Below are 144,179 nucleotides of genomic sequence, written 5' to 3' on the forward strand. Positions count from 1 at the left end.
ATTTTTCTTAGAATATGTTATTTGTCTCACATTGAAAATTAATGTAGGTGTGGTGTATACTACGTATAAATAGTAGAATCGACCAACATCGGATTACCATAAGGTGGGGCGATCTTATGATTATAAATATAAGTAAAAGTTTGTATTATTGTCCCTACAATAATGATTACCAACCTAAATTTATTATCCTGTTGCAACGCACGGGCGTTTAACCTAGTATATTATATTTGAAACTAATTTAAACTCGTAATGCTTCAGTCCTGCAAAATACAAATAGATCTGAGTTGGTCAATTGTAGATGATCCAAAATTCCAAACTCTACACTTGTTGGCTTTAACATTACTTTAGATTCACATCTTATTTGAAATAAAAGCATTTATAATTATTTTGCATTAATACGCGATATAAAACAATTCTTTAAAGATGATCTACACTTACCAATTGACTCTACCACCTGCTAATCAAATTGTCGCTCTACCACCTACCCTCAAAACCACTTTACCATACAACCATTCTACTACCAATCTCAATTCCACCGTCCATAATATCATCCACTTTAGACCGAAGTAGTCGCTAAACCTAGTCTCGTAAGCCAAATGTGTGTCCACGCCCCAAATCCCAACCTTATTACACGAAAAAATAGATTTTCTTTCAGTTTTATTAGTGATGGTGGACGAGAACAAGGTCTGACATATATCATGACGCCAAACAGAATTTTCGCACACTACCTAGTCCACAAGACCGCATGTCTCTTGAATACCATCTCAATAATCCTAACACAAGCCCGAGTCCTACGAAGACACCACCCCAATAAACTCTTCCTTCACCTTCGGAAAAACTAAATGTCATTTAGTTTAAGGCTCTCTTTGGTAAATGGCATATTGGCCAAATTTCAGCATATTGGGGAGGTTTAGCATGTTTGACTTACGAATATGCTATTTAGAGCGTTTGGTTAATGGAATACTAGTTTTTGAACCCGTGCACTGCACGGGTGAAAATAGAAAGTATTATTAAAAGTAACAACTTATATATTTTTTGGATTTAGTAAATTATTGAATTTTAGAAAATTTCACTTTGTCTATTACTCATACACTTGTGATACTATGATTTTTTTTATTCGAAAGACTATGATTTTTTTTTTCTCAACTTTTGATAAGTTATTGGCAAGTAGTCGAAGTAGGCGGTTGAGGTAACTTAGACTTGTCAAAATTGAGCTGATTCGAATAACCCTCTACCCGACACCCAAATTCAGGACCAAAGCTTGATCTGAACCTGAATTGTGTAAAACAATGGATAAGTAACTCCTTATATGTAACTCCCTTTGTACGGCCCACTCATTTGTTTGCTTATTCCATTTTGGGTTATCACAATTAATTGTGTGCCTTTATATTTTAGGAACGTCTTTGATAATTTAATACTCCACACTCAATTTGATTAACTTGTTATTTAATAATTGACCCCCTCTTTTCTTGGCATTTGTGTCCAAACCAATGGCAAACGAATGATCGGAACTAAAGGACTCAAGGGAGTATGAAATTTCATATTTTATTTACCCAATTGTTATTACAAAAACTGGAGTTATTGCAATGCGACACATGTTATTTTCCTACCCCGTTAACGTATCAATGTTTACGTTCTCATATGCATTTAAGTAAAGATGTATAAAATGATTTTCCTACCCCGTTGGCATATCAATGTTTACGCTCTCAATTCTAATACTCCGTCTTAAACTTAAAACAGATCAAATAAAATACATAGGAAAAAAGCATAATATCTAGGGATTAATAATAAGGTTGTCCGATCCATCCAAGTACGGTGTTATTTAACTCCATCTTAAGAAATACCAACTATGTCTTTATAATGTGAAATATCAAAATGGTGTTAAATACAACCATAACCGTTGTGAATGTCTACGTCATTGGTTAGTGTTGTATTGTCACTTTTGTAAAATTATATGGTAGATATATAGTTTTTAATAAACCTTAATTAGAGTAACTGCAAGTTAAAAGAAGTATTGTAAAGATTAGATTAGAGCACACAAAAAGATGAATCAAAGGATGATTTATTTAACATATCAATTTATATGAATCCGTTGACCAAAATTTTTTTTATATGAATCCAATATTAACCTCTGTCTATCTCATCTCCAATAAATTGTTCAATCAATTTGTGTTAGTTATATTGCTTGAAAGATACTCTCTTCGTCCAATTCATTTATTTATGTACCTTTGATTAAAAGACCTCTCACAAAGAATATCAAAGATAAACAAATGATTTTGACGGAGAGAGTAATATGGAGTACTCGAGTCCAATAGTCCAATCTACTCATTGAAATATTAATTGAGGCAAATTTAACGTAAATCACACTACTGTTAATTGAGGTAAATTTACAATTCTTAACCATTAAACAGTTTGGCAAATATAATATATGATTATGATAATATATGGTAATAATATTTTAATATATAGGGTTATGACACGTGACATTCAATACGAAAGACTATGATTTTTGTGTACTAATTTCGACTGTGTTAATTACTATACAATTAATTATTCATCTGAGAACAATTTACATCCTTCTATAATAAAAAAAAATCTTATAAAATTTCATGAAGAACTCTAACATTATGAAAAATGATCTAAAAATTGTCAAAATTATTAAAACACTTGTTTATTTTTATTTATTACTCCCTCCTATTCACTATATTCTTCCCTATTTCCTTATTCGGATTATTCGGGTTTTCTTCCCTATTTCCTTTATTGGATTGATTTGTGTGGTCCAAATTCAATTGCATGTGGGGTAGTGTGTTTTGTATGGTCCAAAATCCAAATTCACTTGCTTATTTCTTGTGCATAAAGGAAAGGGGAAGAATATAGTGAATAAGAGGGAGTATAAAAGACATAAAATTGAAAAATTTTAATTTTTGTATTTGATTTGATTTTAAAATGATTAATTGATGAAATATTTTGATTTATCCCGAATTTCGAATTTTGATTCTGTGGTGACTATTACTCTTATTGGATTTTGCTAGCTTCAGCTCTTTAGACTTTAACGTGTTTCTTATACCATACTCGTGTAATCGTGATGTCTAAGATTACATACGGAGTACTCACTCCTATACAAATCAAAGGTTACATTCATTTTTTGGCAATCAAAGTTCAAAAATCCGACCATAAATATTGCTAAAAATATGAACTTTGAAAGACAAAACATATAAGAGTATGTCTCCTGAAAGATGGTCTCTTAATAAGCTTTATTGAGAAACCATTGTACAATTTTAAGAAAAAGTGGTACTAAAGGTAATAAAATAGGTACAAATCATCATTAATGATAAAATGGGTACATTTATTATGTAAATAGGTACGAAATTACTATGTCACAATCAATAATAAAAAGGTACATACGAAATATAAATTAAAGGGTATGAAATATTAGTCTCTCAATAACTTAGTGAGAGACCGTCTCTCCCAAGTTTTAGTGAACGTTATAAATATATAGTTTTCTTATGAAAAGAGATTTTATAAAATTTAAATATTTGTAAGAAAAAAGAGTCATGTATATCACGAAAATGACAATTAGCCTCCAATACTTTGGCCAAATGGTGAGATTAACCCTTATGTTTCAAATGGGTTGAATTTCACTTTTTTTTTTCCAAAGTTATAGGACCTAATTACTACATTTGAAACTTAGAGGAGTTAATCTCACAATTGATCAAAATAAAGGAGGCTACCACTTCAATTGTTTTAAGTTGAGACATACGAAGTACAATAATTGTCTTGTAAGACCAGCTTATCATCAAGACTTAAGAGTGTCTTCCGAGTTTTAAAGTTTAATCAACCTTGCAACCTATAAGCTATTCCATCCATTTCACCTTTATAATCTTTTTTTTTTTTTTTCAAAAAATTATCTCAAATCTTTTAACTAATTATTACCTCTAATCTTTTATCACTACCAACGTTTCATCTAAATGACATTATCCTCTTTCATTTTATTTGAAGGAATATTATTGATGTCACTATTTTTGATTTTTTGTCAAAATGAAAAGTGGGATAATAAAAGGGAAATTGAGGGAGTAGTAAACAAATTTTCAAATGGCAAACCCCATAGTTACTAAGTGGACAGTTGTATTTTGCGACGTCCTTATTAGTCAAAGTAAAAAAAAAAAATTGCTTTAAAATTAAAAACGAAAAGAAATAAAAAAAAAGGAAAAAATGTAAAGGGTTGGTTACTTCCGCTTCATCATTATATGCATCAACTTCTGCTCCATCATTAAGCTAACCGAAAATATTGCACACAAATATCGGCGAATCATAGAGACTCATTCAGTAGAGCTCTAAGAGGTTGTTCAAAAGATAAACTTAAGGATGAAATCTTTGTTATTATTAAAAAAGATCAAGATCACTACACTACTACACATACAAATACATTGGTTTTAAAAATAAAACATAGAATAACATCCTTACTACAACAATAAAATTAAATCTCATTGAAAGAGCAACTACTACTATAATGGCACTATGAGAGATTAGCTATTAGACTATCCTTTGATTTTGTACTGCAGTTTGTAAACTGTTTTAATTTATTAGCTAGACAATCCTATACAAAGTATATTGGCATGTGTTTTAATTGTTTTAATATACTAATATTCTTCGTATATAAGCATGTGAATATACAAAGTATATTGGCTCTATTCTTGTATATAGATAATAAATACATAAAATGGAAAAATATATAGTGGAGTATTATCTTTTGAAAAAGTGGGAAACTTTCTGGTGTTATTTAAATTTCGAATATTTTCAAAATAAGTAAATTCATTATTATATGTGTGATTTGAGGAAAGTTATTTAAAAGAAATGTTATTGATTTCTAAGTTTTTTCTTTAATTTAGTAAATATCTTGTTTTAGGAAAAAATTTAATGATGGTTTATGGCTATGTGCAATTGTGGGAAAGAAAATATTTCCATTTGATATGCAGTATTGTAAGACTGATTTGTTGCAAAGTAGTAGCAATAAGCTTCCTAATTGTTTACGTAATTTCAGCCATATAATACTTCAAAAGATACAGTTTCCTCATTTTTCTAATTGTTTGTTATGGCTTAGTTAATACGGAGTACATTTTAGTTATTGGCTCTTAAAATCTATCTTTTCCATAATTAACATACCAGAATAATTAACATACTAAAATCTTACTTAATTTTTTTAATTACGTGTTAAAAATCTAGCAAATGACACGTGTCATATTATTAAGCTGATGGTTACCGCTTTAATATAATATATGATTGGCCCTGTTTGGCAAACGGCATCAACAGATTCATAATAGTAGAAAATGTTAACAGAATACGGTTAGTAGATTTTAGTAGCATGTTTGACTATCAAATTAAATTAGCAGATTAAGAAAGAGTGTTTGGTAATTAACAGATTATAGGATAATTAGAATGATTTCATGAATAAATTAAATATGCTAAATTGTTCATACAGTGGTCCTGTTTGGTAAATAATAGATTAATTTCAGCATAAACATATTGTAAAAGCAGATAGCATAATTAATTTGAGTGTTTACTAATTGACAGTTTACGATTAGTAGATTGTTAATTTTCTTTGTAAAATGTAATAAAGTTTACTATTTTACAATATACATGCTGGGGTAAGCAGCATATTGTAAAATAACATATTGACCATAAATATACTATTTCAATACGTTGTTCACCAAACACTAAAATTAGCATATTGATTGGTCAAACATGCTACAACCCTTGAATATGCTAAAAATCGGCCAATATGCCGTTTACCAAACACCCCCAATATGCTGCTAATAGCAGCATATTCAAAAATAGTAGATTCCAGTCAATATGCTATTAGAATACGCCGTTTACCAAACACATGAAAATGGTAGATTGGTGAGTCAACCTACTAATTAGGCCGGAATCTACTAATTTTACTCAATATGCTGTTTACCAAACATGGCCATTGAAATAGTATATTGCAGTCCAATATGCTATTTTGCAATATGCTGCTCCTACCAGCATATTGGATTAGCGGATTAGATAGGAAATAAATTGTCTTCTTTACCCCTTAAAGAATCACAAATTCTCATTTGTGACGGTCTAATATCCGTCACAAGCTTGTGACGAGTCAAATAAAACACACATGGGAGGATAAAAACAAGTCATTTGTGATTCTCTATGCATTCTACTTTTTGCCGTATCTACCCATGTGGGTGATACTTGACCCGTCACAGATATATCCATCACAAGTGAGACCTATTGTTAAAGAATACTAACCTTCCTTTTATATATTTAATAAATAAATTGTTCATGTCCTTGTTTGTCATTTTACAAAGGACCTAAACAATCTGCTAATCTAAAATTGTCAATTACCAAACACCTCTAAAACAATTCTACTAAATAAATCTGCTAGTCAAACCTGCTGAATCATTATGTTAGTCAAATATGCTTTATAAATCCGCTTCTGCCAATATTAATCCGCTATTTACCAAACAGTGCCTTAACCAAATTACCTTAAAGGCTTGCTTGGTTGCCAGTTGCCACCATAAAAAAACGAGAGAATTGGAAAATCCCATGATTTGGAAAAATGAGCGATGTTTGGTTATCTCAAATCACGGAATTTCTTTTTTTTTTCCATCAATTGTCAACTCCTCGATAATGGAGGATACGTTGCCCCTAGATAATTGGAAACTCCCGTGTCAATTCAACTCCCGAATGCTAACCAAATGAGTTTTGCGCAATTCGTATGAATTGTCCAATTCATATATTTTGTAAAGTTATGGAAAATTAATTTCCGTATGACAACTATGTGGGAAATAATCTGTATACTTCCCTTAAAATGAAGGATTATAACGAATTTAATGATGACGATCACTAGTCATAAAATTAAAATACATAAACAAAATACAGGATTCAGAAATAACCTTCGGTCCTAGCAAATACGGCCTAAAAACAATATCAAAGTAGATATTCGCCTATCAGTTGCACCCAAGACGATATGAGATATGCCCTATTGATAATGCTAGAATCGATCTAAAATTTTCTGTAAAATTTAGTTGTTTTGTGTTTTTCTTCTGATGAGAGAGGAGGCTAGGTCAAAAAAGGAATTAGGGTAGAATAATGATCTCCCTTTTTCTTCTTCTGGTGACCGAAATATGGGAGTGAATTAGGGAAATATAATCTTCCCTAATTCGGCCTATATAACCGAAATAAGGAGTGTAATCTCCTTATTTTTGGTCTTTCCAAAAATGTATAAAATGTGTTAAATTGTTATCTAGTGAGGATCGAACCCATGACCTCTTGGTTTGTGTACCCTCACTATTACCACTATGACACATTTATCTTGTTGATATTAAATATAACTGATTACATTTAATTAGGAATTAACAGATTAATTCGTCCAAGCTAACATTACATACATTTAATTAAATATAACTTATTATATTCAATTTACGAATTGACAGTTAATTCGTCTCAACTAATATTATTTAATCTTCATTAAATAATTGTCTCATCAACACATTGACTAACTGTTTAGTCATATTAGGCATCAATGTGATTATATTTCTATAACCACATTTTTCAAACACATCTTATAGATGTGACCTTTAGGGACCAGTTGATCACCGACATCTGTATGATAATAACGTCAAACTTTCTAGCAAGCCAACCGTTATTAGGTAAACGTTAATCTACTGATTAAATATACGAAGTATACCCTTGTGAACCTGTAAGAGATTTACAAATATTATCACACTAATTTGTGGAGGACACAAGCTCCAACAAACTCCCACTTGTCCTCACAAGTGTATGTGCGATAACCGATTCTCATATCCTAAAATTTCTCCCACTCAATGTAAAACAATTTGCAAATCCGTATTCACAAAGGTCGTATTTTACAAGCGATCAATATCAAGAGTGGTTTCCCCGACTAGAGAGTAACTTAACTGATAAACGAATCAACATTCGACCATGGCCATGCATTTCAGTTACAACTTCTCGAGTGGCCCTGAGAAATAACTATACCTGATAAGGGTTGGATATTTTCCTCAACTCGAATCCTGCAGATGTAAGCACAATGAAATGACCCGAAAAAATCTACTTAGCCTCCGATTTACGGCATCCGTGAGAAAGAAATCAAAGTCACCCAAAAACTGCCTTAATCTCAAGAGACAGTCGATAGTCAAAAGAATCGACTCTAGGAACACAATGGATGTCCTATCCACGACCTGGCACCGAATGTTATTAAACATTTAGGACTCCATTACGTTGTCACAAAAAAGTTGTCCTACGAGGTATCGTTATAATCTCGCATCTGTGATCGATCAGTCAACCGTTTGACTTATGGCTCGTTGAACCCACCATCAATCGACTGCACAATATAATAGCCGGAGTTATCAGCTCACATTGGCGATTACGGACCAAAACAAATATAATGTAATTCAGTTCACTTTGTGGCGTTCAATGTTGTCAATACAATCCACATGAAAAACAAAATATTATATATAAAACGATGAAGTTATAAATAGTATATGAAAAAGATAATTTATCAAATCCATAATCAAGTACTACAACTCAGGAACACGTTTAATTCCCATGGAATTAACATGCCCTACATGCTTATCATAATTCAACAGTTTAGTGAGAGGATCCGCGATGTTATCATCCGTCACAATCTTGTCTATCACTATCTCCTCTTGCTCCACGTAATCACGGATCAGGTGAGCTTTCTGATGTACATGTCTAGATTTGTTGCTAGACTTTGGCTCCTTAGCCTGGAAGATGGCACCTCTATTGTCACAATAGATGGTGATCGGGTCATTCGAACTAGGAACTACTGTAAGTCCTTGTAAGAATTGACGCATCCATATCGCTTTCTTTGCTGCCTCCGAAGCAAAGATAGTACTCGGTTCAGAGTAGAATCTGCTACAACACTCTGTTTGGAACTCTTCCAACTGACCGCAGCACCATTAAGAGTGAAGACGAACCCGGACTGAGATTTTGAGTCATCTCGATCCGTTTGGAAGTTAGCATCTGCGTAACCGATTGCGCATAGCTTAGTATCGCCTCCATAAGTCAATACCCAATCCGTAGTCTTCCGTAGGTACTTGAGGATGTTTTTGACAGCTATCCAGTGTGTTTCACCTGGAGTCTTTTGGTACCGACTCGTCATACTCAATGCATATGCCACGTCTGAACGTGTGCATATCATGGCATACATGATCGATCCTATTGCGGATGCATAAGGAACACGACTCATTCGCTCAATCCATTCAGGCGTCGTGGGTGACTGAGACTTGCTCAACTGCATCCCAATCGTCATTGGAAGGTTCCCCTTCTTGGAGTTGGTCATGCTGAACTTCTCAAGAATCTTATCCAAATAAGACTCCTGACTAAGTGATAACGTCCGTCGTGATCTATCTCGGTAGATACGGATTCCCAAAATGCGTTGTGCCTCACCCAGATCTTTCATCTGGAAATGGTTCTTCAACCATTCTTTAACCGAAGATAGGAGAGGAATGTCATTCCCAATCAGGAGTATGTCATCGACATACAATATCAAGAATACAATCTTGCTCCCACTCGACTTGATATATAAGCATGGTTCCTCGACCGATCGAGTGAAACCATACTCTTTTATCACTTGGTCGAAACGATGATTCCAACTCCGAGAAGCTTGCTTAAGTCCATAGATGGAACGCTTAAGCTTGCATACTTTCTTAGGATGTTCAGGATCTATGAAACCTTCGGGTTGCACCGTTTAAGAAGGCGGTTTTCACATCCATTTGCCAAATCTCATAATCATGAAATGCGGCAATCGCTAAGATTATCCGAATGTAACGTAGCATGATTACAGGTGCAAAAATATCATCATAGTGCAATCCGTGCACTTGAGTGAAACCTTTTGCCACAAGTCGTGCCTTATAGGTATCTGGTTGCACGTCTACAGAACGCTTTATTTTGTAAAGCCATTTGCATTGTAGAGGTTTTACCTTATTAGGTAAATCAACTAGATCCCATACGTTATTCTCATACATGGAGTCCATCTCGGATTGCATGGCTTCGAGCCATAGCTTTGAGTCGGAACAGGCCATAGCACCTTTATAGGTTGTGGGTTCATTACTTTCTAGAAGTAAAACGTCATTCTCCTCGACCATACCAATGTATCTGTCCGGAGGATGAGAGACTCTTCCCGACCTCCTAGGTTCCTCAGGAATATTAACCGTATCACCAGTTGGAGGAACAGCTTCCTCCATCCGTTCCTCGGTTGTTGGTTCTGGAATCTCCGACAGCTCGAAGGTTCTATTACTCGTCTTGTTCTCGAGAAATTATTTCTCTAAGAACGTCGCACTAGCCGCAACAAAAACTCGATGTTCGGTAGGCGAATAGAAGTAATGACCAAATGTTCCTTTTGGATAACCTATAAAGTATGTCTTGACCGATCGCGGGCCGAGCTTATCCTCGTGTCTCCACTTGACATAAGCCTCGCAGTCCCAAACCCGAATAAAGGACAAGTTAGGGACTGTTCCCTTCCACATTTCATATGGAGTCTTGTCGACAGCTTTAGACGGACTTCGGTTAAGTATAAGAGCAGCTGACAAAAGAGCAAAACCCCATAATGAATCAGGCACTACCGTGTGACTCATCATGGATCGAATCATATCAAGTAAGGTTCGATTTCTTCGTTCGGACACACCATTTAATTGAGGTGTTCCAGGTGGAGTTAACTGCAGAACGATTCCACAGTCTTTCAGGTGTTGATCAAACTCATTTGAAAGATATTCGCCACCCCGATCTGAACGGAGTGCTTTAACCTTTCTACCCAGTTGGTTTTGTACCCTGTTATGATATTCCTTGAATTTCTCAAAGGACTCACTTTTATGCTTCATTAAGTAGACATATCCGTATCTACTCAAATCGTCCGTGAAAGTGATAAAATATCTATAGCCATCTCTAGCGGTAATTGACATAGGTCCACATACGTCCGTATGTATGAGTCCTAATAGGTCACTAGCGCGCATTCCAACACCTTTGAAGGAAATTCGAGTCATCTTGCCAATGAGACATGATTCACACGTGCCATATGTAGAAAAATCGAATGCGGGATTAGTCCCATTATCGACGAGTTTCTTCACGCGTTTCTCATTTATGTGTCCCATTCGACAATGCCATAGATAGGTTTGATCTTTGTCACCAACCTTTATTTTCTTATTATTCACGTGTAATACTTCTATAGTTTGGTCTAAGATATAAATTCCATTCATGAAAACTGCTTTGCCATAAATCATTTCATTGAAAGAGAAAATACAGCTATTATCCTTTATTGAAAATGCAAAACCGTCTTTAGCAAGTACTAAAAAACAAAATAATGTTCTTAGACAAACTGGGTACACAAAGAAACAATTATTTAAAAATAACTCAAAACCACTAGGAGTTGGATTACATATGTTCCTTCGAGACAAAGAAAGAACTCGTGCTCCATTCCCGACTCGCAGGTCTACATCACCTTTTTCGAGAGGTATGATGTTCTTTAGGCCCCGCAAATGATTACACTGAGATGAGAACCACAACCAAGATCAAGTACCCAAGTTTTCAAACTTGCATGGTTAATCTCAATCATATGAATATAAGATGACATACCAACAGGAACGACGCGGCCTGCTTTGATGTCCTCACGATAGGCGGGACAGTTCCTCCTCCAATGTCCAGTCTTGTGACAATGGTGGCACTCTATGTCACCGCCCTTGCTCTTTGCCTTGCCCTGTGAGCCACTAGTCTCACCAGGCGCACTCTTACCGTTTCCTGACTTCTTAAACTTTGGCTTACCTACAGCTAGGTCGCCATGAGCCTTGCCCTTACCTTTACCTTTGTTGTAAATCGTGAGAACATCCTGCTTTCGCTCCCACTCAATTTCATATCCTTCTCGGTCTGTACGAGAAGGGAGTGTAGCTCATGAGGACTCTTTTTCAAGTCATTCATATAGTAGTTCGCCCTGAAGAGGGCAAAACCATCGTGAAGAGAATGAAGCATTCGGTCAATGACAATGCTCTCACTGATTTTACAATTCAGTGCCTCCACCTTCTCGACATTCTCAATCATGTGAAGAATGTGTGGGCTAACCGGTTGGCCCTTCTGGAGTTTCGCATCAAAGAAGCGACAGATATGCTCATATGTAACGATTCTCGGTGCTTTTGAGAATTCGTTAGTGAGCGTAGTAAAAATATTGTTTGCACTTTGGGCAATGAAGCGTCTCTGCAAATTGGTTTCCATTGCAAAGATGAGTACGTTCTTTATCGCACCCGCTTCCATAACGAAATCACTATAAGCGAGTGTCTCATTGACTCCTGCATTGGGGCCTGGGTTGACCGGTATTGGCTCAGTTAAGTACTTGAGCTTACCGTCAGCAATGGCAGCATTCCGTAGTGCCCCTCCCAGTCCGCAAAGTTGGACCCATCATTTTTCAGACGTGTGAACTGATTCATCTGGTCCATGAATACTTTCAGCCAGGACGCGCGATCAAGTGTGGCACTAGGCATTGGGATTGCGTTATTTCCAGCCATTTCGTTGTAACAAAGATTATGAAAAATAATCGTGTTCTACATCATGAGAAGAAGAATAAAAATAATGAGCATGTGCATCGTTTATATTTTTAAGTCTAATGAACTACTGTCATAACGCGAAGACTCAAAACATTTATACAATTGACCTCCCTTAAGAATTATATAAATGATCCCAAGACTCAATTCTCTGTAAATTGATAAGCTAACCTTTTAGCTAATTCTACCGTTAGAATTCTTGGTCGATAAATTTCTGTAAATTCTATCTTTAGTCCATCATAATCACGAGAAACTCTTTGGACTATGATGTTGAGGTAAACTAAGTCAACACAACTACTTACCCAACGTAGAAGGGGTCATATTATGCCTACCGACGAAGAAGGGATTCATAGTTGTTTGCCCTTATAAAGACTAATCTCAATTTCCATTTTAGAGGAAGATCCCATCAACTTTATTTTAATTCATTTTAAGTGAACTAATATCTAGCATGCGAGAATGAATAAACTAAGGTGGTGACTTGAAGACAGTGACATCTGTATGTCCATGAAAACTAACATACAACCTATATGAGTCAATTTTCATGCATTTTATTTGTAGGTGGTTTGGTTTTAGGCGGAATATGATGCATAAACTAACATGTGAATGAAAAACAATAAGAAAGAAAACGTAAAAACAGTAAAAGTCCTAGTGTGACCTATCCTATCAAAATGAACAATAAATACAAGTTTGGAATCCTCCTTGGACCCGAGAAGCTTGTCTTGATGTTCCATCTTGATCCATGTAGCGGGAGTGAGCTCCAATCTCCATCTTTAGTCTTCTTTTGAAAATTACAATAAATAAAATTTACATAATAAACCTATTTATTACATTCTAATTTCAAAACCCAAAAACTAAAGAAAAATAAAGGAGATTCGAGATCTCATAATTACATTAAAAATTATGTTTCCTTCATTACGAAAACATAATTTGACTAAGGCCACACTAAGTATTACAACTGATTGAAAAAATACGTAAATTAAATTCATTCAATCGATTCATTCAACAAAAATAAAATATAATGCATCAACTAAAATAAATTAAACATACATGACACAATTCCTTAATTATGTTGATTAATTTATCCAAACCACCTATTTAAATCAAATTAAGTGACAATTCCTCAATTAATCACATTAATTTCAATCTTAATCCATATTAAACTTGTAATATGAATTCAATCCGTCAAAATTTTAAACTACTTTAAAATAATTCGGTATCTTTTAATTGTGAACCGTTTCACAATAACTAATTGGCCAAAATCAAAACAAAAACAAAATCCTTTTTTTATTTGGTCTCGGCATAAACAAAGAAAAACAAAACAAGCATGTTTCTTATTTTATACACGGTTTTATCTGTAAAAACCGAAACAATTTTTTTAAAAAAATTCCGTCCCTTGAACAACATGCACGTGAACAAGAATAACAATTTTTTTTTTTTTTCGGATGCTTTTCCAAAACGGCATAAACAAAACAACCGCGAAAAAAAAACTATTATCGGTTTTCTTAGAAAAACCGAGAGCAAAAAAAGCAAGAAATTTTTTTTTAATACTGTTCATCCGTGAACAAGATGTGAAAACAAAAAAACAAATTTCACGGTTTTTAAATTAGGACCCTAATGCCTTTTTAATTTCAACTTAATCTGCATTAAATCAAACATGACGATTCCATTTATGTTTTAACTTAATCTGCATCAAATCAAACATCTACCAATTCTTCATATGATAATTTTAACTGATTAAAACAACATTATGAAAAATAAAAATGGAAATCTCGCATCAAAAAGAACAAACACCGGCTGCAAACAATTTTTTTTTTTTTTTTTCAATCGGCATTAACAAAAAAAACAGTAGTGCCTAAATTTTTCGAAACCTAAAAGTTTACATACAATTTTTATGAAAATCATCAAAATTAAATTCGTGGCCTTTGCTCTGATACCACTTGTGGGAAATAATCTGTATACTTCCCTTAAAATGAAGGATTATAACGAATTTAATGATGACGATCACTAGTCATAAAATTAAAATACATAAACAAAATATAGGATTCAGAAATAACCTTCAGTCCTAGCAAATATGGCCTAAGAACAATATCAAAGTAGATATTCGCCTATCGATTGCACCCAAGACGATATGAGATATGCCCTATTGATAATGCTAGAATCGATCTAAAATTTTCTATAAAATTTAGTTGTTTTGTGTTTTTCTTCTGATGAGAGAGGAGGCTAGGTCAAAAAAGGAATTAGGGTAGAATAATGATCTCCCTTTTTCTTCTTATGGTGACCGAAATATGGGAGTGAATTAGGGAAATATAATCTTCCCTAATTCGGCCCATATAACCGAAATAAGGAGTGTAATCTCCTTATTTTTGGTCTTTCCAAAAATGTATAAAATGTGTTAAATTGTTATCTAGTGAGAATCGAACCCATGACCTCTTGGTTTGTGTACCCTCACTATTACCACTATGACACATTCATCTTGTTGATATTAAATATAACTGATTACATTTAATTACGAATTAACAGATTAATTCGTCCAAGCTAACATTACATACATTTAATTAAATATAACTTATTATATTCAATTTACGAATTGACAGTTAATTCGTCTCAACTAATATTATTTAATCTTCATTAAATAATTGTCTCATCAACACATTGACTAACTGTTTAGTCATATTAGGCTTTAATGTGATTATATTTCTATAACCACATTTCTCAAACACATCCTATAGGTGTTACCTTTAGGGACCAGTTGATCACCGCCATCTGTATGATAATAACGTCAAACTTTCTAGCAAGCCAACCGTTATTAGGTAAACGTTAATCAACTGATTAAATATACGAAGTATACCCTTGTGAACCTGTAAGAGATTTACAAATGTTATCACACTAATTTGTGGAGGACACAAGCTCCAACAAACTAAACGAGACCTAAGAAGAACACACCAAAAAAAAGTAACGATATTTCCCTAATCATTGTCGAAAAATCAACCCTCTCAGCCTAGATTAACCACGAGTCCACGACATAGAAATATACACAAAAAAATATTTATTTAAATAAAATGACTTCTAAAAGAACATAAATAATTTATTTTAATTTAATTGACTCAGTCTTGTATAAAATGATTTTACACTTATACTTATAAAACGGATCAAAACACAATCAAAACACAACTTTATTAGAGAGGATAAACAAAAGTAAATACCGGGCCTTATTCTTTTGGACTGAAACTATTTGAATTGAACTCAATTGAAATTAATGGAGTTGAACTTAATTGAGCTGAAATAAGAGTTAATTTGTGAAGAGAAGAGCTGAACTAAACTGGATGAAGTTGAATTAAACTGGACTGAATAGAGCTGAATTGAGCTAAAATAAGTTGAAATTAAGTCCAAAATAACAGGACCTAAAACCATTCTTTTTTTACGATAAATTTGCATAAAATTGCCTTATACACATTTGTCATATGAATTTCTGAACAATATAAATCCTTAATTTTTTGTTTGGATGGGAGGAAGTGGGTGTTTGGTTGACATCATTGGAATGAAATGTTTGGTTGGAGTATTTGAGAATGGAGTTAGATACCCAATGGATTCTAACTCCTTTCAACCCCTTAGAATCTCATACTCATCTCCTCTTTATGGATTCAAACTCTATACCTTTATGTTTATTTTTCCAATGAACCAAACAAGTTTTAAAAGATATGGAGTTAGAACCCATACTTCCCTAGTTTCTCATTCCAATCCATTCCATTCCTAAGCAGCAAATCAAACACCCCATATAAGTGGTAATGGGAGACATACGCTTTTTTGGGACCATGCTTGGGTGGATGGTACTCGCCTTTCTGATGTCAATATAGCACCGATACCGGAATCTATGCTTGGAGATACGGTAAGTGATATGTGGTGTGAACAAAACGGTTGGAAATAGGACCGTTTCGCAGATTTGCTACCGCAGGTTCAACTTCAAAGAATAGCTTCTATATCTCTTATTAATGACCCGTATTTAGAAGACACTCTCTATTGGAAATATACGATCTCTGGTAAATTTTCTATTAAATCAGCCTTAGGTTTTCTTAAAGAATTGGATACTACAGACGAACCGGAATCTATCATTTGGAGAACTATATGGCGTCTTCTAGTCCAACAACGTATTTGTATGTTCCTTTAGTTAGCTGCTCATGGTCGTTTAATGGTTAATGTGAACCGTGTCAAACGGAATATGGGTGATAATCCCATGTGCCCTCGGTGTGTTGATAATGAAGAAACGACGGAACATCTCTTACGCTCTTGCCCTATATCTCGTCAGATATGGGACTTGGTTGGTATACCTCCCTATAATAATTTTTTCTACACTTCTCCTTTCTCTGAGTGGCTCTCTAAATGTGCTACTAATGATGTAAAAACTACCGTTGAGGATTGGCCGATTTATTTCGCTGTCACATGTTGGTGGATTTGGATGTGGAAAAATAATATTATTTTTGGCCGGGATAACGAGAATCCATTGGACCCGCGCAACTTCCTCTATCGGCAATTCGAAGTAACCAAGCAAGCCTTCGATCGTTTTAACATATTTATACCCCAGCCAATTAACCCAAGAGTTGAAATATTCGTACGTTGGCTTCCACCAGCTTATGGTTGGGTTAAATTAAACACCGATGATGCCTTTAAGGGCAATTCGGGTCCAGCAGGGGGCGGAGGTATTTTTAGAGATGAGACGGGTAATTTTGTTACTGTTTATTATTTCTCTTATGGGGAGTGTACGTCTATGAAGGCCGAATTTCTTGCTCTATTAGCTGGGTTGAAAAAGGCAAAATCACTTCGTTTAAATAAACTTATTATCCATATGGATAATTCTCCTTGTGTCGACATTATTAATGAAGAGCAGCTGGTGAGCAACAGTTTGAAGTTCATAGTTAAAAGATGTCGGGATCTAATTAGAGACAACCAATGGATGGTCAAGCTCGAACATACCTATAGAGAAGCAAACAGAGCCGCAGATTTATTAGCTAATAGAGGAATTTCCTCTAGTACTTTACCTATGCATTTATAAGTTCCTTTTACTGCTTTACTACTATCCTTCGTGAGGATATTTTTGGGGTTGCTATTCCCCGTATAATAGCTAACAATTAATTTACGGACTTGACGTTCTTTTGCACCAAAAAAAAAAAAAATACTCACTCTTAGTCTGATTGTTGGTTCATCTTCCCTTTTCGATGCCAGTCGGGTGTTGGTTCCCCTTTTCTTTTTTGGTAAGTGTTGTGTGATCCAAATTCAATTCCATGTGGGGTAAGGTGTTATGTGTAGTCCAAATTCATTTTCTTAATTTTGGCGCCCAAAAGAAAGGTAATCAACAATTAGACTAGGAGGAAGTATAATGTTTCCCAACCAAATAAAACCTTAGCTAGTCTTGCTTTTAACGGGCTAATTTCGTTACAAACTTGTGACCTTTCACAAAAAGGGAGAGGGGACGGTAGGACACCCCATGTGCTTCCCACCCACCTCTCAATGGACATTTTGTGAGAGTGGTTCAATGAGATTTTGTGATAAAACCTATTCCGTACTAGCTTAACACAAGGACCTCGAATACTGTGTTGGAAATGGCGACCGAAGAAGAAACCAAGCTTCAACTTTTCCTCCAATGGCTTCAGGTAATTTCTATCTTCACATCCTCTCTGATTTCGTTCTGCTTGCATTTATTACTCTTATATTTAGTTAATTATCATCATTATTCATTTCTTCACAATCGACATAATCAGGTAAATGGAGTGGAACTTCGTGGTTGCAACATCAAATACTGTGATTCCAGTAAAGGGTTTGGCATTTTCTCTGATACCCATGTTTCTGATGGTATGTTTTCCATATTTATGACTGCATTTTCTTCAGATTATTCATGTAGAAATGAATTGTTGAAATAGTTGTTCGTTAACAAAATTCGGGTTTGAATTTCAATCGATGCCGACTTTTTTTATTACTTTGCTACTCGGCATGACACTTGAACGCTTCATTATAAGCAAGGAATGGGAGATTTTTGTAAGTTATCGTGTTCTCTATAATATAATGAATATGCATGATTAAAGGCGGAACCTTTAAATTAGATCGAATTGCATACCTCCGGCCATTGCTTTGAATTTCGTTGAAAATGATTAATCTTTTCAAAATCCTCACTTATCAGTTCTAGTTAGTGTGATTAATTGAATGGAGATTAGGATTAGTGGCCTTATTTAGAGCTTAATTACGTTTTTTCTTAAGTAGCAGTCTTGCCATTAAAGTACTCGTAAACATGGAGGTTGTCAGTGATTAAAATGTAGGTGGGAGAGGCTACTTTTCTTAAGTGGGATGTAGTAATCTTGATCATGGGAAACAACTTTACTCCCATTGACATTACATTTTTTTTCATACAACCTCTATCCAATCTCAGAACCCTAATCATTTCGTTAGGCTTCAAATTATTGCGAGTCTTTTTCTCAAGTGTAAGGGTAGTAAATTTCATTTTTTTGCCCTTTCCTCATCTGAACCAACAGGGCAATAAGCTATTAAGTGATCATTTGTCATTGTGTGTGTTATAAGAGATCTTAGAAGGGGAATATTGTCGAGCTCACCGAAAGCTTCACATAGGGTCAATATGAAATTCTTGTTGAGCCCCAATATCCTTTGCGCGCGCAATTGCACATGATATAATCACGCACTCCCTTAATCTTAGTGGTAGGCCCCATAGATAAAAACTGCATAATTATAGTAGTAGGAAGAGCTTTGTTAGAAATTGCAAACTGCTAATCGATGACCTTAGGATCATTAACTTTAGTATGTTGATAGACGAAATCATGTATACGAGCACAAATTTTTGTCTTTATGAGCATTAAGGAGATGCACATTTTCATACAGATCAACTATTTCTAGAGTATTAATCTCGGTTATGGTAGGCGGTTCGTCTTTCCGAATAGTATAGTCGACATCCATTAATCTCAAACGCAGTAACACCTTTTTCCTTGCACACCTTTACAAAATATATGTTGTTATTTTTTCAGTTATTTTACCTTTTATTAAATAGCTTTAATGTCAAGGACTCAAGGTGACATTTTTGAATTAAGGCATGATAACTAGAATGTGTGGAAAGAAAAAACATTAGTGTATTAATATGGATAGATTTCGACTATGCAACTCGGAAATTCGAACCACCTATCATAACGAATACTAGTATTCTAATTTTTTTTTTGATATTTATAAAAGTGCAAGCGATCTAATCGTATCTCCGTTCTGTTCAAGAAGACCAAAATTTGTGCTAGTTTTCGAGCTTCCGTCGATCAACATACTAAGGTTGAAGATCTCTTAAGGTCATTGATTAACAGTTCACAGCCTCTGAGAAAGCTCTTACTAACACTTTAGTTATTTAATTTTCATCTGAGTTCACTAGAGGGAAATAAATTAAGAATGTTCGTGATTATATCATGCACTTGAGGAATATCGTGGCTTTGCTTAAGAGTTTAGGATATACCACGTGTGAAGCTTTCATGGTGCGTTTTATTTTGCGTACTCTTCCTTGGCACTATGGCCCTTTTAAGATCTCTTATAACACACATAGCAATGGATGGTCGACTAATGAGTTTATGACCATGCGTGTTCAAAAGTAGGGAAGATTATTGAGTAAGTAGTGCGAAAAAGTGAACCTTACTACTCTTACAAAAAGGAGCAAAAGGCTCGTATTAAGTTAAAGGCCAAAGAAATGACTTTGGATAAATACGTTGTAGAGAAAGACTTAACGTGCTTCTTTTGTAAAAAGAAGGAGCACATGAAAAGAGTATATTAAGTTCAGGACTTGGCTTGAAAAGAAAGATAATTCTTTAGAATTTGTTTGTTATGAATCTAATATAGTTAATTTAATTCTAATCATAATACATGGTGGGTAGATTTTGGTACTACAATCCATCTTTCGAATACCTTGTAGGGATGGCAAACCTAAGGAAATCAATGGGAAGGAATCATTACATCTATTCACGATGTTAGATACGTTCACATATGAAAAACTGTTGGGACCTATAATTTAACATTAATTTTTGGTGGAATTTTGCATTTTGAAAAGGCATTTTATGCTCTCAATGTCTCTAGATATTTGATTGGAGTTTCAAGACATGTATCTTTAGAATTTTTCTTTAAATTTTCGAATTCTTGCTCAAGAGAAAATGAATTCTTAAGTTATTGATTATGGTATTTTTTCAATGGTTCATCTTGTATTGAGTTGCAAAATGGTATCCCCCATACTACACATGGTAATACTAGTTTAAAATGATGTATTATGAGTAAAAGGTTTTCAATTTTGCGACACATGGAGATTGGAACATATTTTTATTGGATATAGGTGTAATACAGTAGATACATTAAGAACTGAGAACGACAAGCATATCCTTCATTTGGATAGAGGCGTAGTACGGTAGACATACTGTTCCTTTGGGTAGAGGTGTAGTACGGTAGATATATTGAGAACCACAAGCCTATCGTTCATTTGCGAAATTTGTTCAAGAGCACGAGATTCTGTAAACTATTCTTCAACAATATGGCCTAAGATCTCTTATAAGACACACAAGATAATGGTCAATTAATGAGCTTATGACCGTGTGTTGAAGAGGAAGGAAGATTATTGATGGAGGAGAGCGTAAAGGTCAACCTTACTATCCCTACAAAGGAGAATAAGCTTACTATCCCTACAAAGGAGAATAAAGCTTACATTAAGGAAAAGGCTAAGGGAAAATTCCGGGTAAGCAAGTAATTAAGAAAGAGTCTACGTGCTTCTGTAAAATAAAGAGGGACATGAAGAAAGAGCCCACTAAGTTAGATCAAATTATATACCTCCAGCCGTTGATTAAATATTTTTTGTAATTGATTAAGCTTTTCCAAACGGTCATTCTCAGTTTTAGATAGTGTACTTCAGTGAATGGTGGAGCAAAGCTCAATCAAGTTTTTCTTAAGTAGGGGTCTTGCCTTCAAAGAACCCTAAAACATGGAGGTTGTGGGTGATTAAGTAAAGGTGGGAGAGGGCAGTTTTTTTAAGTGGGCTGTAGTTACCTTGGTCATGGTCATGAGTAACCTCTCGGAAAAGGGACCACATTAAGATTAATTTCTGGAAAACGTTTATATTAATTCTTAATTAAGTATACCCGGGTAATGGAACAATTTTTACATAAAATAGCAGAGTCTGGCATCTAGACACACTGGTTCAGATGCTTCTAAATGTTCTAATCAAGTATGAGTAACAAAGGTCCGAAACTATGCCTAATTATCCGTGATACATTTTTCAGAAATTTCAGTAGCATTTTTGCATTGTTTTAGCTGGTATTTGATGGATTCTTGATGGTTTTTCCATTTTCCCTAACTAGTGTAAGCTTTGACAATTAGATAGAATATCTGTCTTTTTATAACATTATTGACTCTCTTGTCTCTTATATGTAACGTGCGTATGTTGGGTTTAAAATTTTGAATACACCGTGAGCTTCTTACATTGTTGTTGCATTTAAAAGTGCCTAGTAATTTGTGTAATTATAGCAAGATCTTCACATTGTTTTAGCTCTTTGTGGATTCATGATTGTGTGATTGGTTTCTTAACTAGTACTCTTATAAGTTTAATACAACGTTATAGAACCTGAAAATTTATACTATGAAATACTACTGCTTAAAATGTAATGTGTGGTTGTGGATTTATTCTTTAGGGGTGTTTCTGGTTGTGCCACTTAATTTGGCCATAACTCCTATGAGGGTATTGCAAGACCCTTTGCTGGGACCATCATGTAGAGCAATGTTAGAAGAAGGTGAAGTAGATGATAGGTTGTTGATGGTGTTGCTTTTGACAGTGGAACGTCTTCGCAAGAATTCTTCATGGAAACCGTATGTTTGTTCCTACTGAGTTATTGCTACTTGGTTGAACATTATTCACTTTTAACTAGATTGAGTACATGATTGTTTTAGGTACATTGATATGATTCCTTCATCCTTTGGAAGTCCACTTTGGTTTACCGACGATGAGTTTGAAGAATTGAAAGGGACAACAGTGTATCGAGCTAGTCTTTTGCAGGTAATAAGTGATATTTTGCTTGATTATATATCTTCTAGACCTTCTCGGAAAGTCAGATATTAAAATTCATGTTCAGGACCTTCAAGCAGTTGAAAACTTTGTAGCGTTGTGGGCTACAATTTTGTTGACCTTTCCATGTGTGGTTATTCGTGTTAATGCTGCTTGTAGTTTTATTATTAATTCATGGTATTAAGTCGGACGGTATCGATCATGAATTGCGGTAACGTACACTATGATGCAGTGACGCGGTATATCGCAGCTTATCTTTGTTTGAGTCATATCAGCTGCATTGATTTTGTTTTAGTTCTTTTCGTTAGGTATCGGCATAGAATCTGCATTGCCGATTAAACAATTGCCCTAACAGTCAAGCAGCAGGCATAATTGTCAAATATCGGCTATTTATGCTGGAATCCTCACATACTGAAAATATTGGTGTGGTTGGTTTGCCTTTACATAACGCCATATTGCCTAAAACTTAACACCATGAGTTAAATGACTATAGACTTGTTGAGACTTCTTGTTATATTCTGTATCTGTTAGTCTGTCAAGTTGTCTTAAATGTTTTTTTTTTGGGACTTTTGCTTTGTTAATGACTTAAATGACACGTTAGACTTATGTGTATGAAATAATCTACTGTGAAAGAAGTTTTAAAACATCTCCTTGTGTTCATAAATTGTTAAATAGTACGTTGGTACGGACATTGTTTATGAGCTAGTAGTTTGACTCTCAAACCATCTGCAACACTATGCAGTCAACTCTTTTGTTGGGTCATAGACCTTAATGCTCATCTTTGTTCATAAAACCTTTTTTGTGCTTCATTATAACCGTGTTTTTCTAGTTCAATGTGCTTACTGTTTTGGATGTATGTTCCTTTCCACCAATAGTGTAGGACTTTAGTCGTGTCTCTTTTGAACACTGCAGAAGAAGAGTTTGCGAGCTATGTATGAGGATAAAGTGAAGGACCTGGTGAAAAAACTTCTGATTCTGGATGGAGACCGGGAAAGGTTGGTGTTTATACTTGTCAAATCTTAAAATGATAAGATTTTACTCAAAAGAGCCAGGTCACTCTGCTGGAGCTCCCTTTATCGACAGAAAATGAGCACCTGTGATAGAGCATATTTTGGTGCACTAGCTTATATTTTTATTGTTTTTTGAGGGGTGGGGGTGTAAATCTCTTAAACTTTTACGAGAAGATCTACAGGCTCCAAAGCAAGTATTATCAGTATATGAAAACACGGAGTGTTATACTACAAGTTTCTTATTTTTCCTTTGCGCTATCTTATTTCTAGACCTTCATTTTGTTGCCAAACGGCAGTCATGAGTCAATCAGAGTTTTCAGTCTTAGTCATTTGTGTAAAGCCTAAAACAATAGCGATGATAAGACCCATGAGTTTTCTTGTATGGTGTCTAGTAAGTTAGCGTGTTCTCGCTTTATCCAACCTGAAAAGGTTGAGCACAACAATAATTTTTTTTTATGCTTTGTAATCTTTGCCTTTTCATTATGTAATTTATCTTGAAACGTGTAAAGGTTTGCTGACAAGTTTACTTTTTGCATTACAGTGAGGTGAGCTTTGAAGATTTTCTATGGTATGCAATTTTTTTTATCTTTCAGGGTCTACTAACTAGCTAATTTTTAATTCAACACAGCATGTTTGTTGATTATGTTGATTATTTTTATTTTATTTTTTTGTTAGGTAATTCATATGACAAAAAGGTCGTGCTTGCAGGGCTAATTCTGTCTTTTGGACGCGTGCTTTGAACATCCCTCTTCCACGATCTTTTGTATTCCCTGGAAGTGAAGAAGAAACGAATTTGTCAAAGCCTAGCCAGGATTCAGGTTCCCTTTACTTTTTAGATTCTGTGTCACTTGATCGCAAAATTATTGTCATGAATTTACACGATTACTTTTTTCAGGATCTGAGAATCATGAAGCTAATGGTATTGCTGGTAAAGTTGATATCAACTCTGGGCAAGGAGAGACTCTGTGGGTAGAGGGTCTTGTTCCAGGAATCGACTTTTGTAACCATGGTAATACTGCCTATATTTTATAGACCCCGTGCAACTCTTGCACGGTATATATATATTCTTATTTTTTTCCCCTAGTATATTACTTATAGATTTTCGATTGACAACTTATTATAATTTTCATATTTCTCATCCTTATATTTTGATTTGAGAAGAAAAAAAATTGAAATAAAGAACTAATCAAGAGAGTTAACTGATGTTATGAGATGTGTATTTTTGTATAACGAAACGAATAATATTTTTTTTTTCTCAAATTATTGTAATGGATTTTTTTTTTCACGAAACTAATTATAGTAGTGCATGGTGTTCATAATTATAATGATTTGCAATTAATTTGTATGAATTGATATATTATGTATGTATTATCAATAGTATAGTTTCCTTATTAAATTTAGCTCTTTGGAGGGAAAATTTTCAAGGAGAGTTAATCTCTTAGTATATAGGGGATTATACTTTATTGTATCACGTTTCTCCTCAACATTTGTTCTGCTAACTACCTCCGTTTTGTATTATAAGACGTTTTATAAAAAATAAAAAATTTCTTTTTGTATGTCGTTTTATATTTTTCCATGTATTACATCGTCACTACATTTTTCAAAACACCATTATTTTGAAAAAAAAAAAAAGGAACTTTTAGCTATTGTATTGGTGGAAATATTCAGGTCTTTTTATCTTCAAAAATCATTTATCACATATAACTACTACAACAATTTCCAACACTTTGGTTTACACCAAAAAAAAAAAAAAACAATTTCCAACGCTTTCTTAATTTGTGTGCAATCTCCTAAAACGACTTATGAAAACGGAGGGACTACCATGTTGGAGGCAAAGACTCACTATTCTCTGGCTATAAAAATATGATGTACTCTCTCTGCACTTCTGTTTTCTATCTGTATTCCTTTTTAGGAAGGTTTTACTGTTACCATTTTGGGTATGCACAACTTAATGTCCCACTTACTCTGTCAAACTTTCAGTCTCTCCACTATATCCATTTCACCTCCTTGCAAACAACCACCCCATGTCCTCCACCCAACATCTACCATAGATCTGTTCGTGATACCAGAGAACCGCCCTCACATCATCTTGGGTCCAGCCATAGTGCTCCACCACGATATTGTCCTTTAGACTTTTACGGCTGTCTATTCGAAAATCACCACCCTGTCCTCTACTCTGGCAGTGTTTTGTTCTCCACTACCTGACCTCCAGAGTTCTCCTTCCTCAGCATGGGTCATGGGTCATGGGTCAGCTGGTCAGGGTTGTTAGTTGTGCATCAGGGTCGTGGCTTTGGCGTCGAGTTTGTCTGTTGTGGTGGTTGATGGGGTTGGTTGGGAGGATGTTAGTCTGCAGGGCTGGGTATGGAGGTGGTTGGTAGGATGGGAAGGGAGTAGGGTGGTGAAATTAGAGGAGTTGGTTAAATTCAACTGTCCAGCTGTGTAGGCAGCATGTTATATTTGGTTGTTCTATGTGTACACTAGTGATCATTAAGTTTTTGAGTTTAGACTAAGTGATAAACTCGAGTATGGAGACTTGATTAATGCCATGCTACGTAAAATAAGTGCTGATTTTCTTTCGACCGAACATTTCATTTTTGAATGGAGTGATGGAATCTGATTATATTCCACTGAAACTGTTTGTATGTCTAAGCTATATGGTTTAAATCTAGTTGGACTTATAAAGGTTCAAAGTAATTCAGATGTATACATGGCTATTTCGGATTTGTATGATTTCGATTGCAATTTCTGAGTCACTTGCGATTTGCAATTCAGATTTGAAAGCTGCAGCAACATGGGAAGTGGATGGCACTGGAGCTGCTACTGGTGTGCCTAACTCTATGTATCTTCTATCTGGTAAGTTCTGTTTCTTCTCAGATCTTTATCTCGATACAGATCAGGAGTACTAAAACTTTTAAATAGTGATTTTTTTCTATATTCCAACCTGTATGACTGTTAATATTGTTTGATTGCCATTTTGTAACTGTCTTGTGCTCTTGGCTGGTGGCTGATCAGTATATATATCTTCTTCATGTGCATAGTAAACCAAGGTCATTCGGAAATCAGCAAAGAGATAACCATTAGCTATGGTAATAAAGGGAATGAGGTACATCTTGCACTCTTAACACTTGCTTATTCCCTTTGTACCAAATATTAGAGAGTTCGGATAATTCATGCGGTACCTTTAAGGTTTGCCACTTTGCACGAAATACCCAAATTTTTGATCCGGAAATCTTAAAGAGGTCATAACTCGTGTTTACGAGTTCCAAAAGTGACGAATTTTTTTCCAAATCGCTCATCTTTCGGAGAACTACAATTTGAAAAAAAAAATTGTCGCATTTGGATTCCGCTACTAGGAGTTGTTGTGCGTCAAAGTTTTTTCGACCAAACAAACTTTGAGTGAGCATATCTCCTGGTCATGAGCTAGGTAGCACGGACACTCCTCCTAACTAGCCGTCCCGTGTCCGACACCGTGTCCGACACCCGGACACCCGACACTTGTCGGGCACACGCCTAATCATGTTATAGTTTACACGAGGAATAAATTCTCAAAAGAGATTGACTAGAAGATTGGTTTGGGTCCGAAATTAAAATTAGTTATAGTTAAGGTCGAATTTACCTTCAGTTATCTAAATTTAGTATCAAATACATTAAATTTAGAATCAAATACATTACAAAAATAAAATCATACGTTATTTATAACCATAAAATATGTTTTTTAATTAAATTTAAATAGCGTGTCCCGTGTCCTAAATTTCATGGGATGCCGTATCACGTGTCCGTGTCGTGCCCGTGTCCGTGTCTGTGTCCGTTTTGGTGCTACCTAGGTCACGAGTTCCAAACTCGTCAAACTTTTTTTCCAAATCGTAGTACTCGGAAAGATGATCGATTTGAAAAAAAAAAATCTTCACTTTCTGAGTTCGTAAACCCGAGTTATGGCCTCTTTAAGTTTTTCGGATCAAAAATTTGGGTATTTTGTGCAAAGTGGCCAACTTCAGGCGTACCGCGTGAATTATCCGTTGATTTTGCTCGACAAGTGATAACAATAGATGTTACAGGCTTTCACCTTGGTAATTGGAATTGGAAAATTCCCTTTCAGGGTGAGGGTTCTTCTTGGCCTCTAACACCATAAGTGCTCTCTTGTTTGTTACACATTCAAACTGCAAATGTGTTTGGAGTATTTGTTAAAGTATATGAGTAACATTATAACAACAAAGTTGTCATCACTATGTTGCCTCCATTCCCACTAAAACTACACATTAAATATTCTTACCCCTGCTCAGCATTTCAAACGTTTGCCGTCCTAGCTCCAACTTCTTTTAATTCCCATCTTTCGTCTCATTAATCAACATAATATCATTCGCAAGGATTTCAAGGTTTTAATATTTATGTGGAAGATTTTGGTCCATTATGAGATTAAGCCCTATAAGTTACAAATGTATTAATTAGGCCCCGTAAGTTTGACCAAAAGTGAAATTGAGCTCAATTTTCATTTTCAACCTAAATTGTATAATTAAATAATTATATATCTAAGCTCATCATCAACTAAAAAATTATTACAATTTTAAAAATCTGTAACTAATTTATTGACATAACTTTTAGAATATATTTATTCGTTTGTTCCAATTTTAATACAATTTATATACATGTGAGAATACTTTATTAAAAAAAAACCCAATTTCTTGTAATTCATGCAAGTAATTTTTATTAAATGTAAAATAAAGCGCATACAAAGTTTGCAAGTTTATTATAAGCGTTATTATATGTTTTAATAAGTTGTATAAATATATATAAAATGATTTTTTTTTCTTTTTTGTGAATCTTGTGATTTTGGTTTAAAAGTAAGAAATTGGGTTGAAGTTTTTGTTCAAAGTATGGGGCAATTACTACGTTTGAAACTTAAGGGGTTTAATCTCTCAATGGTAAAAATAAAGGGGCTAGTCACCACTTTCGCAGTTTACAAACTTCTAGTCCTGATCTTACACGTAAATATTATAACTTTGAATAGAGTTTAATGCCTAACTCTTCTATTTTAAAAGCTTGCAAATCAATCTTGGTCTTACACAAGTTTTTTGTGTAAATGAATACTGTGTCTATGACGTTAACCTATTGCCATATTCTGATAGCGAAATTTAACATGCATTTGACTCAGGAGCTGCTTTACCTCTATGGATTTGTTATTGAAGACAATCCAGATGATTATCTAATGGCAAGTCTTTGTCTGAAGCAATCTGACTAGCTGATGCAACTTCTGGGGTGACAAAAATGTCATTATTTATATTTTTTTGGCATTGATTTTTCATGACAATGCTGATTGATCTCATTACTAACAGCCCTTGTGTTATTTGCTTGTCTGCACATCTTTCTTTTCTTTTCTACTTTTTCCTCCCTTTTGCGTGATTATACCAGTATGCACTTTGTAGGTTCATTATCCAGCCGAGGCTCTACACAATGCTCCCTTTTCTGACTCCAAAACACAGCTTCTCCAAGCACAGGTAAGTTGAAGAGACATTGGCTTCTTGTGTTCACTAGTCACTTCTCATAATATACCCAGCTCGTGTGAAATTGAAGCATTGCAATAATGATATTGTTTTACAGAGAGCTGAATTAAGATGTCTGCTGCCCAGAAGCTTACTGGATCATGGTTTCTTCTTGGACTGCACCTCAGAAAACAAGACTACTCCCGAGAGCAGTGTTAACAAAACTTGTAACTATAGTTGGAGTGGTCAACGGAAGACACCGTCATATGTGAATAAGCTAGTTTTCCCAGATGATCTGTTGACTTCATTGCGGACTATAGCCATGCAGGAGGACGAACTTTTCAAGGTCCAATCACTTCTTGAAGAGGTGAAGTTTCATTCAATCTATTTATGTTTTACCGATGGTATTATCTAATTTAGTTTCTTTGCATAACCGAATTCTGGTCAACCCTCTAGCAGAACATTGTTTTTATTACTTATATTCTAGTTGCGCCATGACTGACTGACTCATTCTTCATATTTAAGATTAAGGCCATATACTTTATAGATGTCTGCTCACTCTCCCTGCTAGCTCTGTTCAAACTATTATTTCAAGATGGTTTTAGTGAATGGAAATCTCTTGGAAGATGTGAGAAGGTTCTGGTCTCTTTGGCAATTGGCATACAGTTGTGCTTGCAATTGTGACCAGTTAGCATGATCTTCAGATGATTTTACGTCCCTGTTTCTTCTTAAAGGATCTGGGATATCTGGGCTAATGCTGCCTAGAATTTCCGTTACTTTTTTCAGTCTATTTCTCGTTCTAATCTGGTCAGGCTAAAGTTCTTTCTTCCATGTCATGTTATATACGAGTAGCTTGTAGGAAGTGAAGGGGAGAGGGAGCCATCTGATACTGAAGTTCGAGCAGCGGCGTGGGAGGCTTGTGGGGATTGTGGAGCTCTGCAGCTTCTTGTTGATTTACTGAATACCAAGTATGTCCTCAGTTCCTTCTATGAAATTGCGTTGTGAAATGCATCGACACTACTCTGCTACTTTCGCAGTACAAAGAAACATAGTGTTCAATGAGTCGCAGAATAATGTCTTTGGCCTGATTGGAAATAGAAACCTAACTCTGGAGTGTATAAGTTGGGAAATTGAACACGGGTTCAAGTACCGACTTGGCATTGGAACTGGAAAGTAGACTCTTACCAAGTGAGCTTCTGCAACCAGTTAATAAATTGTTTTTTCTTTGTGCGAAGGAAGCAACAAGGGAGGGTTTTGATGTTTAATTAGATTCGAACCCAGGTCACGAGAACCACCTCTCATGACGTTAATAAATGAAACTGGTGAAAGTAAATGCAACGATCCTTCTTTTTATCCTGTAAAGAGTAGAACACACACATCCAGTTCATTCCGGCGTCTTTTTTCCCCCTTTTATGTGAGTCATCCTAGCATCTAGATTAATGCCTTTTTTACGCTTTTCCGAAAATCTTACCTATCAGGTTGATGAATCTCATAGAAGGCTCTGGCACTGAGGAATCCGATACAAGATTGCTACAAGCAGATTCAGTGATGAGTAAAAACAGGAGGGCAAGTATAGTCTATCGGCGAGGACAAAAACAACTCACTCGTCTTTTCCTCAGGGAGGCAGAACATGTTTTGCAGCTATGTTTGGATCAAGAAAAGCCAGGATCATCTTAACCAACTTCAAGATCTGCACTTACTCATATCATGCAGTGAGTATTCTATCTCCAAATCTTTCTTGTATGTAATTTGCGTGGTAGTAGATTATTGGTTCGTAGAAGTCCGACGTTTCTTTGACTCGGCTCTAAGAATCCTTAACTGGGATATGCTACGTGTCCGATGCAAGTTTTCTAAAAGTTTGTCACGTTTTGGCCTTAAAATAAGTGCCGAGTATCTGATATGGTAGTTAAGAAAAAAAATGGGAGGTCAATCAACACGGAAAGAACACCATCTAACTTAAATGAAATGGAAGTTAAGCTCATACAAAATGGAAGATCGTTTCACATAACTTTTACTAGAAATGGCTATATACGGCATGCTTGTTGCGACAGCTTAAAAACATACTTCTAAGTTCTAAACATTACTCCGGTATTTGTGTTGCTAAACACAGACCAGCGTCGGGAATTGCCAACTGACTCCTCATCAAAAGAAGAGCAACCAATTCCGTGTGTCATTTTGTATGAGCTTCAGAGTAGCGAGTCTTTGGCTCTTTGCCTCGAAGGAAATGGAAGCAAGCTTAAGAAACATAGATTGAAAACTTTAAGCACCCATCACTTTGTGGCTACCAATCTTATCAAATTGTATATTTCAAGTCAAGACTTGTTCGCATCATAAGATGCCTTTTACATTTTTCAGGGCTCTTCAAGGCCGGCCACATTTCTAAGAGCCCATCCAATGCCGTACGCAGTGCCAGCTGCTATTGCACCATTTGACAGCGTCACCAAAGCCGAGATACCATAGTTTTCACCAGAGATCTTCGCCTTTGCCAGTCCAAGAAGCGCAAGGGCCAATCCAGAGAGGACACATGCTCCAATGAACTTGACATTGTCGTCATTTGTAAACGGTATTAGGATGATGAATGAAAGAAGAGGAGCGCTTCCAAAGATTAGGAAGGAAGTGAAAGTGACTAGGCCACTCTTCCATGGTTTCTCGTCTTGGTCTCCTGGTATTATTCCCTTTTCGCCCATCATTTCTTCTTCCACCATTATGTTTTTGTATTTGGATATAATACTCACTACCTGTTCGCAAGAAGCAAAGGTTGAAACTTCAAAATCATCGACATCTTGTGTGCTACATTCTGCATTGTTTGTTCATCTCTTATGAGACATCAATTCTCGGATCTCCTGTTTTTTTTTTTATCGTCATGTTAAAATTGACCCGACTTGGCCGTTTTTCTTAATGATGGCAAAGGTCATGACAATGTGGATCGAAATTTCAAAAAAGAATGGGGATGGAGGGACTATTTGAGAATTACCATGGCGGCATCATTTGGATCCATGCCAAGTGATTCATACCGCCGAAGCAAATTCCTAATCTCGGACTTGCCATTATTACCAACCTCCCATTCAGTCACATCCTTTTCCATGGCAGCCATGTTCTTCTCCGTACTACTACTCACATAATCCCCAAACCCCATCGAAATACCGTCAGCCACGAGATTAGCAAACCCCAAGACGAGGACATCGACTGACGACATACTCCCACCACTAGATATGGAAGATATAAGAGAGAAGCATGTAACAATAGCATCCAACCCACCATAAACAATGCTCTTAGCATGCTCTCCCTTCCATGTTGGGCCTTTTGGTTTGGGCCTATCACATTTCTCTACCCTAATCATTGGGCTTTCTTCATCAATTTCTTGCTTCAAGAGTTTGCTCTTATCAATTTGATTTTTAGGCATTTGCATGGTTACTTTATATTTGGTGATAATTTTTTTTCTTTTTTAAAAAAATTGTCTTATTTTGCTACTGAATAAAAAAATTTAAGCTCGAATTTTAAAAGTGTTTAATATAAAGTTTGCTTCTATTTAAAGTAAAAGAAAGGAAGGTGGTGTATGTATGCATGGTAAATGTAACAAGTTATTGAGACGTGTCAATAGTTTGCATAATATTAGGCAGATTATTCGAAATTGTTTGATTCACAATTATTGTTGGTTCTATCATCCACTTTATTTTCTTGATTTTCAGTGCATGTTATTTATCACTGGTAGGAATAAAACTAGGTGTCGTAATACTAGAATTAACCTACCAAATTAACAATTTATAACCTAGACTTTGACTCTACTAACTTTAAACTTAAAACAATAGCAAAGTGGAAGTAAAGGGTCGTACCCAAGAGAAGGGGATAAGACTAGAGCTTGAATTGTAAATTAATGGCTACTAAGCGGGTCTCTACTACTAATTAAGATGCTAATGACACTTTAAACTTAATCAAAAGGGCACTAATCACAAACAATGGGTATTAACAAAGGTCAACAAGTAGAAAACATAGATGGAAAAAGATTGGTTTTGAGAGACAAACATGGAAATATGAGTAGAACTTGAATATCTTCCTATTGAGACAATTCTACAAACAACTAGTATGCAAGATTCAATGTAAGGGGGAGTACTTGATGTAATTCTCTCTTAGTAACCCAACAATGGTAAAGCTTGACTCTTTTTACTCTCTCACAATTATCTACCCACTACTATCACCTCAAGATGTTGATACATGTAAATTAAACCATCTACACATACCCTTCAAGCTTAAGCAACAAATCATTAAACCATGAAAAGAGACTAAGCATGAGCATTAAGAATTTACCAAAAGATGAAGCTAGGATCAATTCCTCATGAGATTAAACCATACAAATGAGCAAAAGACAAGAACTTTCCTATTTGTTGTAAGAATCCTTTAAACCAAATCAACTAACAACAAATTTGCTTCAACAATCCCAACTAAATTAAACCATTTCATTAGGATTTGCACTAGTCAAGTAAATAACATGCAAGGATGGCCAACCCAAACATTCAATTACTCAACAATAGAAATTAAGCACAAGGAAAGAACTTTAGATAAATAAAGAGAGGTTTAAGAGTCTTACAATTACCAAAGTTGGATACTTTGATCAAATTACATCAAGATGGGAAGGATTTAGCCTTCCATAGTCTTCAAAACCCAAAGAAATGAAGAAAGATTACAACTTTGCATCCAAATAGTCCTCTAAATTATTACAAGATTAAACCCTAAGAATGAGATTAAAAGAGATGATATGATGGTAGGTGATAATCCCAGGTCTTCAAACTCTCGGGTATTTATAGGCCTTCACGAAAACCTAGAAAGATTTCCACTTAAGAAGCCCACGAAGAAGATTAGAGAAACCCGTAAAACAGGGATGCGCAGTCGCGCAAGAAGCTGTTTTCATGCTGCGCATTTTTGCGCACTGCGACTTGTTTGCGCAGTGCGCGCATGATCTCGCAAATCAACTTCTATTTTCCTCGAGCTAGACCTCATCAATTGCCTTCATTTCTTCTAGCCTTCATTCCTACTTCTCCCAACTGATTTCCAGGTTACAAGTGATCCTCTTGTGCCTTGCCTTGACCTTTGAAAGGTGCTCTAATGCCACTCGGGTTCCATGCATAAGGATTGAGTGCCCAACCGAGTAAAAATGCACAAGTTACCACCATATAACCGATTACCAATTGTTAGGAAAAGTGTACCAAAAGACCCATATTAAAAGACACGAGGGTGATAAAATCGCCCTCTTAGACCGACACAATACATGACTATCAAACTCCCCCACACTTAGACTTTTGCTAGTCCCGAGCAAAACCCGAAACAAGCAACCATGAAGTCTACAAGAGAGCGTAGGAGAGTATGACCACTCTTCCCTTTCCTCTTCCTTCTTATATCTCCCTCAAAACAACCACCGATTAAAAAGAAAAAGACATGACTCAAAGTTTTTGCACACACTCTTCACTCACTCACCCTCCTTATTTCTCCCTCAAACAAGACACGACACACCACCAACGCCGACTCATCACGCAACTCCACCCTTCTTATATCGCCAACAAGAGATGGCCACTTTCACCTTATCCCAAGGTGGAAGCAAAGTGGCCTAAGCAACTCCTAAAACATCCTAATTCACCACTTATATCACCCCCTTATCACTCCAAGCAAGGTATGATCATGCTACTTGGTTGGCCACACTCCGAAGTAACTCAACAACCAAAGTAGCCAAAGCAAAAATCCACCGATTTGGGACAAGTTTTGTGACTCAAAAAGAAATTAAATCCTAATCTAGCCTCCTTCCAAGACCCTCCTTATCACTCCCTTCTTATCCCTCCATCTTTTTGGTGTTACAATTTTCAATTTTTTTAATTTTTTTGGTGAAAATCCCTCATTTTGCCTAAGGTGCCCTTCCGGGTTTTCACCTTAGCTTTTCCTTTCCTCTCATGGTGGCTCGCAACTCATTTCTTCATTTTGCCCGGAATGCCCTTTCGGGTTTTCATCCCGTCCTCGGCCACCTTTCCCAATCTTGCCTAGGCGCCCACCCTTGTGGGTTTTCACCTAGCCGGGATTTTCATTTTTTTTTTATTTTTTTTATTTATTTTTTTTTTTTTCACTTTTTTTTTTTTTTTTTTTCTTGCATTTGACTTGAAAAACAATTTACATATTTTACAATTCTCACTCCTCCACACTTAAATGTCACATTGTCCTCAATGTGAGGGAGTGCCAACTTCTTCAAAAATTAGTTGGAGGGGCCCGAGCCTTCGCCTTGCTCATATGCCCCCCGGTTATTTCTTCTTCTTTCTCTTCTTTCTCTTTCTTGTTGGGCCCTTATGTAGGCCGCATTAACTTGAGTCTCATCGATGGTGGGTTGATAGGTTGGGTCATTGGAGTGAAGAGTCATGCCGAAAAGGCCTTGAATAAGGCCAAAGGAGTCTTCATGGGCTTTGGCGTCATAGTAGGAGTCGTCAAGGTATTGGTGGTGCCTTTCGTTTTGCACCCCAAATTGTTGACTCACTTCTTCCCGCCACTTGTTTTGATCTTGCCACATAGCTTGATTTTCCGCCCAAGCTTTGGCACATTGGTGTTGCCATGCTAGAGACTCCTCTTGCCTCTTGGCAATGTCGTCAAGAATTTTCTTTTGGGCCTTTTCGGCCTCATCTCCCAACCGTCTATGCTCCTCAAAAGATCTTCGGAATTGATCAAAACTCTCCAATCTTGGCGTTTGTTGTTGTTGCCAAGAATGGGAGCTCTCAACCCTCCCACTAATCGCTTCCAACGTCCCCCGGGTATCCTCAAAGTACTTAAACAATTTGTGTTGCCATGGTGGTAAAGGTGTACTTGAAGAACCCTCGGCCTCAAATATAGGAGTGTCTTGAGGCGGTTGGTAGGTCGACGGAATGTGTGGGGTCTCATGGAAGCCCCCCTCAATAATCTCGACTTCTCTTTCTTCTTCTTGTTGGGGACCTCGGGAAGGCTCAACGGCTCTTCTCTTCCTCATTCGTTGCGGTGGTGGGTTAGGGAGGTTGCCCTCGGGAGGACAAAAGAAATCGCGGACTCGTGGTCCACTCGGGAGGGGGCCATTCAAGGAAGCTTCATGTAAGGTACACCCCTCCCCAACCAATGACAACTCCATGGAACCGTGTCCAAAGAATGAATCATGTGACACTCCACCAACCCCGCTTCATTGTATAGGTGATTCCCCCACACATGAGGTTGCTCGTCCGGAATTTCCCCAACCAAACTAGCCACAAAAAGAGTGACCAAAGCTCCACAATTTATACTTCCTTTCTTTTCACGTTGCTTAGTTGCACCCACCACAAAAAGCCTTGCCCAATCCGCACTCCTCCCCCCTCGGGCAACATCGCCCACAAACACTCACGGACCCCATCATTGAGCTTGGTAGGCTCCCCCATCGTAAAGAAAAAGCATGAAATCATTCGGGTGAGAATCCGGATGGGAGGGTTTGTGATTGAGGCTATTTTGTCATTGTTTGTCCGGGGTGTTTTCCTTGTGAGCCCAAACCAAGAATCATCCAAGGCCGTACCCGGTAGGTTTATTGGGGAGGGTGGTTTGGTGATCCTCAAAATTTCCCTTACCCGCTCAAAGGTTATGGTGTGCCAAGTTTTGTTCAACCTAAAGTTCACCCTTTCATTCCCTCTTTCCCCCGTGATTTCGATGGTCGAGAGGAATTCTAAGGTGTAAGCGGAGTAGGTGCGAGGTTGAAGGTTAAGGTACCTCTCTAACCCCACCTTAGTGAGGAAGGCAAGGGTGTGGTCAAGGATTCCCATATCCCTCAAGGTTTCCGGGTGAAGGAATTTGGAAATTGGGAGGGGCTTACTCTCAAGGAACCTAAAGTAAGTCTTAATGTTGTTTGGTAACCCTTCATCCCCCTTAAAAGGTTTGGGTGGTGCACTTGGTGGAGGTTGGTTTGAGGCTTCCCCCTTCTTCTTAGACTTCCCTTTTCCAAGACAAAAAACCATCTTGTGCTTGTAAAAAAATTTCAAAAACAACCACTTAATACAACCAAAAATCTGAAAAATTTTCTAAGGGGCAATTCAACAAACACCTTATGTGCACGAGCACCAAATTGTGTATCTAAGGTAATTTTGTTGAATATTTGCCTTCCCTAACAGAAAATGATTGCCAACAATCCCCAAACAAGCTATTACAAGCAAGAAATCAACTCAACTACTCAAAGAAAATCGAATTGAAAAAAATAAGACAAGGATAGTGAAGAAAGTTGTTATACCTTCCCGAAAAAAAAAAATCCTCAACCTTGCTTGAATATGGAAGAATGTTGCATAAAAACCCCTTTAAAACCCAGAAATCCACTTGAACAAGCTTCAATTCAACCCGGAAAAATTCTAGGGTTTGGGAGATTTGGGGATTTTTGTCAGAAAATTGGAGATTTGATGGTGTTTTTGATGTCAAGGATGAATTTGGTGAAGAAATTGGTGATGAGAAGGAGGTTTGTTGTTGATGTGGAGTGATTTGGTTGAAAATTTGTTGAATGAGAGGAGGGGGTTTTGGGTGTTGTCGAAAAAATGTTGTAAAGATGAAAGGATGAAACACGGGATAAGAGAGGATAAGAGAACGAGGTTGCAGACCTGCGCAGGCTGCGCATTTACTATTCACGCCTGCGCAAAATTGCGCACCTGCGCAAGCCTTATGCGCAGGCTGCGCAAGGTTTCGCAGTTTTGGCTCTTTTTCTTGTAATTCCAATTTCACTCCTTAGCCAAAATTTTTCCCATTTCTTCTTGTTCTCTTTTCCTTGGTCTCTTCCATAACTTTGTTCATCAAACCCGACTCTCATCTCTCTTGGGCACGCCTTCCAAGAGGGTTCTTGCAAATCACTATATCAATAAACAAACCTCAAGTGCCTTTTTACATGTCAAATGCAAATGAAATTAATTCAACGAAAATTAACATGCGAGTAAATAAATTGCGGAATTAAATTGCGAAAATAAACTACTCTAAGAAAGCAATGAAATTGGGATAGAATATTTACAAATTTGCCGTTATTTAACGTCGATGGCTCGACTTAGTCAAAGTTGGAGAATCAATCTTTATAAATTGGATCTTCTAAAAGAAGATCCTCTTCACCTTGTAGTTCGATTCCTTTGTAGTACTTCTTCAACCTATGCCCATTTACCTTTATCACTTTCCCCGAGGTCGGGTCTTCCACCTCCACCGCTCCGTGGGGAAAAACCTTCTTGACTTTGTAAGGTCCAAACCACTTTGACCTTAGCTTGCCGGGAAAATTCTTGAGGCGACTTTGAAAAACCAACACATCTTCTCCCTCTTTGAAAACTCTTCTTGTGACCATCTTGTCATGCCAAGACCGAGCCTTTTCCTTGTAGATGCTAGCATTGTCATAGGCATTGTGCCTAAGCTCTTCCAATTCTTGTATTTGAAGCTTTCGGTGCAATCCCGCCTCATCGACATTTTGATTAAAAGCTTTGATTGCCCAATAGGCTTTGTGCTCCACTTCTACGGGAAGGTGGCATCCCTTCCCATAAATTAGCCTATATGGGGACATGTCGATTGGGGTCTTATAGGCCGTTCTATAAGCCCAAAGAGCATCTTCAAGCCTCTTGCTCCAATCCTTTCGGTCGGGATTGACCGTTCTTTCCAAGATGTGTTTAACCTCCCGGTTAGAGACTTCCGCTTGGCCATTTGTTTGGGGGTGATATGCCGTAGAAACTTTGTGAAGCACACCATATTTTTGAAGCAAGGTTGAGATTACCTTGTTACAAAAATGAGTCCCCCAATCACTCACAATGGCTTTTGGGAAGCCGAATCTTGAAAATATATTACTTTTGACAAATGCTTGCACCGTCTTTGCATCATCACATTTTGTGGGGATGGCTTCTACCCACTTAGACACGTAGTCGACCGCCAAGAGGATGTAGATGTATCCATAGGAGTTAGGGAATGGCCCCATGAAGTCTATTCCCCAAACATCAAAAATTTCCAAGTAGAGCATCGGTTGTTGGGGCATTTCGTTCCTACGTGATATGTTGCCAAAACGTTGGCACCTATCACAAGTAGTAACGAAAATATGAGCATCTTTAAATAACTTGGGCCAATAGAAACCGCACTCAAGGATTTTACGTGCCGTTCCATGCGGCCCAAAGTGACCCCCACAAGCGTACTCATGGCAATGCTTTAGGATGGACGGGATTTCTACATCCGGCACACAACGGCGGATGACTTGATCTTGGCACATTTTCCACAAATATGGCTCATCCCATATATAGAACCTAGAATCGGACTTGATCTTGTTCCTTTGACTAGATGAAAGAGAGGTGGGAAACTTCTTGGTGACCATGTAGTTTACCAAGTTGGCATACCATGGCTCCGTCATCCTCAAACTATAAAGAGATTCATGAGGCAAACTCCCATCGAATACCCCCATTCGTTGCATTTGTTGATCATTAAGTTGTAGTCGACTTAGGTGGTCGGCCACCACATTTGCCAATCCCTTTTTCTCTCTTATCTCTATGTCAAACTCACTAAGTAGGAGAACCCACCTCATTAATCTTGGTTTGGAGTCCTTCTTGCTCACAAGTTGAGTGATGGATTTGTGATCGGTATAGACAATCACCTTGACTCCTAGTAAGTATGAGCGGAACTTCTCTAGAGCATAAACCACCGCCAAGAATTCCTTCTCGGTGACGGTGTAGTTTCGTTGGGCATCATTCAAAAGAGATGAAGCATATTGAATCACATAAGAAGCTTTGTCATCCTTTTGTCCCAATACGGCTTCAATGGCAAAATCACTTGCATCGGTCATGATCTCAAAAGGTCGATCCCACTTGGGTGCTTGAATGATTGGGGCCGATACAAGTCTTTCCTTCAACAAGTCAAATGCTTCCCTACAATGATCATCAAACACGAACTCCACATCCTTGTGCAAAAGTTTGCACAAGGGGTTAGCGATTTTGGAGAAATCTTTAATAAACCTTCGATAAAAACCCGCGTGGCCCAAGAACGACCTCACGTCTCGAGTATTAGATGGATACGGTAAGGTTTTAATCACATCCACCTTTGCCGTATCCACCTCAATCCCTCTTTTCGACACTATGTGTCCTAACACGATTCCACTACTCACCATTAAGTGACACTTTTCAGAATTTAAAATGAGGTGAGAGTCTATGCACCGTGATAGGACCATAGCGAGGTGGTCTAGACACGAGTCAAATGAGTCCCCATGGATGGTGAAGTCATCCATGAAGACTTCCAAAATACGCTCCACATAGTCCGAGAAAATGCTCATCATGCATCGTTGGAAAGTGCCGGGGGCATTGCACAATCCAAAGGGCATGCGGCGGTAAGCATAAGTACCAAATGGGCAAGTAAAAGTTGTTTTGGATTGATCCTCCGGGTGAATGGGGATTTGAAAATACCCGGAATATCCATCCAAAAAACAATAGTACTCTTTCCCACCTAACCTCTCTAGCATTTGATCTAGAAAGGGTAGGGGAAATGGTCCTTCCAAGTGACTTGGTTGAGGCGGCGATAATCAATACACACCCTCCATCCCGTTTGCAAACGGGTGGGGATCAATGCCCCTTGAGTGTTTTTGACTACCGTCACCCCTCCCTTCTTTGGCACAACTTGAGTAGGACTTACCTATTGGGAGTCACTAATTGGAAAGATAATACCCATTTGAAGGAGTTTGATGATCTCTTCCTTGACAACTTCCATCATAGGTGGATTAAGCCTCCGTTGTGGTTGTCGGACGGGTTTTGCATCCTTTTCCAATCGAATTTTGTGCATGCAAGTGCTTGGGCTTATCCCCTTGATATCCGCGATGCTCCATCCAAATGCTTCTTTATACTTTTGCAAAACATCCACCAACCTCCTCTCTTGTTCACCCTCAAGTTGGTTTGAAATTATGAGGGGTAGAGTGTCATTTGCCCCAAGAAAGATGTATTTCAAATTGTCGGGGAGTGGTTTGAGGTTGGGGGTGGGTGGCTTAATGATGGATGGAAGGGGCCTTTCAAGGGAGGCCTCTAAGGATAGAAAATGGGACGGGTTGTCATAAGAGTAGGAAGAAAAACATGACTCGGATGGGGTCGGGAATTGCGCAGTCGCGCATAGGGTCTCGCGCAGTCGCGCAGATTGCGCAGTCGCGCATTGTGGGTGCGCAGGCTGCGCATGGTCTCGGCATTCCTCCTTCAATTTCTTTCACTTCTTGTTCATCTTTTGATTCTTCTAGTGGTTCTTCCTTTTCCAATTCTTCTACACTTTCCTGCACATCATTAGACAACAAAAAACGCAACCCTTCCTTCTCGACATTGTTAGTGAGGGCCACCTCAAGTGGGTCCCTATGACACAACATATAAACTTGAGAGGTAATTGGTTCAATGATGTCTAAGAAATAACATGAATGTGAATCGCTAGGTTGTTTCATAGCATCATAGATGTTGTACGTGAGTTTCTTTCCATCAAATTCCATAGTGAGGTTCCCATTAGACACATCAATCTTGGTTTTAGAGGTCTTCATAAAAGGCCTCCCCAAGAGGATTTGAGTGGCCCTCGAGTCGGCTTCCATGTCAAGAACATAGAAGTCGGCCGGGAAGGTTAAGTGATCTACCTCTACCAACACATCCTCCACCATCCCCTTTGGGTATATGTTTGAGCGATCCGCAAGTTGGATCACTACATCGGTTTTGTTCAATGGTGGAAGTCCCAAAGTCTCATAGAGGGCATATGGCATAACATTGATTGATGCACCAAGGTCTAACATAGCATGAGTGAAACTTTTGTCCCCAATAGAGCATGGTATGGTGAACATTCCCGGGTCTCCACACTTTTTGGGAAGTGATTTTTTAAAAATTGCGGAAACATGTTCACTTACCCTTACTCTTTGGGTTCCCTTCCTTGGGCTTCTCCTAGGTGTGCAAAGTTCCTTGAGAAACTTTGCATACCTAGGCACACCTTTCAAAAGATTTAGCAAAGGGATATTTACTTCACACTTCCTAAAAGTTTCATAGAGATCCTCATCTCTTGCGACACTTTTAGAATGTGTGAGAGCACTAGGAAAAAGTACCTCCACAACATATTCTCTTTCGATCTCCTCAACATGATCCTTGGTTTTGTTGCTTTCACTCTTTTCTTTGTCATTCCTCAAGGGAGTCTTCTCCTCTCCCCCATTAGCTCTGAGAGGTGTCTCTTTCTCTTTTTCAACCACTAGCTCTTCTTCAATTTGTTCTTCAATGTCAATGACCCTCTCATGTGACTTGGCCTTCCTCTTCTTCTTCTTCTTCGGGGGAGATTCTAGGGTTCTCCCCTTTCTCAAAGTCATGGAGCTTGCATTTTCCTTTGGTGGAAATGTTGTAGATGGAATTGAGTTAGAGTTCCTTTGATTGTTCTTGGCCATTTCTTGTGCAAGTTGGCCAAGTTGGATCTCAAGGTTCTTCACTCTAGCATCACTTGAAATTTTGTCCGCATCCATTTTGTCAAATCTCTTGGTATTTTCGGCTTGCCCTTTCATGATCATTTTAAACATCTCATTTGTAGACAAATCTTCATTTCCTTGGGAGGAAGAGCCCCCTCCTTGTTGGAAGTTCTTGTGGTTACCTTGGAAATTCCCTTGGTTTCCTTGGTTTCCAAATTGGAAGGATCCTCCCTTGGATTGTTGATGATTGTTGTTTCTTTGGTAATTGGAGTTTTGTCCTTGAGAGTTGGAGTTCTTCAAGTGGTTGAATTGACCATTTTGGAAGCTCTTGGAGGTATCTCCTCCCCAACTAAGGTTTGGATTGTCCCTTGACCCAATGTTGTAAGTATTGCCACTCGGATCATACTTATAATACCCTCCCCCATTGGGGTTCCTAGAGTTGTATTGACCGTGCATCATGGCACTCACATTCTCCTTGCTTAGTCCTTGCTCTTCCATGATGGGACAAGTTTCCATTGGGTGTGGCCCTTGACAAAAATTACACTCCACATTAGATCCTTGTGCTCCTCCTTGATTGTTCCCCACTAGTTGAGCAACCATTTTTGTGAGATCATCCACGGTTTTCTCAAGCTTGTGGGAGGAAGGAGAGGATGTCTCAATGGAGTTAATATTCTTTGACCCTCGGCTTCTTCCATAGTTCCTTGTGCTAGCGGCCAACCTTTCTATGATTTCATTTGCCTCCGCCACGGAATAGTTGTCAACTCCACCACCCGTAGCGGAATTAACCATGATTTGGTATTGTTGTGTAAGACCATCACAAAAGTTGACCAAAAGGTCATCACCACTAAGGCCATGGTAAGGACATTGAGCAACTAGCTTCTTGAATCTCTCCCAATACTCATATAAGCTCTCACTTGCATCTTGCTCCGAGAGAGTGATGGCTTTCTTTGCATGGTTATGTCTTGAGTCGGGGTAGTATTTCTCAAGAAAAGCCGCCTTCATGTCCTTCCAAGTACGGATTGTACCCGGTTGAAGGTAAAACAACCAATCTTTTGCCGCATCTTGAAGTGAAAATGGGAAAGCTCTCAACTTAAATTGATCTTCCGTGACACCATTTGGAATTGCACCCTCACACATCATATGGAATTCGGAAAGATGGCGATTTGGGTCATCCCCCGCATGTCCATGAAACTTTGGGAGGTTGTGAATGAAATAGCCCTTCAATTCAAAGTTGGCATTAGCCCCCATGGGTGGGTAGGCAATGCAAAGAGGTTGAGTGTCATAATTTCTTGTCCGGAGCTCCCTAATAGTTCTAGTATCATTCGCCATTGAAGGGTATTCCACTTCAATTGGCTCCACGTCAATAGGGTCTTCTTCAATAGGGGCTTCTAAGGGTGGTTCTTCCACTATATGGTCTCTTTGGGCCCTTCGGTACCAAGGGTTAGTGAATAGCCAAGAATAGGCCCCAAAAGCGTCTTCTTCCACGGGAGTTGATTCACCGTGTTGTGGGGAACCAAACATATACCTTCGCACTAAGCAAACAAATTAGAACTTCCTATTACTTCTAACAACAAGAGGAGTAATAAAACAACTAAACATAAATTCACAAACTCAAGTTCTAGCTATGTTGCCCTTCCCCGGCAACGGCGCCAAAATTTGGTAGGAATAAAACTAGGTGTCGTAATACTAGAATTAACCTACCAAATTAACAATTTATAACCTAGACTTTGACTCTACTAACTTTAAACTTAAAACAATAGCAAAGTGGAAGTAAAGGGTCGTACCCAAGAGAAGGGGATAAGACTAGAGCTTGAATTGTAAATTAATGGCTACTAAGCGGGTCTCTACTACTAATTAAGATGCTAATGACACTTTAAACTTAATCAAAAGGGCACTAATCACAAACAATGGGTATTAACAAAGGTCAACAAGTAGAAAACATAGATGGAAAAAGATTGGTTTTGAGAGACAAACATGGAAATATGAGTAGAACTTGAATATCTTCCTATTGAGACAATTCTACAAACAACTAGTATGCAAGATTCAATGTAAGGGGGAGTACTTGATGTAATTCTCTCTTAGTAACCCAACAATGGTAAAGCTTGACTCTTTTTACTCTCTCACAATTATCTACCCACTACTATCACCTCAAGATGTTGATACATGTAAATTAAACCATCTACACATACCCTTCAAGCTTAAGCAACAAATCATTAAACCATGAAAAGAGACTAAGCATGAGCATTAAGAATTTACCAAAAGATGAAGCTAGGATCAATTCCTCATGAGATTAAACCATACAAATGAGCAAAAGACAAGAACTTTCCTATTTGTTGTAAGAATCCTTTAAACCAAATCAACTAACAACAAATTTGCTTCAACAATCCCAACTAAATTAAACCATTTCATTAGGATTTGCACTAGTCAAGTAAATAACATGCAAGGATGACCAACCCAAACATTCAATTACTCAACAATAGAAATTAAGCACAAGGAAAGAACTTTAGATAAATAAAGAGAGGTTTAAGAGTCTTACAATTACCAAAGTTGGATACTTTGATCAAATTACATCAAGATGGGAAGGATTTAGCCTTCCATAGTCTTCAAAACCCAAAGAAATGAAGAAAGATTACAACTTTGCATCCAAATAGTCCTCTAAATTATTACAAGATTAAACCCTAAGAATGAGATTAAAAGAGATGATATGATGGTAGGTGATAATCCCAGGTCTTCAAACTCTCGGGTATTTATAGGCCTTCACGAAAACCTAGAAAGATTTCCACTTAAGAAGCCCACGAAGAAGATTAGAGAAACCCGTAAAATGGGGATGCGCAGGCTGCGCAAGAACTGTTCATGCCTCACGCATTTTTGCGCACTGCAAGACTCTGTTTGCGCAGTGCGCACGCGATCTCGCAAATCTGAACTTCTATTTTCCTCGAGCTAGACCTCATCAATTGCCTTCATTTCTTCTAGCCTTCATTCCTACTTCTCCCAACTGATTTCCAGGTTACAAGTGATCCTCTTGTGCCTTGCCTTGACCTTTGAAAGGTGCTCTAATGCCACTCGGGTTCCATGCATAAGGATTGAGTGCCCAACCGAGTAAAAATGCACAAGTTACCACCATATAACCGATTACCAATTGTTAGGAAAAGTGTACCAAAAGACCCATATTAAAAGACACGAGGGTGATAAAATCGCCCTCTTAGACCGACACAATACATGACTATCAATCACAAACGAAATTAATGAGTCGGTCTTGCGTATGAGCTAACATATACGTATATATACTTCATATATAAGACGATCTTACATCTAAGATTAACAACCAAACTATTTAATGTATATGTATAGCTAAATGTAAAAGTGATAATTATAAGCCCTACTCGAAAATTACGATCTTACATCTCTCATTTTAGTTTGTAACAATAGGGATATTTGTAAGTCATACTCGAAAATTACTTCCTGCATGTTGAACCACAAGTCGAAGTCGTGCTATTGAGCTTGGAAAATGGATTGCTTAGTAAATATAGGTAATAATAATAAGAGGAATATCATTAGTGATCATTTGACAATCACAAATTCTTGTTTCAGACGGACACTTTTGGTCATTAGTACAAGTTATGTTACTTTCAGACAATCGTGCAAGTTATTGGGACTAGGGATGCTAACGAGCCGAGTCGAGCCCGAGCTTGCCCTTGCTCGGCTTGTGCTCAAGAACCAAAACCCGAGCTCGAGCCGATCTCGAGCTTACCCGAGCTTGAAAAAAATGTGCTCGTTATAAAGCTTGCGAGCTTTAACGCGATCTCGAGCCAAACTCGAGCCTATATAAAAATGTTTATTTTTTATTTATTTTTCTTTCGATATTTTCAATAACAAAGTTTGAAATTTATATGTAATAATATTTGGCAAATCGGCGAGGCATTTGATACGTGTGATACAAAAATATAATCATGATAAAATATTTTTATAATATATGAACAATATCTTATGTAATCACACAATTTCGAGCCGCTCGCGAGCTTTTCGAGTCGAGCCAACCTTTGCTCGGCTTGACTCGTTAAGCTCTCGAGCCGAGCCCGAGCCCGAGCTGAGCTTTGACCGAGCTTTGACCGAGCCGATCTCGAGTAGCTCACGAGTTGTCTCGTCTCATTAACACCCCTAATTGGGACATCATTTGAAAAGTAACCACACAAATAAGTTACACCATTTTTTGCGTAAGAGCGTCTTAACTTATGACGAGTACTCTCACATCCGATTAAAACAGAGGTAATAATAATAATAATAAGGGTTATTTAATGACAATAATCCAACCTAAGGCTCCCCTTCCCCATTTAATCCATCCTATTGATTATCCCATATTAATCTTATCTTTGCTATCATTTATCTTATTTTACACCAACTTTTATGTTACCGGCTGTGACAGGTTATGCTTACTTATTAGCAGGTATTTTTTTTTTTTTTTAAAGACTTCATCTTCCTGTTCTTCCTTCATCTTCAACCTTCCTTTTATCTTCTCCATTTTATTCACCACCATGGCTGCCAAATCACCCAACACCAATTTGACCACCATTTCCCCAAATCACCCAACCATTACCATTACCTAAAGCCTTTCGACCTCCATGATAATAATCACTCTCCTCTAATGGCCATATACCACATGACCCACTCACCCTCGCCTTACGAATCCTCACCGTCCGACACCGCCACTAGCAGCAGCCACCCCAACACGAATACACTACGCAAAGCATCACCCCAATTTCAACCATTGAATTCGCACACCATCACACCATATAAACCATCTTATACACCACCAGTACCAAATCCCCTCACAACCCTTACGCACCACACCTTCAAGCCATCATCGTTCACCATTAACAAGAGCACCATCTTCAACTAGCGAGCACTTTTCATCAATTAAACACCATCATTCACGCCACCAATAGTAGTGCGAATTTTCGAAACCCTAGATCCCTAATTCAATTTGGGGGTAAATTTTAATTTAGGTTTTGGGTGATTGTGTGGTGATGGTGTTAATTGGAGAATGAAAATGAAGACAGAAGGAGAAATGGAGAAATGATACTAGTAATGAAGAAAGAAGAAGAAATTGAAGATGGTAAAGAAAATTAAGATGATAATGATAATGATGGAGAACAAGATCTGGGCAAATGAAGAAAAAATTGGAGAATGGAAATGAAGAAAGGAAAGAGACGAAAGATAAAGAAGGTGTTAAATAAAGGGGTGACCTGTTTAAGAGGTTGCCCTTCCAAAAGATCAAAATAAGATAAATGATAGTAAAGATAAGATTAATATGGGATAATCAATAGGATGGATTAAATGGGGAAGGGGAGCCTTAGGTTGGATTATTGTCATTAAATAACCCTAATAATAATAATAATAATAATAATAATAATAATAATAATAATAATAAGAGGAAGTTGCGAGAGGTCTTAAATCAAGACAGTTTTAAGCAAGACCAACTCGGTTATTATAAGTTTATAACACCTTCTCGCTGTAAACTTCGGAATAATTTGACAGGACATAACACCGAATGGACCAATGACATACACACCAGAATAAAAAAGGAATTTAATTAACCTCTATAAACTTGTTTTTCTCATAGCTTAAAAAAGGTTCCTAATTTTGTCCCTCAATTGCAGGGGAAACCTATTCTTCAAGAAAAGAACTCCACTAAACAGGTAATAACAATGTGATATATACTTAACATCATTACTATTCTCACACCTCCGACCGCATTTCTTGACCCTCATCTTTAATCAACCGGCTAAATTCTTCTTCTTTGGACAATTGTTTCTCGGACTTGAACACCGCTATAGGGAGAGATACTCTTCTTTGAGGAGGCTTGTTATTATCAGGTAAGAGTTTGAGTGCAATCCCCATGCCTATCAATATCAGTCCTGTTCCGTGCTGTTCGGTCAATGGTTTTGTGAAGATCAAGTATGATAGAAGCAATGTCACTGCCTTCCTAGCTGTAGTCACCTGAGATCCAACTCAATTAAATTAATACCCTCAAATAGAATATTATACAATATATATACCGCTCTTGCATGTCGATACGCTACCTTTGACCCTTAATCTGTCCAAGATATGCTTTCATAAGCATTTTTGTATATGAATTGAATGTTGTCGGCAACATAATTTTTGTTCCGAAAATTGAAACCCAATGGTTCCTCCTTTTTTCCGCTGTAAGGAAGCCACGAGGACAGTTTTGTGCTAATGAGATTCGACCACAACCTATGAGTACCACCTTTCATACTTTTAACAAAAAATTCCGAATAATGAAAAGCATAAAAAAACGGGGTTTTGTAAAATTTATGAAGTCATATGGTATCGGTTTTTGTCATCAGTTTTTCCAAAAATAAAATTCAAGTTTTTAAAAGTTCCTTTGGAAGAAAATGACAAGGGTAAAAAAACAGTTAAAAAGCTGGTTGAAAGAGCATATTTAGGTATTTACCATGGCAGTGGTTGCAGCACCAAACAAAGCAATGAGAGATAAGACAGAGACTTGACCAATAAAGGTAGCCATGGCTTCAAAAACCAACACACCATACACATAGGGATGCTGCACAAGGGTTAAAACAAATGTGTCAATTAAAACAGAAAGACAAAGTGAGGAGTTAGGGAAAAGACAACTATATGGTTACTGAAAGCTGAAAAGAGGAATTCTACCTGAGAACATGATGTCCATGCCCTGAATAATTCTCCTGTTAGGACCATAGGCGGGATCAACATCGGCAAACCCACGACGGTTGAGCAGAACAACATCTCCATCTATGCAGAAAACCCGAATAAAAGTCGTTATAATTCACTTGTTTCATATGACTGTTTTTGAGTTTTAGAGCACAACAGTGTGACATAAGATGCTAAGATCACACCTGAGTTGTTTCGGGATTCATGGTAAATATCGCCTCTTGCACGTTTCCGAGGAATGAATCCATGACTAGAGCGCCAGTAATCATGATAACGCCAACTATGCTGAAGTTTGGGGAAGTTTGGGCATCTGCCAGGGTGAAAAGGATCAAACCGACCACTAATAGTATTGCAGATATATACTCATGTGGGGGGTATTTTCGCCTTAGACCCGGGATAAAAGCGCCCATTATCATCACAGGCAAAACCTGGTGGAATCACAAGGTACATGATTAGTAACTTGGTGAAAGCAATATCAGCTATCGTGCATCGATAAACTGCATCCTAATTTGTAAACACTACTTATTTAGGAGGCATCCGAGAAAAGGATAGGGAAGGCGTAGAGCCACAGCCGATAGCATAACAAGTCAAACCAAAAACATCTCTTTCAACCTCCACTTGCCGTAATTAAATGACAAGAGTATCTTAGTTCCTTCAGAAAGTTAACTCTAAACAAAGTCACCATCACACATACAATAGTACAGTATATTACTACCTAATACTTCTCAATTAACACAATTTCTAATGACTATGCCTAAACTAGAATTCACCATCACACATGCATTATTTGACTTTCTTATCGTTACTTGTATCGACCCTACTGTTGTTTTCATAATTTATCTCGTCATCAGCAGTTTCAACTTTCAAATCACGATTATGTCGGCCGACCCCAATACATTATGGAACTAAGACTGTTTTGTTGTTTCAAACAACTTGTAGACCTATCATACAAGGCCATCACTAAAATATTAAATCAAGCAGAAATCATGCACACGATTCAGGAAAATCGAGTACCTTGGTGGATTTGAACATAATTTGCGCCGGGTAATTAAGCCAAGCCAAGGATCCTTTAGTTAATCCATGAGATCCCATGAGCACAGCAGACAATTTGACATAAGTCTTCCATGGGTTCACCATTTGTTTGGTGGTAAACCCATTCAAGTAGATTAAAGCTAGGTACACAAACCCCTGAATAAATGTGAAGTACCAACCATAGCTGCAATCACACACCCATATAACCACATTAAAAAATTGAACACTTTTTTTTTAGTTTGCATCATCTACAAATAAAAAAGTGAATGTCACCGGTTAATAATATAATCGGTTTTAGAAATAACTTCCACTTTACAAGAATTATGAAGTGGGATTAGGAATTAGGATCATTGAGACTTTGTGTTTCTTTACCACATTTTCGGACAAATATACTACTCCCTCCGTCTCAATATTTTGTTTACTTTTTATTTTTATTTTTTATTTCAATCAAATGCAAACAAATGATTTCGACCCAGGAAGCATGTTTTTTTTGGTTGAAATGCAAAAAAAAAAAAAAAATAACTAGTGTTATTTTAATACAATTATGGAAAATATTTCTGAAACGGGCCAAGAGCTACATTCAACTTTTGATAACATAATTAGAGCCTGAGATTATTTAGCAGCTACACAGAAGGCCTAAAAATGACAAAAGAACAGTGTACCAAAATTCTGAAACTCACCTAAATTTGAGCCTGTTGTATACATATTCCTGCAACAAGAAAAATACCCATTTACCAAAATCAGCTAAATTTCCCCAAATAACACAATTTGCAAATTGCAATTGTTTTAATCATAAATTAGCAATCACATATAGACATACACCATGATCAATTAGGCCCATAATTTCCATTAAAAAAGTGATTCACACATTTATCTGCCATAAACCATAACTACATACATACTACATTACAAAATCCTATTTTTTGATCACATGCATGGATAGTTTAGATACCAAAATTACCAGACACGGTAACTTTTACCATGACTCACGGTAAAAAATGACTTATCTCAGTGTAACAAAAAAAAAACAGAGAAGTCAGGTCAGATAGATAACTATTGACCGGAACTTAGTATAACGAAAAAAGGTTGAAAAGTCGAAACTTAATTAATTTGATCATTGAATTATCAATCCCTGAAAAACCCAATTGTTTTAAATTTTAATAGACTAAAAAATTGGAATAATTAAAAAGAAGAACAAACCTCACAAATGCCATTAACAAGATAACCAAAGAAAAACCCAGAAGAACAAATAAGAAATTGATGCCAAACTGGTCTGCTTGTTAAGTTAATTCCAAACAAAGACCTTGTTTGTTCTTCATTATTATTATGATTATTGTTCTTCATTTTCCTGATTATAATTACTACCAATTAAATAAAAAGTGAATGAAATTAATGATTTTGGTTAGAAATTATATACTCATATATATAGACATAAATAATTGGGATTTGATTATGGTATTCTCTGGTTTTTTTTTTGAAAGAAAAAAGAGGTGTGGTGTGTTGTATACAAGTTTGTGAATTGTTGAATTTTAGGAGAAAGAGGTCATCTTTGGGAGTTTTAGCAGTGGAAGGAGACTGATTGAGGTTTAGTACTTGCATACCTTTTATAATTATTATATTCTCTTGAGGGGTGCCGGGTGGGTCCGATTTGTAGTAGTATGATATTTCTACCGGTTTTTGAGTTAAAATTTGGACCTTTTATATAAAAAAATATAAAATATATATAAAAAAATACTATAAAATGTTTAAGAAAAAATATATGTAGCTATTGACGAAACCAGGATTTTAACTCTTAGAGAGGAGACATTTTTTTAACATGGAAATTCGGAAAAAGTTGGAATATTTTAACTTCATTTATGAAATTTCTATCCGACAACGAGGGTAATCATTCTCATTACCCCATCTAGCTCCACCAGTGAATGTCTACATGAGGCAATCATATATGTATAAAAATAATGTGATTTTTAAATGTTTATAGATGTTTTTAGTAACATACGGAGTAATAGTTAACGATCGATTTAGTATACACTTTTCATTTCATTTTTATTCATTCTCTGTTTAATTTGGTAGAGGTTTGAAACTAACATTTTAATAACATATTTTTATATTTTTGTTGTAAAAATATACTCCTCCGTCTGGTCAATTGTTGTCATTAGTTTTGGCACAAAAAGATCGAGAAAGGAAGGAAGGACCAATTACTAAAATGGCAAGTGGATTATATTGTGTGTGAATGATCAAATTGCTTCAATGCTTCATTCTTAAAAGAGAAATGACAACAATTGATCGAGACACCCAAAAATAAAATAGGACAACAAATAACCTAATGCAATTAGTATATTTTTGGAATCGTTTTTTAATACGGTCAAAGTTCTAATATGTGTTGACCTCAATAAGATAATGGAAATAAATTATGATCTTTTCACTTAGTGATCTTTGTTTAGGTGTTATTCAAGAGTATTTATATGGTATAGGTATGTTTTTATATCATTTTAATTAAATATTTTTATATCACTTCAGTTACTGATGAGTCTAGTAAATCACACTAATGAGACCAGCCAAAACCTTATATATATGATATGAAGTATCATTTAATTAATTCATAGGACTCAAGGGAAACATTTACATATAAAACTTCTCTATTTTAACTAAAGTCTTTACTTTTAATTCCATTAAGCTAAAATAAAACTTCGGTCATGTTCTTTTGTACTCCGTATTTAATTTCAGCTTAGTTGTTCAATTCAACTTCATTCAGTTCAGCAATCTCATCTCTTCATGTCGCGCTGTTCTTTTGACTTAATTTCAACTCATTTCAGTTCAGTTCAGCTCTATTCAGTTCAGTTTAACTTCATTCAGTACACTCTAGCTCATCTTTTTAGCCTTATTTTTTTCGACTGGAAAGAGTTGAATTTAACTTAATGAAGCTGAAATGAATTGAATTAGTCTGAATGGAACTAAATTGAATCGAAATAAGAATTAATTTATGAAAAGATAAGATGAGCTGAAATGAACTGAATGTATTTATTTATTTATTAAGTATATAAAACCAACCAAATTACTCATAATATATGACAATTTTCATTTAATTAGTTACATTAGCGGCTAGGTATATAGAGATGATTTGATACCAGATTTTTTGCATAAAAAATAATGCTCAAAGAATTAGGTAGTTTATTAAATCAGACGATGCCCCTTACGTTGTGTTGTTCCTAGTTTAAGTCAATTTCAGGTATGATTCTTTTTTGTCATTAAATTCCGGTTCTTATTTGGTAGTTGTCATTAATATGCACGGGTATTGTTACTATGGAGTATAAAATTCCGTAATAACTACTATACCATGGAAAGGATTCCAATAAACAATTTTTATATACGAGTTTTAAAATTGGATAATTTATAGTGCACAAATTGTTCTATAAGACTATTTTTTGTAAAAGACTAGTCTAATGACACAAAGCCAGGTGTATGAGGGCTCTCATACACCACCAATGAAAACGCGCCACTTGTCCAACTCAAAGAATCTGATTTTATCTAATTAATCCCTTGATTCCTTCATTAATTACCCTCCCTAATTAATGTCCTCGGTTTTGCCATATATTTTATTAATTAAATAAAACTTCTCTCCTAATTTATATTTAACTGTTATTTATATTATTAATATTTTTGTGTATTTCAATATTTATGTATGCATTTGTATACCGTATATTTATACTGAGGCGGATACATTAATTAATACGTTATATTTGTACGTTTTGCATATACGATATTAATACGTTATATTTATACAATATATTTTGTATAATTATTTTCGCTGATTATTTTTTATATGTATTTTTCGTTTTAATTTATTATTGAATATATTTGCGTTCTGTATTTCAAGGTTTTATTTTTTTATTATTATTATTGATAAATTGTTTTTGCATTTTATAAGGCACTGTTTTTACATTAAATTTTCTTTGTTTATTTTCAAAATATTAAGTATGAAATTAGTGAGTTAAATAAAAAAAAAAAAAAATTATTTTTTAATTTTCTTTAAAAAAAACTATTGGACATAATTATTTAATAAAAAATTCTTAAAAAAATGTTAATAATATAAATTTGTTTGACATAATTATTTATGGTACAACTATTTTTATTTAAATACTTTTTTTTTTACATAAAGTACACAGAAAAAACTTGTTAATAAAAAACATACCGCAACAAGGTTCGAACCTTAGACGTCTGGTTAGAAAATGATGTATCTTACCAACTGTGCTACACGAATTATTTGCTGATAATCTATACGTTGTTATTTTTATTTTGTAATGATTAAGAAGATGAAAGGTCGTTAGGGTTTTCCCCACCTAACTTGCATTTGGCGGTAAACCATGCATTGATTGTTTTTTTTTGGAGGGAAATATTGTATTATAAATATAGTCATTCCCTCCAAATTTTAATTCATCCAAACTACATCTTCCCTACTAAATTAATTTAACTATCCTAAAGTGAAATAACAAAAATGTCGGAAGAGAGGAAAGCCCATGCAAGAGACATTGTGTGCACGAGATTGTTCATGAGAGAAATAATCAAACAAGTTGGTCCTACAAATGTCCAAAATGCTTTAACGAGAGCTAGTCCAGGTTACCATGGAAATACTTTCCTTGTCGATTTATTTGAGGAGGAATTTAATATGCTTAATTGGGGTAAATTTGAACTCGACAAAATGTATTGGAAGAAAATTGACGATGGGATAGAGATGTTAGCTACCCCTAAAGTTGATTCCTCCATTGTTAGGGTGGAGGAGGTAGAGGAGGACGAAGTAGTGGAGGTGATTGATGTTATAGCAACCCCTCCTAAGCCGAAGAACTCCGGAAAAGCTATGGGGAACTCGCCATGCACAAAAACCCCCGACATCCTCCCTTCAAAGATGTCCAAGAAGAGGTTCGGGAGGACTCGTCCAAGAAGGCTCAATTCTAAGAAACTTAGATTTGATTCTTGTGTTGGTTGTAGTCATTAGGTTTAGTTTTTAAATTCTGTTTGTTGTTTTTTTTTTTCCCTTTGTACGTCGTTTTTAATATTAATGAAAGTAATTTTCTTTTCATATTACCTTTCTTTTAATTTAATTGTCCTTATAAATTAAAATTAAAAAATATAAACCAAAAAGGGCGATTTGTTATCATACTCGATAAAATGGAATTAAAAAAAAAAAAAATAGTGTAACTCTTACTATTCTCCATAAAATTGAATTATTAACGTTTGTCTTCCCTATGCATCTTAATTTATTTTACAGATTTCGAAAAGGCAAGTAGATTAAAATTATTAATGACCAATTATATTATTAAAAATAATAGTAAATAATATATATCTTAATTTATTTACATGTTTTTAAATAATTGAAAGTAAATATTTTATGTAATTCGTAGACTAAAGTAACATATTAATGCCGAAACATATTTTTAAATGTTAGTTTTATTAAGTTAAAATATTAAAATATAAATTTTATTATTGAAAACATAATATAAATATACAGTTACATTGATAAAGTAACATATTAATATAATAAATGAATATAAAAAACAAGTTTTAAAATATTAAAATATTAAAACAATCGTTAAATTGATATTAAAATATAAGTTTTTATTTGTTATGAAATAAAAAACAACAGTTAAATTTATATTAAAATATAAGTTTTTATTTTTGTTGTGTTTAAAAAACAACAGTTAAAAAATGAATGGTTTTACTGTTACTTAATTTATTTTGTTTATTAAGTTAAAATATTAAAATAGAAATATAATACAAATGTTCTACATAGCTTGTCGCGTTGATGATCATCCAAATTTTAGTCCATCATGGTTTGGTTAAAATAAAATTTTAGGGTTTATTTGGGGTTTAGGGTTTATTTGGGGTTTAGGGTTTAGGGTTTATTTGGGGTTTAGGGTTTCTAGGTTTTTTAGGAGTTTTGGGTGTATAGGGTTTATAGGGTTTATTTGTGGTTTTAGGGTTTTTAGCCATATGTACGATGTATGTGTAATACGTAAGGTTAAGATGTAAATTTAAGACCTAAGGTTAAGACTTAACGTTTGATCAATATGAGTTTATATATGATTAGAACGGGATAATTGATTAAGATACCTATGTCTTATGGTTTAAGATGTTATCGATCGTGCATTGCTATTGAGTAATCATAGCAATATACGATCAATACGAGTTTAGATCCCAATGTATTATGGTCCTATGTATTATGGTTGAAGATGTTATCGATCGAACGTTGCTATTGACTAATCATAGCAATATACAATCAATACGAGTTTAGATACCTATGTCTTGTGGTTTAAGATGTTATACATCGTACATTGCTATTGACTAATTATATCAATGTACGATCAATACGGGTTTAGATGCCTATGTTTAAAATGTTATAGATCGTACGTTGCTATTGACTAATCATAGCAATGTACGATCAATACGGGTGTAGATACCTATGTCTCGGGACGTAAGACCTAAGTTAAGTTGTTATCAATCGTATGTTGCTATTCACTAATCATAGCAATGTACGATCAATACGGGTGTAGATACCTATGTCTCGGGACGTAAGACCTAAGTTAAGTTGTTATCAATCGTATGTTGCTATAATTAGTTAATTATTCCGATCAACAGTGTAGGACTAATTTTAACAAGTTTCTAAGACTTAAGATGAGATCGTACGTTGCTATCGACTAATCGTTGCAACGTATGATCAATAGGATTGTACGAATATTTTGGCGGGAAAAGGACAATCTAGTGTTAAAACAACTTAAAAAGTGATGGTACTTAATAGTTAATCGTGACCGTTCAGTTGTAATTAAAATATTTGATGATATTCCACATTAAATCGTGGCCGTTGATCCTATAAGTGACCAATCACAAATAAAGCCACGGATTGGTAAATATTACAACCTTTATAAGCATTTTTTTTTTGTTATCATATCAACTAAAACATAATCAAAATCTCTCTCTAACTTCTCTCAATAGTACTTATTTTCATCTCTTTCTCTATTTGTTCAACTTCTCTCTCTCTTCTCTCAATAATACCTTTAATATTCTTAATTCTAATTTAATCCTTATATTTGTATACGTCAAGATGGAAAACGCGGCCGTTGATGTTGTTAATAGATCAATTAGAGGTAAACAAGCTTTGGTGGATGAGCTCGTGTGACGAGTTGGAGCATGTTTCGAGGATGAAATCCCTTATGGAACGCCGCAACCGTTGGCATGAAAGAGGTATCAAAGATTTCGACAAATCACTCGAGTCCCTCATACAATCCTTCTTACGTGACTATCAGAGGACATACGATTTCAGGAAGGACTTGGAGAGGGAGATCGGAGCCTTAGAGGCTATTTTGCCTTCTTTATCTTAGAAATTAGTTTTATTTTTTTTCCTTAATATTGTAACCTTTAATTTAGTTTTAGTTTTAGTTTTTATTAATTTAGTTTTCCTTAATATTGTAATCTTTATTTTCCTTAATATTGTAATTATAATCTTAGAAAATTTTGTCTTTTAGTATTCCGATGTGTTTCTTTAATTTTCATTGCATTTATTAATGAACCACCACATTTTATTAATTTAATTTTATTTAGTTTAATTTAATTTAATTTATTCATGTTATGGTTCACCAAAGGTCACCATCCTTGTTATAAATACGAGGGGAGTTAAAAGAAGAATCACCTTTCTCCCTAACCTTTTCTTACTCATTCACTTTATCTCTCTTTATTTTCTCTCTAAAAACTCGATTTTTGAAATGGCAATCGAAATTGCAGGCCTTAACGATCTTATGATTGGATCTATGAGTTTTTTGGAAGAACAAGTTTCCTGTCTCCGTGAACAGGAGTTGAGGGCGATGAAGATGGTGGTCGGGGCGATTAAAATTCGCAACGATTGTTATGCAAATGGCATAAAGGAAATGGAGAAGGAAACGGATGGTTTCATCAAATCCGTGTTGGGTACTTATGAAAAATGTTGCAAACTTAGGGAAGAATTTGAAGATGACATTAAGATTTTACGATCCTTACTTAATAAGGATTAGGCTTAATATTGTACCTTTTTTAAGTTTATCTTAATAATAATAATCTATTTTCGTTCTTACATTTTGTCGTTTAATTCTCTACTATTTGTTTTTTTAGTATAAATTTGATTGTTAATTTTGCAACTGAAGAGACATGCATGTGGGTAATGAAAAAGGATCTTCATAGTTTTATAAAATATAATACAAACCAAAGGATCCGTCTCGTACATGAGACGCTCTGGTGATTAGGGTTTCCAACCTCAGCGTATTATTCATAGTTTAATTGAATTTATTCATGAACCACTTAATTTAATCTAATTTAATTTATTTAATTTAATTCATGAACCAAAGGTCACCATCCTTGTTATAAATACGGGTGAGTTAAAAGAAGTATCCATTTCTACCTAACCTTTCCTTACTCATTCACTTTATCTCTCTTTATCTTCTCTCTAAAACCTCAGAAATTTCAAATGGAAGGACTTCACAATATTGCTATTGAATCAGAATCGGTTTAGAAGAACAGGTTGCCATGCTCCATGAACAGGAGTTCAGAGTGATGAAGATGGTGGTCGGGGCGATTAAAATTCGCAGCGATTGTTATGCAAAAGGCATGAAGGAAATGGAGAAGGAAGCGGATGATTTCGTCAAATCCGTGTTGGGTACACATGAAAAATGTTGCAAACTTAGGAAAGAATTAGAGGATGATATTAACATTTTAAAGTCCTTGATTAATAAGGACTAGGCTTAATATTGTACTTTTTTTTTTAAAGTTTATGTTAATAATAATCTATTTTCGTTTACATTTTGTCGTTTAATTCTCTCTTTTTTTTTTTTTTTTTTTTTTGTATAAATTTCATTGTTAATTTTGCAACTAAAGACACTTGCATCCGGGTAAATAAAAGGATCTTCATAGATTCATAAAATATAATACAAACCATACTTACAATAATCCTTACAAAATACGAAATATTAACTAAAATTAATTAAAATCCAAGAGATTCAAGTTGAACAATCTCCCTTTCAATTTTGCTAATTTCTATTAGCGCTGGTTCGCGATTTGCCCTTAATATGCTTATCATATTATCCATATTTGCTTGTACGTCATGCATCCCTCTTGTTATGGCCATGTCTCGTACATGAGACGCTCCGTGATTAGGGTTTCCAATCGAACGTCAATCTCTCGCAGTAAGTGAGAACGTTTCTGCGATCCATTGTGTATTGAAATAAGAAAGCAACAAACTGTCTATCCATCTGAAACAATTAAATTAAATTAAGAAGCAACAACCGCACAATCAGTTAAATAGATAGTTAAAAAATCGATTTGGGTTTGGGATTTATTCAATAAAATCAATTCGACAAAAACAAAAACCCAAACAATAATTGAAGATAAAAGAACAAATACCTTGATTGATAATGGAGGAGTATGGATAAAAAAAGATTAGGGTTTGTGTACTGAAAGATAATTTTGAGATGAATGTGTTTTGCCTTTTATAATGGGAAAAGGTAGTAGTTAGGGTTTTAAAATCCTTTTTTTTTTTTTTTTTTTTTATTAAAAGTTGTGACTTGATTTGATTTGGAAGTCAAATCGTTTCTCAGAATTGAAGACTTTATGCATGCCGCCGGATTTTCTTACACACGCAACAACAATAGTCATTTCAAGTTACAATAGTCATTTCAAGTTGTGTTATGTCAAATCAAATTTGAATTGTTCATTTTTTATTACTCTTTTTGGTTGGTATTATGTCAAATCTCCCAATTGTTCAGTTCATTATTCTTTTTGTGTTGTGTTTTGTCAAATCAATTTTAACTGTTCAACTAAACAAGTACGAGTAAAAGAGATGGAATTGAATAAAGTACATCAATGGAAAATACTAGAAGTCCACATTTTATATAATAATTTAAATATTTTACAAATTAAAAAACTAACAAACCGAGATGAATACCCAAATAGGAGGAAAAAATGTGGATTTGGGTACAACATCCAAACATACATACATACATACTAAATTAATTTGAAAAAAATTTAGCAATAACTTTTTCAAGGGAGTCATTCTCTTCCATGAGAATGCTCCTATTCTCCTTTATTTTTTGGAGGTCTTGTATAGCAGATTCATAATCGCATGCAACCTCATCTGCTCCATCTCCGACAAGACGTCATGGCTAATACCCATCTCCCGAATCTTATCAAGGTAGTCGTGGATCTTCGTCTCTAAATCGTCTAAGCGGCGGATATAGTATTTGTTCCTCTCCATGTGTATCAATGTTAGGCGAATGTTCTTATCCATTATATGAAAGAAGAAGTTTGGTGTTTAAAGATTTAGGGTTGTTGAGCTTAGGGTTTTAAGAGAAGGAGAAGAGGAAAACAGAAATGAAGAATGGTAAATTGTTGGTTGAGAAACTAGGGTTTGCATTTAGTGAAAGTGTATTTATAGATGAGATAATGAAACAACATGTGGCCTTTCAACTGCCACGGATTTTATTTTACTTAATAAATTAAAATTAATAAATTTTGTTGAAGGAGTTGGGAGAATTTTTTAAATAAATATGTTTAGGAAATGACATTTTGTCCTTCAATATTCCAATACAATGAAATTGTGTCCTTTAAAATTCTTTAATCGATTTTTTTATTTTATGTAAATAGAAATTATCGATTTTTTTATTTTACGTAAATAGGAATTATCGATTTTTTTATCTTACGTAAATTATCCCGTTACATGTATGTAAGATATATTTAATCTAAATTGTTCAAGTACGATAAATTGAATTTAAATTAACCATAACAATTCTTGAATAATATTTGATTCAATTACACATTTTACACAAGAAAGCACCATAGGTGACTTGGAATTACGCCAGTTCTAATGATATAATCCCTCTCCATCTCCCAATAGTTCCTCCATTCACCTTCTACGTCGCGATCATCAATCTCATAATAATCAAGAATAGCTTGAATGTCAAGTACGACAATTGCTTTCAAGTAAGTTGGATACGGCGATGAGACAATTTAGATGTCATTTTCCTTGTAAGAGGCCTTCTTGGCCTAGGAACGACTGGGTAAGTGTCACAACCAGGTAAAAAACCCAACCTAGCGCCTGCAAGATCAATAAATTTCTGACGATTGATCATCACCCTTTCCATGAACTCCTCCCCAATTAAGAAATTCGGATTTCTACTGAGCAACTTGTCATAGCTTTCTAGGGTTGTTACAAATGAGGGATCGCAATATGGTGACGGCAAGACACCCATAATCTTAATATTTGAAAGATTTTGTAGTTGAAAAAAAAAAGTCCTATATGACTAAATCATAGGGATTTATAGGGAGTGTGGATAATGGTAGGATTAGGTTGGCGGGAGAATTAGGCGGGAATTTTTCATCAAACTAATTAAAAGAAAATGAGGAAGAAAACCTTCCAACTTCCACCGTAAATATTAGGTTTTATTTTTAAAATTATAAATAATTAAAAATAAAATATGAGTAAGAAATTAAAAATAATTAAAAGAAAATTAGGGAGAAAACCTTCCAACTTCCACCCACCGTAAATAGTAGGTTTTATTTTTAAAATTAAAAATAAAATATGAGAAAAAAATAAAAATAATTAAAAGTAAATTGAGATTAACCTTTCAACTTCCACAATCAAAGTAGTTCAACACAAAGAAACTCTAAGTTCATCAACTCCATCACCTTCATCTTCTCAAAACAACCTTCATCATTTAAAAATGTCGAATAGTTTTGATTTAAATGCTTTGTATATCGAGGAGGAGGGAGAAAACGAAGTCATTGACGAGAATGAAACAACACTGAATTGTTACGGCATGCGGCACATGTTCGAAGGCAATGAAGACAATCAACCAGCTATTGAGCCTACGATTGGTGCGGAATTTGAATCGGGTGAACAGTTTGTCTTTCATTATACTTACGCTTATAAGACGGGGTTTGAACTTCATGTTCGTAGTAGCCAACTTTTGGCTCCCTTCAAGGAGCAGGGGGTACGTCGAAACGGAGTTGGGGATAAAGAACCACGATTCCACATGATGAACAAGATTAGGTTTATGTGTTCAGAGGGCAATACGACGAAGAAAAGCTCGTGTGTAACACCATGTAAAATGTATGTATTTGGGAAATTAAATCACGACAGTGGGAAATTTGTAATCTGTACTTGTGATTTGGTACATAATCACGATTTGAATCCTGAGGTTAGCCGGCATGTAGTCAATTATAGGCACATAAGCGAATATTTCAAGGCCAGGTTGGTGTTGAACGCAGAGCCAGCCGGCATACCAATTACCTGGAACTTCAACACATTAGTTAGGGAGGTTGGAGGGATTCATAATCTACATTTCAATGGGCAGGACGCGAGAAACTTCATCAACAAAATGAACGTCGCAAAAGTAGGTTCCGTGGTGACGCTAAAGAGGTCTTAAATTATTTTGAGGGCTTAAAAGAGCGAGAATCCGATTTTTACTACGCCGTTGAAAGGGACGCGGATAATAAGTCATTGAACATTTTCTCGTCGATGCACGATGTCGTGCCATGTACAAGGCTTTTGGTGACCCATCGTCGTTCGATAGTACATTCCTAAGCAACAGGTACCAGATGCCTTTCTGTCCATTCGTTGGAGTTAATCATCATGGAAGTACAATATTATATGCAGCGGCTTTAATTTCATACGAAGACACAGAGTCATTCGAGTGGGTGTTTGAGAAGTGGATAGAATGTATGGGTAGAGCTCCAACCGTCTTACTAACTGATCAATGTAAAGCAATGGAAGGGGCAATCAAGAAAGTGTTCCCGGAGACTAAACATAGATTATGCCTTTGGCATATTCTTCAAAACGCGGATAAGAATCTAAAAGACCACCCACAATTTTCTCAGATTGACAGAGATTTGCGTACGCTTGTACACGAGAGTATCACCGAGGAGGAACTGCAAGATATGTGGGACGATTTCATGGAAAAATACAACTTGCGACGCAACAAATGGTTGAGGGGTGCATGGGATATGAGACAGCGGTGGATGCCTGTTTTTTGGAAAGACACTTTCTGTGCGGGTATGTCTTCTACTCAGAGGAGTGAACAAACAAACAGGTTTATTAAAACGTACATGAGCATAGAAACCGGCCTGATGCAATTCATGGAGCGATCGAGGATGCCATAGAGAAAAAGGTGGAGGACGAGAAAGTCAATAACGCCAAAGACATTAAGAGCCCACTTAAATGGGATCCCATGATATTATTCGAGGATATCTTTAGTAAGGTCTACACAAACAAAGAATTCGGAGAGGTGAAAACAGAGGTATATGGTTGTATAAGCACCAATGTCGAAACTCTTCCAAATAGTTTGGGTTTCATCAAGAGGTTTAGGGCCACATCAAAAGTGACAGAAGCATTTTGGAAGAAAGATCGAAGAAGTTTTGAAGTGAGTATTGACACAATCACTGGTGAGTATAAATGTGGTTGTAAGATGTTTGAATTTAGAGGGATCTTATGTCGCCATATCATGAAGTGTCTTGATGTGTTGGACGTAAAAGCTATCCCAGACAAATACATAATCGAACGCTGGCGCAAGGATTTGGTTAGAGGATACGAAAATATTCGGGTTGGGTACTACAACCCGGATGAGTCAGAACGTGTTAAAAGGTCTCTTGAGATAACGGTAAAAAATGATTACATTAAGAGGTTGGCTATGCAAAGTGAAGGGTCTTCGCCATTTATAATAGCGAGAACCGATGAACTAATCAAAGAGTTAGAGGCTCATCTTTGGGATACGATCTATAGATTCATTTGCGGCAGGTGGAGTTTCCTCAAAAATGTGGGGTCGTAGGAGACTACGACCTAGGGAGACTATCATAAACACACCTCAACAAGAAGGTGACATTAGAGACCCCCCCGACAAGCGAGGGAATGGCAGAAGACGTATTGTCAAACAGACAAAGAGAAGGAGAAAGACAAATGATGAGGATCCGACAACCACTACGCTCCCCCCAAATACGAACCCAACCCGACATGTTCCAAACGATGATGCTTCATCCTTTATGAGTGGCTTTAGTGGTACACAAAATACTCCACGTTTTACACCGTCACAAAATACTCCGACGTTCTCCCAATCGCAATTTAGGTCACAATATTCAAATTCTCAATATTCTCAATATACAAATTATAGTCATAGGTTGTAAATAGGAAGTATGATTTTTTTTTTTGTATATCATTTGACTTCTTTAAACAAATAATGTATGATCAATCAAAATCAATGACTATTTTCCTTAATTCATTTTCACAGTATTGAGTATATGTCTTCAAGTATTAGAATAGCATACGGTTAACTTGTGCAAAATTATGCCAAAAACAAAAAGAAAAACCCACAAGAGGATTCGAACACGAGACACTTGGAAAGCATGAACTAAGTAAGGAAACCACTGCACCCACTAACTTATACTGTCATATGTCCAGTCCTATATATATATAAGGTCTTTTTAACTTCCGGTCATGGATATTAGCAAATAAAATATTTATCAATTTAATTAAAATTTTAAAATAATGTGTATAAAAAAAGACATAACTTACTCATACCCACATAAGCAAAAAAAAAAGTACAATGAAAATTAATCATAAAATAAATTTAATTTTAAATTTTTTTAAAAAAAAATTAATTTCAAGAAATTAAATATTAAAAACAGTGTGTATAAAACAAAACATTACGCAAAAAAATAAATTACAACGAAATTTAGGTATAATTTAAAATAATATAACACAAAAGAAAAGGTATTATATGAAAAAATATTAATTGAAAAAAAAAATTAAAAAAAAAAATTAACGTAAATACATAAACATACATATAAGGAATAATCATACCGTATAAAGAAATTGATACAATACGTATCAATTAACCGTAGCGTATATACAGATCGTGTACGTATATTAGAGGTATACATAAATATACGAAATATTAAAGGTATATACTGTATACATAAATACTAAAAATAATAAAAGGTATTAGTAATAAATAAGACTTAAATATAAATTAGGAGAGAAGTTTTTTTTAATTAATAAAATATGTGGCAAAACCGAGAACATTAATTAGGGGGGGCAATTAATGAAGGAATCAAGGGATTAATTAGATTAAAAAAGATTCTTTGAATTGGACAAGTGGCGCGTCATTATTGGTGGTGTATGAGGGCCTCATACACCTGGTGTAACTCTACCATCTTCCGAAAAAAGAGGTGTGGTGTGTTGTATACAAGTTTGTGAATTGTTGAATTTTAGGAGAAAGAGGTCATCTTTGGGAGTTTTAGCAGTGGAAGGAGACTGATTGAGGTTTAGTACTTGCATACCTTTTATAATTATTATATTCTCTTGAGGGGTGCCGGGTGGGTCCGATTTGTAGTAGTATGATATTTCTACCGGTTTTTGAGTTAAAATTTGGACCTTTTTATATAAAAAAAAATATAAAATATATATAAAAAAATACTATAAAATGTTTAAGAAAAAATATATGTAGCTATTGACGAAACCAGGATTTTAACTCTTAGAGAGGAGACATTTTTTTAACATGGAAATTCGGAAAAAGTTGGAATATTTTAACTTCAATTTATGAAATTTCTATCCGACAATGAGGGTAATCGTTACTGTTACCCCATCTAGCTCCACCAGTGAATGTCTACATGAGGCAATCATATATGTATAAAAATAATGTGATTTTTAAATGTTTATAGATGTTTTTAGTAACATACGGAGTAATAGTTAACAGTCGATTTCGTATACACTTTTCATTTCATTTTTATTCTGTTCTCTGTTTAATTTGGTAGAGGTTTGAAACTAACATTTTAATAACATATTTTTATATTTTTGTTGTAAAAATATACTCCCTCCGTCCTGGTCAATTGTTGTCCATTAGTTTTGGCACAAAGATCAAGGAAAGAGGAAGGGACCAATTACTAAAATGGCAAGTGGATTATATTGTGTGTGAATGATCAAATTGCTCATCAAGTTCATTCTTAAAAGAGAAATGACAACAATTGATCGAGACACCCAAAAATAAAATAGGACAACAAATAACCGGAACAGAATTAGTATATTTTTGGAATCGTTTTTTAATACGGTCAAAGTTCTAATATGTGTTGACCTCAATAAGATAATGGAAATAAATTATGATCTTTTCACTTAGTGATCTTTGTTTAGGTGTTATTCAAGAGTATTTATATGGTATAGGTATGTTTTTATATCATTTTAATTAAATATTTTTATATCACTTCAGTTACTGATGAGTCTAGTAAATCACACTAATGAGACCAGCCAAAACCTTATATATATGATATGAAGTATCATTTAATTAATTCATAGGACTCAAGGGAAACATTTACATATAAAACTTCTCTATTTTAACTAAAGTCTTTACTTTTAATTCCATTAAGCTAAAATAAAACTTCGGTCATGTTCTTTTGTACTCCGTATTTAATTTCAGCTTAGTTGTTCAATTCAACTTCATTCAGTTCAGCAATCTCATCTCTTCATGTCGCACTGTTCTTTTGACTTAATTTCAACTCATTTCAGTTCAGTTCAGCTCTATTCAGTTCAGTTTAACTTCATTCAGTACACTCTAGCTCATCTTTTTAGCCTTATTTTTTTCGACTGGAAAGAGTTGAATTTAACTTAATGAAGCTGAAATGAATTGAATTAGTCTGAATGGAACTAAATTGAATCGAAATAAGAATTAATTTATGAAAAGATAAGATGAGCTGAAATGAACTGAATGTATTTATTTATTTATTAAGTATATAAAACCAACCAAATTACTCATAATATATGACAATTTTCATTTAATTAGTTACATTAGCGGCTAGGTATATAGAGATGATTTGATACCAGATTTTTTGCATAAAAAATAATGCTCAAAGAATTAGGTAGTTTATTAAATCAGACGATGCCCCTTACGTTGTGTTGTTCCTAGTTTAAGTCAATTTCAGGTATGATTCTTTTTTGTCATTAAATTCCGGTTCTTATTTGGTAGTTGTCATTAATATGCACGGGTATTGTTACTATGGAGTATAAAATTCCGTAATAACTACTATACCATGGAAAGGATTCCAATAAACAATTTTTATATACGAGTTTTAAAATTGGATAATTTATAGTGCACAAATTGTTCTATAAGACTATTTTTTGTAAAAGACTAGTCTAATGACACAAAGCCAACTAAATAAGTTAATAAATGTGTAAAAATTGTTTATTTTGGTAACATAATAATTTATCTTGATAACTTGCATATTTAAATATGTCGGTATTCATTATTAGATATCGGGTAATCAAAATAAAACTGAAATATGAATGTAATTATATGTTAACTTTGGACTTTTCTCCTTTTGGGTCAGTCCTATGCTATAGGATAGTCCTATAGGAAAGTTGGTGTTTATAGTGAGGGCGGTCCAACTCAGCCCGCTAATATAAATGTTTGCCGAATAGGTAGCTTGAGGTCCAAATGATGGACCTTAGTTTCGAGAGGAGGCTCGGCCTCAGCTAATCATTCATTCTTTAATTTGGCATTATCATCTACGTTACTACGGTATAAGATGAATATCATACGCCGTAAATGATTATGATCCAAACATCAACATCTATCTTACTTGTTGTAAATATAGGCTAGTATGCTATATGGCTCATTTACTTATCACCAAACTCGGAAGTAGTGATTAGTGAAAAGACTAGGTCGCTAAATACCAGAATTAGACTATCAAATTAACAATTTATAAGCCAAACTATACTCTAGATTACTCTAATGGATAAAGCAATATAGTGCAAGTAAGGGTCGATCCCAAGAGAAAGACTATTAAACTAAAAACTTGAATTGTAAACTATTGAATACTAAACAAGACTCTACTACTAATTTAGGCTCTAATGACAAGTTTATAAACACACAATGGTTATTAACAATGACCAACAAGTAGATGAACATAGATCAAAAAGAGAGGGTTTGAGTTGATTGGTAACATGAATGTAAGGTAAAATGACAATCTTTTCTAACAAGCAATATAACAAACACTTGGTGAGCAAGAAACGTTCAACGGGAAAGTGGTGATTTACCCCTATAACTTTGTGCAATTGTGAAATTAACCCCCATAACTTTCAATTGGAGTGATTAGGCCCCGTAACTTACATAATAAGTGAAATTAAACCCTTTTGTCAAAATCTCGCGAGAAATTCAATTTATCATATCACAAAAGTAAAAATGGTTATGTTTTTATGAAAAATACAAAATAAAAGTTTAAATTAATAAAAAAATTAAAATATATTAGATAAAAAATTAAAATATATTAGATAAAAAAATTAAAATATTATACGAAAACAAACAGATTATTATTTTTATATAATTTCAAATTTTTTACTGTACAATTTTTGTAAAAAAAATTCAATTGCAAAATATTTTGTTAGATAGTTATCTTAAAATTAGAAGTCGGAATAAAAGATTTCATGACAAAATATATAAAAAATATAATAAAAGGGTAAAAAAAATATATTCAAATTTTTATATTTTTCAACATTTTAAAAAATATATTCAAATAGTTTGTTTTTTTTTTCAAAAATCATACCGAATTACATACGTATTTAAAAAATTGTTTTTATCTAATATATATGCTATTTTTTTAATTAATTTTTTAAACTTTTATTTTGTATTTTTCGTAAAAACATAACCATTTTTACTTTTGTGATATGATAAATTGAATTTCTCGTGAGATTTTGACAAAGGGGTTTAATTTCACTTATTATGTAAGTTACGGGGCCTAATCACTCCAATTGAAAGTTATGGGGGTTAATTTCACAATTGCACAAAGTTATGGGGGTCAATCACCACTTCCCCGGAAAACTCAATATTAAGGAGAACTTGGTGTGATCCCTCCTTAGTAACCAACAAAGATAAAGCTTGACTCTTTTATAACTCTCTTCTTATTATCCACCAAATACTATCAAATCAAGATGTTAACATACACAAATTAAACCATCCATGTATATCCTTCAAGTTTATAACCAACAATTCATTAAACCATGAGTGAGAATTAAACATGAGCATTAAGAATTATACCAAGATAAGAAGCTAGGATAAAGTCTCACAAGATTAAACCATACAAATGAGAAAATACATGAAATTTTCTACTTATTGCATGAATCCTTTAAACCAAATCAACATACAACAAGCTTGTTCCAATTAATTCTAGATAGATTAAACCATTTCTCTCGAATTTGCAATAGTTGAACAAATAATAAGCATGGATGACCAACCCAAACATAAACTCATTCAACATAAGAAAATAAGCACAAGGAAAGAACAATAGATAAATTAAGAGAGATTAAAAGAGTCTTACAATACCAAAGTTGAAAACTTTGGATGAATTACACCAAGCAAAGAAGGATTTATCCTTCCATAGTCTTGTTAAAACCCACAAAATGAAGAAAGATTAACATCTAATATCAAAGATTACAACTTTTCTCCTAAAATACCAAGTTTTCTTAACATCCAAGTTTTTGAGATTATTGCCTCCCAAGATTTGATGAGAGTAGTAGTGTGACTAGTGTCTTTAGATCTCAAAATTCTAGATATATATAGGGAGGCACGAGAATCTAGGTTAAGTTCCTCAAGAAAGCCCAAAACACGGAACTAGATTTGCGATTTCAGAGCAGAGCGCAAGCTGCGTCATATGACGCAAGCTGCGTTTCAGACTGACAGCAGCATTTTTCGAAGGCATTATCTCCCTCGTTTCTTGGACAAATGAGGCGTGTGACCTACCGTTGGAAAGATAAGATCACAAGCTTTCACTTCCAATTGGCCTTGCGTCGATACAAGCTCTAGAACTCGAGATATACTCGTTTGAAGTTGACCCTTGTGAAATCGAGTTTTCAATTCTTCATTTTGGCTCTTGTTTGTGCATGCCAAGGCTTCAATTCTTCCTTTTACTTGCTTCTCTTGACTTTGCACTTATTCCCTTGGCTTACCTTTGCCTCTCCTCCTTCACCTTGGTAAGTTATAAGTTAAGACTCTAAAATTACAACCAAAAGTGCAAACCGGTATATTACAACAAGTCCAACTAAAACCCGGTATCAAACATATTTATTATGATAACATTAGCCTATTGACTCGTCACAATTTGACACTATCAAGTAGCTTAATTCCAAAAAAAAAAAAAAAAAAAAAAACTCGGAAGTAGCTGGCAGCATAAAGTAAAAGAGTAAAAAGGTGGTAGTATAATTCTCTAAGGGGTCGTTTGGTTCGCTAAGGGAATTGAAGTTCCAAGGAAATAAGAGTTCCCATGATTTTGTAAATCACATGAAATGGAAAAAAGTTGTTTGGTTGGAATGTGGGAAGTTAATTCCACAGGAATTCACACTTACCTAGAGGGGCCTAGGTAAGCAACTTCCCACATCATGGAGGAATTGGAGTTCCTATGGAACTTCAATTCATGTGATTTTGGGCAAACAAACAACTCTCCCATTTTACAAATCCCATGAATTGTAATTCATGTGTTTTATAATGGGTAACCAAACAACCCCTAAGCAAATCAAATGGACGCCTATCACCAAGGATGCGCCTCGTTTCATGCTTCGTATAATGTTAATCTACTATATCATTGATGTTAGTTCTTGCACTACAATAGCTAATTGCACATGCATCGGAGAGTTATACGCGACAATTCATGGACTATACAACCAGATGTATATGTTGTACGGTGTAGAATCTGAGTTTTGTGTCAAAGTATCCGAGCTTTATATTAAAGAATATGACCTTTATTAGAAATTATTGAGTTCATTCATTTACACATTAAAAACATGAAATTTAAATTAGCTTAGAAAAAATACACGTAAGCTCGAATTCTTATACTTGGTTGTACCATGCTTATGGTACAACTGGATGTATAATCCTATTTATGTATACGCGACCTTACATCGTGAAACAATCTTATTTATAAATTGTGGTTGATAAAAGAAATGTGAAGGAAAATTATGTTTTACCTATCTCCAACCTTCTAATATCGCGAACTATTCACTTATAATTGAGCAAGTAATTATACGGTGAGTCGGTGACAATATCAAAATGTTCCAAAATTTAAAACCGGATGCTCTTAGGTTAGGGGTATACAATTTTAGGAGAGACGAATTATGCAATACCATAAATTAACATACTAACATTGTAAAGTTTTCAACCAAATGAATTTGGTGTGGTGGTTGTCCAGCTTATCATCTCTTAACTATGAGGTCAGATGTTCGATCCCTACCCATGAGAATGGAGCAAACTCGATATTTACACTAAAAAAAAACAACGTTTTTGGGCGTCTTTACTAGCCCTATAAATTCGCTAGTGGTGGATTTTGTATGTAGGTGCTAGTAAGAACGCTTTTGCTAACAGAAATTTGAATATTTTAAAATTTCGACTATAATTTTTGTTTTTTTCTCGAGTTTTCTTTACTCTATTACTCCGTATTACTTATTTACCCCCGTTACAATTCTTCCCCCCTAACTCTAAATTCCGACTCTCTTTTGGCAAACATCCGAAAATCGACTATGCTAATAAAGTGATCGTTTACTTCTGTTTCTTATATTTCTGTTTTCCTTTTGTCATACACCGATCTCTCTCCAAGGAGAAACCGAAACCTTTTGCAAGATTTCTTATTTTATATAGAAAAACCCTTTATATCAAATATGATAAAACTTGCGGAGAATATCATAATAATATGACGTTAGTGTGCAAAAGTACTTGAAAATGTCGTGCTACTCCTAAGTCTTAACACGTTATTATATATAAAGACGAAGTTTGTATTTTAGAGAATAAAAGCAAAGTATATTTCTCGTTCCTACTTCACTTGCACGCACCTTGCTTACATTTCTTTCGTTTTTTAGTCTACTCCCTACTATTCTTTGTGTGCCCCACTTCACGCATTTTGTGCAGGAGTGTATGCCCTCAAAGGTTCAATTTCATTAAAGTCGTTTTGTTGGAGCAAAAAAGTGCAGATTCAATAGTATCTTTGTTGCGGAAGCTCTCGCTTTAAAAAAAAGTATTTTAGCAGCTAAATACTTAGGAATCTCAAAGTTAATTGTAGAGGGTGATAATTTATCTGTTATTAACTCAATTTGAGGTACTTGACAAATTCCTTGGAAAATTTCTAATACTATCAAGGATGTGAAATTAGACCATTTTTTCGATGAAGTGATAATTAAACATTGATTTCGTGAAGCCAACAAGGTTGCTGACTTCATGGATTCTATTGGACATTCATGTCCAACTTTTTCGAGGTGGTTTGATAGCCGGTGGCTTCAACTTACCTCCCGCATTCGAAAGAATGAGATATGTTGGTTCTACCCTAGAGAATCAACCTAGTTTTCTTACCTAATAAAAAAAAAAGGTTCAATTTCATTAATAGACAACGGTATAGTCTAACAATTAATACGGAGTACCTTTCTTTTTTAATTAGTCGAGTTTTAATTAGTCGAGTTTGGTGTAGCTTGTAGGGGTGATAACGAGTTGAGACGAGCATGAGCTTGGTCTTACTCGATTTGTGCTCATAAAGAAAAATTCGAGTTTGAGCCGATCTCGAACTCACCCCAGCTTGAAAAAATTGAGCTCATTATTACGCCCGCGAGCTTCAACCCGAACTCGAGTTCAACTCGAGCCTATAAATAATTGTTCAATTATCGTGTTTTTTTGTCTCAATTTGAACTGATTGAAGCTGAACTGGACTGAATTGAGCTGAATAAAGCTAAACTGAACTGAAATTAGCTGAAATTAAGACAGAAAAAACAAAGCCTAATAGACAACGGTATAATGTAGCAATTATTACCTTTTTCTTTTTTGTAATTATTAGTCGAGTTTGATGTATCATGTATATAATCAAGTCGTTAATTTATCATAAAATGACTTATATATAATAAAATGAATTTAATTTGTTATATACATATAACGATTTATTTCATATTCTTTTTATTTTGTTGGTTTTTGAAATGTATAGGAATAATTATAATAGTTGGGTCTTAATCATCACCTTAGAATTTTGATTGAGATGGTTTATCTATCATGTATCAATTTGAGTGTGAGTTAAACAAAAATACTGCAAAAATTATGAAAATAATAGTACTCATTTAATTATTTTCATTTGAAGAAGTTTCAAACTACATTATTACACGATATACTCTATTATATTTGAAAGATACTAAAAACTAATATATCCGTCAACGAATAGTATTTTAATTAGGTTTCCTCTGACAATAAACACAAACAAAATGATACGGAGTAACTAGTGGTGGAACATGGAACTACGCAGCTAGCAGCCTAACACAAATTATCGTCCAAAATGTCATACTTCTAGTTAATACGGAGTAGTATACTTCATTCGTCTCATTTATTTGTTTATTATCAGTTTTTTTGTGAGAGTATTTTAGTTAAAGGTACGTCTTGTCTTGAATATTGTACGGAGTATTAATTTTGAAACTAATGTTAAATACAAATTTAAACTCATTGAGGCTTAATTGCATGCATCTAATTAAGTTGTCATGTATATATGAGAATGTGATACGGTTTTACAGACATTGGGAACCCATATGTTGTCACATGATGAGGACATGAGCGCCTCCCATGATACCATGAAACAATTAATTTTTGTCTTTTTTATCTAAAACTAGTTTTGTGACCCGTGAAATTCACGGATTGTTCTGTTTCTAGTGTAATACTTTAGTGATTTAATACAATAACATACTACGATCAATTCAATTTACGGGTTTCATGTTTTAAGGGTTATATAAATTCAATTAGTCTTTTATACAACATTTTATCAGAAATTAAAATTTCATACATTAGATATACTAAGATACCCCTATCAAAACTAAAGTAACTCAATGCAAGCTAAAATGAATTAATAATATAAGTATTCATATAATCAAATTAAACAAAACTATATTATCAAACAAAGATCTCCAAAGATAGAGCACCCTCACAAATTCAACAATTCTGAAAATAACATAAAACACACAATTAGAAATGTTATGACAAAACTAACATTTCATACCCCTATAAAATTGAAGCTAATATAATAACAAATTGCGGAACTAAAAATTTTAAAGCAACAACAACTTGAACAACAATTGGATCATTATTGCCGAATAATTCACCTATTAAACAATATTATACAAAAAATGCTATGTCATCCCCTCAAATTTCCACCTTTTAGCCATATATTTCAACAGTAGGTCTCATGAAAGACAGTCTCCCACGCACTAATTTAGTGGGAGACATAATAGGGGAAAAAAAATTCAGTGGGTCCCTCACCCCATCATGTGAGAGGTGTCTCAATAACGTTATTGAGAGACCGTTTCTCCGGAGTTTTTGTGATATTTCAAAATATATATAATAAATGCTCAGAAAATTATTAATCATCCACGATTCCACGTTGATGTCACCAATCTTTAGTTAGTATGTAAAATATAGTTGTTTAAGCAATCTTAGTATTTCTCTTCTCCTTATAATCTTCTTTCTTCAATAAATCATACCTATTAAAAAAAAAGTAACACAATAATAGTGGAATTTGTTTTATGCAATATTATCGTTATTAACTTAGTTTCACCGTAAGTAATGAGAAAAAAAGGGAATAATAATCAAATCGTAGAGATGTAAGTATATTTACCTTGGAAGAGCTTAATACAATAAATAATCTTGAGATCACCTAAATGAGAACAAAACAAACACATACGCAAAATTGAAAATGTGATGAACACTTTATAACCCAATGAAACTCCCAATAAAAAAATAAAAAAAATTAGTAAATAATATCGGTGACACAAACCATTCTACTAACGATAGAGATAAGAAATTTTTTGCTTACAAATTTTGCCTTTCATAAAAAATATATAAACAATTGAGGATGCGTTTTATGGCTATTAAATATTATTTTTTCATTATTATCAAATTTAATATAGGTATAAATAAAGATCAAGTTCATGACTTTTGAGCATCCATATTTCATTATTATGAAGTTTAATATAAACTTAAATATGGGAAAATGAGAAATGGTATGTAAAAGGTTTGCTTTATTATTATTATTATTATTATTATTATTATTATTATTATTATTAATTTTTTTTTCTTACAAACTCCACTTTGCATGAAAGTCATTAAAAAAGTTATCTTGTATATATAATTAAAATATGACATATTGATGATGATAGATATTTTGATTTTCCTTTTAATTATATTTATAAATTTGTAGATATTAGTAACTTTATAATCCAAATTATTAGATTTTTTATTTACCATATATAAAAACTTTTAGCTACTATCTTTATGGTTAAGGAGGAGTTAGATGAACAAATTGAATGATTTAAATGATGAGAGTAAATTCTTAATTTATTTTTATTATTTAAATCATGATCTTATGGTTTCCACAGACAAATAAATATTACTAAACCTTATAATGAGTTTTAATAAATTTATTAAAGTAGCATTAATATTAACAATATAAATTAATAGAATTTAATTATGATAATCCTACATGGCAAAAAATTAAATGTATTAAGTTGCCTCTTAACTATATAGTTAAAATATGACATATTGATGATGATAGATATTTTGGTTTTCCTTTTAATTATATTTATAAACTTGTAGATATTAGTAACTTTATAATCCAAATTATTATATTTTTTATTTACTATATAAGACCTTTTAGAATTTTTTTTCAAAGTGGGGTTATTTTGCAAACTATTTCTCGTTTTAGGGTCGGTTTCAAACTATTTCTTCCCAATGGGTCCACGTCATCACTTTTGTTCCTAGAAATTTCAGATAAATCGCTATTTGAAGTAGCGATTTACTCTGAAATAGTCAAATCGCTATCCCAAGTGGCGATTTTATCATGCCTTATTAAAAGAAATGTAGTAATGATAATTGATAAGAGGAATTATGATAAATCGCTAGTTCAACTAGCGATTTGACAAAAACCACACCTAACCCAGCAACCTCAACTCAACGCTAGTAGTAAGAGCCATACGGTCCTACACAACCTCTCTAAAATACCATTGTTCATGTAAAGCTAATGCTACATCAGTGATGATCAGGGTGGAAGAGTTGTAATCCCAAACGTTTCGTTCCTTTGGCAGAGAAGAATATATACATGATATTTACAACATATATAATTAAAAATATAATGCAATTAGAGAGCATTCACGAAAATAGTAGGAACGTAAGCGTAAAATGGACTTTAATTAAGTCGTGAGGTTAAAGTGTGGGTTAAGGCTCTCTTGTGTTGTTTTCGATGACGATTTGAGCGAGTTTTAATGGTGGGTCGTTGGTTTCTAGTAGCCCTTTCTTATTGGATGGTTCTTATGGCGTTATAGAATGTTTTCGGGTTCGTTCACATCCGTCCGAGAGCAGCGGCGGTGACGCTCTGTTTCGGCACCGCTACGGCAAAGTTTCGCCGTCGTTTTATGCTTCCGATAGAGCATGTCTACTTCCGAGTCTTAAATTGTGACTTAGTATGGTTCTAAGATGTACTTTATCTAGTTCTATTCGTGGGTTGTTTTGACTCTGACTCGATGTGGCTGAATCACGCCCTTGTTTTCTCGCGGTTTCAACTAAGTTTCGTCGAGACCGTCCGTCTTGTATGGTTCGATTAAGCGTATGAAACTGATGCAACGGATTAGGATATTGGCGGGCCACACAATTGCAGTTAATTCACACCATATCGTTGCCATTGCGGTGAAGCCGTCAGTAGTTCCTGTTTGGAGCCAAGAGGTAGTCGTGAACGGTTAAAGGCAAGGTGGTTCGTAGACTCGGGTTGGTTGTGCTCCTGGTGCAGTAGCAAGTTTGGCTAGTCGAGGGTAGTGTGGGGTCGTGCTGCGTTGTGGTGTTCATGGGTAGTACTGGGGTCGTGCTGCGTTGTGTGTGAAATGTATGGTAATGGGACTTTGGTGTAAAACGCTACTTTACATAGCGATTTACATTCATCAACATTTTTTGATACATTTCTTTATATTAGATGATAAAATCGCTATGTGGAGTAGCGATTCTACCATTTAGTCTAAATCGCTATTTCAAGTAGCGATTTATCTAAAATCTATAGAAAAAAAACAAAAGTGATGACGTGGACCCATTGGGAAGAAATAGTTTGAAACCAGCCCTAGAACGAGAAATAGTTTCCAAAATAACCCTACTTCGAAAAAAAATTCGACCTTTTAGCTACTATATTTATGGTTAAGGAGGGGTTAGATGAACAAATTGAATGATTTAAATGATGAGACTAAATTCTTAATTTATTTTTATAATTTAAATCATGATCTTATGGTTTCCAGACAAAACAAATATTACTAAACTTTATAATGAATTTTAATAAATTTATTAAAGTAGCCTTAATATTAACAATATAAATTAATAGGATTTAATTGTGATAATCCTACATGGCAAAAAATTAAATGTATTAAGTTGTCTTTTAACTATATAGTATAGATTATATAGATTTATAGATGTGGCATTCATAATGCACGCGTGGCTTTTTCTTCGTCTATGTGACTTTGTCTACGTGGCCTTTTAAAGTTACCCTTTTAATATTATTTTATAGATTTTGGTGCTAAAAAATTCTAACATAACTTGACAAATTGTATACGGAGTAGTCCTATAGTAATGATTTCTGAAATGAAAGTTACTGATGATGTAAAATATGTCTCGGCTATTGTGAAAAAGTAAAGGTAAAGAATCTATTGAAACGCATAGAGTAATAATTTCGAAAATTAACTTTGATGCTGCGTATTGTCAGCAGTTTTGCATGTATGGGAAATGGCGGAAGCTCACCCAACTACAATAATTATTCATGTCCCTGACTTCCTCTGCAGTACTTGTTAAATTTAGCCTGCTCAACCATGAGGGAATTTTTACATGCATTTATCAACTACGAGTACTTTGCTTCTTAGAAAAATTGTCTTCAATATTGGATTTGGAGAATTGGGAGGGTATTAATTTTGATATTATTGTGCTTATGTAAAAGTGTAAAACTATCCGATCAATTTCTAAAATAAAATCATTTGTACAACTCTGCCTTAGAGCATGTACTATAGAGAGGAGAGTTTCATCCTCTTATTTCTTATCTCTCCCTCTAATTTTTTGACACCTCATCATCTCTTTCCTCCACTACATTTTCCACTATCTATATCCTCTTCCTCTTCTATTCTTCAATTTTTCTCCTACAATAGAGAGGATCCTCTTACATTACTTTTCTTATTATTTTAATTTTTATAAAATATAAAAAATAAAAAATAAAGCCACATGTAAAATGTTAACTAGTAAGTGGGCACAAGGGCCAAGATGAGCTTTCCTCTAAAATTAGAGGAAGAAGCTATCTTCCTCTTACTAAGAGGATGAATACTAGAGAATCCACAATAGAGAGGATCTCCTCTTAGTGGAGAGAGAGTGCTAAGAGGAGGGGTGATCCTCTCTATTGTACATGCTCTTATATACGGATAAGGAATTAATGATGATCGTGCATCACACCTAATACACTTTCTAAAAGAAGTTTGAAGTAATATACAACTGAATCGCCGAGGATTTGAATTCCTCCTTATACATATTATCATTTGACAAAAGATATAATGCAAAGTTGGACTTGTATTACAGAGTGACAAATTATTACGAGACTGGTTCATAGTAATTCCGCACAACTACAAAGAATTTATAATTTTATATACTCCTTCCGCTCCAATTAGGCAATGAGTAATTAACATTTGTTTTATGCCGTCACAAAATAAAGTAAATAAACTATTCAATGAAACAGAAAAAGTAATACCCTAATAATTTAGACCCGGCAAAAGCAACTCGACCCGAAAAGAGTGACCCGAGACCCGAAGCGACCCGAACTACATCACCCAAATGTGACCAAAAACCCGAATTGACCCGATCCGACTCGAACATGACCTGAGCTTCTTGGCCCGTAACTGACCTGGCCCGAAAATGATCCGATCCGAAACCATCAAACCCGAAAATGACCCAACAAATTATAACTCTAATTGAACCGAAAAGACTTGAAACAGTTATTTCTCTATTATTCATTGACCCGAAAATGAACCGACCCAAAACAACCCGACCCGCTTAACCCGAAACAGACCCAAAACCCGAAATGACCCGACCCGACCCGAATTAACCCGAAATCAATGAGAGGTCCAAACTAACCTAACCCAAATTGGCCCGACCCAAACCCGACTCATTGATCCATTTTACCAGGTCTACCTAACGCTAGCGTTTCCAATTTACTCCTACGTCCCTAATCGCTACTACGGAAAAGGGCCCATGGAGTACTATATTACTACTATGGAGTAGTGGACAAAGAGACATGGGCCGTTGGGCTTTCATCGAGAATTGGGTCTTGGAAATGTTTGTAGTACAAAGTATCGTGTATGGGCAAATGGGACATTGGCATTACTTGGCTTAATTTAGCAAGGCGAATTTAATGAAAATAATCCAACCTTTACCTATTCTTCTCAAAATAACCCAACCTTTCATCTTAAATATTAATAACCCCACCTTTAAACATGTATTTCAAAAATGACATAAATGCCATCGGAGAGAATCTCCGACATCAATGTAAAATGCACTCCACCTAACAATACATATACACCACAAATAAAGAAAATATTAAAAAAAAAAAAAAACAATTACAGTACAAGGAAAATAAATCCCGTACAAGATGAGACTTGGAAAATGGAAAGCTATACTCCATGTCTCCATCTTCCTCTGACCAAGCTGTACTCCATTCTCAATCAATTTGAGAAAAGTAATTCATCCTCCATCGTCAAGCTTTCAAGGTAGATTTTTCATTTGCTTGTCTTAATTTTACCCATTTTGAGATGTATGAATTCGTTTTTATTGTTCATTTTTGCTTAAAACAATTGTGATTCAACTGCAGGTATACTGATTTAATTCCTGACGATAGATTTTCACATATTTCTGTCATGTATATTAATTTATGTTGTTTTTAGACATGTGCTTTGGGAAATTTAGGGGTTGAATTTGGTGAAAAATTAGCTCTAATTGAAACAAAGCTCAGCTAATAATGAAAATAAATCATTAAATTTCTCATTTTCGATGTTCAAAAGATCGCAAAATAAAAATATCCAAAGAAAAGGAAACAAAACAAGAGGTCTTGAGACGACTGACAAATCCCATTCCGAGTAGCTATGTTGATTACCGGATCGAGTCACATTAAAAGTATCATATTGGGTGAGAAGTTGATGTCTTTGTTGTTGTCTGGCTGCTCATCAAAGGCGTAATTATGCTGCTTATGTTTACTGGACCATGCTGTCGAGCAGTCTGCATCATCGGTGAAACATCTATTGAGTTTTTGAGCATTTTACATATCCTTTTATTCAATAGAGTAGAGTTATGTAATGCTTACATTTGTGAAAGTCGTGCCTTCATTGTTGATATATACTCCATATCCCACTGGCACCTGCAAATTTGTGATTCAAATTGTTATGAAATGAACAATTATCATTTTACAAGGTTAAATGCCTAATATATGATAAATGACATACTTTGCTTCTTCTTGCATTTCCACCATTCATGTTGGCACCTCCCCTCCCTCTACCTCTGCCTCTTCTTGATGGTTGCGCTGATGTTGTATTAAGTGTAGAGGATTCTGTGTTTTCACAAGTAGATAATGGATTTTTTCGAGGCCTTCCCCTTGGCCTCTTGGGTGTAGGCATAGTAATATTATCCTTCTTTGGGCATCTTCTCTTTGTATGTGTAGTCGATTTGCACACACTACAATGCATCTCTTGTCCATGCTTTGTCAACTTACCAGGCCTCTTAGGATCTTCAAATGGATCTTTTCGTCTATTCTTCTTTGGCCTTCCAGGAGCTACTCTAACTGGGGAAGGTTGCATCGGAAGATGAACCGAGGGCCAGTGTCTCTCCCCAGCACAAGGGGCTATTGAGTATGAATAACTCTTCGAGTAAGAGGGTTTTTTTAAGTACTCGCTAACATAATCTTCCGCTTTATGTCTAAGATAGAAAGCACATGCCACAACATGACAACATGGAATTCCACTTAAATCCCATTGTCTACAGGTACATGTCTTCTTCTTCATGTCAACAACCAGTTTGTCTAAATTATGACCAACTTGAAACTCCATGACATCAGAAACTCTTGGAAAACAGTTGCGGGCTTCATCTTTTTCCTTCTCTAGCTTGTCTTGCACTCTAGGACAAACTAAGTTCCAAGACTGCATTTGAGCTCTTTTTGTAGATAATCTTTCCATCACTTGACATCTAATATCCTCGACCATGTACAATATATGTTTCGATCTTGCTTGAATAACCCAACCATTAAACGTCTCTGCCATATTATTAACAACAATATCACAGATGCTATCTGTTTTAAAAAATGCTCTACAAAATGTTGTTGGGTTCAAAGCTTTGAATGCTTCCTTCGCTGAAGAAGACACAAGGGCCATGCTCTACAAAATGTTGTTGGATTCAATAAACTTGCTCATGGTGACATAATGACTGATCTCCCTTACATCGTCATCCCCATATACCATCTTCAACCCGGAATCCAAACTCATTCCAGGTACAGCAAAGTATACCCCTTCAATTTTTTCATAATTCCCACATTTCTTTGCTAAATCAAATAGCCAAAATGTACATAATTCATCGGGGTCATCCAAATATTCCTTGCATTGTCCACCTATGTACTCTAGGTTAGGGTTTCTCTCAAATCTACCCCCATGAAAGAAAATTAATTTAATCATTTCCATATTGCCTGCATATGTTGACTAATTATATGTTAATTAACCGTGAAAAAACAACATAAACATTAACATGAGTTGAAATCCTAAACCCTAAACTTGATTACAATTTTTTGTTTCTGTGTTGCAGAAGGAATTGAAGCTAACAACCACATATCTATGCGATAAATTAATTTTGCATAATCAAAAGTTAGGGTAAGAAAATACCTGGAGAATTATTGTGCTGTTGTAACTAATGCTTGATGTTCGTCTTGTAGAAAGAATTAAACTGAAATTAAGAATGGAGTAGAGAGGCTTGGATGTACTATGGAATTTGTTTGGTCATTGGATATTTAGAATGAAGCGTATTTTATTTTTTGTTTTATTAATAGAAATGAAAAAAAAATGTCAGTTGCTCAAAAATAGATTCTGACCGGAGATTCTATCGGAGATTCTTACTCCAACTTTCTATTGGTTATTTTTGGAATACATGTATGAAGGTGGGGTTATTATTGTTTAAGATGAAAGGTTGGGTTATTTTGAGAAGAATAGTTAAAGGTTGGATTATTTTCATTAAATTCGCCATTTAGCAAATGTATGTTGCCCGTTATAGAACGCCCTTATTTTAGCACAAATACTATCCTATAACCAGTTGTATAATAATATTGTACAACCGCTTCAAAGTTGTTGAACTCTTACACAAAGTTGTTGAACTATTTTACAAGTTATTAAGCTATTTTACAAAGTTATTGAGCTTAATAATTATTCTGTTAAGCTCAATAACTTTGTATCATAGCTCGACAATTTTGTTAGTAAAGCTCGATAACTTTATCACAAAGCTCAACTACATTAAATAAGTTGTATATACAACTAGTTGTATAATACATTAACGGTTATTTTAGTGTGTTACTCCCTTTGTCTTGGTCATTTGTTGTTCTATTTTATTGTGGGGTGTCTCACTCAATTGTTATCCTTTTTATTTTAGGAATACATTTGATAAGCAATTTGATCATTCACACTTGATTTGATCCACTTTTCATCTAATAATTGGCTACATTCTCTTTTCTTACTCTTTGTGCCAAAACCAAAGGACAACAATTAACCAGGACGGAGGGAGTACATAAATACACTTTTAAAAGCTACTGAAAACTAAAATTATATGTAATGGACAACAATACCCCTAACTCTATTATAGTGACGTGTTAGAAATTCAAGGACAAATCAGTCATATACAACATAAATTTAGTGTTCCAGGATATCTTCTGAGTGTATTACCCAATTTTTATTTTGATAACTTGATGTCTTACGTAGAATTAGTGCAATAATAAAATGTCCGACTAAATCAATTAATAAACTTAGGAATGATATTTATCGTGATAACCTAATGTTTTACTCCGTATGCTGTTAACTTTTACATTTAAATGTGTCGATGTTCATCGTAAAATGTCGAGTTATCAAAATAAAATTAAAATATAAATACAATTTTTTGTTGACATTGGACCATTTTACTTTTGGATTAGTTGTATACTATAGAAGAGTTTTATAGAAGAGTTACTGATTGTACAATTAGCCATATTATTGTGAACTTTATCACAAATTGTTTAATAAGACAATCTCTTAGCATAAGACCAGCCCATTAAACAAAAGTCCAATACATATGGAAAGATTCTCAGTCACGTAACTGCTATATCATATGATTCATATATTCACATCCTTCTTCTTCCTATTCGTTTTTGCAACATCCGTAAAACGTCAAAACCATACTACCAAACCACCGCCTCTAAACCATCATCTCACGCCAGAAATCGTTGATTGGTAATTTGGTCCAAAGCATCCAGCTCACCAATCATCGACCCACTCCACACAGCTCCTCCCCATAAATATTCATGTAGAAGTCATGAGTTGTGAACTTAAAAAGTCAAGTTGTCAAACTAATTGTATTGAAACTAAAAATCCTTGTTTAATTTAATTATAAAGCAACACTCTTAAAACAATGAGTTATTAAACTAAACTAGTTTTGTGACCCGTGAAATTCACGGGATTAACTTTTCTATTTCTTTAACGTTGTATCGTCAAAGTGTAATTCGCTTTTCATTTGTTGCATATTTAGTGACAGTGAATATTCATTCGGCCTCAGTGCCATGTTTCACATTCTTGTTGCTCAGGCCAAAATTTGGAAGCGTGATTTTGATGGGACCATTGCGGCTATATTAATGGAATTTGAGACAATCTCCTTTTTGCTATTTGAGATTAGTTTTTTGTTTGTGTTAGTGTTGTATTATTTGTGTTAATTCACATACAATCGTTTGTCAAATATATTTATGAATTATTTTAATTTGTCTATTAATGCTGGGGTTACAATGTTTGATTTTTAACTTTAATACGCTAGTTTTATGTGTTTTAGGTTTTGGGTGCTTCAAAAGTTTGACTGTTGTTTTGTTGAGTTCCTGTGTTATTAATTTTTACATATTTATTTGTTGTCATCTTGACTTCTTTACTTTAGCCGTTTTTTTTGTCTTATTTTCACTTGTTGTAACACCCCGGCCCAAACCTAGACTCGGGAGCGGTCACTCACGATAGCTCGCCAGACTATGTACATGGCCCACAGATCAACATAGGTTTTTTTTCAGTGCATTTTGTCCTCACTCATGCGCATCCCCGGAACCTTCCAGGAGGTCACCCATGCTAAGACTACTCCTAGCCAAGCACGCTTATCTGTGAAGTTCTTTTGCATGAATATCCAGAAAAGAAAGTCACTTTGTTGATATGAGTAGTACTTTTGTAGATACCTCATTTCTGCACCTCCCGCAAACCACCCGGTGATGATTGGGCCGCATGTTTGGTACGCGGAACGATTTGTGACAGTTCGTAATTTTATCGTCAAGTGATTGCTCAAACACTGGTGTCTACCTCTTAATTGTCATCTACGCGCCGATACGGTCGTTTTGACAGTAATTAGAGTACATTTGGAGTCCGGGCCTAAAACCGTCTTCATTTTCTGATAACCGCTAAATCTCGAGTCAAATTGTTCTGGAATGTTCCGGATATTTCTATTCCATATTTCACAATATTTTAATCTTTGGTAAAGAATTTCCTGTAATATTCACACAAAATATTAAGGAAAATAAGATTAATCCGTTATTCCATAAATTAAACACGGAAATCTTTCTTCCGCAGGAGGAAACCACTTGGGAACAGACGCAGCAGGTGTTGCGCCTCTTCCAAGGGACGCAGTGCATGCTGCGCCTCTTCCCAAGTCCTTTTCTGCGTATTTTTCGTATCTTTTCATATCTTTCGAGATTCACTTCCAAAGTCTCTCCGAAAACCCTAATTCCTTCACGTGATTAGTATAAATAGGAGCTTTCGCTCCTCATATTTCTCACGCGAGTGTCCGCCCTTCTCTTCTCCCTTTGCATTCTAGACCACGTTCTTACTTTTTGGCGCCTACGTGCTTGAACTTTCGACCACGTAAGCTCAGATCTTTCTGAGTACCAGCCTCGTTTTGCATGACCGACCAATTTGACCAACTCCACCATAATCAACTTTAATTAATCTGTTCGTTTTCCTCTTACGAGGGCACTTTCGTTACATTCGAGTCGAGCATCACTAAAACATAAACTTAGTTCATCTCATTTCGTCAAACATGTAAGTCTGAGGGTGTAAATCCTCCTCTATTATTGTTTTTTACTTTTTTGTAATCATCATGTAAGATTTATGTCGAAAGTACTTCTAAACCCGATTTGTAAAACCATGTTTAAAACCCTTTTTACGGATTATCAGAAGACAGACGTCGAGAAAGGACGCAGCAACTGCTGCGCCTCTTCGAAGGGACGCATCACCTGCTGCGCCTCTTCGTGAGGCTGCCGCAGTTCCTGCTTCCTTTCTTCTTCCTTCGTCCTCTGTTAGTTTCGTTCCTTTGTTTTCTTTCGTCATTGTTTGCTCTTGTTTCGTTCACATGATAGTTTTACATATTGTTAATCACTGTTAGTATATAATTCATCGTTAAATCCCGACTTAAATCCCTTATAATCAATGTTTGCGGGTTTTCGTCATTAAAATCAATCCGGGTTGTAGAAATTTGATTCTTTCATATTGAGTTTCTGGAATTCGATCTTTAGTATATTCCCATCTGTTTATCCGTCATTAGTTCTTCATTAATTCGACATATTTAACTTAATTAGTTCACTAATGTCACTAATCAATCTTTCATTCATGTAATTAATTCGTTTACATTCGTCTCATCCATGTTTTATCGTTTTTATGACTCATTCACATGTAATTAATGTATTAAATCACTTTCATCCGAGTCGGATATCGTAATCAATCATTAAATTCACCCACGAATACTAACGATTTGCATTTCCGGCTTCACAGCCATAACTCAGCCTTGGAATAGACGCAGCAACTGCTGCGCTTCTTCCAGGTTGATTTCTGCTCTGAACTTCCATTCTGCCTTGACCTAGTTTAATTAGTTTACGTATTCAATTAATTGTCATTCGTATTATCGTTAATAATCTGCCCGTTTATTTATTCTTTTTCCCAAATTATCCGTTTTAAAGGTATTTTCGACATAAATCATTAATCCGTTGTAATTATTGTAATTTTCATTATTGTATTATTATATTTCTTTTATCGCATTGCTTGTATGTCTTCACATGTAATTAAATCTAAATCCCTACTTCGACTCAATTGTATGTTAAATTAATTGTTTACCGACTTAGTCTAATTCTTACATGTTAGGATTAAAACTTGGATGTTGCATTGCATGCATATAATCGACAATATATCGAGTATAGATGATTTTCCCTAATCATTAGTAGAGGCCGCTATCGAGGCGGGCGAGATTAGGTGTTCGATCAAAAGAGCTTCCTAATACGTACCCTCACCCCTTACTTCAGATCTCTGTGAACATCCGTGTTCATTGGCATCCACGAGAGTCATTCTAGACATAGAATGCTAAGGGTAACGAGTTCTTGGTGTTCATGTCACTACTTTGTGTCTTGACATGGCACGAGGTATTCGAACGGTTTTCAATTTTCCACAATAAATTGGTGGCGATTCCACAAATGCAAACGCTTGTTCCCAAGCGCCCCCGTGGCCCATGTCCACAGTTTGGCGACTCCACTGGGGATAATACACTTACGTGTAGCCAAAAGGGTGAAACTTGAACAAGGTTAGGGAATAGTTTGCACAAGACAATTGTCGGTTTTCATAACTCGGTTTTCCTAGATCGTTTATTCGGCCTTCTTAGGCCCAACCCAACCCATTCGACCAATCGTCCCGTCTAAACGGTCCTAATTCTTATTTGGGCCTAAGGATGGATAGCGATTGACGTCATCCATACCATGGTACTTACTCTGGTTTGTATCAAGGACTTTCACTACTTGAGGAAATGGATTAGGAATCGGCCTTACTCTTGTTTGGTACGAGCCTCTCCACAGACTTCGGGTTTGATTGTTCGGTATGGCAACCCACCCTTTAAACCAAAACCCTTTTAAATGCACTCAGCATCCCGTTATAATGCTTGTATAAATGTTCGTACCTTACGTGATCACCATTTCTAAACGAAACCATGGAGATTTTTGTAAAATCAAAATCCCTTTAAAATGTAAATTTCGAAAAAAGCCAATGATTAGCGCAAAACCGAGTTAAAACTCTGTCCATTTGTCGAGTCAAAATTCCGGGCCCAAGCCCATTTCAAAACCTCACTTCGAGTCCACTCCTACAACTACACTATAGTTGACTAGGACACACATTTTCAAACTTTGTCATCTTTTCAAAACTCACTCGACACAAGTGGCACACACCCACTTCCTAAGTCAAAACATTTCTCTCTTAGTAAGTGTGCTAGAATGATCGATCATATTTTGATTCTTCGTCGATCTCTTATCCAGTTTCCAAGATGCCTGAAACAAGCGACGTAAGCACCGACCAACCCCAGAATGGTAATGATCAAATTCTCACCGCGCTAGCTCGCCTCCAAGTTACTCAAGATCAAGTGCACGACCGCCTCGATACAATCGAAGGCCGAATTTATACCGTAGAAACGAGGTTGCCTCCTCGGGAAAGTGAAGTAGACGTTGGCTTTGTGAACACCTTCAGGGAAGAAAACCCTCCCATAGGAATGACTGCAGCTGAGAAACGACTCCAATATTTGGAGGAACAATTAATGTATCTCAAAGGGGATGACATTTATAGGGAAAATAACCGTAAGTATGAGGCCGTGAGTTCCAAGTTGCCAACCAACTTCAACATGACGGATATCCCTAGATTCAAGGGGCACGAAAACCCTTTGAATCACATCCGTGCTTTCAAGGACTACATGTCTATCAAAGGCATCAAACCCGAGATGTTCTTAAGGATCTTTCCTTTATCTCTTGACACCATCCCAAAGCAATGGTTCTACTCTCTAGAACATAAGAAGATTGCTACTTGGGAAGATGCCGCGATCGAGTTTGCTAAGCAATATGCGGATAATGCTGAAATACAAGTTAACATGCGCACTTTAGAGGTTCTTACCCAAAATGACAAAGAAGGTTTCACCGACTTCCTAAGTAGGTGGAGGAAGACTAGTACCCAACTAGTTGAACGCCTGCATTTAAGCTACCCTTGTGGAGAAGTTCGTGGATAACCTAAAACCCATCTATGCGAGTCATTTGAGGTACCAAAACATCAAAACTTTCAAAGATTTAACCGTACTAGAAACAAGGATCGAAGATGACATCCGTAAAGGGCTCTTGTCTAAAACGGTAGGCCGAGGATATCAAGGCTCAACAAGTCGTTCTTACGGCTCCACTAGCAAGACCGATGAAGTTAACATCCTCGAGCCATCCAAGAAGAGTACCCCACCGAGGAAATTTACAAATCTTGGGGACACTTACTCCAATGCCCTAAAAAGGTTGATGAAACAAGGCAAACTCCAACCCATAGGCCCTACACCCGAACCGGAAAAGAAATCCAAGTTCTGGGACGAGAATTCATACTGCGAATATCATAGGGGTAAGGGACATGACACAGAAAAATGCTACAAATTGAAAAATGTGCTCCAAGACATGATTGAGGATGGCCGACTACCAATACTGCCGGGAGGTAAGCCCAACAACACTCAGAATCCTCTTGGAATTCTAGTGATCACAAGTGAAGAATCTACCTTAGATTGTTCACACCTCATTTATCCAGTCGAATATGAGATCCACGCGATCGAGAATGAAGGGTTCTACTCTACCATTTCCCCTACTATTACCGACTTCATCGCATGGGCAAGGAGTGTGGATAGGCAAGTTTCGGAATTGGAAAATGTGGTGACAACTTTACATGACCCCAATGCAACACCTAAAGAACATGCGCCACTAATTTTCTCCCAAAATGCTACTATGCAAGAAGTAGTCGCCATGGTTGATAAACTAATCGACCAAATTACACAATTAGAGGACGAGATCATGAGAATGAGGGAACTAGCTACAGTCAATGGAGTATGGGCCGATGATGATGAGGACGAGTATCTCATTGAACACTCCCTAGTCAAGGAAATAACCCAAAATGGTGAATACCAAGATGTGGACCACCTAACTCGTTCGGGGCGTCCATATCAAAGTACTACTCAAAATGGTCCAACCAACGTTATCACACCAAATGATAATGAAGATGACTCTCATCGACCATTTGCTAAAGCAATTACAGAAGACAAAGGTGATCTTTCGGTTTGGCAACTAGTAGCAAGCTCATTACCACATCGCCAAGTCAGATCTTTGCAAGCTTTGGCCAAACTAAATGTAGCACATAACGCCACACCCGACGATGTAGTCAACTTGGTCTTCCAAGAATCACCGAAGCTAAGTAATCCTATTACTTTCTCAGATGAAGATTTGCCGCCCTTTGGCGTTAGTCACAACTTGGCTCTTTACATCACTGTCGTTTGCTTAAAGAAGAATCTGCCAATGACCTTGGTGGATGATGGCTCTGCGGTCAACGTCATACCCTTGAAAACAGCATAGAAACTAGGCATGAAAGAGTTGGATTGGACCCCTACCAATCAAGGTATCCGCGCATATGATGGTACACGACGAAAAGTAGTAGGACTCGTTAACCTAACCATAGCCACAGGGCCAATTGAGCGAAAGTTTAACTTCCAAATAGTGGACATTGAAGCTTCCTTCAACATACTTCTGGGAAGACCTTGGATTCACGCTTCCAAATCGGTAACATCCACCCTTCACCAAAAGATCAAAATCCCACTAAATGGCAAAGTGGTGACGATCAATCCGTCGCCCATCAAAGCAATAATCGAAAAGAAGTCAAATAATCAAGTCCTCATGATCCAAAGATATGAACTTGGGGGCTTTCAAAGTATAAGTGTCATAGAAAGTGAGTTGGCACCCCTATACTACGATCCCTACTCCAACTTGGTGGTCAACCACATACTCAAATCCCGGGATACTTCCCGGGAATGCCTTTGAACCCACCAAGAAACACCTTCGCACCCTACAAGGAAGGCAACTAAAAAAGAATACCACTTGGACTAGGATACAAACCCACTAAAGAGGAAGTTCTCGAGATGCTCGCTCAAGTTCAAAGCCGTAAGCACGTAGGAGTCCAAATGCGACCATATCTCCCTACCCTAAATGGATACTTCGTTAGGGAAGGAAGTCAAGAACTCTTTCACGGATTTCCCGAACCTTGGCACTATCTCGGAAGGAAGCTAGCCGGAATCGAGATCTTTCACGATTGCTACTTCATTCCTCCAGAAACGGTTCCTACCGTCAAGGCTCGTCAAGCACCTTGCTTAGACGAACAAGCTGTTAGTCTACTATTTGGAGAAGATCGATTTGTTAATGCCGCGCAGGATGAGATCATTACCATGATACTTCAAGACGATCACTTCAACCCTACCGCGTTAATCACAGAAACAAACGCGAATCAGCAGAAAGGATGGAGAAAATCAATCAAGTGGACCAACAATCAAGGAAGACTCTTCAAGCTCACCACTGGAGAAGGAGAGATGTTCAAGGGAGAACTAGAAGACGATGAATTCGAGTCAGAGTCAGAGTCAGAGTCAGAGTCGGAGTCTAGAGAAGTTACTAGGAAGTCTCCTCCTGTCGTCGTCCCCACTCCATTTGTTTCTCCTAGCTTAGCCTCAAATAGTAACGGTAGTTCGGGAAATGTCCCAACAACTGTCCCTTTACCACCGCTGACCACAGATCAGATGGCTTCCTTGTTTCAACTTTTCTCAAACTTTAATATGAATAAATCAGGTTTTGCTTACTCTTTGTGTTATCTTGAATGCAACTCTGTTTACGATGATACTGAGGATGACCCAGACCCAGACTCAATTGAGATACCTCCCTACATAGCCAAGGAAATACTACAAGATGGGGAAGGGGGACCAGTAATAGAGAACACCGAACCCATCAATGTAGGAGCAGAACTAGAACCCCAAGAACTTAGGATAGGGACTACCTTGAGCTCTGCCGAAAGAGCCAATTTCATAGACCTCCTAAACGAATTCAAAGACGTTTTCGCTTGGTCCTACAAAGACATGCCAGGGATCGACAGGGATATCGCCGAACATAGAATCCCAATTAAGCCAGGTTTCAAGCCCGTGAAACAGAAGCTTCGTCGAATGAGGACAGAATGGGCTCTCAAGATTAAGGAAGAAGTCGATAAGCAATTCAAAGCCGAGTTCATCAAAGTTTCCGAGTACTCTGACTGGGTAGCCAACATAGTACCTGTGCCCAAAAAGGATGGGAGAATCTGTGTTTGTGTTGATTTTAGAGACTTAAACATAGCAAGTCCTAAAGAGGACTTTCCTCTACCTCATATCGACATATTGATAGACAATACCGCAGATCACGCGTTACTATCCTTCATGGATGGGTACGCGGGATACAACCAAATCAAGATGGCCATAGAAGACATGCATAAGACCGCCTTTGTCACTCAATAGGGAACCTATTGCTATACGGTCATGCCGTTTGGGGTAATCAATGCCGGAGCTACATATCAACGCACCGCAACTACACTCCTACATGACATGATGCATAAATAAGTTGAGGTATACGTAGACGACATGATTGTCAAGTCCAAGGATAGAGAGGGGCATATTGCAAACCTTCGCAGATTCTTCTCAAGGCTACGAAAGTACAACATGAGGCTCAATCCTCAGAAGTGCGTATTCGGAGTAACATCTGGCAAACTCCTGGGATACGTCGTTAGCCAACGAGGTATAGAAATAGACCCTTCTAAGATCAAAGCTCTGATCGAAATGCCACAACCTCAAACGGAAAAAGAAGTCAGAGGATTCCTGGGAAAAGTGCAATATATAAGCCGATTCATATCGGAACTCACCATGATCTGTGAACCTATCTTCAAAAAGCTCAAGAAAACAGATCACACCATGTGGGATGATGATCAAAAAGGCATTCGACCGAATCAAGGAGATATTAGCTAAACCACCAAAGTGCTCATGCCACCTCAACGAGATCAACCTCTTGGTTTATATCTCACAAGAATGAAATGTAAATGGGGCGCCATGCTAGCTCAAATCGTAGGAAAGGAAGAAAGGGCTATCTACTACCTTAGTAAGAAGTTCCTGGAGTACGAGTGCAAATATTCACAACTCGAAAAGACATGCCTCGCTCTTGTGTGGGCAACGAAGAAGCTACGTCATTACATGCTTAGCTACTCCGTCAAAATATACTCCAAAATGGACCCTGTCAAATACCTCTTCGAGAAACCCGTCCTTAACGGACGCCTAGCAAGATGGACCTTGATGCTCTCAGAGTTCGATCTCAAATACGTGCCTCTGAAAGTTATAAAAGGGCGCGCCGTTGCCGAATTCTTTGCAGAAAATCCCATCAATGATGCACAAACAATAGATACTTGGTCATTTCCAGACGAGGATATACTCCAAACCGATGTAGACTCCTGGGACCTTTACTTTGATGGAGCATCAAACTTAAGAGGATTTGGAATATGAGTGTTGCTCATTTCTCCTGAAGACGAGCATACACCGATCTCTGCCAAACTCGACTTCGAGGTGACAAACAATGCTGCAGAATACGAAGCTTGTCTCATTGGACTACAAGCGGCAGTGAGCTTAGTCATTAAAAACCTCCGAGTGCATGGGGCATGGGGATTCGTCCCTGATCATCAATCAAGTTACGGGATCTAGGAAAATCCAAAGCGAAAGCTTAGCACCTTATCAAGCCAGAATAGACCAAGTTGCCCAATTCTTTGATCACGTAACCTATCTACACCTACCTCGGGAAGAAAATCAATTTGCAGATGCTCTTGCAAAACTTGCATCTCTGATTAATATGCCAGATGACATGATGGAAATGCCTTTATGTATCGAACGACGATCAGAGCCAGCTTACGTCCACCAAATCACCGATGAAGAGGAAATCACAGAGGAACCTTGGTTCCAAGCAATCCTAAATTTCAAGCTCAACGGTACCTATCCACCAGATATGGACAAAAGGGGACAACGTGCTATACGCCTACTAGTTTCCCAATATGTTCTCATGAAAGGAGAGTTATACAAAAGAACACCTCTTGGTGTAATCCTACGTTGCCTTGATCATTCATAGGCGCGGAAAGTGATGGAAGAGGTCCATGATGGATAATGCGGTCCTCACATTAGTGGGCCCATGATGGCAAAGAAAATCACACGTTTGGGGTATTATTGGACTACAATGGAATCCGATTGCATCAAATACGTAAGACATTGCCACAACTGCCAAATCTTCGGGAATGTACAACATGTCCCTCCTTCATTGCTCTATACGATGACATCTCCTTGGCCATTTTTTGCCTGGGGAATTGATATAATCGGGAAGATAACTCCAAATTAACAGAGGTCACCGTTTCATCCTAGTGGCAATTGACTATTTCACCAAATGGGTAGAAGCGGCTTCCTACACTAGTCTCACGGCTAAAAATGTAGCAAAGTTCATACAAAACAACATCATCTGTCGATACGGTTGCCCACATGAGATCATTAGTGATAATGGATCACATTTCCAAGCCGAGACTGAGCAATTGCTAGCCAAGATAAAAATTAGGCATCACCACTCTTCACCATATAGACCACAGACTAATGGCGTGGTAGAGGCGGCAAACAAGAACGTTGTCACAATTCTCAAGAAAATGATTGACAACTATCGAGATTGGCCAAGCAAGATACCCTTTGCTTTGTGGGGATATCGTACATCTGTTAGGACGCCCACTGGGGCCGCCCCTTTCTATTTGACCTACGGCATGGAAGCTATACAACCAGTCGAGTTAGAAATACCATCATTGCGTATCCTACTCGAAAGTCAAATCCCGGAAGCCGATTGGAAGAGGGATAGATATGAAGAACTCATCCTCCTGGATGAACGTAGGCTACGCGCATTACATAATGTACAAACATATCAAGCACGTATCAAACGAGCCTTCAACAAAAGGGTCATGCCAAGGAACATCAAGGAAGAAGACTTAGTACTCAAGTCGATTAGAGCTCTTTTACCTGTTGATCCACGAGGAAAATTCAAACCTAATTGGGCTGGACCATTTCTAGTCAAATCCATACTTCCAGGGGGTGCGGTTAGAATCATAGACCTAGATGGGAATGAATTTGCCAACCCAACAAACCTTGACCAACTAAAGCGGTATTATGCCTAGAATAGGAACAAAAACGCGCCTCGCATAACCTCATGTGTCGCTCTTGTGGCACTAAATAAACGGCCCCTGGCCAAGCTGAAAAAAAGCTTATGTCACCTTGCTCTTGCATTTTGACAATCTGTCATCCTCATATCATCAAATAAACTAAATTGCAACTTAAGAGTAAGTAAAAAGCTCATGCTTATTTTCTAAGTTTATTACAAGCTCTTGCTTAGAACAATTATTCTTTTACATTTACTCGAACTACGCGCAAGGGTTTGATTTCATTTTTTAATGAATACGTAGGCAATCCTTCGCAGGATACAACCCATTAATTTCAAAATATAAATAGAAGGACATTTGCAGTTGCATTTGGAATTCGACAAGAATAATAAATAGAAAATCACAACGGTTTCATAACCAATTAACCTCCTTTATTTCATTCATTTTCTAATAATAATAATAGTACATTACATAATAATAATGCTAAAGATAAACAAAAAAAATAAAATAGGCTAGGATTCTAAAAACTCCACCTTCTTATTACAATAATAATAATAAATAATAATAAAGACTTGAGCTATTCCTCCATTTTCCCTTTGCCCTTGTCATTTTTGTCACATTTCTTGTCACGACCTCGAGCCGGACGCTCTTGCGCCACTTCAGACCTAATCACCAACGATCTTTCTCGAGGTCTAGGCTTTCCATTCTTGTCAATCACTTTGTCCACGGCAGGAGAGGTCTTCGGTTTCTTCGAAGGATGAACAACTCGAAACCCGGCTTCTTCCTCTCCCTCAGTCAGATGCTTCTCTTTCTCCTTTTCCACCTCGCGCACCTTGTAGTCAACGGGCTCGCGCTTCCTCAATCTCTCACGCTCCTCCGGAGTAGTAGCTTTCCTCCACCGCAGAGGCACTAACAGAAGAGTTCAAGAACCATACGTTTCTTTGAGCCCATTTAATGGCCCACTCCCTTCGACTCTCAGTAGTAAGCGCCACGACAGTCTGTGGGACAGTGTCAAGCTTCGGGATTGTCCGCTTCAGTCCAACCTGTCTCATCAGCCTCTCCGGGAATATGCATACCATGAATTCCAAGCCAGGAATGCGCACAAATCGGGTAGGATCCAAGGAAGATACTCCAGTGACAGATTTGAGAGGCCACCATGGTACGATCCATCTAATCAAGGGACCATCATCACTCTTCAATTTTTTTTTCCAATAATTGCAGACTCGAGTGAAGTCCACCATGTAGAGCCCAGTCCTCATAGCAATCGAGCGAGCATGATAGGCAGGAACATTAACTGGGGGCTCGATCAATCGAAGACGCTCCATAAGCCAAACCTTCCAAAAAGCAGATGTTAAAAAAAAAAAAAAAAAAAACGAAAAAAAGAAGAAAACGGAAAAAAAAGAAGAAGAAGAAATTCTTTATTATTTTACCTGCAAAATAATGGGACTTCCCAAATAAGGTAGGTCAAGATTGACTTTCCTGTTATCCAAACCCAATAGGATCTCTCCTAAACATAAACAGGCTGGGCTCCTGCGCAGTTCCATTTGCTCAACTAGGCTCAGGAAACAGGGATCACCTCTCAAATCCTCATCAACGTGCCCTTGAAGGACATATACATGTAACAAGCAAAATCCGAATGCCCTTCGCCTAGCAACATATGAGATGGTGGGGTCGGCCTTGTTAATGAATCGGTCAATAAAATCCAACATTCGCACTCCTTTCGAGGTCACTAGACGGTCCACCTCAATTCTTGTCAACCCAAGCAAGTCTCTAAATTTGTTCTTATACCCTTGTGAAGTAGAAGGAATAGCAGGCAATTGTTCTGGGTCCCACCCACCGATCGCAGCAATTTCTTCAGGAAATGGGCAAATGTCACCTCCTACAAAGCAAAAACGTGATAATTCCGGTCCCAATAATCAAGACAAGCATCTAGGAATGGTTTGACCACCTTGATAAGCTTCAAACTCAACAACGATCCAAGATTATAAGCACCCATGTCATACTTCTCCACACTGGAAAACTCATTGGTCCACTCTTTTAGACGAATCTCTAAAGTATTCATGATGAATGATTATTTTGAGAGTTTTATGTCATAAGACGAAGGAAGAGACGGAAGAATTGTGTGAATAAAACCTCTATCGACGTTTCTATTTATACTAAAATCTGTTTCCTGAAATCCGCCAGGACGGATACACCGGGAACAAAGGCGCAAAGGACGCAGACTGCCGCGCTCTTCTTCCTCAAAGAACGTCTCTGTGATTTTCCGCGTTGGATCTTTCCTAAATTCCTTAACAAATAATTTCCTATTCATACGGGTTATTATTTTGGTAAATACGTCAAAGTTACCATAGTTCGTGTTTCCTAATTTCACGGGCACGCATTTCGAGACAATATCAGCATTTTCGTCATTTTAGCACACTTATATATTTCTTTCTATTTTTTCTTTTTTCGGGGAATCATTTCTCCAATTTAATGTAATTTATTTCAAACCTATATATTTCTTTTTATTTTTCTCTTTTCAGGGAATCATTCCACTCCCGTCCTGCATTACATTTCTAACTTATAGGTTTCTATTTTTTCATTTTCTTTGGGGGTAACCCTCCCTACCGTCCGGTCATTTCCGACAAATTTTTTGCATTTTTGCACTTTTGCACTTTTGACTCATTCATTTTGCGCTAGTTTATGCCATATATACAAATGTATGTTTTACGTGAATTTCTATGTAAATTTCGGCAGCATGACAGCGTAAACCGTCATCTACCAAACCTGTTCAAAGCTAACCTGCAGGAACAAACCACACAACCTAGCAGCAAAGACACTCAGGCCGTCATATATACAACCAAAAGAGGGACATGTACAACAAACTGGGGGCTCGAGCCCCAAGCAAAATCCAAAATGTCCAAAATGTGGGTCCTAAAATGTACAAATGTGCAAGATACAACCAACAACAAACAAAACAAACAACAACAAAAACTACTGCCGGTCGCCGCCTAACTCCGCAACTCTCGCCTCGAGAGCAGCAACCTCGGCGTCACGAACCTCGAGCTCCCTCAGCAAACGAGCTGTCTCCTCCCGAGACTGAGCCAGCTCTCGCTCCCTCTACAAGCGCAACAATTGGCTCATGTCAATCATTTCAAGCAATCATAAGAAAATTAGAAAGTTAAAAAATGAAGTAGATGAAAGGTTCATACTTGGCGACCTCGACCGCCGACAAGTGCCTCGACGGCAGTAGCTCACAGCCGGTTGGCTACCCTCCATAACGCCACAAATCGAGACGGCGCAACCTGCATTTTCAAATAAGAAGTTCTCAATAATTGGATAAGTTCAATCAAATGTGTTCTTACACAAAAATCATACAAATTAGAGGCTCACCCTCTGAATCAGATGCTGCCAATCGTCCAAGCCAGCATCCGTCACAACCACGTCAAAGTCACGCAGCTCGAAGATCGTCGTCCTCCCGATCGCGTCAGTGTACTCGAGGGTCTCGGGGTACTCTGGGGGCTCAATGCCCGCCGCCTCAACCTCCTACAAAGACAAAGGATTGCCATTAAATCGATGATCATTCATCATGCTTTTGAAATGGTCATAAGGAGAGTAAATGCTCACCACAACCGGCCAGTACGCCAACCTCCCGTAGAGGAACGTCGAGTAGTCATCATCCGGAAGCAGAAGGGCGTCACCACCAACGCCTGCCAAGTCAGCCTCCATCTTAGCCTCAGAAGGCTCCCTGAACATCATCCTAGGAGGATCGATGGGAACCGTCAAGACATCCCGAGAGCACTGACTAGCCAAGCGCTCGCCCAAATACCACACATGACCCATCGACGTCCTCAGTAGCAACCGGCTCGAGCTCCTAGGTCGAAGGACCTCAGCCACGAAAGGAAGAACGTCAGCGTACTCCGCCCAAGGTCTGGGCACCCACTGGAAAAAGACAAGCAAAAATCATTCTTATGATCGGTTAAAAAGTAGTAAAGAAGCAAAACGTATATAAGTGAGATGCTCACGCTATCCAGCGAAAGAGCGTTCACGTCCCGCCGATAGACACCATGAGAGGAACGCTTGCTCCTCGTGCGACACATCACCCAATCCCTCACAACGGGATATGCCTTCTCCAGCGGCTCCGTCCTCTTGGGCGAGAGGCTCGGAAAGTAGGAGTACACCCACGCTTGTGAAGCAAGATAGTCAATAACGATCTTTCATAATTCGATAAGGAAAAGAAGTGATTTTATTCTAAATGAAGGTTCATACCTCCAACAGTAGTCTAGGACCGACAGCACCAGGAGAAGTTCCCTTCTCCATCAACTCCGGATGAACCATGGCCCTCATGAAGCGGATGAGGACCGCGAAACCAGCAGTGACCCAGTCCCAACGTCCTAGGGAGCTCAGGTCAGAAAGAAAGGGAAGAAGCTTCGTCGACAACCTATCTCCCTTGTCTCCGAGGTAGATCGAAGACAAGAACCACCAGAGCCACAAGCGGGCCCTCTGCTCAGCTGTACAGGGAGGAGGGGCCGTCTCCCTCCCGTCAATCACCACAAGCGTCGGGGTCTTCCCCACAAAGTAGTCTCGGACGTAAGAACTAGGCACCAAACCAGGCACTTCAGCAGCCTTCGGCGCCAAGTTCCAGCCGATCAACCTCCTAGCCTCGGCCGAGTCCACCCTCATGGCAGTCTCCGGCCACTCCACCGCCTTGGTCCCACACGCCAGACCAGAAATCATGCCGTAGTCCTCGAACGTGACTCCCACCTCACCAAAAGGCATGTGAAAAGTGGAAGTCGTGTCCCAGAATCGGTCCACGAAAGCGCGGACCAGGCTAAGGTTAGCCCGCAGCTTCCTCTTCGCGATATCCCTCCAAGCCTGCACCAGGGCGCCAAATGCTCCCCGCTCGATCATGGCTCGCTCCTCCGCCGACAGCCTCTCGTAGCACGCCATCGCCTTCATGTAGCCCGAGAACGATCTGATGTTCCCGGCCTCTTATTGTGATTTGAAACAAAAGCTCTCTTTAGTTTGAATGAAATTGGAAAAGATATGAATAAATGAAACAAAAGAAGATGAGTGATGAGTAATGGATCCAAGATTACCAAGCTCTTCACCGTCCTATAGGACAGGTGACCCTCCACAGCCCAAAGCAAGTGTCTGCTGTCCCAGATATTACCCCACGCAGGTGCTCCCCTCAGCTGACGACCACCTCGCCCAACGTTGGCCCGCCTCGGGGACTCCTTCTCCTCCTCCTCGAGGACCTCGTCCTCAGCAACCTCAGCAGCTGCCCCAACAGCAGTGAAAGCCTCCTCGAGAGCACGAGAAGTGTCAACGGCTGTGTCTATGTCCATGGGAGCTCTCCCAGATGTAGAAGCCTCGTCACCTGCAACGTTAAAGTAAAATTAGGCCGCGTCAAGTGACGACGAACCTTGATTAGGGGATGTTCGAGTTTTAGAAACCCCGAAGTCGCTCTTTTCTCGCCATCTTTGGCCGTATTCCCACAAACCCATCCTCTCATGTGGTAATTTGGGTTAAGTCAAGCCTAAGTTTAAGCCTAGTCATGGGTTCGAGTCGAAATTTCGACAGCATTTCGTTATAACGGCGATTATGCCTTAGAAAAGTGTCATGAAAAAGCTGTCACAAACCAAAATTCCAAGATGGTAGGAAGTTTACCCATCATCCAAGGATTCCAAATATCGAGTTTCATCGCAAATGGGCATTCCTAAGGCTATGTTCGAAGCAATTTACGGTTTAGCTGTGAAACCGTCACAATTTCGCTCAAATGCTCAAAACTCAACGAAAATTCGAAACAAATACATGGTTATGATTCTTATACTACCAATTAGCCATTTACAAGGTCAATTTTACAAGGCAAGATCATTTGGGGGAAAAGCCCCAAATTTTCGACATTTTAGGGTTGGAAACCCTGAATTTTGTCGATCTGATTCGTCCATTATAGAAGATTAATGCAAGAATGATATACATACCTCGATTAGTCATGGCAAATAGAAGCTTTTGGATCAAATTTTGACGGAAATGGTTGAGATTTGAGAGAGAAATTGGTGATTTGTGTTTCGAAATAATGAAATGAAACCCCTATTTCATCGCGCTTTTACGCAGGAAAGACACCCCCAGGAATAGACGCAGCAGGTGCTGCGCCTCTTCCAAGAGACGCAGCTCTTGCTGCGCCTCTTCCTTAACTTCCCTTCATACGAATTTTCAAAAATTCGTTATGAGTTCGTTATTTGTGGGCCCATCTTTGGTGCGCCTCTTCCCCGATGCCATTTTATCTTTTCTGGTCCGTTTGACGATTATTCTTCGCTCAGACCCGTATTTCTAAGCCAACTGTAGACTATCGTACATTATTTATTTATTCCAAGACCTTGCTTGTCACAACGAGCAGGTATTCTCTGACAGGTGTTTCGACACGCCTTCATTATATTCCCCCAACGAGAGTAAGCGGATAGACAATCCCTCTCGAGACATGGAGATCAGTTCCCGATAAGGTTTCCCCAACGAGAGTTCACGACATACAATCGTCCTTCTCAAATTCTTCTGAAGTTTGTTTGAAGATGACCCAAGCAGATTTCTCCCATCAGTTCCCCCCTGTGTCCTGCTACCCACGATATTTCTTGTTTCCCCACGGAGTGCGATAAAGGTATCGTTCTCCAGAAGTTCCCAGACCGGCAGAGTTCTTACACTCGAGCCTTGGTTACCCCTCAGGTTGTGATTATATTTGGCCTCCTCCCCATCGATGCTTTCCTTTAGGGTCCCACACCCTAGAGCACAATCTTTTTATATCTTTTAGGTCTTACCTTTAGCACCTATGCTTACCCCTTAGCTCCTATGCTTACCTTTAGCTCCTATGCTTAACTTTAGCTCCTACGCACCTCCGGAAGCATCATGAGAAACAAGTCTCAGGTATGGTCTCTTCTTATGGCTGGCGAGCTTCCTTACGTAGTCTAATGGACTTTAAACGACCCTCCACGATAGTCGACAGACTCTAAAATGTTCCCGACGACAGGTTCTTGGCTCAGACCCCTTGAGCCGCCTCGCGTCGCCATAGTCGTCAGGTTGTAATCTTCGATTGACCTGATGGCTATACTTTGACTTTCGCCTTGTCCAAGCCTCAGTCAAAGTGGGGGCTCTGTAGATACCTCATTTCTGCACCTCCCGCAAACCACCCAGTGATGATTGGGCCGCATGTTTGGTACGCGGACGATTTGTGACAGTTCGTAAGTTTATCGTCAAGTGATTGCTCAAACACTGGTGTCTACCTCTTAATTGTCATCTACGCGCCGATACGGTCGTTTTGACAGTAATTAGAGTACATTTGGAGTCCGACCTAAAACCGTCTTTATTTTCTGATAACCGCTAAATCCCGAGTCAGAATGTTCTGGAATGTTCCGGATATTTCTATTCCATATAAATTTCCTCGATACCATGACTATTTGTAAGTGGTTTGGTTATCCAGATTTATTCATCACTTTCACCTGTAATCCAAAGTGGCCGGAAATAGTACGATTTGTTTCTAAAAGAGGCTTGCGACCCGAGGATCGTCCAGATATTGTTTGTCGCGTCTTTAAAATGAAGCTTGATGAGTTGATTAGGGACTTAAAGGATCGACATATTTTTGGAAGAGCGCGAGGAGGTACTACCAATTGCTAATATTTTAATTTAATATATCGTTTGCTTTTTTAGCATTACTGTAGAAAAATCTATTGACATTTATGAACGTGTTTTTTGCAGTCGTGTATACTATTGAATTTCAAAAACGTGGACTCCCTCATGCCCATATAGTATTGTTCCTACATCGGGAGGACAAATTTCCTACAGCCGCAGATGTTGACAAAATCATTTCCGCGGAGATTCCTGATCCGACTACAGATCCCGTCTTGCATAGTGTTGTTTGCGAGTATATGCTTCATGGACCGTGTGGTAAAGCAAAGCCCTCATGTCCGTGCATGGTCGGAGGCAAGTTCTCAAAATATTACCCAAAGCCGTGCACCGAGAGAACAACGGTTGACGGTGATGGGTACCCTATATACAAGAGAAGCAAGGAAGGAGTTACGGTGATTAAAGATGATGTGCCCCTGGGAAATGGTTTTGTCATTCCATATAACTCTCAGTTGTTGTTGAAATATCGGGCTCATATCAATGTCGAATGGTGTAATCAATCTAGATCCATAAAGTACCTATTTAAGTACATTAACAAGGGCTCTGATCGAGTTACCATGCAGTCGTCTTATACACGACGTAATGAGGAGGACCCTGGTCGATTTGATGAGATTAAGAGGTTTTACGATTGTCGATATCTCTCAGCATGTGAAGCCGCTTGGAGAATTTTTGGGTTTGATATTCACTACAGAACTCCTGCTGTTGAAAGACTACAATACCATCTTCCGGATGAGCAACCTATTGTCTTCCACGATGATGATTGGGTTGATGAGGTCGTAGAAAAGACTTCGCTCGGAGTGTCACAATTTCTTAATTGGATGGGTCTGTAATAATTCGACAATTCGACAGCGAAGAGATGCAGTTGCTAAAGAATTATTGTATCGTGAATTTCCAACCAAATTTGTTTGGAAAAAGAAACTTCATCAATGGAGCCTTAGGAAAAAAAGGATTTACAATTGGTAGGTTGGTTCACGTTCCCCCGCAATGTGGTGAATTGTATTTCATGAGAGTAATGTTGAATCACGTTAAGGGACCAAAATGTTTTGAGGATATTAGGACCGTGAATCGGTTTGTTCATCCGACATTTAGAGAAGCATGTTATGCATTGGGATTAATTGGTGATGATCGAGAGTATATTGCGATTATCAACGAAGCGGTGATTGATTGGGGTCCGCTTCTACCCGAGAAATTTGTTCGCGACGTTATTATTTTGTGGCACTTTGTCTATGCCGAGCGAGTCCTGGGACGAAACTTGGCAATCGCTATCGACGACATCCTTCATAGGCAACGCACTATTCTTAGCAATCAAGGTGTGTCTTCATTTAATAGTAAACATTTACCGCTATTTTAATTAGAACAACTTTAAAACAATTCTTCATATTTCGCATTCTTACCTTCATCTATTCTATTAATTGATTGTCATGCAAAGATATAAAATCACATAGATAATATTGCAACTTTTTTAACCACATTTACTGACTTCACCGATGAAGAGTTGCAAAATTATGCACTTATTGATATTGAAAATTCTCTTCAAATAAATGGTAGTTCACTTCGTCGATTTGAGGGAATGCCGTTCCCAGACATGTCTGCAACGACACATCATCGAAATAGTTTAGTCATGGATGCGTTGTCGTACGATAGACAGTCCTTGAGTGAAGAACATGAGATTCAGTTATCTTCAATGACTGACGAGCAGAGGTTGGTGTATAATGAAGTGATGGAAGCTGCTTTAAATAACAAAGGAGGGGTGTTCTTCGTTTATGGATATGGTGGAACTGGGAAAACTTTCCTTTGGAGAGCCTTGTGTGCCTGTTTCAGGAGTAAGGGCGATATTGTTGTGGCTGTTGCGTCAAGTGGAATTGCAGCAACATTGATACCAGGTGGTGTAACGGCTCATTCCAGGTTTGGAATTTCTATTAATGTAACGGAGGATTCCATATGCTCTCGAATTAAGCCCGGCAGTGATTTAGCTGAACTTTTGATACATGCTAAACTCATAATATGGGATGAAGCACCGATGACTCATAGGCATTGCTTTGAGGCCCTTGATAAAAGTTTAAAAGATGTTATGTGTGTTTTGGACGTGGGAAATGCTGAAGTGCCGTTTGGTGGGAAAGTTGTGGTATTCGGGGGTGATTTTAGACAGACATTACCGGTTGTTTCAAAAGGAAGTAGAGCAGATGTTGTGGCTGCATCCCTGTGTTCATCGTATTTATGGTCTTTCTGTAAGGTATATATATTTCTTTCTTTAAATATCAATATTACCGTTTTATGTGAGTCTTAGTTAAATTATTTTTGTCGTACTGTATTTATATAATTTAAAACGTATACCACTTATAGGTACTTAGATTGACCAAAAATATGCGATTGCAAGCTGGTAGTTCAACTGACAATGTTGAGGAGTTACGAAAATTCTCCGAATGGCTCTTGGAGATTGGAGATGGTATAGCAAAGGTGAAAATGATGGAGAAGTTGATCTAGAATTACAGTAGACTTACTAATTCAGGATGTGACGAATCCTATTAAGACATTAGTAGATGTCACTTATCCGGATCTGCTAGCACAATTGTGGAATCCGGAATATCTCCAACAAAGGGCAATCCTGGCCCTACTCACGAGATTGTTGAATCAGTAAATGAATATGTTTTGTCGCTTATTAAAAAGGATGAGAGAATTTATTTAAGCTCCGATGAGGTGTGTAGTGATGACAGAGGTACATGTGGCGGTGACATTCACTCTATTGAATTCCTCAACAAGATTAAATGTGCCGGACTCCGAATCACCATTGAAGTTGAAGGTCGGTGCTATGGTGATGCTTCTGCAAAACATTGATCAATCACGTGGGTTTTGTAACGACACTAGACTAATTGTGGACTGATCCGGGGCACGCGTGATAAGATGTACTTGTCTTAATCGGTAGTCATAAAGGTGATAGAGTGCATATTGCTCGACTAACACTTACTCCATCTGGACACCATGATTTCCTGACGTTTGAGAAGACAATTCCCCATCGCCGTTTGTTTTGCAATGACGATAAACAAGAGTCAAGGCCGTCTTTTATCTCAGTCAAGATCTATCTTCCAAGACCAAAGTGTTTAGTCATGACCAACTTTATGTCGCACTTTCCAGGGTCACCCGAAAAGAAGGCTTGAAAATTTTAATTTGTGACTCGATATATGCGTATTTCTACTACGACTACTAATGTAGTGTATCATGAAATTTTTCAATTTTTAGAATAACTTGCATTTGTTAAAGTTGATTATTAGATTATATTTCTTTTATCCGAATGTAAAGTTTTGTATGTATGCATTTTTTATTTACAAGATTAAATTACGTTATTTCCTTATAAACCAGTGCATGTGAAGACATGTTTTTAACAAATTTAAACATTAATTATGTACATCGTTGATTTAGACCATTTAGAGAGGTACAATAGAAATGCAAAAACAAATATACATCAAAAAAAATTCTTCCCGGCCCAAATACATACCCGTGCAATTTTGCACGGGTTTAAAACTAGTAGTTGTTTATTAGTGGGTTAGATTAGAAGAGAAGGTATAAAAGAGAAGGTGGTTAACTATACTAATTTTTGGTTCGACTATAATAGTACAGATTAACCGTAGGATTATTTGCACTGTTGATGAAAGCAAGTCATTTTGAGTTTCTGTTGATCAAATAAAATCTGGCTTTGATTTGGTAGAGTGAGAAAGAAACATTATTAATGGAGATTCAAACCGGGAAAAAGTCAAAGTCGAAGTCGAGTCGCAGGATACGCAAAAAAAATAAGGTCGACCAGTATCACGAAATATGGTTCGAGATCTTAACGAGGCTGTCTATCAAGACACTTTTCGCGGCTCAAGGTGTGTGTAAGTCTTGGTGGCTAAAGGTATTTTTGCTCCAACAACGTTCAAAATCTCGTTCTCTGCCTTTGTGTGGTTTTATACTCAAATCGAATAATACCAATAATGTTCCTACGAGTTTCATTAACTTGATTACCAGAGAGGCGACATTAATGCGGTCTACTGACCCGGGAAGTCATATTGTCAATATCCCTTCTAATGCCAATGATGAATATAGATTAATGTCTGACTTATCATTCGACTTTGGTGGTCTATTTGGAAGAACCCGTTCTCCAACTCCATTCAAATTCCCAAGTAGCATTACCGGAACAAATTTGTCTTTTAATTTTAACGGGTTATGCATAGATCAAAGACCTCAATCGTCTAACACTTGCTTCTTTGCTATACATCGAGGGTTGGTTCTAGTTGTTTATGATGATGGTACTTACCTTGTGCATAATCCACTCACGAGGGAATTCACCCGATTGCCAAAACCTCCTAGCTTGAACAACCAATATCAATCGAAATGCAGCATTTCACTAGTAGAGAAAACCGGTTTTATCATGAAGGGTACTAGGAATACTTTGAGTTATGGGTGGATTTATTTTGTTTTGAGAGTTTGTCGCATTTCCAAAGTAATCGAGTTGTATAAATCAAATGACCGACCTTCATGTTGGAACGTTTCAAAACTTGGATTGGATGAAGAATTGATTCAAGCATGTTGGTGTTGGGAGAATACGGTTGTACTTTCTGAAGTTCATGCCTACTTTCTATTAACAAACAAGGATCGCGGAGTGACAATAAGGGTCTTAAGACGCCCAAGAGTTGGAGCTCCCCCAAAAGTCGTAGCTTATGGGTTTGCTTTACCTAATTGTGTTGTGCAACAAGGATTCCAAAATGCAAGATTAGGGGAATGTAGAGATTATCTTCATATTTCCTACTATAATGCTAATGGAGTTTGGATTTGGAAACATATTGATAACGGCAGGACTCTCACGCCGGAAGCATGGATTCCGTTATTTGAAATAAGCTATCATAGACAATTGTGTAAACCCTTGGCTATGGAGTGTTTAGGTAATGTGTTCAAGTCAGGCAATCTAGTGGTGCCTCTAGCCTTCCATCCGGAGGCTCCAATTGTGTTCTTTCGGGTTAAGTCATGGATCGTTGCTTATGATAACGACAAGGACACGTTTGACAAGATAGCTGACTTTGGATTGGGGGATCCTGTATCATCATCTGTGTCCGTCTTTCCGTATTCTCCATGTCTCGCTTCTCCTGTGATTAAAAGATATGGTCCGTTTTTTAAATATTCACGGGTATTAAATACCGTGATGCGTTATTAAGAACCCAAGTGATTTTTCACTTGTAAGTTTATCAATGACTACTGCATTTCTTAGTTCCCTTTTATTTTTCTTCTTCTATCTGCCTTGAATAAAATTGTTTCGGAAGTTGTATTTCAAGTCTTTTTACTTGTCTGTTAGTCAGTTTAGATGAATTGTAGGAAAAAGTTGCTACTTGGGTTCTAAATTGCTCAAATGTCGTTATAATAGGCATTCCGTATTATCTTACCATGGAAGCATCTTCTACATGAACACGACAATATAAGTTATCGTGAATGTATCGACCTTTACAATCTCAACTGTAGTTCATAATTGTGTGATTCACGGACCACTAAATAATTATGTTTCATAGTTTTGGACTAAGATTAATTGATTATGATGATGAGGTTGACTGTATGCGATGAATGGCCCGAGGATTCCCCACCAACATTCCAGTTCCATCTGAACCCGGGATTGGAGCCGGGTACTGTCCATTCCATTCATTCTGTTCTAAAATGCTGTTCATTTTCCTGGCGCTTCTCATCTTACCCACCGTATTGGCATTTGTGTCCATCACGGGCACACTGGCCCTTTGGAGGCGGGGTTTGAGTCGCGTATGAGCTGAAACAATGGAAATCATTACAACAAGAGACATGAATATAGTAAGCATGATTTAGTAGCCATGTCTACTGCTTTGAATTCCCTAGCGTACCGTCATTCAGCATTTTAAGTTATACATCTCAGCCATAATTCATGCATTGAGGAGAAATACCAACACAGAATGAAACAGAGTAACAGAAAGCTACTTCATCTTTTAAGCTGATGCAATGTCTTATTAATTAAGCTAAAAGATAGCACCATTTCGTCAGTAAGATGAAAGAATAAGGTATCACATTTCCTCCAAGATTACCACTTCCATCAGACTTCTCTAATATCAAATTACAGTTCCCCTGACTCCCTCGGAAATATAAATAAAGAACTACACGAGAAAAAAAAAGGTCGACCGGATTTATATAATAATAAACGTGTCTATATATACCGATTTCTAAGCTATTATCATCACCTAGATCACCAAATTAACAATTGCCAAGTTTCGACTGATTCGATCATGGCGCTTACTAAAATCAATATATGAGATATTAGAACTGTACTGGATGTGCCTTACTCATAACGAATTAGGCAACCTTGACAAAATTATACTGTACAACATAAGACAGTAGAAGTCTTTTAATACTCTCATATCATTAGCATAATAATTGTAGTACACCGATGCAAAGCCTAATAAGCTCACTCGAGCCAAACATAGATAGCATAGGTTACAAATTTTGCATACCAGTAACTCATAAAATACTACTCCGTAGTAGTAATAATAATAATAATAATAATAATAATAATAACTTATGTTGTTCATTTTACTTGCATTCCATTCATTCTGTTCCCTATGTTGTTCATTTTACTTGCACTTCCCATCTTACTCGCCATACTGACATTTGTGTCCATCATGGGCATGCTAAGACCTTTGGAGGCGGGGTTTCAGTCTCGTATGAGCTGAAACAATGACAATCATTACAACAAGAGACATGAATAGTAAGCATGATTTAGATGCCATGTCTACTGCTTTGAATTCCCTAGCGTAATAATAATAATAATAATAATAATAATAATAATAATAATAATAATAACAAGAGACATGAATAATTGTAGTACACTGATGCAAAGGCTAATAAGCTCACTCGAGCCAAACATAGATAGCATAGGTTACAAATTTTGCATACCAGTAACTCATAAAATACTACTCCGTAATAATAATAATAACTTATTTAATAAGACATACAACCTTCCTTAATTAATACGGAGTAATAAAACTCTAAGACCCTCCTCCGTTAATTTTCCTCTTCTTCGTGGCATCACCATCATCACCGTCATCATCATCATCATCTTTTTCTCCTTCTTCACCACCCGCAGTCGTCGCACCACCATCGGGGCGGACGCAGAAATTTCTTATAAGGGGGGCACCGGAAAAAAATCTCTAGTACATTATTTTTATATTTACGAACATTTTAATATTTTGAATTTTTTTTCTCTAAACTAATGTCGTAGAAAGTAAAAAAAATGACAAATTAATTGGTTTGATTGATATTTTTTTTAATAAATAATGTTTTAGGTTGATTTTTTTTTCTCTCTAAAATGCAGTAGATTTTATTATATTTACTTTATAGTAATTGATAACATCCCTAAGTGCAAGTGGTTCAATGGTTATGTAGTTGATATATTACCTTAACGTCTAGAGTTCAAATCGTGTTGCTAACATTTACCAAGGCTGTTGGGCAAAAGTTAGTTAACTAAAAAATTGCAAAAAAAAAATCTAATTTTCCAAAAACAAAGCTCCGATTTTCTAATTTCTCACCCCGACTCATTCTCTTTTTTTTTTTCCAATTCAAGACCCAAATTATCGAGTATTTTCTTCTTTAATTAGTATACTTAATTTAGAAAACTCTTCTTCTAAGGCTCTGTTTGGCAAAACTACCTGAAAAGGTAGCTGAAACCTGAAAAGCTAACTGAAACCTGAAAAGGTAACTGATAAGGTAGCTGAAAATTAGGAGCTGATAAGGTAACTGATTATATAAAAATGTGTTTGGCAAACCAGCTGAAAAGGTAGATGATTTTGGTAAAATGACGTAAAAGGATATGAAAATCAATATCTATCTATCTATATTAATAAAGGAAGCTTTTTTCGAGCTTGTAGAGAGTCTCCAACTTTGCTGAAACACAAAAAACAATACTAATCTGACCGCAATACCAAGTAGAAGCATTTGTTATTGGGTTACGTTGTTTGTTATTGATGAATTTTGGTATGACATGAATTCTACAACAAAACAAATACTTTCATATATATTTAATTAGCTTCAACGTCTATGCAACTATATATATACTCCTATATTGTATATCAATATGTCAGTTTCTCATCCTCCTAAAAAAATATAGTTCCATGTTTCTTTATTTTTTTTTCTCAGCGCTTCATAATATTGTATGTTTATGTTATGGTGTTCAATTTTTGGAGTTTCGACCATCGAGGAGGACTGAGATTATTTGTATCTTAGTATGTACGCCTTTTGTTATTAATGTTTTGTCGTAATATAGATTTTTGTATTCTCTTCTAAAAGGGTAATACTAATACTGTAGTATATAAAACATTGAAACGCATCGACAATGAAAACATCAATGGACAACTACGTATACTGACCTTTGTGAACATCAGGCCGAGTATATTGTTCACCTGCTGGCTATGCGTAGTAATTTAAAGATTTATCATATTTTGTTCTTTGAGTTACTCAACAAATTGCATGATAATTTCGTTTTTACCGTGTTCGTAATTTGATCACCGACAGCTTGAGAAAGCTTGGAACTTGATCCATATTGACAGAAAAGCACCAGCAGTAGAGAGAAAAAGATATGACGTGTATGGTACGAACTACTTTTCCCTTGACCCTAGAAATATAGTGTTAATTAACGAGTACCTCTTCTAAGAGTCTAAGACTATGCCACAATAAAAAAAAAAAAAAAAAAAACTGTGTCAAAAATATAGTGTTACCGAGTACGTGTTTTTTTTGTTGAACCAACAAATATAGTGTTACGGAACTACCTCTTATAATCGGTGATTCGGTGAATGTATTGGTTTTAAATTAGATTGGTTTATGTGCTTAATTATATGAGTAAATTCTATTTACGTACAATACTCATGAAGATTTTTCACAAACTAAAATTTATACTATTATAATGGAAGCTAATCTCTTATTCACAATTTGACGATATCTTCTACTCTCTTGATACAGTTTGTGTAATACCCTGTATTTTAGGTTGGGTTTATATGGAAATAATAAGGTAATTATAAGTTCATAATCAAATAAGACGGAAATACACTAGCATATATAAAATTTGGTAATGTTATTGTATTTTTATATTATTCTCCGTATATTATATTGGCTATCTTATAGTAGTAATAAATAAAATTACATAATACAATATAATAATGTATTAGGATTGACCAGTTGGAAAAGGGCTTCTAACCTTACCAAATCACAACACTCATACATATATAAATATAAATAGGTATAATTCGTGTAAACCCTTCCCCTTTTTCCCATCTTCAACAAGAAAACAAAAGAGGAGAGTCGGCTGAGAACAAGAACGCGATCGGTCGTCACGCTTGTCATTGCCACCGAGTCTTCACCATAGATATCGCCTCCAGTCTCCCATTAGTATCCAAGGTAACAGTCCGTCTTCGTTAATACATTAATTAGTTGTTAGTAAGTCGTATAAATCCTTTTATTATAGCAAGATAAAGACCGTCTGAAATTGGAATTAGCTAGCGATGTCACCGTAAATATAGTGGTAGGATAGGGTGATGTGAGGTTTGTTTTAGGAGCGTTTTAATGTTGTAATAAGATCTGGGCAGTAGCAAGTCATACCGTTTTCGACTGTTTTAGGCGGAGCTTTATGGACTAGAGAGGCGATTAATTGAGGTATTTATTTCCAAATCGGTGCTAATGTTTAAGCCTATTAATGGGTAATGTAATGGTGAAAATTTTATGATGCTTCATTATTGTCACGCCGATGTTGTAACATCATATTGGTCATTGTCGTAGTTGGGAATGGGCAAGTCCTGGTCAGTTATCTAGCTGTGTGCGGTCAGGCTTCGAGTCCGTGCGCGGTGTTAGTGTGACGTGAGGAGTGTCGGGTCATGGAGTATGCGTTTGATGGAGTTGTTTTGAGTATAATTTTATTATATTAATAAAGACTATGATGGTTGTTAGTTTGCTACATGCATAGGTTGCGGGTAATGGTGTGGAGCTTGTAATTGTGGTTGTCTTGATTAAATAGCAAAGTTTGGCTTTTTGTGGGATGGTGATATGTTTAGTGAACATCTCATAACATGTATGTTTTAGTATGTATGTTTTTGTTACGTAGCCATGAAGGAAGTTATTCGGGGCAATTAGTTAGCTAAATTATTAATTTATATTTGTTATAATTGTAGGATCCGATTTTGTACAAGATTGTTACTAATTGGCTTGTGTGCGCGATTTGCTAAAAGGTAGGAATTTCCTACTCAACTCGGGTTTTATTGTTAAGTGAATGAATGTTTAATTGTGGCGGTCGATGAGATTAATGTTAATATTGTGATTTATTATTGGGGACGGAGTATATGTGTAGTTGTTGACGGAGCTGTATGACGGGATTGTTATTGAGTTTTTGTTGTTGGTTATATTTCATTGTTGGAGAGTTGATTATTCAGTTGAGCATAACACGGAGGGTGTTACTGCCAGTTGTGCATAGCGAGCAATCGTTACTGCCAGATATGCATAGTAAGTAATTACTACTGCCAGTGATAGTTGTGCATAGTAAGTGATTACTACTGCCAGTTGTGCATAGTACGGAGGGTACTACTGCCAGTTGAGCATGGTATGAAAATACCACTGCCAGTTGAGTTGAGCATAGCACGGTGTTAAGAGAGTTGTGCTACTGCCAGTGACGTAAGTGAATTGTACGGATGAAGTGATGAGAATTTGAAGGATGTTCATTTTGGTTGGATTATTATTATTGTTGTTTAGTTTATTCCTACTCAACCTCGCGGTTGACTGTGTATTCGTGAACACCTGCGGTGAACCATAATGGGGAGCAGATTTGACAGGTACTAAATATTAGCTGACTTGGGAGCTATGGGATGCGTGAGGACTTGGCCAAGCTACCTAGAATTCTAGACCACATAGAAGATTTTGTCACTTTATTTATTTTCCGCTTCGAGTTGTATTTATTTTATATTTAGTTTAGTTGGTTAATTTGTAATAAATATGTAATCATTAAAGTTTTTATTTAAAGTACTTTGGTGAGTTGGACTTTGTTATCTACTATCTCGGGAAACCGAGATGGTAACAGTCCTATTTATTTGGGAATGTCTAGCTAAAGGCTCCTGAATAAATGGGGGTGTTACAAAGTGGTATCAGAGCAAAACGATCCTCAGGCCTAACCAATGAACATGATAATGAACATAGGATGTGTCTAATAAAATGAACCCGGATAGAAACTGTTAGGAGCCCACTTGAGACTTGGGATGAGTTAGGGCCCCCTCACACCAAACTTCTGGCCCTTTCAGTTTTGAACCGGTTCCCTTGAGAGATATTACAGAGTGGGGTAAGTTAAAATGAATATTGTTTATTTTGTCGTAGGAGTTTTGGTTGCTTTGTTTGAATATTGTTTTCATTGATGACCGAGTTTACGGGACGTAACCTTGATTTTTAAGGGGAGTGGAATGGATGAAATGAGGAGTTGATGTTGAATTGTTTTGACCATGAGCATGATAATAATTATAAATTGATATTGATTTTGTGGTTGGACGTTGTATGATAGTAGAATCATGTCTAGTGATATGCGGTTGTGTGAATCCCAAAGCCATGTTATTTAAAATATATTATGAAATGATTAAGCTTGTGATATGAATGCTTTAGAATATATACTAGTCGTGTGTGAAAGTTTATTGACCAAGTTGTGTTGATATAGGAGTAGGAGGGTGTTAATGAGGGCTTGTGACCTAGTAGAAAGGAACCTAGAGCTGAACTTTATTCCGTCAGATTTTACCCCTACTTGATTTAGTTGCCATTTGACCTCCATTTATCATACAAGGTTGTAATTTTTATGAGTGATAACCCAATGAGTTAGCTTACCAATTCCGTTAGTCTCATGTTTAAAAGTTTTACGGTTTGGGAGAAATAAATAATTTAGTGGACAGTGGTCAGAATGTTCCTGTACAGTTATGTTTTCGACAAACAATTTCGTAAAATTTCTCATTTAATACATACTTAATCTTTTTACTTAATTCCAACTCCACTGTTTAAAAGATTCAAATATGTGTCCAAATTAATAAGGCGCGTGGCAAGGTAAATTTTTGACAATTAATAGTGATTTTTACAAGTTGACCCAAGTTTTTGACAAATTGCTGATCGGTTTCTGTTTGGACCCACTGAATTGTAAAAATCTTCATAAAATGGTTGTTCGAGATTTGGACTTGATTCTTTTTCCCATGTTTTGAAAACTCTTTATATTTTCTGGAAAGTATAAAAACTCAATGTAGAACGTAACGGTTATTTAATGACGATTTTTGAAATTTACAGCTTGACTTTGATTTCCGAAAACGCGAGTTTACCAAAAGTTTAATATACATGTTTTGTCGATTCCTAACCTATGATAATTGGGAGCTAGGAGTGATTATAGGAGGACCTAAAGAGGGGTGAGAAAGGATAAAATTGACCAAACCTTGTTTTGTAAGTATAGAATATTTAAAAATGTTGAGCCATCTTTCCTCGAGTAGAAACTTATGTTGTCTTGTTTTGCTTTTATAGAACCATGCCTCCAAAGATATCTACACCTACACCCTCTACCATGTCCCAAGAGGAGATTGATCGTTTGATATCCATGAATGAGGCTTTGACTGCGGCACTGAAAGCTAAGGGGTCGGTTCAGGATCCAGCAAAGATGAGTGCTAGTATCGCAAGGCACAACCCGACAAAGTATGACGGATTAGGTGAACCATCTTTACTTGGGGATTGGCATAGAGAGTTTGACAACCTTTTGAGTTGCTAGGATGTCCTGAGGAGTTGCAAGTAGATCAAGTCGCTTACTATTTGAGAGGAAAAGCGGGTTTGTGGTGGAATCGTAGTAAGGAAGTCTTAAGGGAAGCTTGGAGGGAGAGTGATGAACCTTTTATCACTTGGAAGGGTTTCAAGGAGACTATGAGAAGTGTATTTGTACCGGAACATATTAGGAGTAAGATGAGAGCTGAATTTGATTCTTTCAAGATGACTGAGGAGATGACAGTAGAGACTTATTATAACAGGTATATGGAATTGTTAGAATATGTAGCTGATTTGAATTTTAGTGATGTGATGTTGGCACTCAGATTTGAAAAAGGATTAACAACAGCTATTAAGAAGAGGCTTGCGGTGGTCACCAAGTACCATGGATGATGTTTATCAACGAGCTGGGCACGCAGAGAGAATTGCAGATATGTTAAAGGAAGAGAGGAGGGAGAAGGAGGAGAAGAAGGAAAAGAGTGAGAAGAGAAAGGCTGAGTCATCAAGTGAGGTAGTTGGGGGTAGTAAGAAAAACAATACTCAATCTAAACATTTTTCACCCGGAGGGTTTAGTTATAGTGGAAGTGCAACACGAAGTGGAGAAGGAGGCTCAGGTCAGATTCCAGTTCGAGGATGGAGATGTTTTAACTGTAATAAAGTGGGACATAGAGCTTTTGAATGCAGGAGTGCACCTAGGGGAAGTAATGAAAATAGGAACCAAGAGGGTTATCGAACTCACGCACCAAGTTTTGGGAGCAATAGGTATCCAGGACAATGGAGTACCCAGAGGAGCTACAACAATAGGCAAGGCAATGGGGGCACTCAGAGTAATGGTGGAAAGACTTTTGGTACAAATAGTACGGTCTGCAAGGGAATGGAGAGAAGGGTAACTAGTTTTATTGAGAGGATTAGAGTCTTATAATTTATATAAGTATTTAAGTTGTCGTAGTTTAATAAGTAATAGTAGTTCAAAACTTCGGGACGAAGTTTTTTTTTTTTTGGGAGGTAGAATGTGACACCTCATGTTTTGAGTTTACTTTGAGATATACTTCCGTGTTTTGACTTTATTTTATGATGTATTTTGATAAGTTGATATAGCCTGATAATAATAATAATAATAAATGGTTAATTGTGTTGCAATGATCATAAGTTGGAATGGTACTCAGTTGTAAGGGTGTTTACAAAGAATTTTGTGGTATTCTTGGGTGAACTTCGGGACGAAGTTCATTTTAAGGGGGGAAGAATGTAATACCCTGTATTTTAGGTTGGGTTTATATGGAAATAATAAGGTAATTATAAGTTCATAATCAAATAAGACTAAATACACTAGCATATATAAAATTTGGTAATGTTATTGTATTTTTATATTATTCTCCGTATATTATATTGGCTATCTTATAGTAGTAATAAATAAAATTACATAATACAATATAATAATGTATTAGGATTGACCAGTTGGAAAAGGGCTTCTAACCTTACCAAATCACAACACTCATACATATATAAATATAAATAGGTATAATTCGTGTAAACCCTTCCCCTTTTTCCCATCTTCAACAAGAAAACAAAAGAGGAGAGTCGGCTGAGAACAAGAACGCGATCGGTCGTCACGCTTGTCATTGCCACCGAGTCTTCACCATAGATATCGCCTCCAGTCTCCCATTAGTATCCAAGGTAACAGTCCGTCTTCGTTAATACATTAATTAGTTGTTAGTAAGTCGTATAAATCCTTTTATTATAGCAAGATAAAGACCGTCGAAATTGGAATTAGCTAGCGATGTCACCGGTAAATATAGTCGGTAGGATAGGGTGATGTGAGGTTTGTTTTAGGAGCGTTTTAATGTTGTAATAAGATCTCGGGCGTAGCAAGTCATACCGTTTTCGTTTTAGGCGGAGCTTTATGGACTAGAGAGGCGATTAATTGAGGTATTTATTTCCGAAACTGGTGCTAATGTTTAAGCCTATTAATGGGTAATGTAATGGTGAAAATTTTATGATGCTTCATTATTGTCACGCCGATGTTGTAACATCATATTGGTCATTGTCGTAGTTGGGAATGGGCAAGTCCTGGTCGATTATCTAGTTTGTGTGCGGTCGGGCTTCGAGTCCGTGCGCGGTGTTAGTGTGACGTGAGGAGTGTCGGGTCATGGAGTATGCGTTTGATGGAGTTGTTTTGAGTATAATTTTATTATATTAATAAAGACTATGATGGTTGTTAGTTTGCTACATGCATAGGTTGCGGGTAATGGTATGGAGCTTGTAATTGTGGTTGTCTTGATTAAATAGCAAAGTTTGGCTTTTTGTGGGATGGTGATATGTTTAGTGAACATCTCATAACATGTATGTTTTAGTATGTATGTTTTTGTTACGTAGCCATGAAGGAAGTTATTCGGGGCAATTAGTTAGTTAAATTATTAATTTATATTTGTTATAATTGTAGGATCCGATTTTGTACAAGATTGTTACTAATTGGCTTGTGTGCGCGATTTGCTAAAAGGTAGGAATTTCCTACTCAACTCGGGTTTTATTGTTAAGTGAATGAATGTTTAATTGTGGCGGTCGATGAGATTAATGTTAATATTGTGATTTATTATTGGGGACGGAGTATATGTGTAGTTGTTGACGAGTCGTATGACGGGATTGTTATTGAGTTTTTGTTGTTGGTTATATTTCATTGTTGGAGAGTTGATTATTCAGTTGAGCATAACACGGAGGGTGTTACTGCCAGTTGTGCATAGCGAGCAATCGTTACTGCCAGATGTGCATAGTAAGTAATTACTACGCCAAGATAGTTGTGCATAGTAAGTGATTACTACTGCCAGTTGTGCATAGTACGGAGGGTACTACTGCCAGTTGAGCATGGTATGAAAATACCACTGCCAGTTGAGTTGAGCATAGCACGGTGTTAAGAGAGTTGTGCTACTGCCAGTGACGTAAGTGAATTGTACGGATGAAGTGATGAGAATTTGAAGGATGTTCATTTTGGTTGGATTATTATTATTGTTGTTTAGTTTATTCCTACTCAACCTCGCGGTTGACTGTGTATTCGTGAACACCTGCGGTGAACCATAATGGGGAGCAGATTTGACAGGTACTAAATATTAGCTGACTTGGGAGCTATGGGATGCGTGAGGACTTGGCCAAGCTACCTAGAATTCTAGACCACATAGAAGATTTTGTCACTTTATTTATTTTCCGCTTCGAGTTGTATTTATTTTATATTTAGTTTAGTTGGTTAATTTGTAATAAATATGTAATCATTAAAGTTTTTATTTAAAGTACTTTGGTGAGTTGGACTTTGTTATCTACTATCTCGGGAAACCGAGATGGTAACAGTCCTATTTATTTGGGAATGTCTAGCTAAAGGCTCCTGAATAAATGGGGGTGTTACAAAGTGGTATCAGAGCAAAACGATCCTCAGGCCTAACCAATGAACATGATAATGAACATAGGATGTGTCTAATAAAATGAACCCGGATAGAAACTGTTAGGAGCCCACTTGAGACTTGGGATGAGTTAGGGGCCCCCTCACACCAAACTTCTGGCCCTTTCAGTTTTGAACCGGTTCCCTTGAGAGATATTACAGAGTGGGGTAAGTTAAAATGAATATTGTTTATTTTGTCGTAGGAGTTTTGGTTGCTTTGTTTGAATATTGTTTTCATTGATGACTGAGTTTACGGGACGTAACCTTGATTTTTAAGGGGAGTGGAATGGATGAAATGAGGAGTTGATGTTGAATTGTTTTGACCATGAGCATGATAATAATTATAAATTGATATTGATTTTGTGGTTGGACGTTGTATGATAGTAGAATCATGTCTAGTGATATGCGGTTGTGTGAATCCCAAAGCCATGTTATTTAAAATATATTATGAAATGATTAAGCTTGTGATATGAATGCTTTAGAATATATACTAGTCGTATGTGAAAGTTTATTGACCAAGTTGTGTTGATATAGGAGTAGGAGGGTGTTAATGAGGGCTTGTGACCTAGTAGAAAGGAACCTAGAGCTGAACTTTATTCCGTCAGATTTTACCCCTACTTGATTTAGTTGCCATTTGACCTCCATTTATCATACAAGGTTGTAATTTTTATGAGTGATAACCCAATGAGTTAGCTTACCAATTCCGTTAGTCTCATGTTTAAAAGTTTTACGGTTTGGGAGAAATAAATAATTTAGTGGACAGTGGTCAGAATGTTCCTGTACAGTTATGTTTTCGACAAACAATTTCGTAAAATTTCTCATTTAATACATACTTAATCTTTTTACTTAATTCCAACTCCACTGTTTAAAAGATTCAAATATGTGTCCAAATTAATAAGGCGCGTGGCAAGGTAAATTTTTGACAATTAATAGTGATTTTTACAAGTTGACCCAAGTTTTTGACAAATTGCTGATCGGTTTCTGTTTGGACCCACTGAATTGTAAAAATCTTCATAAAATGGTTGTTCGAGATTTGGACTTGATTCTTTTTCCCATGTTTTGAAAACTCTTTATATTTTCTGGAAAGTATAAAAACTCAATGTAGAACGTAACGGTTATTTAATGACGATTTTTGAAATTTACAGCTTGACTTTGATTTCCGAAAACGCGAGTTTACCAAAAGTTTAATATACATGTTTTGTCGATTCCTAACCTATGATAATTGGGAGCTAGGAGTGATTATAGGAGGACCTAAAGAGGGGTGAGAAAGGATAAAATTGACCAAACCTTGTTTTGTAAGTATAGAATATTTAAAAATGTTGAGCCATCTTTCCTCGAGTAGAAACTTATGTTGTCTTGTTTTGCTTTTATAGAACCATGCCTCCAAAGATATCTACACCTACACCCTCTACCATGTCCCAAGAGGAGATTGATCGTTTGATATCCATGAATGAGGCTTTGACTCACGGCACGAAAGCTAAGGGGTCGGTTCAGGATCCAGCAAAGATGAGTGCTAGTATCGCAAGGCACAACCCGACAAAGTATGACGGATTAGGTGAACCATCTTTACTTGGGGATTGGCATAGAGAGTTTGACAACCTTTTTGAGTTGCTAGGATGTCCTGCAGAGTTGCAAGTAGATCAAGCTGCTTACTATTTGAGAGGAAAAGCGGGTTTGTGGTGGAATCGTAGTAAGGAAGTCTTAAGGGAAGCTTGGAGGGAGAGTGATGAACCTTTTATCACTTGGAAGGGTTTCAAGGAGACTATGAGAAGTGTATTTGTACCGGAACATATTAGGAGTAAGATGAGAGCTGAATTTGATTCTTTCAAGATGACTGAGGAGATGACAGTAGAGACTTATTATAACAGGTATATGGAATTGTCAGAATATGTAGCTGATTTGAATTTTAGTGATGAGATGTTGGCACTCAGATTTGAAAAAGGATTAACAACAGCTATTAAGAAGAGGCTTGCAGCTGGTCAGCCAAGTACCATGGATGATGTTTATCAACGAGCTGGGCACGCAGAGAGAATTGCAGATATGTTAAAGGAAGAGAGGAGGGAGAAGGAGGAGAAGAAGGAAAAGAGTGAGAAGAGAAAGGCTGAGTCATCAAGTGAGGTAGTTGGGGGTAGTAAGAAAAACAATACTCAATCTAAACATTTTTCACCCGGAGGGTTTAGTTATAGTGGAAGTGCAACACGAAGTGGAGAAGGAGGCTCAGGTCAGATTCCAGTTCGAGGATGGAGATGTTTTAACTGTAATAAAGTGGGACATAGAGCTTTTGAATGCAGAAGTGCACCTAGGGGAAGTAATGAAAATAGGAACCAAGAGGGTTATCGAACTCACGCACCAAGTTTTGGGAGCAATAGGTATCCAGGACAATGGAGTACCCAGAGGAGCTACAACAATAGGCAAGGCAATGGGGGCACTCAGAGTAATGGTGGAAAGACTTTTGGTACAAATAGTACAAAGTGCAAGGGAATGGAGAGAAGGGTAACTAGTTTTATTGAGAGGATTAGAGTCTTATAATTTATATAAGTATTTAAGTTGTCGTAGTTTAATAAGTAATAGTAGTTCAAACTTCGGACGAAGTTTTTTTTTTTTTGGGAGGTAGAATGTGACACCTCATGTTTTGAGTTTACTTTGAGATATACTTCCGTGTTTTGACTTTATTTTATGATGTATTTTGATAAGTTGATATAGCCTGATAATAATAATAATAATAAATGGTTAATTGTGTTGCAATGATCATAAGTTGGAATGGTACTCAGTTGTAAGGGTGTTTACAAAGAATTTTGTGGTATTCCTGGGTGAACTTCGGGACGAAGTTCATTTTAAGGGGGGAAGAATGTAATACCCTGTATTTTAGGTTGGGTTTATATGGAAATAATAAGGTAATTATAAGTTCATAATCAAATAAGACGGAAATACACTAGCATATATAAAATTTGGTAATGTTATTGTATTTTTATATTATTCTCCGTATATTATATTGGCTATCTTATAGTAGTAATAAATAAAATTACATAATACAATATAATAATGTATTAGGATTGACCAGTTGGAAAAGGGCTTCTAACCTTACCAAATCACAACACTCATACATATATAAATATAAATAGGTATAATTCGTGTAAACCCTTCCCCTTTTTCCCATCTTCAACAAGAAAACAAAAGAGGAGAGTCGGCTGAGAACAAGAACGCGATCGGTCGTCACGCTTGTCATTGCCACCGAGTCTTCACCATAGATATCGCCTCCAGTCTCCCATTAGTATCCAAGGTAACAGTCCGTCTTCGTTAATACATTAATTAGTTGTTAGTAAGTCGTATAAATCCTTTTATTATAGCAAGATAAAGACCGTCTCAAATTGGAATTAGCTAGCGATGTCACCGGTAAATATAGTGGTAGGATAGGGTGATGTGAGGTTTGTTTTAGGAGCGTTTTAATGTTGTAATAAGATCTGGGCGTAGCAAGTCATACCGTTTTCGATTTTTTTAGGCGGAGCTTTATGGACTAGAGAGGCGATTAATTGAGGTATTTATTTCCTAAATCAAAAGCTAATGTTTAAGCCTATTAATGGGTAATGTAATGGTGAAAATTTTATGATGCTTCATTATTGTCACGCCGATGTTGTAACATCATATTGGTCATTGTCGTAGTTGGGAATGGGCAAGTCCTGGTCGTTATCTAGTCGTGTGCGGTCGGGCTTGAGTCCGTGCGCGGTGTTAGTGTGACGTGAGGAGTGTCGGGTCATGGAGTATGCGTTTGATGGAGTTGTTTTGAGTATAATTTTATTATATTAATAAAGACTATGATGGTTGTTAGTTTGCTACATGCATAGGTTGCGGGTAATGGTGTGGAGCTTGTAATTGTGGTTGTCTTGATTAAATAGCAAAGTTTGGCTTTTTGTGGGATGGTGATATGTTTAGTGAACATCTCATAACATGTATGTTTTAGTATGTATGTTTTTGTTACGTAGCCATGAAGGAAGTTATTCGGGGCAATTAGTTAGCTAAATTATTAATTTATATTTGTTATAATTGTAGGATCCGATTTTGTACAAGATTGTTACTAATTGGCTTGTGTGCGCGATTTGCTAAAAGGTAGGAATTTCCTACTCAACTCGGGTTTTATTGTTAAGTGAATGAATGTTTAATTGTGGCGGTCGATGAGATTAATGTTAATATTGTGATTTATTATTGGGGACGGAGTATATGTGTAGTTGTTGACGGAGCTGTATGACGGGATTGTTATTGAGTTTTTGTTGTTGGTTATATTTCATTGTTGGAGAGTTGATTATTCAGTTGAGCATAACACGGAGGGTGTTACTGCCAGTTGTGCATAGCGAGCAATCGTTACTGCCAGATGTGCATAGTAAGTAATTACTACTGCCAGTGATAGTTGTGCATAGTAAGTGATTACTACTGCCAGTTGTGCATAGTACGGAGGGTACTACTGCCAGTTGAGCATGGTATGAAAATACCACTGCCAGTTGAGTTGAGCATAGCACGGTGTTAAGAGAGTTGTGCTACTGCCAGTGACGTAAGTGAATTGTACGGATGAAGTGATGAGAATTTGAAGGATGTTCATTTTGGTAGGATTATTATTATTGTTGTTTAGTTTATTCCTACTCAACCTCGCGGTTGACTGTGTATTCGTGAACACCTGCGGTGAACCATAATGGGGAGCAGATTTGACAGGTACTAAATATTAGCTGACTTGGGAGCTATGGGATGCGTGAGGACTTGGCCAAGCTACCTAGAATTCTAGACCACATAGAAGATTTTGTCACTTTATTTATTTTCCGCTTCGAGTTGTATTTATTTTATATTTAGTTTAGTTGGTTAATTTGTAATAAATATGTAATCATTAAAGTTTTTATTTAAAGTACTTTGGTGAGTTGGACTTTGTTATCTACTATCTCGGGAAACCGAGATGGTAACAGTCCTATTTATTTGGGAATGTCTAGCTAAAGGCTCCTGAATAAATGGGGGTGTTACAGTTTGCCTAGCACCGCGTTATGGAGGATGTTGTCAATGTTGTTGATTCCATTAACAATTTTGAGATATTCATGTGCCATAAATTTAAATAAGAAGGGAATTAGTATGCTTTGTTATTTGCATTCTTATAGAGTAGTTTTATTAAATTATACGTAGAAATCAGCGAGCCAGATACATTGTTTTTAGATCGTGACAATCAACTGATATCTATCGATATTAGTATAGCACTTTTACGAGTCTTCACCATAAGATGAAAATACTTTTGCCAAGTACTTTTTGAATCGTTAAAGAGTATAAAAATTCGTTTTTGATTCTAACAATGAGTAAACCCAGTGAAATAAATAAAATATTAAAAAGGTCATATGTTTGTTTCCCGTTGTAGTATAAAAAGTATCCTTAACGTAACTCATGCCCATAATTAAATATGGGTCGTTAAATATTTTTTCTGGTGAAGAAAATCGGTCGTTAAATATTCGAGAGGTCTTAATTGCGAAATAGAATACTCTCTATTACATTATAGAGTTGTTAGCAATATAAAATACGGAGTATAACATTAACACAAGCACACCTTGACTATTACTTTGTATTTTGTCTTTAGAAATAAGAGTAATAATTAACCCAAGCACACCTGACTATCACTTTGTATTTTGTCTTTAGAAATAGTAATGTCCTTATCGTAAAATGAGAACTATGAGTAATGAGAATTTATCTAGATAAGATATTGTTTAAATGTACATATCAATAAGATTATTTAATCTAGAAAACGATTAGAACTTTTGCTTATATATTAGAAATGCATAATGTTAATTACTGGATCACACTAATTGAATTGAAAGTTTTAAAAGCTATTGCTATTATTTTGATTTTTATGCGATTACAAAGATCACAAATTAAAAAAAAAAATAGATTTTTGAAATCAAAGATCATACCACGAAAAATAAGGTAAGAACTAAGAAGAGCTTAATATCTTACCCCTATAACAAGAGTTCTAAAGATCACAAATTAAAAAAAAAAAAAAATTAGATTTGGAATCAAAGATCATAACACGAAAAATAACGTAAGAACTAAGAAGTGCTTAATCTCTTACCCCTTATGACCCGAACTGAACTTAATGGAGCTGAAGTGAACTGAACTGAAGTAAGGAGTTAATTTGTGAAGAGAAAAGCTGAACTGAACTGAACTAAAATTAAGTCCAAAAGAACAAATGCAAAAGTTCTAAGGGGAATGGTGTATGTAATTAGTTGAGTTCTATTATAGTTACTAATTCATATACAGAGTATCACCGTATGATTTGTAGTCTTATCGTAAACTTACGATTGCATTGCACTACTCCGTGACTTCATTGCTATATACTTACGATTTGTAGAGTCCTATTGTAAACTTACGAGTTGTAGAGTCCGTCCTATCGTATATTTTTGAAGTTTATCATATTGTTATGACTTAGATTCAAATGAGCTTTGAATGTAAACGTTAGTTAAGGTAGTCTACGAGACAAAGGGTGAAAGGGTAATAAGAAATTGTAGTTTATTATATTGTAGTTTATCGACCGTCCTCATAAATTATTTTTCGTGTAGTTTCATAACTATTATTTCGTATTTTTTTTTTCCAAATTTAGTTCCTTTTACATTAATTGTGAATTAGTGAAGAGAATTTGTAAGTAAATACTAAATACGGTACAATACTAGCCCTATTTTGTTTATAACATAAATATATTTTTCTTGTCGTCGTTGGCATTAGTCTTAAAACTAATCGAATGCTTTTAGTGAATTAGAAATTATAAATGTATTAGTATGAGTAACTTAGTCAATTTGTTGTTGGAGTTGGCATGGAGCCACTTTGTCGACAGGAGTTGAAATTAGTAGTAGCTGATACGTGCCTAATGTATAGTCTTTTTAGCCTATTTCAGCACGTATTTCTATGCATATTTATACTATTTTTATGGTATTTTGCCCCGAATTGGCTACTTTGGTTCGTTTTGCGTATTTTGTAGAAATGAACGCGAAAGTAGTGGAACCATACTCCTTTTCGTCCTTTTTGCATGCATTTAGAGGAGACGGGATTGTTCCAGAGAGAGATACTGCATTTGGAAGCGTCGTGGCACGCATTACGAGGCACTTAGGTGAAGACGTGAGCTGAAATGAAGATAAAGTGCTCGATCGAGTTGTTTCCCAGTCGATCGAGTGGTTTCTACACCCCCTGATGGTCGATCGAGCTGTTTCTCAGTCGATCGAGTAAGCTGCAACAAGACCATCTACTCGATCGAGTGACTTATTGGTCGATCGAGTAACTTTTGCTGGAGAGTTGGTCGATCGAGTGGTTTTATCCACTCGATCGAGTGGTTTCGTCATTATGGGCTTTTAAGCAGTCCGTGTGATGCTTTATTTCGCAAACCTTAGTTACTTTTTCTATTTAAACCTATGCTAATTAGGTTAATAGACATGATATCTTGGATCTTATCATCTTTTACTCTATCTTTCACAGTAGAAAACTTTTACTACGTTACTTTTATTCCTCTTCACTGTTACTTTACTTTGGGATTATTATTGCTCGGATTCAGTTGCTCTTTACGCCGGATTCGCATTGATTGTAATTCCTTCTCTTCCCTTATTAATAATAATCAATTGGTTGCTTTAATTTCTTGTCTGTGTTATTATTTCTTATGCCCTAATTTCCATCATTGCAAATTATTGTTTATTCATTATGTTTTCTGCTGGAACTTTAATTGCTGTTAGTTTAATTAAGAATATGAGTAGCTAAACCCCTTTCATGTTGGGATTAGGGGATCTGCGGTAGAAATGTGACGATGTAGTGAATGAATTAGACGAATTAATTACGAGACTCTGTCACTATAGCAATTTAACTGTAATTTCCGACCTAGTTGAGTGCACGCTTCTATGTCACCCTTTAATCTGGCTAAAATTAATCCTGGATCGAAAGATTGGACTAAATAGGCCTGCTATAAACAGTGGACTACCCTAATGAGGATGAAAGTTAAGTTAGTGGTATTTTAGGATAGAAAGTGGACCGAAAGGACCTTTTAACGTCCGTCTCACATCTAGTTCGTCTGAATCATTTACAGCTGAGTCACAGGACTACCGTAGTGAACCGAATTCCCGACATGTCCCTCTCTTATTGATAGTTTAAATCGATTTTATTGTCTTTATTGCTCTTTACTTTAATTCTCTCCCTTTCAAACTTCGTAGTTTAGAACCAAAATTCAAACAAACCCCCAATTGTTACCATAGGATTAGAAATAGACAGCTATAATTACATTACCTCCCTGTGGATTCGATACTCGACTGCCTCTGCTACATTTTAGTTGAGATCGTTAGGTTTTATCTTTGATAGGGTTGCGATAGCCGTGTCAAATTTTGGCGCCGTTGCCGGGGAGGCAATTGTTCAATTTATTAGCTGTTTTATTTTTAGTCCTTCTCAGTTTAAGGAACGCCGTTCCTTAGACTATTCTTATATTCCGTCTGTAGTTTCTTCTTATGCGCAGATCGCAGGGTGGTCCACTACTACCATTCGATCCGGAGATTGAGCGAACCTTGCACGTAAAGAGAAGGTTATTCCAAGACCAACAGTTGGAGGAAGAGCCCAATTCTCGTTCTAGCTTTTACGAGAACGAGCTGTACGAGGAAAATCCACCGTCTTCTCTAGTTTCCAATTCATCAGTTGAAACCGTTACTTTTCCTGACTTTCTACAAATGGCCGAAGAAGCAACCATTGCCAGTCATTCTGAACCAACAGCTGAAGATCTCTATAAGGGATTTGTACTACCAGGGGAGGCGAGAAAATTCGAACCGAAACCTGCTTATATCAGCTTGATCGAGAGAAATCAGTTCGGGGGAGCTACAACTGAAGATGCTCAGCATATGGAGACCTTTATTGATTACTGCTGCTCCATACCTCCTCCCACTGGCGTGACAGCGGATCAGATAAAAGAAACCATGTTTATTTTCTCACTCCGCGATGCTGCAAGGGAGTGGTATAGGGATTTGGACCGAGCTGCTCACGGTATAACTGACTGGAATTCACTGGCCTTAGCATTCTATAAGAAGTAATTTTCTGCATCGAGGACTATTGCCATTAGAGCTCAGATAACGAGTTTTAAACAAGGGCCTGACGAGAACTTTCACGAGGCATGGGTTCGATTTAAGAAGTTGGTGCGAACCATTCCGCACCACGGGTTCGAGAAGTGGAGTCTATGCAATCATTTCTATAACGGGTTGTACGACGATCAGAGGGCCATTTTGGATGCTGCAGCCAATGGCCGATTTGCTGAAAACTTGGGAGCAACCAAGGGGTGGAAGATCATAGATGATTTGGCCATCCATAAGGCTGAATATGGGAACTCGAGAGGAAATCAAAGAAGAGCTGCTGAATCTTCTTCTGTCGCTGCACTTGAAGCCCTCACTGCAAGGTTCGACAAGTATGAGTTAGGAGGAGTTTACAAGGGGGGCATGTACCAGGTTAATGCTGTGACAGACGGTCCCTTCGTCTGTAGAAGATGCGGAGGAGAGGGACATATCTTTGATCATTGTCCCCATTCCTATGAGTCATGCGCTGCCTTCCAACATTACAGGCAGAACAACAGTTATTACGAGCCGAATGTCCACCCCAATTTGAGGTGGAGTAGCCAGAATGTACTCAATCCTACCGCCCCTCCGAATCAGCAGCAGCAGCCATACCTCCACACAAGAATCAACAGGGCTATCAGAAGCCTCCTTCTTTCAACCCTCCTAATCAAGGTGCATCATCTCCAAGTGGGGTGAGTGAATTGAGTGAGTTAAAGTCAATGATGCAGTCCATTTCGAAGCAATTACAACAGAAGGACGCGTCATTCAAGGCACTTAAGACTCAAGTTGCCCAACTTGCTGCGAATCAATCCTCGAGAAAGCCGGGTCAATTACCGACTCAAAATGAGAAGAATCCACATGAGACGGTAAATCTGATAGAATTGAGAAGCGGTCTTTCTTATGAGGGACCGGAAGTGCAAAAATCAGGCCCTAGGGAAGCTGTAATTAATGATGAACAGTACTCTGGCGTGAATAATGAGCTGTCAGCCAAGAAACAGCTCGATCGAGTGGTTTTTAATGCTCGATCGAGTGGAAATGGTGAAGAAGTTGGTCGATCGAGTGATCTTTATGCTCGATCGAGTGAAGCAGATAATGAGATTGGTCGATCGAGTGGAAAAGTTGCTCGATCGACTGATTTTGATGAGAAAACTGCTCGATCGAGTGAGCATATTGGTCGATCGAGTGGCATTGATGACGGGAAGCTTATTCGAGAGCCTGCTAGTGCTCGTTTAAGCGAGAAATCACCGGAGAGACCTCGTTCGAGAGGTAAGAAGCGTCCAAAGGATACAGAACTTGCACCGGAAGATACATTGAAAGCGAGAAACAAGGGACTCGAGATACCAATCACGGTTCCCTTCCCGAGGCGGTTGCAAAATACCAAAGTTAATCAACAGTTTGGCAAATTTGTTGAACTTTTGAAGAGTTTGGAAGTCTCCGTGCCGTTCACTGAATTGCTGACTAAGGTACCCTCTTATTTAAAGTTTATGAAAGAAATTTTAGCACGTAAGAGGAATATTAATGACAATGAGACCGTAGCTTTGACCGAGGTAGGGTCATCCCTGTTTCAAAGTAAGCTACCCCCTAAGCAATCAGACCCGGGTAGTTTTTCAATTCCGTGTCATATCGGTATGCATTTGATTGATAACGCGCTATGCGATTTAGGCGCTAGCGTAAGTGTCTTACCTTTGTCTCTGGCTAAGAGACTTGGTTTGACAAACCGAGTTGCACCAACATGACCGTCCCGGATGGCCGACCGTAGTTTATCACGGCCACTAGGTGTAGCAGAAGACGTACCTGTTCGGATCGGGAAGTTCTTTATTCCCGTTGATTTTGTCGTCTTAGATATCCCCGAAGATGCACACACCCCTATTATTTTAGGGAGACCATTTTTGTCTACTGCCCGTGTAGTAATAGATGTCGGGGGTAAGACTTTGACCTTTCAGGTAGGGGATGAGGAGCTGATTTTTCATCAGTCTAAGTTCCGGAGGGCTCCCATGCAAGCTCAGCCTTGCAATGCCCTCTCTTCTATTGCTCCTATTATTGACACTCCAGATGAAAATTTGGAGAATATTGCTGTTATTGTTAACCCTCCGCCTCAGACTGAGAGCAAGAAGGAGGAAAGTTCGTCTGTTTTCCTTGCTGCAGGTACAGATAAAAGCAATAAAGGAGTTGTCAAAGGACGTTGTGCAACTGTTGTCAATCAAACTGGAAGTAAGGAGGCCAAGGAAGATGACAGACGAGCAAGGACGAAGAAAGTTCGAGCTTACATAGATTGGAACTACGTTCCTCCTACTGTTGCAAATGGTAATTCAAGCTCATGGAAATTAAAGAGGACGGTCAATGTTGCTGAGGTGACGTCCTCCAGTCAGAAGCCCACCGAGGGGCTACTGAAATTTGATGGGAATTGAACGGGGAAATGCCCCGTGTAACACTTTGTAATAGATAATTTGTTTGAAATTCTTTCGAATTTGTTTTATTGCGTTTTAATTAGGACAATTAGTTTTAGACAATTTTTAGCGTAGACGTAAGACTATAGACTGTGCTTTTGCGTATTTGGTATTTGGGAAACTCTTGGATGTGTTTTTATGCAGGTTTGGGGAATTTTCACGCAATTCAAGGAAGAAAAGACGAAATTCAAGAGCCTACGAGAGGAAAGTCCTCGATCGAGTACTTTCTGTACTCGATCGAGTGAAAATATGGTCGATCGAGTAGTTTATTTACTCGATCGAGTAAAGCCAAAAGAGGAGCTGGTCGATCGAGTGAGTGTTTATCGATCGAGCAATAGGGACATCAAAAGTCCTCGATCGAGTGATTTAAAATCACTCGATCGAGTGAAATGAACATGACACGGGAGTTTTCTAACTTAAACTCTTTATTTCCTTTTCTAATTCATTTGCATCCCTAATTCCGTCTAACCCTTCCCCCTAATTGCGATTTCAACTCCCCCAAATCCCCATTTTCTTGCCCAAATCACCAAATCCGTCACCTACATTTCATTGCTTGCATATCAATCTTCAAAAGCCCCTTGATTTCCCCTCTATTTGTGTCCATTTTCGCGGTTTTAAAAGGGATTTAGGGTTTGCGGGTTTTTCGACTGAAATCCGCCTTTGTTGCTTGTTTACTTGAGGATTAATTACATTTGTAGGTTCATCATCATCAAGTAAGTGTTTCATTCACTCTCTTTGCATTTTTTCTTCGATTAATTCGAATTTCATGAGGTGATTTTGAACTAGGGTTTCGAAAATCCACGTCTAGTCGATTTTTTTCGATTTAATTGTGTTTATATGCCCTGAATTCGCTTGCTTAATGATCATATTCCAATTCCTCGCTGTTGTTGCTTGTTTAATTCGAAATCTGCGCAAGAATTCCGCGACTAGGGCTTCTCACTCGAATTTTTCGACTGTCAGACGATCTATATGCTGCCATGCTTTGTTTAACTGCAGTTCTTGCCTACTTGCTGCTGCTGTTAACTGTTTTTCCGTCCCCTATCGCCATTACATGCTGTAACTTGTTGGGAATCTTGTACTGTGAGTCGGAATTTTCGACTGCTAGGAGTCTTACAAGCTGTCATATACAGTCTTCGTGCTGCTTTTTAGTCTCCGTTAGCAGTCATTACATTGTCACTTTATCACCATTCACATACTGCTATTTCCAAATTCCAGAGGAATTGTTGGATTTTATCTGCTGTAAGTCGAATTTTTCGACTGATAGGGCCTTTATGTGCTGTCACATGCTGGTTAACGTGTTGTTTTAACCACGGTTAGCAGCCGTTTTTCTTATCATGCCCTTTACCATGTTGCAGGATGGATACTAGTTCTTTACCTTCCACTAGTACGTCCTCCAGTCCGTCCTTGAGCGAGTCAGTGGCCCCTGCTGTTGCCACTGGCTCCACCTTAGCCACCACTGCAGCTTCTGCTGCTGTTCCTGCCCCTACCAGGCCTTTATCTATGCTGGACAGAGGATTCACGCCTCGTTTCCCGACGCCTAGTATGCTGCCACCTAGGCCGAGTCAGCAGGCTAGCCAGTTAGCCATTACTTCCAGCCCTTCAACAGGGTCATTGTTACGAGAGAGGCCACTCTTACTCCTTTAAAGGAGATGCCCACGGTACGTTTCGCTTCCACGGATCACCAGACTCGGTTATCCGCTTTACTTCATTGCCCTCTCTCCTCCACCCGTTTCATTGCACGGACTGACCTGGAGACCTTAGGAATTTATGAGGAGGTCTGTAGTTTGTTGAATGGGACGGGAATGTCGGGTCTGATTACCTTGCAGGAAGCTACTATTCGTATCCCTACATACGAGCTTTTCAGCTCCTACTCCTTTGACACCGACTCTTATGCTGCCAACCACTCTAGTCCTTGCATTCACTTTCGACTCCGCAATGAGTCGCACCATTGGACTTTGGCCAGGTTTGGGGAGGTTCTAGGCCTAGTTAGTGACGGCCCCATCGACCCACCTCGGGATATCCTTCAGCCGCTTTGGGCCGCACTTTCTCACACTCCTTACCCCACGCGGAGGGGAGCCCACGTTCACTTACCGGCTCCCCGTTACTTCTTGCGACTTATAGGAGAGACTATCTTTGGGCGACCTGAGCCCAATAACGTTACCAACACTGAGCTAGCGATTCTCGCGGGGTACCTTAACATTGACTACGGTGCCCCGTTTGTTCTAAACATTGCTTATTTAGTAGCTCAGCATTGGAACGGAATTGGGAAGAGGGTCAAGACCTCTGTTGTCTGCGGCGGGTTAGTGACTAGGATTGCCCGCCATCTTTACCCCACTGAGCCTGGACTTACCGCGCCTGATAAGCAGGCCTACCTTGACTTGGCTGCCATGGTTGACTTCGCTTGGTTCCCAAAGAAGAAGGGCGCGAGGACGTGGAAGATTTATGGTTCCACGTCTGTTACCTTGCCGTGCCCTACCCTTCCTCCACTCTTACCACTCCCGACTGCTGCTGAGGGAGCGAGGCCACCTCCACCCACCTACCACCTTACCCTTACCCCTACTTCTTCTTCTTCTTCTAGGAAGAGAAAGCGGGAGGTCGGAGAGTCTTCTTGCTCTCAGGCTCAGACTCAGGCTCAGGCTGGACCGACTCCCACGCCTACGCCTCCACTTACCCCTCCTCCTTCTGGTTCGGCCTTGCCGGCCAATTTTGTTTGCCCTCCTGTTTTAGGGGCGCCCGAGGTCATGGACCAAGGGCGTCGTGATGCCTTGCTTCTGGAGATGTGCAGGTACATATCTGAGATGAGACGGGATCAGGCTCTTGCCTTGTTCCCGATCTACGAGTTCCATATCCGAGCACGGCGACCGATTCCAGAGGGGTGGCCGCATCCCTCCTTCTACCGATACCCAGAGGGTGGGTACCCTCCACTCCCTTCTGACTCAGAGGACGAGGTGGAGGAGACACCGGTAGCACGGGAGTTGCGGCTGCGGGGCCGATCAAAGCACAGACAACAATGCCGCCGAGAGGAGACGAGGGATCCCTCATTTACACCAGGTGCGGAGGATGAGGCTGGAGATGACGATTCGAGGTTCCCCTAGTTTGTTGCTGGTTTGGGGAAACCGTCTTGTTGAGTCGGAGTACCGGGGAGTTGGAGATGGCGGCGGCGACGACGACGAGTAGCTACTGGTCTACTCACTTCCCCAGTTTTCTGGCTGGTTTGGGGAAGTTCGTATTTTGTATGTATTTCTTTCTCTTTTATTTTGTCTCCTTTATTTTATTGCTTTTATTTTGTTTATGGGTTGTATATTCCCGTTCCCCCATATTTCTGCTGGTGTATGCTGGAGGACAACGAGGGCGTTGTCCATTTTGGTTTGGGGAGGGTATTGCATCCTTTTGAGTCTGCATCTGCATTTGTTTTGCATTCACGTTTACTTTTCAGCTTGCATTGTTCTTTATTTTCCATCAAAAATACAAAAAAATTAGAAAAATTTCAAAATTCAAAAATTTCACGTTTATTTTTGCATATAGGTTGAGTCGGAACGGTAGATTTCCATGATGACAATGCACTATAACTTGTCAATTTACTTGAGCCTTGCACTTTATTGATAGTTTTTAGCTTGTCATACGCATAGTCTACGAATTTCTGTTCAAATATAAGCTGACTGTTTAGACTTGACCTATAAATTGGCAAACTACTTCAAAAATTCTGAGTTTTTAGAGCCATAACTGGTGACATTCATGACCAGTTCATTAGGAATTTTGAGAGTAGTACTCCTTGCATAGCATGTTCATCTCATTTGCACATTTATGACATTCAATTTCTTGTCAAATGCACATATTCGGGTTTGTGGTCGGTGTCACATGCAGGGAGGGCTTGCAAATTTCCCTTTCCTTATATTTTTCACCCACTTAGCTCCACATTAGCCAAAACTTGCCCTTTTGACCCATTAGCTACATCCCAAATTAAGCCTGCCTAGTCAAGCTAGTTTAGTATGTCCTTTTGTGGTATGATTTTCCGTCTCAGCTTGGCTCATATCTCATTGTATGGAGTTGGTGTAAATAGAGGAAGGAGGAAAAGAAAAAAAAAAGAGAACTGAAAAAGAAAAGAAAAAAAAACGTGAGAAAAAAAAAGGAAAAAAAAAAATGAAAAAATTGGAAAGGAGGAAGCTGGAACGTGAACAGAAAAAAAGAAAAAAAGAGAGAAAAATGAAAAAGAGTTGAGAAGATGTTCAAGACGTACAATAGAAAAGGGGTTGTTTTATTCCGATTAGTTATTTCAGACGGTGTTTTAAAAAGGGAATTTTGTGACCGTCGACTCTCCGTTTTATCCCATATCTTTTTGAGGAGATTGTGTTTGAGTCTAGGGAGTTTTGTGCCAAAGAAGGGCACTTGTGCTTAGTCTTTCATCGATTGAGATCCGGATGGTTTTATTATGGTCCTGTTAGGAACTAGCTTGATGCTTTTACCTCCACATTTCCATAACATGTTTTGCCTTTTCTCACCGAACCTCACTGTTCCCAAATTATTTGCAAGCCCTCGGTACTGTGACGGACATTATTGGTTGGAGTGTGTGCATTAGTACTTGAATTGTCTTTCATTTTTGTTGCATGCATGCTATGTAGGTCGCAGATTAGGTGAGTGACTATCTTTTCTTCTCTTTTTACATATAACATTCACCCTTTGCTTCATGAGAGAAGAGTGACCACGTGAGAGTCCAGCTTTTGTTGGTCTTGCAAGGTCGATAGGTCGCTTTATTTCGAATGCTTATAATTCGTTTGCGTATTGACGCTTGGCTTTAATCGTTGATTTTTGTTGCATTAATTTGGCTCAAGTAGACAAGTTAAGCTAGCTACGAGTTATCATTTCCGTTCCATTAGTTTAGTTTTGAGTTTACTCGAGGGCGAGTAAAGGTTTGGTTTGGGAGATTTGATACGTGCCTAATGTATAGTCTTTTTAGCCTATTTCAGCACGTATTTCTATGCATATTTATACTATTTTTATGGTATTTTGCCCCGAATTGGCTACTTTGGTTCGTTTTGCGTATTTTGTAGAAATGAACGCGAAAGTAGTGGAACCATACTCCTTTTCGTCCTTTTTGCATGCATTTAGAGGAGACGGGATTGTTCCAGAGAGAGATACTGCATTTGGAAGCGTCGTGGCACGCATTACGAGGCACTTAGGTGAAGACGTGAGCTGAAATGAAGATAAAGTGCTCGACCGAGTTGTTTCCCAGTCGATCGAGTGGTTTCTACACCCCCTGATGGTCGATCGAGCTGTTTCTCAGTCGATCGAGTAAGCTGCAACAAGACCATCTACTCGATCGAGTGACTTATTGGTCGATCGAGTAACTTTTGCTGGAGAGTTGGTCGATCGAGTGGTTTTATCCACTCGATCGAGTGGTTTCGTCATTATGGGCTTTTAAGCGAAATTCGTGTGATGCTTTATTTCGCAAACCTTAGTTACTTTTTCTATTTAAACCTATGCTAATTAGGTTAATAGACATGATATCTTGGATCTTATCATCTTTTACTCTATCTTTCACAGTAGAAAACTTTTACTACGTTACTTTTATTCCTCTTCACTGTTACTTTACTTTGGGATTATTATTGCTCGGATTCAGTTGCTCTTTACGCCGGATTCGCATTGATTGTAATTCCTTCTCTTCCCTTATTAATAATAATCAATTGGTTGCTTTAATTTCTTGTCTGTGTTATTATTTCTTCTGCCCTAATTTCCATCATTGCAAATTATTGTTTATTCATTATGTTTTCTGCTGGAACTTTAATTGTTGTTAGTTTAATTAAGAATATGAGTAGCTAAACCCCTTTCATGTTGGGATTAGGGGATCTCATGTAGAAATGTGACGATGTAGTGAATGAATTAGACGAATTAATTACGAGACTCTGTCACTATAGCAATTTAACTGTAATTTCCGACCTAGTTGAGTGCACGCTTCTATGTCACCCTTTAATCAAGCTAAAATTAATCCGGATCGAAAGATTGGACTAAATAGGCCTCGCTATAAACAAAGGGACTACCCTAATGAGGATGAAAGTTAAGTTAGTGGTATTTTAGGATAGAAAGTGGACCGAAAGGACCTTTTAACGTCCGTCTCACATCTAGTTCGTCTGAATCATTTACAGTGGAGTCACAGGACTACCGTAGTGAACCGAATTCCCGACATGTCCCTCTCTTCTTGATAGTTTAAATCGATTTTATTGTCTTTATTGCTCTTTACTTTAATTCTCTCCCTTTCAAACTTCGTAGTTTAGAACCAAAATTCAAACAAACCCCCAATTGTTACCATAGGATTAGAAATAGACAAACTATAATTACATTACCTCCCGTGGATTCGATACTCACCGCTCTCGCTACATTTTAGTTGAGACCGTTAGGTTTTATCTTTGATAGGGTTGCGATAGCCGTGTCAGTAGCTACTCTATATTTTTTACCTCGACACTCAATAGTGCTTCAAGAGACAGAATATTACAAGTGGCCCGTGCATCGCACGTGCATTAAATCTAGTATATATATAAAAGAGGTTTTTTTTTCAGGCACTCAGAGAGACTCCAACTATTTCTAAACACGTTTTTTATTTTCATTAATTAATTCACTTAAAAGATAATTCTTCGTTTTAATTTTTTATTAATTAATTAACTTAAAGATAATTTTTCTTGACAAATCCCCCCTACTACTAAGAGAATAAAAATTCTCAAAAGTTTTCCCTCCAAACTCCACCTACTTATATAAGGAAAGAAATAAAATTTTCCAATTAAGCTATAATCTTTTTCTTAAAGCATGACTTTTTTTTATCAAATTCTAAATTATAATTATATATGATTTTAATCAAAATAAAATAAAAGGAGTATAAAATTATAAAATACAAAATCGTTAATTTTTCTTCAAAAATGATTTAATGCATACTTAAACTATATAAAACAATAAAATAATATTATTAGCTACCTGAAAAAAAACTCATTAAGATAATTTAAGCAAAGTTATAAATTAAAATCATTAACTTTGTGTTAAAAAAAATCACGACATACTATGTTTTTTTTCTCATATTAAAATATAATTAGGTGAAATATAAAAATCTGAAGGTATAAAATTTGGAATGAATCCTCCTATATACTAAGAGAATAAAATTCTCCACAGTTTTCCTCCAAAAAGGTATCAAGCTAAATAAAAAAACAAAAATACTTCTTGATTTAAATTATTATCATTTCATCAAAATATAACCTTTTAATCAAATAATAATATTTTCTTTGAAAATCTAAATTATAATATTTTACTTAAAGAAGATAAATTCACTATAATTTTATAAACTGTAAATTTCTAAATTTTTGTTATGTATTACTCCCTCCTATTCCGAATAAGTGTCCCATTTGGACAATTGCACGAAAATTAAGAAATATAGTTAAAATAATGAAAATTATTTTATAGGGGTAAGAATATAAGAGTTAAATAATGAAAAGTATTGAATATGATGGGTTAGGGGTGGTTGGGGTGGTAAATAAAGAAAAGAGCCAAGGGTAAAAAAGTAAAAAACCATGTCCAAATATGGCAAATGGGACAGTTTTGTGAATTGACGAAAATGGCAAATGAGACACTTATTTAGAATAGGAGGGAGTATTATATATGAGAGAATGACTTGACACTTTTTATATAAAACAAAATATTAAACTGATATAAGTAGCTTCATCACAAAAAAATAAAAAATCATTAACATAACTTGAGAAAATTTATTATTTGTAATCATTAGTTTTATGTTAAAGAAAAAAATCATTAAACATATTTTATAACTTTACTAAATTCTCTTGATTAGTTCATAGTTCATTTTTTTTCTCATATCGAAATACGATGAGGTATATGAAAAATATGAAAAATTAATAATTTATCAATTTAAAATATTTAAATAATAACTAAAAATAAAACCTCTATATATACCGCAAATGTGCGGGATTTACACTATTAAATACCAATAGTATAATTGTTACATTCTCTAATATTCCTATCTAAAAAACCGCGCATTTGCGCGGGATCTATACTAGTTATTATATAAAGATAATAAAATAGGCAAGGTATTTGATTAGGACACAAACCACTTCATCTATATATAAACTTCATACCATCATACATTTTATTCTACACCTAAAATTTTACGTTTTATGTCACATAGTTTGATCATTAAGGAATGCGGTAATATGCACTATTGATAAAGAATTCACGATTCTACTTGCATTACAAACACATCGACAGCAAGCGGTGCTTAGCTAGCCTTACAAACGGGTAATCATTAATTATGAGAAAGTATTTTTGAATGCTGTAGTACTCTCACCTACGTGTATTATTTTGTGCAGATCATACTTTTTCTACGCAGATTGCATGAAAATGAAGAGACGGTGGGTTACCAAAGCATGCCTCAATCATTTTCATCGGCAATACAATATATACAGAGTTATTGTCTTTCCTAAGTTTACTACGGAGTATGTTGCAATTAAGCATAATAAAAGATGTACAGAGTAATAGATTTGTTAATCGTTGACAAAGAGATCAATTCCATTATAAGCACAACACCAAATTAAGTTAAACCATCTTTACACCTTGATATCACATTTCCGTGATGTATACAAAAATTTATTTTTGTGACAGATATTTATTTTGACAATTAGTCATATTCTGTGATTCAGATATTTATTTTGACAATAGGTTATACTTAAGACGGTCTTAAGTTAAGACCTCTTAATGGATGTGTTTAATTTTGGCAGGATTATACGTACTAATGTACACGCCCAACGTTACATCTTACGGAGCAAAAAAACTCATGGTATATATTAGTTTCCCATTTGTTTATTATTCGTATAAGATTATTTTGGTATATAATTGTTCTTCAACATCGATTTTTGAAATAATAGTATCATGTCTTTAATTAATATAAGGCGATTTTACATAAATTTATCGTAAAACGGGATCCTTTATTAACCACTTTTACCCATAGATAGGGCATCATAGGGCTACATACGGATCCTTATCTTGTCATTTTTCGATTAAGTTTTCTGAAATTTGGAGACGGGGCATGAATTCAACAATTTTTAGGCTATTACTGACCTCAGTCACCTCACCTCCAAAAATTTTTTTCACGTCTTATGAGGGATGGTATACCTATCACTGGCAGAGCCTGAACCTAAATTTTGGGTGGCCAAAATGGTAAGGTTTGAGTTTTCCGGGATGAACAGTAAGTATAGCATGAATACAAGAGAAAACAGACTCTATTATGCTTTAATTGTAGAAAGCTATATTTATTCAAAGGTGACTGTCCCGCCCCCGAAGTACTTTATCTGGTGCATTTGGGCCACAAAATTGTCGAACTAAGCAAGATTTTGAGGAATAGAGATTCTTATCTCCATCGGGCTTTTCATTTATCGTGTAGTACGTGTACCATGACCGATCAAAGAATGTAACTTATATTTAAAGTTGTTTTTTTTCGTCATTCTATGGCTATCGACAATTCGACATTGCTAATGACTACTACGTACATTTGTTTTATTGTTTATGTTATGATTCTAGAGATGTAATTATTTATGCCTTTATTTTATCAAAATCAATGTACATATTATAATCTCGCTACAAGTTTCATGCACATAGTCACGATAATATCCTCCCATTGGAAAAGCATGGTCCTTAGTCCTTACCTCAATTTATCATCCTCAATAGGTCATAATTAATATAATTAATTAATAAGAATACCTTAAAAAGGTACAATAAAATTTGTCTATCAATAACATAGTGAGAGACCATTTCTCCAAAAAAATTGTGTTGATATAAAAAATTATATGAAAAATGATGTTATTAAAATATAATATACTAAAATATGAGTAATGATTATGAGCATATCAATGATTTTGTGGTTGGAGGAAAGTAGGATATTTAAAGATGTACAAAGTTTTTGGGTTGATGTAAAATTGCAAGTATGGAATATTATAATGATATACAATTTCCTTGCCTAATTATTCTTCAAGTAAGCTTTAATGTTTAACCAAAGTGAATCATACCTAAAGTCTCCTAAAAAATACGGAGTATTACACAATATTAGCAGTTGTTACACTTATTATTTAAATTAACAAAAAAAAATACAAATACCTTATGATACCCTTTATCTTTCAATATGTCTTCTTTTTTACGGATATATCCGTCACAAGCTTATGACGGGTCAAGTAGTAGCCACATGGGTAGAAAAGACAACAATTAAAGTGCATAGAGTAATCACAAATGATTTGTCTTATTAAGCCATGTGGGTTTTACTTGACCCGTCACAAGTTTGTGACGGATATCGGCCGTCACAAATGAGAATTTGTGCAACATTAAAATTTAATTCGAGTCTTTTGCAACAAAAATACAATTAGAGGCGAGTCAATATTATAACCCGTACAACGTACGGGCACAATTTCTAGTTATTTAATATTATAGAATAAAGGGGTAAAAAATGAAAAATAAGTCCTTTCAGGTACCTGATTTCTCAAATGCTACCTGAGGTAGCATTTCATTTCAGGTACCTTATTTGACCAAATAAGCTACTTACCAAACACTTGCAAAAAAATCAGCTAGCTGAAATTTTGGTCAAATAAGCCAATTTGGTCAAATAAGCTACCTGAAGTGTCGTGCCAAACGGAGCCTAATTCTAAAGCAACGACTTTTTAATTTCAACGGCACAATGTTAATTAAGATATATGACTTCCAATTGGGATTGTCTTTTAATATTTTACTAGTTCTACTAGCCGTGAAATTTATAGGATTAACTATGTTTTGACGTTGGTGGTGCTTTGAAAGCCCGAATTTGTGATCGCGTTGGGCCTTGTGGAGAAAAGAGTTTCATAAGAATTTTTTTCTTCTATTAATCAGTGCGTATATTGTCATAGTATATCGTCAAAGTATAATTATGTTATGTATATGACCACAATTTACTAAAATTTTGCCACGGATTATTAGTATTTTGCCATGAATATTGTTACATTATTAGTGTTTTGCCACGATTATTGTTATTATTGTAGTTGTATTCGAATTTTTTCGTCTTGTTTATTATACTCATTTCCTTCCGTTCATTTGTATATTAAAATAAAAATTAATGTTGGTTTTGTTCCTAAGATTTATTCTAACAATAAAATCTCTAATAGTATTTGTTTTGATGTTTAATGATTGTTTAATTTACTTTTAGAATGAAAACCAAATTTTAATGATTCTGTATAATGCTACAAAATCTTTCAACATTTTCTCTTCTTTTTTAAGAAATTAAATAAAAATAAATATCTGATGGTTTGGCTTGCTAATTTTTTTTAAGGTCCCCAATTTACACTTTCGCCTAAGGCCTCGGAAAGCTTAGAAACGGGTCTGATCGTCAGACATGTTGTGGAGGGTGTTTCTTACACTGTTTTTTTAAATAAAGTTATAACTTGTGAATTGTGATGTTAATCAAGTGCATAATATAAATAGTACTAACGAATGTATGAATGTATGATGCATGATATATGAGTGTATGAACGCATGATATGATATTTCGTATGAATGTATGATGCATGATTTATGAGTGTATGAATGCATGATATGATATTTGACTGAACTTAATAACTAAGTTATACGGAGTAATCCTTATTACACCAGAGGGAAAAAAATAAAAATGGATGATATGATATTTCGTATGAATATATGATGCATGATATATGAGTGTATGAATGCATGATATTGACTGAGGTTAATAACTAACTTATAATAGATAAAATGAAATAAATAAAAATTAGAACCCATGATGTAGTAGAACAAGTCGACAATTTTAACCACTGAGCTATACAGGCATCTTCTTGTATTTTTGTATCGCTTATTAATATTTAGCTCATTCCTAATATTTTAGCTATTTTAGGGTAGCATAATTAATTTTTAAACCGATTTTTTGGATTTGGGGTGCAACAAGGTAGCTTCGCCACCTGCCTATAACTAACATGATTTTGAAACCTCTCCTCCTTTTTATTTTGAAACCTTTGGTTATGTTAGTTGAATAGTGATGAGACGGACGTATGTGACTATTTTATGTTTAAATGTAACCACAATGGTATGGCCGGTGTTACAACTTATTATGGTAACTTATTTTTCAATAATGGTCACATTTGACGGTAAAATAGTTACAAAATCTCGTCATATTTCTTTAGACCAAAATGGCCCGTGCCCGTATGAAGCAAGACCAACTCTGAATCGCAAATTTAGAAGCTTTATTTACATACTTTTGAGCAAGAATGAGACGTTATTAGTGTGATCTTATTGCCAATTCCGTAATATAGTTTGAATTGCATAATAATGGGGATTGATTTATTAGATGATGAGTGTGTGGGTTGTAAGAAGTCAAGATGATTTAGTTTGGAGTTGTTACTGTCTTGGAGAGAAATTGATTGTTGGAAATATATCAGTGGTTGACACTCCGTCGACTGTCAATGGCAAATGCTAAACTTGGATAACGATAGAATCACGAATCGTTTTCCTTCAAGAGTATTTCGACATTTACATTTGTGTCGGGTTACACGAAATCTCTCGCAGGACAAGACTATTGATTCTATCTCGTTTTTAACAAATAGAATCGAGAGAATAAAAATGGATTTTGTAATTTGTTTGTTCTTTCAAAGTTGAAAAGTTTCTGATTTTTCTTAATCATTTTCATTTATGCATAATCATTTCCAATGGAGCCAAAGATTCATTACTCTTTGGTTCTGGATTATGATGGAATAAAGCAAAATGACTCACTAAAGTGGCTACGCTTCTTTATCTTGTGAAGTAGTGGTCCTTCGATGCGATTCTCGACGCAATTTTCATCTTAGATCATTCGGAAACAACCTCTTTGTGTTGCTAATACAAGGGTAAGGTTACGTACATCCGACCCCTTACCCCGCACCTGCGGGAGCCATTGAGGCACTGGGGTAATGTTGTTATTTATAATCATGTATATATACAAGTAGTATTATGCACAAATGAGAAAATAATTAGTTATTTCCAAAAGGCACCTTTTGAGACAAGTTCAATTAATGCAATGTCGAATAAATACCCGATCGGGGTCGAAATAACGCACTAGAATAAACATCAAAATTACTTGTCTTTAAAACCCGTAAGCTCAATTATAGCTTATACAAGTATGCACTCCGCATTCCCTAACTCGTATTATAGCGAACCGAATTTACTTGACTTTAACCGAATCCCGACTACACTCAAATGTATCCAAAGGATTCACTTAAATCACCAACATTCCTCCCTCATTTAAGTGTAATCCTTGATTCATTTACAACAAACCAAACCAAACTCATACATAAAGTGAAAATGTCAAGCGGATTGAATTTCCACCTTAGTGAACTACACATTCCGCATTCGAGTATTGGAGTGTCTCTATGGATTGAACTCATATGAATACATGAAGATAAAACACATATAAGTTCAAGACAACTCCATAAGTTTATTACCGACACTATGTTACATGGTCTAATGTTCCTACCCATTCATGTAATACTCCGTATTTTAGTTGGAGTACTCGGTCGAGTACTTGGTTGGTACTCGGTGGAGTGTGTTACTCGGCCGAGTGCACTTGACCGAGTAAACCGGTTCAGCGAGTGTCACAGTTTTCATTATGTTTTGACCAAGAGTTTTGTTTATAACTCTTAAGTCGTTTATAAAATCATTTTAACATCTCTAAAGCTATTTCTAAAACTAGAGAGAGGGAGAGGAAGAGGATTTGTCGAGCCCTTCATTTGATTGAAAATTCCTCACCGATTTCAACCTAATTCGATTTCCCTGTTTGTAAGTCAATCTCATTCAATTGTTTATACTGTTTTAAAGTCGTCGTCTTCGAAAAGTTTGAAAAGAGAGCCCTATTTATTTGAAGTCTAGTTTATGCATATCAAATTTCGTAGTCAAATTCATTATGGTTTGTCCTAGGTGATTTATTTATGAACATGTCGCTGAAAAGTCCGCGAATCTGATTTGGTTGTGAAAAATAATTTGAAATCCTAATTTATATGTCGATTCATTTTTGGGGCTTTTTCATAAATCATATATGTAGAGTCTATATGACAATAGGATTTG

General features: G+C 36.7%; 5 protein-coding genes and 1 long non-coding RNA gene across 8 annotated transcripts; 4 read left to right on the forward strand and 2 right to left on the reverse strand.

Annotated features, from left to right (window-relative positions):
* Positions 1 to 18,122: 18,122 nt before the first annotated feature.
* On the forward strand, positions 18,123 to 31,991 carry LOC141596840 (ribulose-1,5 bisphosphate carboxylase/oxygenase large subunit N-methyltransferase, chloroplastic-like). Of its 3 annotated transcripts, none has more exons than XM_074417094.1 (16): positions 18,123 to 18,247; positions 18,356 to 18,446; positions 22,298 to 22,472; positions 22,554 to 22,659; positions 23,581 to 23,663; positions 24,220 to 24,246; positions 24,387 to 24,496; positions 24,574 to 24,687; positions 26,451 to 26,531; positions 26,717 to 26,781; positions 28,828 to 28,884; positions 29,099 to 29,170; positions 29,274 to 29,522; positions 30,008 to 30,123; positions 30,634 to 30,867; positions 31,266 to 31,380. In XM_074417094.1, the coding sequence occupies exons 1-15, from the start codon at positions 18,197 to 18,199 to the stop codon at positions 30,830 to 30,832; spliced, it is 1,596 nt and encodes a 531-aa protein (XP_074273195.1). In that variant the 5' UTR covers positions 18,123 to 18,196; the 3' UTR covers positions 30,833 to 30,867; positions 31,266 to 31,380. The 3 variants fall into 3 exon arrangements, with proteins under 3 accessions (XP_074273195.1, XP_074273194.1, XP_074273196.1); XM_074417093.1 differs by lacking the exon at positions 31,266 to 31,380 and adding an exon at positions 31,511 to 31,991 and having other exon boundaries at positions 18,124 to 18,247; XM_074417095.1 differs by lacking the exons at positions 28,828 to 28,884; positions 31,266 to 31,380 and adding an exon at positions 31,511 to 31,991 and having other exon boundaries at positions 18,125 to 18,247.
* On the reverse strand, positions 31,507 to 32,564 carry LOC141595168 (uncharacterized). The gene is made up of 2 exons (XM_074415139.1): positions 32,130 to 32,564; positions 31,507 to 31,893 (listed from the first exon to the last, which is right to left on the reverse strand). Exons 1-2 carry the CDS (start codon positions 32,562 to 32,564, stop codon positions 31,507 to 31,509), a joined length of 822 nt encoding a protein of 273 aa, XP_074271240.1.
* A 15,561-nt stretch (positions 32,565 to 48,125) lies between these two features.
* On the reverse strand, positions 48,126 to 51,876 carry LOC141596841 (UDP-galactose/UDP-glucose transporter 2-like). The gene is made up of 7 exons (XM_074417096.1): positions 51,495 to 51,876; positions 50,975 to 51,003; positions 50,277 to 50,478; positions 49,448 to 49,690; positions 49,242 to 49,343; positions 49,027 to 49,134; positions 48,126 to 48,551 (listed from the first exon to the last, which is right to left on the reverse strand). The coding sequence occupies exons 1-7, from the start codon at positions 51,636 to 51,638 to the stop codon at positions 48,291 to 48,293; spliced, it is 1,089 nt and encodes a 362-aa protein (XP_074273197.1). The 5' UTR covers positions 51,639 to 51,876; the 3' UTR covers positions 48,126 to 48,290.
* Positions 51,877 to 62,840: 10,964 nt separating this feature from the next.
* On the forward strand, positions 62,841 to 64,129 carry LOC141595170 (protein FAR1-RELATED SEQUENCE 5-like). Its single transcript, XM_074415140.1, has 2 exons — positions 62,841 to 63,319; positions 63,421 to 64,129. Exons 1-2 carry the CDS (start codon positions 62,841 to 62,843, stop codon positions 64,127 to 64,129), a joined length of 1,188 nt encoding a protein of 395 aa, XP_074271241.1.
* Positions 64,130 to 81,792: 17,663 nt separating this feature from the next.
* LOC141594354 (uncharacterized) lies at positions 81,793 to 82,616 on the forward strand. Its single transcript, XR_012522146.1, has 2 exons — positions 81,793 to 81,881; positions 82,190 to 82,616. It is a non-coding gene; the product is annotated as an uncharacterized LOC141594354 (long non-coding RNA).
* A 20,576-nt stretch (positions 82,617 to 103,192) lies between these two features.
* Positions 103,193 to 105,171, forward strand: LOC141595171 (uncharacterized). Its single transcript, XM_074415141.1, has 4 exons — positions 103,193 to 103,646; positions 103,782 to 104,569; positions 104,680 to 104,793; positions 105,004 to 105,171. Exons 1-4 carry the CDS (start codon positions 103,193 to 103,195, stop codon positions 105,169 to 105,171), a joined length of 1,524 nt encoding a protein of 507 aa, XP_074271242.1.
* Positions 105,172 to 144,179: the final 39,008 nt, after the last annotated feature.

Source organism: Silene latifolia, chromosome 8 (assembly GCF_048544455.1).
Source record: "Silene latifolia isolate original U9 population chromosome 8, ASM4854445v1, whole genome shotgun sequence".
Taxonomy (NCBI): domain Eukaryota; kingdom Viridiplantae; phylum Streptophyta; class Magnoliopsida; order Caryophyllales; family Caryophyllaceae; genus Silene; species Silene latifolia.

What these genes read in the sequence shown, in the direction of transcription:
- LOC141595170 (XM_074415140.1), top strand. Translation starts at nt 62,841, where the DNA reads ATGTACAAGGCTTTTGGTGACCCATCGTCGTTCGATAGTACATTCCTA. An exon ending in GCATGGGATATGAGACAGCG is followed by an intron (nt 63,320 to 63,420) that starts GTGGATGCCTGT and finishes ACATGAGCATAG; the next exon opens with AAACCGGCCTGATGCAATTC.
- LOC141596840 (XM_074417094.1), top strand. Translation starts at nt 18,197, where the DNA reads ATGGCGACCGAAGAAGAAACCAAGCTTCAACTTTTCCTCCAATGGCTT. An exon ending in ATCGAGCTAGTCTTTTGCAG is followed by an intron (nt 22,660 to 23,580) that starts GTAATAAGTGAT and finishes TGAACACTGCAG; the next exon opens with AAGAAGAGTTTGCGAGCTAT. An exon ending in CACAGCTTCTCCAAGCACAG is followed by an intron (nt 29,171 to 29,273) that starts GTAAGTTGAAGA and finishes ATTGTTTTACAG; the next exon opens with AGAGCTGAATTAAGATGTCT.
- LOC141596841 (XM_074417096.1), bottom strand. Translation starts at nt 51,638, where the DNA reads ATGAAGAACAATAATCATAATAATAATGAAGAACAAACAAGGTCTTTG. An exon ending in TTGTTAATGGCATTTGTGAG is followed by an intron (nt 51,004 to 51,494) that starts GTTTGTTCTTCT and finishes TTCTTGTTGCAG; the next exon opens with GAATATGTATACAACAGGCT. An exon ending in GTGCTGCAACCACTGCCATG is followed by an intron (nt 48,552 to 49,026) that starts GTAAATACCTAA and finishes GTTGGATCTCAG; the next exon opens with GTGACTACAGCTAGGAAGGC.
- LOC141595168 (XM_074415139.1), bottom strand. Translation starts at nt 32,564, where the DNA reads ATGCAAATGCCTAAAAATCAAATTGATAAGAGCAAACTCTTGAAGCAA. An exon ending in ATCCAAATGATGCCGCCATG is followed by an intron (nt 31,894 to 32,129) that starts GTAATTCTCAAA and finishes TCTTGCGAACAG; the next exon opens with GTAGTGAGTATTATATCCAA.
- LOC141595171 (XM_074415141.1), top strand. Translation starts at nt 103,193, where the DNA reads ATGCAGTTGCTAAAGAATTATTGTATCGTGAATTTCCAACCAAATTTG. An exon ending in CACTATTCTTAGCAATCAAG is followed by an intron (nt 103,647 to 103,781) that starts GTGTGTCTTCAT and finishes AAAATCACATAG; the next exon opens with ATAATATTGCAACTTTTTTA. An exon ending in ATTTATGGTCTTTCTGTAAG is followed by an intron (nt 104,570 to 104,679) that starts GTATATATATTT and finishes TACCACTTATAG; the next exon opens with GTACTTAGATTGACCAAAAA.